At 39.2% G+C, this 142,995-nt stretch overlaps 2 protein-coding genes and 1 pseudogene across 11 annotated transcripts; 2 read left to right on the top strand and 1 right to left on the bottom strand.

Moving 5' to 3' along the window:
* Positions 1 to 21,423: 21,423 nt before the first annotated feature.
* Positions 21,424 to 22,355, bottom strand: LOC118649732 (annotated as a pseudogene).
* Positions 22,356 to 33,929: 11,574 nt separating this feature from the next.
* POSTN (periostin) lies at positions 33,930 to 84,918 on the top strand. 10 transcript variants are annotated; one of them, XR_004966312.1, is made up of 25 exons: positions 33,930 to 34,112; positions 35,386 to 35,484; positions 37,077 to 37,141; positions 38,807 to 38,964; positions 41,286 to 41,450; positions 42,524 to 42,670; positions 43,192 to 43,333; positions 44,448 to 44,660; positions 45,768 to 45,902; positions 47,845 to 47,993; positions 57,225 to 57,361; positions 58,159 to 58,289; positions 58,664 to 58,794; positions 58,890 to 58,992; positions 59,102 to 59,169; positions 59,870 to 59,915; positions 62,504 to 62,542; positions 66,213 to 66,293; positions 68,432 to 68,521; positions 70,195 to 70,284; positions 71,524 to 71,601; positions 71,981 to 72,064; positions 82,409 to 82,452; positions 82,915 to 82,956; positions 84,326 to 84,918. XR_004966312.1 is itself a non-coding variant. In XM_036301041.1 (24 exons), exons 1-24 carry the CDS (start codon positions 33,994 to 33,996, stop codon positions 84,361 to 84,363), a joined length of 2,550 nt encoding a protein of 849 aa, XP_036156934.1. In that variant the 5' UTR covers positions 33,930 to 33,993; the 3' UTR covers positions 84,364 to 84,482. The 10 variants fall into 10 exon arrangements, 8 of the variants coding, with proteins under 8 accessions (XP_036156934.1, XP_036156935.1, XP_036156937.1 ...); XR_004966313.1 differs by lacking the exon at positions 71,981 to 72,064; XM_036301041.1 differs by lacking the exon at positions 82,409 to 82,452 and having other exon boundaries at positions 84,326 to 84,482.
* Positions 84,919 to 111,832: 26,914 nt separating this feature from the next.
* Positions 111,833 to 112,201, top strand: LOC118651843 (60S ribosomal protein L32-like). The gene has a single exon (XM_036301452.1). It carries the CDS (start codon positions 111,833 to 111,835, stop codon positions 112,199 to 112,201), a length of 369 nt encoding a protein of 122 aa, XP_036157345.1.
* Positions 112,202 to 142,995: the final 30,794 nt, after the last annotated feature.

Genomic DNA, 142,995 nt, shown 5'->3' with positions numbered 1-142,995 from the left:
AGTTTGGGCGTGTTTTGTTTCCCTGTCTTCTAATTCGCTAATTCAGTCCTCTGCTTCTCCTAGTCTACTGTTGAAACTTTCAATGGTGTTTCTTATTGCAGCTATATCGCTCTTCATTTCTTCTTGGTTCTTACCTAAGTTATTGATTTTTTCATCCATTTCTTTTGATTCTTACATAAGTTGTTGATTTTTTTCATCTGTTTCTTCTTGCTTCTTGCAAAAGTTGTTGATTTTTTTCTCCATCCATTTTAGGCACTCTAGGATCCTTAATCTAATTCTTTTTCTGTCATGTTGCATGCCTCTGTATCACTTAACTGCTTTTCTGGTGAGTCCTCCTTTTCTTTCCTTTGGGGGTGTCTTTGTCTACCCATGTTTGATCTCACTGACATGTCTAGATGTTGAGCCATTCAGTGGCTTCTCCCTGGGTGGCAGTGGCTCCTCGGGCTATGGTTGCTCCTCAGGCGGTTGTGGTAGCAGCTGCTCCTCAGTTGGCAGCAGCTCCTCTGGTGGGTGCAGTTCACAGCTGTGGTGCTCTTCTGCTGGTGTGGGGAGGCTTCACACACAGCTGCTGTTCCTCAGACAGAGGGTGTGGTGATCAGGAGGCTGCTGTTGTTTGGATATGCTGTGTTGATTTAAAGGCAGAAAATACAACACAACAAGGCACAACCTACCAGGTTGTGGGAAACTTTTTGTTGCCTTCACTATCTGATAAGAATAGACAGAGAACTCCCCGAAACCCCCCAAAAGGGTGGGTGCCTTTGAAGCCCTAGCAAAGCTCAGAGCTAGGCGCCACCTCTGTTTGTCCAGACAGTGGTAGCTGAAACTACTCCCCATTTATTATTATGTAAATCCTTGCTGATGGGCTAGTCTGCTTGTTACTAGGGGGTCACCTGCCTAAGGGCTATGCTATGGGTGCATCCCAGATCAATAAAAGCTTGGTGAGGCCTGAGCACGGTGGAAGTCCCTCTCCTTGAGTTGGACTTGCCAGCCTGGACCTCCAATATTGCAAAATTATCTCGTGTCTTTTTCTCTCATTTGTTGTGCGGCTCCTCTTTCAGATACCGAACCCTACTCCACACGGGATGTGGAAGGAAACACTCAACATCTGGCACCCGACGGGTAATCTGGAAGTGCAGGGCTCTCTGGAGTGAGAAAAGGAAGTTTTCACCGAAAAGGTGTGGAAAACTCACCGAAAAAAGGTGAGGCGAAGTCTACCGCATGCAATGCCCAGGATCAACTACAGAAGCCCTTGTCTGTAAGTAAACTGGGAACGTTTTCTTAACCAGGCTAACAAACGGGGCAGGATTTGGCTTTAAAAAAGTAGATTCAGCTTTAAAAAGGTCTATTTGGCTTTTAAAAACTAAGAAACTTTATTATAGACTTTTGATTTGCATGTTTAAAGTGTTAAAGTTTTAGAAGGAAATCTTTTATAGTTTTTGCATGTTATAATAGAACATATCCTTTGTTTTTCTTGAAAAAGGTACTCTTTTAGATCAGGCTGAAAAAAAGAGTGCCATGGTCATCCTAATGTGTTTTCTTATCCAAATTAAAATCTTAATTTGTATTTGGAATCTATCTGTAATAAGAAATGAAACCCCGCTGCCGAATCTCTCTCTGGTTCGGAGAGATTCAAAGGTGGCAGGAGAGCGCAGAGCTATAAGCTCTCCTGCAATGAGATTACTTAATCTTCTGTTTAAAAACTACCTGAGAACATGTTGGGAAGTGCAAAGTCTAGCCAATGTCACCTTGGGTGCTAGCTATTACTTTGGAAAGCAAAAATGGAAAAAAAAAACTTTAAAATCTGTTTTTCTATTAAGCATGACTTTGGGAACAAATATGCCATCTGAGTCATTTGCTGAAACTTCCCCCAAAGCAGGATGTGGTGGAAAGGAAAAGGGAGCACATGGCGATCCAATATGGACGCCTCCTCTAATTTAAAGTCTCCTTCTCATAATTGAAAAGTTTTACAAAAATTTAAAATGTGTCTGGGATTTCTGTTCACATGTAAAGAGAAAACTTGGCTTGGAACTAATGCGCGCTCGTTCCGATTTTGGACATTTAAATAGAGTTTTGAGCTGGAATTTCTTAACAAATGTGCAGAATAAAACCCAAGACTGATTATTTCCTAAAGAAAATGGCGAATTTGACCCAGGGTAGAGATTCTAGCAACAAGATTGGTATTTTTCCATAATAATGTTAATGAAGCCTATTCTAAAGCTAACTTTAAGACCTCTAAAAGGAATATCAGTAAAATTGTCTCTGTTACAAAAATTTGCTAAAGTAAATGCCTTAAAATAATTGAATTTGAATCTCATAGTTAATTGAAAAGGCTGGCCAAAACATTTCTAATGAGAAAAGGGGCTAGTTGCTTCTCGCCTGTAGCAAATTCTTAATGAATGTGGTCAATTTACATCTGATTGATCCAGGGTAAGCCAAACCTGTTTTTCCAGGGAAAACAGCCCCCCCTCTTTCTCCCCCAGGCCAATTTTGAAACTTCCCACCGGCAAGGAGCAGGAAACAATGTAGCTACAACCTTGTTTCTTGACCTTCCCCAGAGGAAAAAATTATGGTCCTTTTAAAATCAAAGGCTGGGCCAGGCCTGCCTTGCCAGCCTCAAGTGTGGTTTTTCAAAGCTGTTGTGAAATTTAAGACCTTGGAGTTTATACCTAGGTATCTTGAAATGACATAATACTGAATTAAATGAGATCTGAGTATGCCTCGTACAAAATCTAGAGGACAGTATTAAATCTGTTGGTTGATTATGTCTTGCATTTTTGAAGTTTATTCTTAAAAATGTTACTGATTGAGAAATATTGAATATTTGACTTGCCAGCTAAGAGTTTAAGATTCAGATTGAATTGGGAAAATTTGTATAATTATGATAGCTAAATGCCTTAAAAGTAAAAAATAATTTTTTATTTTTTAGAAAATTTGTTTCCTCTGAAATAATTAGAATTCAAAATATGTTGCTTATTGATCTGATAAAAAGAGGATTAATTTTGTGATCTCAACTAAAATTTTTAATACAAAAACCAGTTTAAATTTAATTGCAAAGAACAGTGTAGACAGCCACCACTTTGGGCTGCATAACTTGGCAGCCGCCATGTTGGCCGCATGGCATGCCGCACCCCTGGGGGCCGCCATCTTGGAACAACAAAGGCCCCTCCCTCTGACTTAGCCAATCATAAAAGGAATGTCTGCTCACTGAGGCACGATGGGAATTCAGGGGTGGAGTTTTAAGGCGGAATTTTACTACAGAAATGCCGATGGGGCAGAAAGTGTGCTTGCCTCATGGATTTATTTAATACTACTTATAAGAAGACATTTTTAATACTTAGTAAATTAGCAATCACGGTCTTAATATAATTTCAGTGGTATGATAGACCAATGTTTTAAGCAGTTGGCTTTATAAGGGCCGACAATAGAGCTCATATTTCTTAAAAGGCTTGTAGATACATTTTTATTTATTTTTTTATTTTTTAGTTTTTTATTTTTTTTAATTTTTTTAATTAAATCTTATTGTTCAGATTATTACATTTGTTCCTCTTTTTTCCCCCCCATAACTCCCCTCCTCCCAGTTCCCGCCCCACCCTCTGCCCTCACTCCCCACCCACTGTCCTCATCCATAGGTGCACGATTTTTGTCCAGTCTCTTCCCGCATCTCCCACACCCCTTTCCCCCCCAAGAATAGTCAGTCCATTCCCTTTCTATGTCCCTGATTCTATTATAATCACCAGTTCATTCTGTTCATCAGATTATTTATTCACTTGATTCTTAGATTCACTTGTTGATAGATGCATATTTGTTGTTCATAATTTGTATCTTTACCTTTTTCTTCCTCTTCCTCTTCTTAAAGGATACCTTTCAGCATTTCATATAATCCTGGTTTGGTGTTGATGAACCCCTTTAGCTTTTCCTTATCTGTGAAGCTCTTTATCTGACCTTCAACTCCGAATGATAGCTTTGTTGGATAAAGTAATCTTGGTTTAGGTTCTTGGTATTCATCACTTTGAATATTTCTTGCCACTCCCTTCTGGCCTGCAAAGTTTCTGTTGAGAAATCAGCTGACAGTCGTATGGGTATTCCCTTGTAGGTAACTGAGTTTCTTTCTCTTGCTGTTTTTAAGATTCTCTCTTTATCTTTTGCTCTTGGCATTTTAATGATGATGTGTCTTGGTGTGGTCCTCTTTGGATTCCTTTTGTTTGGGGTTCTCCGCGCTTCTTGGACCTGTAAGTCCATTTCTTTCACCAGGTGGGGGAAGTTTTCTGTCATTATTTCTTCAAATAGGTTTTCAATATCTTGCTCTCTCTCATCTTCTGGCACCCCTATAATTCTGATGTTGGTACGCTTGAAGCTGTCCCAGAGGCTCCTTACACTATCCTCGCATTTTTGGATTCTTTTTTCATTTTGCTTTTCCGGTTGGGTGTTTTTTGCTTCCTCGCATTTCAAATCATTGACTTGATTCTTGCGCTCCTCTGGTCTGCTGTTGGGAGTCTGTATAATATTCATTATTTCAGTCCGTGTATGCTTAATTTCTAGTTGGTTCCCCAATATAACATCGAGGGTCTCATTAGTTTTCTTGTAGATCTCATTAAGTTTATCGGCGGCTTCTAAACAGTTCTTGAGAGACTTTAAAAGTGTGGTTCTGAACTCTATATCTTCCATTGACAATTTTGTCCTGTTTCTTTGTCTCCGCATTTTGTTATGCTTCCTTGGTGCACCCCCTAGTGGTCTTTGTGCGCAGTCCTATAAACCTTGATTGTTGTAGCTAATACCAGGGAGGGTTTGACCTCCAGGACAAGTGGCTATGAGAATCAGCTGTGTGTGCGGTGAGAGAACTTCTGTTCTCTAGGGAGGTGCTAATCTGGTGTTTGCCTGAGGCTATCCGGCAAAAGCCTCTGTGCAGGGCTTGGGCGGGGCGGGTCTCATAGGATCAACAGGGTGGGCCGGAGAGAGCAGTTATGGCGACTCTCAGTCCTGTCTCCAGGGGCTCTGCCTCTCTGAGTCCCAGCACCCGCTGCAAAGCTCGGAGAGAAAGCTGCACTCACTCTGACCAAAGCCAGACAGTCCCGCTTCTCCCGTTTGAGTCTGGGTCCCTAAAGACTCGCCTGTATCTGGAGCTCAGAGTCTGCGACTCCCTCCCGATTGAAAACGCCAACCACGCCCTCCGCTGCCAGCCCGCTCCGCGCACTCCGCACCTCAGAATTTGACTTCAGCACTGCACCTCCTCTGAGTGTCCGTATGCGTTTCTCTTTCCTCCTAGTTGTAGGACTTCCACTCAGCCAGCGTTCCTGTGGTTCAGGGTGATGTCCGTTCCGTCTTTTAGTTTCACTTTTGAAGTAGTTGTTCAAGGCAGCAAACTCCGGCGTTAACCTATGCCACCACCTTGGTTCTCCTCACATTTTTAAAAGATATCTTAAATTCTCAGTAGAACCACAGTTATGCATATATCATAAACAAATTAAGAGTAATTGATTCCATGGTCAAGACTAGATCCTATTATGTTGAGAACTGTTTAAAAAGTGTTGAAAATGTTTTAATTAGATATGTATTTGGAAGTTTTTCCTGAGTGCAATATTTCAAAATATAATATGCTTGGTTGCATAAGGAATTTCTGCCAAATAAAAGAAAGAGTTGATTTATTAGTAGCAATGTCTTTATTTAAACTAACAAAAGCTCCTCACCACTGCATTTTAAATTAGGCTGGAAGTGGAGCAGCGTTTGCACCTCGTGTATCAGACATAAAACTTTACTAAATTTACTAACCTTTGTAAGCAATTGAATCCTAGTAAAGTAAAAATCTTCTAAAAAGTTACTGATGGCTTCCTATGATTCCTCTGTATATTCAAATAAGCCAAAGGGTATACTCTTTAAAAATATAATTGTTAACATTTACAGATTGTTGTTAAAATACGAAATCTGACAATAATTAGTCACCATAAACGAAAAATCACTTGAAATATATAGCTTTGCTACAGTATTTGTTAAAATCTCAAAAGGGAACCATGTTCCTTACATTTGTTGCTTGTGTGAGAAAGAAAACTGTCGGGAAGGAAATAAAAAGAGGTTTCCTTCAAATGTCTAACTAAAATTAAAAATCAATATATTGGGCCTCATAAGCTAAATAAAATAATTTGTGTTTTGCCTCCTTAAACAAAGTTTATGTAAATTTACTTAAAGACTAATACCATAAATTTAATTAATGTCATTTACTGTCCATAAATTAGGACAAGTAAAGTTAAAAGAATAAATGTTATTTCAAACTGACTTAAATTGGCAAAATTGGGCTAAGTGGATATTCAGGGGAACTTAGCTGTCACCTATTAAAAGATAAACTTTTACAATTTTTAAATAAGACCTCCATCATTATACCAAAAAATACTAGGCAGGAACCAATTCCTGGAGCTTTAACTGTTTTTACTGATGGATCATCAAATGGGAAAGCTGCCTATCATACTATAAATTCTGACCGAGTCATACTGACCAGTCATACTTCTGTGCAAAGAGTTGAGTTAGAAGCTATTAAGGCTGCATTGCAAGATTTCCAACAGCCTGTTAACATAATTTCTGATTCCTCTTATGCTTCGGGCCTAGTAAGTAGAATTGAAACTGCCCGGTTGAAATGGCTTAGTGACCAAAGTTTATTCTTACTATTTAAGCAAGTTCAACAGATTGGCCAGCAGAGAAAATACCCTTTTTATATCACCCACATCAGGGCTCATGGCATATTACCTAGCCCACTAACTAAGGGAAATGCACATGCTGATCAATTGGTTGCTTTATTAAAAGAGGCTTCAGAGTTTCATCGGCTTTTAAAAATCCCAACTTGAAAAACAAAAAAGGGGGATGATGGAGAAATCACCTGTGGGTAGGCTGCACATAGCTTTAATTACTCTAAATTTTTTCACTTGTGATGCTGATGGAAAGACACCTATGGAGCTACATTGGTGTCAGAATAAAACAAAAGAAAATGGTCTAGTTAAATGGAAGGATCCCAAATCTGGTTTATGGAAGGGACCTGACCCATTATTAACCTTTGGCAGAGGGTATGCTTGTATATTCCCAGAGAATTTTTCCAAACCCGTATGGATTCCTGCTAGAAATATTGAACTGCATCAGGAATCTAGCCAGACTGAAGATCTTGCGCCTGGAGCCATAACATGTAGCTGTAAACAATCAACTACCTCAGCCACAGAGAGCAGCGACTCCAAGCAGTCCACTGAAGATGAAGAACAGGAGGAAGAAAAACCAGACAACCAACAGCCCAGAGACCACCTGGGGCACGGTAAAGTGAAATATGGTAACAATTAATTCAGGTAAAAACTATAGTTTCATACTGGTCTTAGAAGGCACATTTTTCCTCTACCTGGGAAGGACAGCATAGCTATCCCAAAGTCAGAAGGCTCCAGTTAGCATGTCAACTCAGTGCTCTGGAGACCCAGAACTGTCATTTAGATAGCATGCTGTCTCTGCTTCTGTAAATTGCTTTTTTTTTTGCTAACTAGGTTCCTCATTCCACTACTGACCAGTCATACTTCTGTGCAAAGAGTTGAGTTAGAAGCTATTAAGGCTGCATTGCAAGATTTCCAACAGCCTGTTAACATAATTTCTGATTCCTCTTATGCTTCGGGCCTAGTAAGTAGAATTGAAACTGCCCGGTTAAAATATTAAATTTGACAGCAAAATAGTTTTCAAATTAATTAAATTCAAGTTTTCAAATTAATTAAATTTGGCTAATTTGAAATAAGTAATTATTCAAAAAGTATTAACAAACCTTGAGACAGCCAGTTTAAAATTAAGTTGTCATGACCTAGAGCAAATAATATTCTTACATGGTATTATTCTACAAGTTTTATTAATAATTTTTGATGCTTTACAACAGTATATTGTGCATTTATCCCAAACAAATTTACAAATGAATTTGAATGTTTTACATGAAGGAATTTATTCCTTTCCACTGTGTGGAGGGCCTCCTGGGGAAGGCACTTAAGCATTCTGTATTGACCTATCTTGACTTTTTTTTTTTTTTTTTTGCAAAGAGGAATCCAATTGCCTACAGCTGTTATCTGAGCTCTCTGTTCAAGCTGGGATCATGAAAAGCTGGTACCATGGATCTGTCTCTTGCCCAAGGGCATAAGCTGGGCCCTCTCTGGAGAAGAAACCTGGATTCCCTATGATCAATGCCGGGGCCCCACCAGCAGGTGAGGGGATCCAAAGGTAGTTGCTGGGCATGGAGGCCAGAGGGACATAGGCTACCAAGGAGACAGAACTGAACCTCACATCACCCTACTTGGCCCAGAGATGGTTGGTAGTCAAAGACGGGTAAGACCACACAGGGTGGGTGGGGCGACCTAAGACAGGCACAGCCGGGGGCCAGTAGGAGAAAACTTGGGGTGCAACAAAGGTGGGGCACAGACCCCCCCCCAATTTGCAGGTGCTTGAACACTCACCCCTTCGGAGGAAGGTCTCCTGTCCCCATGGTTGCTTCTTGCTTCCCATGCCCAGCCCAGATCAGGAACCAAATAACAGAAGAGATTTGGTCCAGCTGAAATCAGAATCCAGATAAACAGAGGCATGGCTAACAGACCCTATGTCTAAATCTAGCCTAACAACAGGAATGCTCAGAGCTTTCACAAGGATGTAAAGTGATCCTTTTCATTAATATTTACAGTGTAAATTAAGATTATTGTTAAAATATTAAATTTGACAGCAAAATAGTTTTCAAATTAATTAAATTCAAGTTTTCAAATTAATTAAATTTGGCTAATTTGAAATAAGTAATTATTCAAAAAGTATTAACAAAAATTTTCATTTCGTGGTAAAATTGCTTATCATGCTATGAACCTAAAGCAGTCATATTTTTGTGCAAAAAATTAATATTTAAAGCTATCTAGACTGCATTATAAAATTTCCAAAAAGTCTCCTAATTAAAAAAAAGGGGGGGGGGCGGGATAGTGGAAAAATATAGTGGAAGAATACCATGTAAGGAAGTAGATCCTGTAACTAAATTACATTTAGAGAAAAAAAAATTTTCGTTTATAACGCTAATAGTGAGACACCCAGAAAAAACACACATTATGCCAGGCTAAGCCAGAGAAAGATCATTTTAAAGAAAAGACCCCAAGTAAGGTTTTTTTCTTTAACCTTTGGTTGAGAATATGTTTGTATACTTTCAGAGAACAGCTACAAGACCATGTGGATTCCTGTAACAACGGATCACAGAAAACCAGCCACAAAGACAGAAGAGACAGTTTAGAGATGGAGATGGTGGAAGACGCCTTGCCATGCTAGCAGTCAGCAGCTGTGCGGCACTGCAGGGTGCCCAGGACCAGACCAGAAAGGACCGGACCTGCATTTTCCACCATCCAGAACCAACATTTCATTGCTGGCATGTACACATGAACTTTTGGACATTGAAACATGGACTCAGAACTTTTGGACATTGAAATTGGGACTTGATTATTTTTTAAAGAAAAAATAAGGGGGGGATGTGGGAAACTGGTTATTGCCTTCACTATCTGATAAGCATAGACAGAGAACTCCCCGAAACCCCCTGAAGGCTGGGTGCCTTTGAAGCCCTAGCAAAGCTCAGAGCTAGGCGCCACCTCTGTTTGTCCAGACAGTGGTAGCTGAAACTACTCCCCCATTTATTATTATGTAAATCCTTTCTGATGGGCTAGTCTGCTTGTTACTAGGGGGTCACCTGCCTAAGGGCTATGCTATGGGTGCATCCCAGATCAATAAAAGCTTGGTGAGGCCTGAGCATGGTGGAAGTCCCTCTCCTTGAGTTGGACTTGCCAGCCTGGACCTCCAATATTGCAAAATTATCTCGTGTCTTTTTCTCTCATTTGTTGTGCGGCTCCTCTTTCAGATACCGAACCCTACTCCACACGGGATGTGGAAGGAAACACTCAACACCAGGTACTGAACACAAATGTATTCATGATATTAATAACCCCAAATAAAGGTGACCACCCGAGCAAAGAGAATTAGGGGATAAGGAAGAAAGAAGAGAAAAGAGAAAAAAGGGGAAAAAAAGGAGTGCAAAAATGAAATTGGTAAAAGGGAGGAAAAAAAAGTAAGAGAGAAAAGAGAGAATGAAATAGAAGAGGGACAGAGACTATTTATATGAGGAGAAAACTCCGATAAAACTGCCACTAATCCCAACAAATTCTAGCAACAGATCCCTGGAGATGAATGCAAGCTACAAACAACCAATAATATCAAGCGAGGCAAGGGAAAACAGAAACACAAAAATAACCGGGGGGGTGGGGACCAACAGAAAAATAAAAAGAGAAAGCAAAACAACCTCACAAACAATCCTAAATACTCAACAATCAAGCAAACAACAACAAAACAATAGAGAGAGAAAAGAGAAAAAAAATTGGATAGTGAAGAAAGATAAGGGAGAGGTGTATAAGGATTTAGAGCAGGGGATTGGAAATAGGATATATAAGTAGGGTGAAATTTAGACAGGGGGTAAAAAGAAGGGATAGGGTAAATCTAAAGCAGAAATATGGTAAGAGAAATAGGACAACCAAAGGGGAAAAGTGAGGAAGAGAGTTTTGGCATAAAGCTAAATTTGGGGTAGAGAAAAATGATGCTAAAGGAACAATAAAAATGGAATGTAGAACACTAATCCCAAAATAAAATAAAGAGAAAATAAAATGACACTTTAAAAAAATGGTAATATGGTAGTAGTAATAATACTAGTTAAAAATAAAAGTGTAGTAATCAAAAAGGTAAAATCAGGTGATGAAAAAAGAAAAAAAATAGTTTCTTAATTAAAAGGTGAAAAAAGAATTAATAATAAAAATAAAACTGTACAGTAGTGAAGGTGCTTCAGGTTCTCTACTCTTCTTTCTGGGACGCCTTAGCCTGCCAGGTATTCAGGAGAGTGTTGAATTTCTCTGCGATACACTGTTCCTCCATGTTGTAAACCACAGTCCTGATTTTAAGGCAGGCCGTATTTGTTTCCCAGACTGCCTTTATTTGTATTTACAGAAGAGTCAGTTCGTGGATCAGCCCCTGGGTGGCAGTGTTTCTGGATTGACCTCTGAGGCTATAAGTCCTCTCTATCCAGCAGTTGGGTTTATTTTCCCTTTCGCACTTAAAACTGGTTTGGGAGAGTCAACTTTCCTAGAACCTGTTCTTCAGTTGTTACTCTCGCTCTGTTTCCCAGGTTCCACAAAAACAACTTTTCCCTGCAGTCTCTGCGAGTGACCCCGACTGGGCAATCCCATGTACTGGGTTTAATAATCAAATGCAAAGATTCAATGAGAAGAGAGAGAACAAGGGTCTGAGAGGTTGCGCGAATTCACAACCCCCCACCTTTCAGTTCTGTGCGCAGTCTCTTCCGTGCACCCTCTCTTCCCCAGTGCTAAGCAGCCAGCACACTGGCAAAATCCAAAGCTGCTTTTTTTGCACCTAGTCCAGCTATAGGCTTATTTTTAGCATTCCCTTCTGCCAGCAGCCCTGCGGGAGCCCTTCCACACTTGCGGATCACGCTGGCCCCAACAGCCACGGACTCTGTGGGGCTCAGATTTTCCCCACACTGCGCATTCCTCCCTCCAACCTGAGTTGCAAACCGCACCTTTAGGGGGAATCTACCTTTCTGTGGAGGGAAGCAGGGTTCCTCTAAGTTCATGTAGTCGCGCTGCTTGGGGTCCGTTGATTCCGGGTTAGTAGCCAATCTCTGGAAGCCATGGATGCCGGGTCTTTGGCTTTATATACTCCCATTAACAGCCACTCAAGATGGCGTGGTCTCCGCAGCTGAGCCGGCACTCCGGGAGAGATTTCAGCCGCAATCTCCAACAGTTCTCTTTCTCCGGGAGTTCTCTGTCTTTCCTGGCTGCAAACTGTCTCCCAGCTGAATATCTTCTGCTTATTGGGGCTGTATGCTACCCATTTCAGCTGCTCACCATTATCTGCTCCTGGACAAGGCACGGGACACATCCATCTATACCTCCACCATTTTCTTCCCCTTTTGTGTTTCTATTGTTTTATTCTTTTTTTCTTTTTGCTCTTCTGATTGGGTATTTTTTTCTTCCTCATATTCCATATCATTGATTTGATTCTTGGAATCCTCTACTCTAGTGTTGAATCCCTGTAAATTGCTCTTTATTTCAGTTAGTGCATGCTTAATTTCTGACTGGTCTTTGTTTATGTCTTTGACATTCTCACTAAGATCCTTGAAAGTCTCACTAAGTCCCTTGAAACTCTCATTAAGTCCCTTTAAACCCTCATTAATATCTTTGAGTAACCTTATAATTATTGTTTTGAACTGTGTATCAAGTAGCTTGCTTGCTTCCATTTCTTTCAAGTTTGGCTTTTCCCCTCTATTTTTTATATGCATTAGGTAGAGCTGTAATGTCTCCTGGAATTGGTACAATGGCCTTGTGTAGTTGATTTCCTGTAGGGGCCAGTAGCTCAGCCTCCCCAGTCACCTGAGCTGGACACTCAAAGTGCACCCCTGTTGTAGTTGAGCCATGATTGCTGTTGGCATCACTGGGAGGAATTGGGTGTGAGGACCTCCAGGCCAATTGGCTGTGAGGACCAGCTATATTTACAATGGAAGAACTGCTATGCAAGAGACACCCTTATAGAAAAGGACTTGCTTCAGTGGGACTTTTTCTTTTTTTTAATGTATTTTTGAGTTCAGAGATGAAGGGAGAGGGAGAAAGATAGAAACATCAATGATGAGAGAGAATCATTGATTGGCTGCCTCCAGCATGACCCATACTGGGGATTGAGATTGCAACCTGGGCATATGCCATGACTGCAAATTGAACTCATGACCTCTTGAGTCATAGTTCAACACTTAACCACTGTGCAACACCAGCCAGGACAGTGGGGCTTTGATCCTTCCTGAGTCTTCCCCTTGAGTTTGTTGCTTGTGGATGTGTAGAGTTGTAAACTGGTATGGTTTGAAGCTGTCCACTGGGTACACTGGCTCTGGGGCCTTCTGAGAGTTCCAAAGTCAGCCACTGCCTAGGGCTACCAGCAGGAGCTATGGAGAGATCTACAGATAGCTATTACTTGTATTAGGCTAGAAAGTGCACAAGCAAGGCCCAGCTGTGAAGCAAGGTATGCTAGTGCTAGTGCCTGGTTTTGAGCCTTTTATTGATAGGTTTGGGGCACTCTGACTCCAGTTGATGCTTATTTAAGAGATTTTAGCAAAGTCTGAAGCCTGAGCCAAGACAGGCCATTTATGTGGAAAAGCAGCTTCAAATAGCTTGGGTGGAAATGGAAATACTATAGGTTGGAGTCTCATGGAATCACCAGGGTGGAGCAAAAAGTGCAGGCCAAGCTGTTGGAGACTCAGATATGGCTGCCAGTCAGCTCTGTGATGGAAAGGTCCCAGCACAGGAACAATTACCTCTGTGAGCCCTCTTTCCTGTGAGAAAGCTGCCCATGACTTCCTGCCCTAATGCCAGACAGTCCAGTTCCTCCCTGTATGTTCCTGGAATCCCCCAAAGCTGCCACCCAGGGCAGGAGGTAATAGAAAGCAGGACTGTGTAAGTCTTGTGTGGTCCTTTTAAGAGGAACATCTGGGACTCCAGCAGCCTTCATGTCACTCAACCACAATCCCCACTAGTTTTTACCGCCAAAAGTTACAGTGACTTCTCTTCCCAGTACTGGAATACTGAGCTGTGTGTGTGGGGGGGGGTCCGTCTTGTGTAGAGTTGGACCCCCTGTTTCTCACTGGAAACCTTGGAGGTATTCCTCCCAATTAAAAAAAAAAAAAACACTACAAGTGGGTGTCAGACCAGAACTTTCCAGGCCTCCACCCCTCCTACCAGTCTCAATGTGCTTTCTTCTTCACTTCTCTAGTTGTAGGACTTCCATTCAGTCAGATTTCAGGTGCTTCTGAATGATGGTTGTCCTATATTTTTGTTTTAATTTTGATGTGTTTGTGGGAGGCGGTGAGTACTGGCATTTACCTATGCCGCCATAATGGTTCTCCAGTTGACTTTCACCTTTAAAAAATTAACAGATAAGCCCAGCTGGTGTTGCTCAGTGGTTAATCATTGACCCATGAACAAGAGATCAAGGTTCAATTCCCAGTCAGGTCATATGCCAGGTTACGGATTCGATCCCCAGTAGAAGGAGTGCAGGAAGCAGCCAATCAATGATTCTCTCTCATCATTGATGTGTCTATCTCTCTCATGCCCTCTCCCTTCCTCTCTGAAATCAATAAAAATATATATATATTTAAAAAACAGCTAATAACAGATGAAAGTTTTACTCCTGCTTCTCAGAGAAAGTATAGTTTAACATCTATACATATATATATATAAAACCCTAATAAGCAAATAGACCTAATGGCGGAACAACCCAACAACCTAACAACCAATCACTATGTCGTGCACTGACCACCAAGGGGTGCATGCAGAACATGATGGGCATTGGCAGCAGGCAGCAGAGTGCAAAACATGGCGGACATCGGCCACGGTGGGATGGTGGAGCAGGTGAGCGGGGGCACCAGAATAAGGCAGGGCACCGGTAGCTGTCATTGGGGTGAGCTTCTGGTGGTTACTGAAAATTCACCAGGTGCTCACACCTTCTGCCAGTGCCTGCACCTGCTGCTGGCACCTGGTGCCAGACCTGATCACTCAGCGCCATCAGCAGTTGCAAGTGGCAGCTGCTGGCCGCAATTGCCCCTGAGGGCTTCTCCACCTCCCCCTGCTCCTGAGGGGTGATCAGGACAGCAGCCGCCACTTGCACCCACTGATGGCACCAGCCCTACTTGCACCTGCTGCTGGTGCTGACCCCAATTGCTCTGCGCAGTCAGCAGTGCTAGTGGGGCTGGTGCCGTCAGCACATGGGAGCAGTGGTAGAGGGAGCGGGGCTACTGGCAGACAGGGAACCAGGGGCCGCAGCAGGAGGAGCCAGGCCAGGGTGCAGAGAATGGGCTGAGACCTGCCCCTGTTCCCACCACAGCCTCATGGCCCACAGTTCCTTTCAAGGTGCACAAATTTGTGCACTGGGCCCCTAGTATAAAATAATTAAAAAGAAAGCATTTCATACATTGTAGTTTTATGCTACATCACTATACATGAGGTAAATGCAAATGAAAGCCACAATGCAATATCACCTCACAGCTCTTAGAATGGCTATTATAAAAAAGATGAGAGATAAAAAGTACTGTTGAGGTTGTGGAGAAAAAGGGAACCTTAATGTTCTGTTGGTGGAAATGTACATTGGTACAGCCACTATAGAAAACAATATGGAGGGTGCTCAAAAATTAAAAATAGAACTACCATATGATCCAAAAATCCCAGACCTAGATGTAGAAATGAAATCACTATCTCAAAAAGATTCATGTATATTCATTTTTATTGCAGTATTATTCCATTGTTTACAATATCCAAAATATAGAAACAACCTAAGTATCTATAGACTGGTTAATGGATAAAGAGTATATCTAATGGAATATTATTCAGCCATAAAAAGAAGAAATCATTTGAAACAATATGGATGGCCCTTGAGGGTATTGTACTAAGTGAAATAAGTCAGGTAGAGAAAGATAAATATTTTATGATATCATATATATGGAATCTAAAAACATTAAACTCATAGTAAGAAAGAGTAGAATGATGGTTGCCAGGGGATGAAAGGTGCAGTCAATGGGAAAATGTTGGTTACATCATAACAACAGAATGATAATCATGTGAGGTGAAGGATGTGTTAACTAACCTTATTGTGGTGCTATTTAACAATTTATATTAAAGCATTGTATTATACACATTAAACTTACATAATGTTTTATGTTAATTATGTCTAAATAGAGCTGCAAATAAAAAATATATTAAGAGATAGAAGAGAAAAAAATGTTATACTGTTTAAGCACAAACCTATAGAATGATGATTAGCTAATTTAATAATGAGAAGGCAAAATTCAAAACAAGGATAATTGTAAGAGTTAAAGATTTAAAATTCATAACTATCAAAGGGTCAATTTAGAAAGTAGACATAAAAATCCTAAAAAAGTGTACTCAATATCAGTGCTTCAAAATACATGAAGCAAAATGGAGTGAAATGAATTGAGGAGTAAACACATAGTTAGAAATTTTGCAATCAAGAAGAGGTTTGCCCAGCAGGCATGACTCAGTGATTGATGGTAAACCTATGAACTAGGAGGTAAAAATTTGATTCTCAGTCAGGGCACATCCACAAGTTGCAGTATTATTCCTTTTTTAATTTTTGAAATTATATTTATTGTTTTATTATACATACTAGAGTCCCGATGCACGAAAATTTGTGCATTCAGGGGGAAGAGGGTCCCCTCAGCCCGGCCTGTGCCCTCTCGCAGTCTGGGACCCCTCGGGAGATAACAACCTGCTGGCTTAGGCCTGCTCCCAGGTGGCAGAGGGCAGGCCCAATCCCTAGGTGCAGCCCCTGGTCGGGCTCACAGCAGGACCAATTGAGGAGTTGGGGCGCCAACCCTGTCATGCACAGAGCAGGACAGACTAGGGGGTTGCGATGCCACCCTCAGTCACACTCAGGGTAGGGCCGATTGGGGGGTTGGGGAACTGCCCACTGTCACAGTTAAGGCAGGGTCGATGGGGAGGTTGTGGTGCCACCCCCTGTCACGCACAGAGCAGGGCCGATCAGGGGGTTGAGGAGCTCCCCCCTGTCACTCACAGAGTAGGGCCTATAGGGGAGTTGGGGCACCGCCCCCTGTCACACAGAGAGCAGGGCAGATCAGGGGGTTGGGGCGCCACCACTCTCACACTCAGGGCAGGGCCGATGGGGAGGTTATGGCTCTACCCCATCACCCGCAGAGCAGGGCCTGTGTGGGGGGCTTGGGGTGCCGCACCCTGTCACACACAGAGCCACAGGGTTATCAGGTGGTTGGGGAGCTCCCCCCTATCAGGCACAGAGCAGGGCTGATCAGGGGGTTGGAGCGCCTTCCCCTGTCACAAACAGAGCAGGGCGGATAGGGAGGTTGTGGCCCTGCCCCTTGTCACACACAGAGCTGCAGGGCGATCAGGGGGTTTGGGCACTGCCCCCTATCACACTGATCCCGGTGCCGGGAGGCCTCTCGGCTCTGCTGATCCCGGGGCTGGGAGGCATATTACCCTTTTACTATATAGGATAGAGGCCTGGTGCACAGGTGAGGGCCGGCTGGTTTGCCCTGAAGGGTGTCCTGGATCAGGGTGGGGATCCCCACTGGTGTGCCTGGCCAGCCTGGATGAGGGGATGATGGCTGTTTGCAGCTGGTCACACACCCTTCAGGGTGAGGGTCCCCACTGGTGTGCCTGGCCAGTATGGGTGAGGGGCTAAGGGCTGTTTTCAGGCTGGCGGGTGACTGAAGCTCCCAACTGCTCCTTTTTTTCTTTTTTTTTTTTTATTCTGGGCCAGCTTTAGCTCCGGCTCCAGCTCTGAGGCCTCTGCTGCTGAAAGCAGGTATCTGGTTTGTTTGGGTTCTATAATTGAAACACTGTATCAACTCCAGCTCTGAGATCCCAGCTGGCTGAAAGCAGGTTTCTGGGGTTTTGTTTAGCTTCTATATTTGTAACAATGTTTCAAACTGCGAGCTCAGAGGCCGGCAAGGCAGGCGGGGAACGTTGGATTCCTCCGTTACTGAAGCAAGCAAGCCTCATGTTCGCTTCAAGCTGCCTGGCTGCCAGCTGCCATCTTGGCTGGCAGTTAATTTGCATATCGCCCTGATTAGCCAATGGGAAGGGTAGCAGTCATACGCTAATTGCCATGTTTATCTTTTATTAGATAGGATTGTATTCTATTAGAACTGAGATAAGGGGAGGGCCAAGAGTAGAAATACCAGAGGCAGCTGATCGATGATTCTCTCTCATCATTGATGATTCTCTCTCTCTCTCTCTGTCTCTCTCTCTCCCTCTTTCTCTCTCTAAAATCAATAAAACATATTTAAATAAAAAGAAGAGGTTTATCTCCCCTTCTTCCCAACCAAGACCATCTGTGTGACCTGTCAAGAAAAAGCAAAGGTAGGCTCTCTGTCTTGCTGGGATTTAAAATATGGCAGCTTCTAGGGCAGTGATGGTGAACCTATGACATATGTATCAAAGGTGACACACGAACTCATTTTTTTGGTTGATTTTTCTTTGTTAAATGGCATTTTAATATATAAAATAAATATCAAAAATATGTCTTTGTTTTACTATGGTGGCAAATATCAAAAAATTTCTATATGTGACACAGCACCAGAGTTAAGTTAGGGTTTTTCAAAATGCTGACACGCCGAGCTCAAAAGGTTCGCCATCACTGTTCTAGGGGAACCTCCCACCTCATGGCCCTTCCTTCTAAACACAATAATAATTAAAAAAAAATTGCTCACCTACTTACCAGATCCTCAATGAGCCTTTTTTTTTTTTTTCCTACTGGAATCCCCCACTTGTTGTGAGTACTAAGAAAATTTTATTTATTTATTAATAATGATATGTGTCATCAGTTTCAACATCCAAATAAACTTCTGAGTGAACAGCTCACCTGCCTCTGTGGAAACTAAGCTGAACATTTTTCAACACTACTTCTCAAGAATGGTTAAAAATATGTTCTCACACAGTTAATAAGATATTGAAGAATTAACTCTATCCACCAATTTGATTTCATTGACATTTAACATTTATTGACATGACACATTTACCAAGCTAGATCATATGTTGGGCCATAAAAAGTGACAGTTAATATCAAAAGATTAAAAGTATACATAGTATGTTCTTAGCCAGATGAAATTAGATAAAAATCAATAACAATAAGACATATAGAAAATATCCAAGGTTGTGTAATACAAGATCAACATACAAAATCAATTATATTTATATATGCTAGCAATGAACAATTGAAAAATTAAAATGAAAATATCTACTATTTGTTATAGCATCACACAGCATAAATAATTTGTGAAGATGCATCTTTAAAAAATGCTTAATTTACAGCTGAAAAATTGTTGCAACCCATAGAGGTCAGACATTTAAGTGCAATATGATGCTCCAATACTAAAGTCATCCGGTTTAGAATTCTGTATCCTAATTTTCAAGTATTTTCTAAATGTTATTATATCATTAAAATTTTTTTTAAAAAGCTCAAAGCATCTCCTGCCTGTTTGGATAGTTGTTTTATACTATATATAATCCAACTTGCAAAATTCCAAAGAGTAATGTAATCCAGAAACACAGAAGGAAAGCACTATCAGCATGGTGATTTTCTGAAAATAAAGTAAAATTAAAGTAACAATGGCGTCATAGTTCCACATACAATCCTTTCTAATAAAGACCGAATATGCAAATTGACCATAACTTCACAACAAAGATAGCGGCGCCCACAGCCAATAAGGAGGGAATATGCAAATTGGCGTGACAAGGCAAGAGGCAGAAGGCAGCTCCAGTCCTGAGCATAGGTGGAAAGGTGGCTCTGGGCAGGAGTGAAGGCAGTGCCGGGAGCCAGGGGAAGGAAGGCCTATTCTTGCATGAATCTTTATGCATCGGGCCTCTAGTATCCTAATAATAGACAAACATGATAATTGACCGTACCTTTGCTACGCCTCCCATTGGCTAATCAGCGAGATATGCAAATTAACTGCCAACAAAGATGGCGGTTAATTTGCATACATAGGCGAGAAGCAGCAGAGTGAAGACTGAAGGCGGCTCTGGCTGGAGCAGCGCAGGCTTGAAGGCGGCTCCGGCCGGAGCAGTGAAGACTGAAGGCGGCTCCAGCCAGAGCGACAGCTTGGGTCCCGGGTGCCGGAGGAAAACCAGTGCCGACAGCCAGGGGGAGGGAAGGCCTATTGCAGGAATATTTTAGTGCAACAGACTTCTAGTCTAATAATAATAGGTTAGAGAACTCTTTAGGCATTTCAAAACCTAAATACCATTGGGAGCATAACCACAAGTATGTGCTCTCTTCCTATATTTGAACTGACTTGTGACAGCATCTGTAGCAGCAGATCACCATGAATGCTCTGAGGCCAGCTTATAATAGATCAGGCATATTCTGCTTGTTAGGTGGATCACTGAGCTATCGTGTACAAAATCCAATTACTCTGAGGCCACCATGCTGGAGAAGCCACATGAAGATGCTCTAGCTGACAATTCAATGTGAGCTCAGCCTCAGTATCCTTGCCAATGTGTTAGACATGCCAGTGAAGACACCATTTTGGAAGTGGAGCCTCCTCCAGTCTGCAGTGGAATCTGGCAGTCTTTGGAATTGCTCTAGCCATTCTAGTCATCCCAGATGAAGCCACAGACATCACAGAAAAGGAAAGTTTATACGCAATCTCCACTGGGCACTGTGACAATCCCTGACCCATAGGAACCATGTTCCTATTTTATGCCAATAAGTTTGGAGTGATGCTTTAGGCACCACTGGAATACACAGTGAAATTTACTGGGCTTTTGTAAAGCAGAAATACCCAAAATGTGGGTCAACCTGGGCAAATACTTTGTCTGTTTTTATCAATTATCCCCTGTCTATGTAAGAGCAGGGGGAAGAAAAAGCTGTTGCATGGTAAAAATATGTGGTGGTAGATGTTTAAATACAACAGAAAAATTAACATAATATCTTTCAAATTCAAAATTCCTAAAATGTTCTCTTATGCTGAAGAAATATTAACTTACAACCTCAATGATTTTACACTGGTTGGTTATTAAAGTTCTTTTTGTACCAGCACTATCAATTCCCACCCAAAATATTGGATTTTCTACCACATTTTACTTTGTATATAAACTGCTAAAATACAAGTATATATCCATAAAAATGAATTCCTATTGTTGTTGTTTTTATTTTAAACGTAGTCTACATAATTAAGAGTTTATTTTACTAAAACTGAAAATGACTTGCTAAAGGCAAAAATGTACATCTGTGTGTTTATTTCTATGAAATTTTAAAAGATTCTTTTCTCGCTTAATCTTTTCCTTATTGAAATCTTTTATTCTAAATTTGTTGGTGTTTAATGAAAACAGCATTGTCCATAATTCATTGTGCTTTGTGTTAGGTATATTCTGAATCCTTTCTCTGTGTTCAGTATTCTCCCATATTGCCCCACTTATGGCTCCTCCCCTCTCTGCAGTTTTCCTGTTATTCTCATTTCTGGTGTCACAAGAGACAGCTGAATGGCTGAGAAAAGTAGCTTAGACCTGGTTTCTTGCAACCAGCTGCACCTGTATCTGGTTTAACTGTTAGCCCTGACCTTTATAAAAGACATATAAATATCCCTCCCTCCCTACTCTTGCTTGCTGACACCAATATACTGGTCTCAGCCTGCTGTGCAAGAATGTAATAAAATTTCTTAAACTATCACAATGTCTCTTGGCCTGGTTCCTGTTGGCTCAAACCCAACACCCTGAATTTATGACACCAACTTATATTTGGCCAATTGGGAACCAGGTCAAACTGCATTATTCTTTGAAGGTCTAGTCAGTTGATAAGTGACAATTATTTCTTTCATGTAACCTTTAACAGAAATTCATAAGTATCATTGATTATGCCCCAAAAGATGAGGGACCCGTGGTAATTCAGATGGGCACCTCTGAAAAAATTTGTCTGTTTTCTGTCCAGTTATAACCAGATTATTTTTAAAACTATAGGAAACGACTGAAATTCCCCTACAATCTGAAATTGCATGCATGTTTGTACAACATTAACTGGAAAAAACAAGATTCCCAACATTAAACTCAATAAACCCCCATAGAAAAAATCATTGATCAATGAGTAGTGGCAGTAGGCAGATGCTCCTTAATGGGGCAACCCCCCCAAACACACACACACACACACACACACACACACACACACACACACACACACAAACAGGACATTGCTAAACCCATTATGGAAAAGAACAAGTGTCAAGACACAATAATACTCTCCAATTCCATGTCATTCCAGTCGCTTGAAAGCCTGATAAAAGTGTTTATAAATTAGTTATGATGTTTGTGTTCTTGAAGCAATGTTTGAACTCTTTCCAATGAAATGAAAATTGCTTCTGTTGTCCCTGCAAGTAATGCTGCCATGCTATGGGTTGCAAACTCTGGGTTACTGATATGCTGATGGAAATGGCAAGATGAAACCTCATACAGACTAAATGTAAGTTCCAGTGTAGTTGTCTTCTGCATTAATGGGGGGAGGATTCTACCATAAAAGTTTTGAAATACATCCATTTTAAACTGAAGCACTACATCCCTGACTTTGATTACATACAGCTGTTGCCAAAAGAGGACCTTCTGAATGGGAAATGTTATCACTACATTGTTGAAAGCTACATAGCATCCATACAAATGATGTTGCATTTCACCAAAATCTGTAATATAAAGTGATATATTTTATTTTGAAGATGTTATGATGGACAAACTCTTTTCATGAACTTCTGAATCCATCATGTGGCTTAAGGTCTGTGTTCTTCATGAAAGATTTTTTTAACCCTTAGTTGTGAAGAATTATGACTGGATATTACTGCAGGCCCAAAGTCTCACCTGTAACAACATCTGAACTAGGTGTTTTGAGGAACGGTAGCTTTTTGGTAACATTCTCAATATTTTTCTATTGTTAATGGTCTGTTAGGTTCTCTCTTCTAGAGTCAATTTTGATAACTGAATTTCCTGCTTCTCTCACTCACCAGTTGGGTGCCAGGCTCCATTCTAGGTAGCCACTTGTAGGCGGGTCAGTGAGCAATCCCTCTCAGGCAGGCACAGACCTTTTCTTACTGCACTTCTCTTTTCTCATTTAAATGCCAAAAAGGTCATGATAGGTGTTTAGTCGGCAACATGGCAACCAGTAGGATAGGAGTGAGTAAGAGAGTGTGAGTGAGCAAGGAAGTGAGAGGGGAGTATGCGGATGTGCCTGGTGCATGTGTGTGTGAGTATGTGTGTGTGTGTGAGAGAGAGACAGATCTTGCAGGAGTCTCAGGGGCTGGAAGATCAGGCACTGATCTGTGCTACAGGCACTTCCCAGGTAGAATAAAAAACACCCAATCATAGCAGCAATGGGGAAAAAAATTAAAAAGTGGGAGCAGAGTTTAAGGGAGCTATGTAACAACATGAAATGAAGCAACATCCACATAATAGGGCTCCCAGAAGGAGAAGAAGCTGAACAAGGAATAGAAAGCCTGTTTAAAGAGATAATGACAGAAAAGTTCTCTGACTTGGGGAAGAAAAAAGTCATAAAAGTCCAGGAGACACACAGAGTCCCAAACAAGATGAATTGATTATTGGGAAAGAAGAATCCAAAAGACCCACTTCAAGACACATCATAATTAAAATGGCAGAAGTTAAAGACAAAGAAAGAATCTTAAAAACTGTAAGAGAAACAAAATTACCTACATCCCTTGTATTATTACAATATCCACTGATTTCTCAACAGAAAAACATCAGGCCAGAAGGGAGTGGCATAAAGTATGCAAAGTAATGAAAAGCAAGAGAATGAATACAAGAATATTCTATCCAGCAAGTCTATCATTTAAAATTAAAGGTGAAATAAGAAGCTTTGCAGACAAAAAAAAAAGGCTAAAGAAGTTTATTACCACCAAACCAGCAATGCAAGAAATCCTAAAGAAGAAAGAGAGGGAGGAATACAGGCATAAAAAAAAATGGCAACAGACAAATACCTATCAATGGATTAAATATTCTAATTAAAAGACATAGTGTAGCTAAATGGAGAAGAAAACATGACAAGAGATAAGAAAAGCCACTTCATAATGCTAAAAGGTCTATATAACAAGAGGATATAACTCTGGTAAACATATATGCACCCAATAAAGAAACAACCGCATATATTTAAAAAATCTGGAGGATATCAAGGGTGAGATAGACAGCAATAAAATCATAGTAGGGGACTTCAATACCCCACTTTCATCACTTGATAAATCTTCAGAGAAAAAAATCAACAAGAAAACAGCAATCCTAAATGACACACTAGATCCAATGGAACTAATTGACATCTTCAGAACATTTCACCCCAAAGCTATGGAATATACATTCTTCTCAAGTGCACATGGGACATTTTCAAAGAGAGACCACATGTTAGGTCACAATCTAAGTCTCTGCAAAGTCAATAAAATTGAAATTATATCAAACATCTTCTTAGATCACAATGACAAGAAATTAGAAATCAGCTACAATAAAAATGCTCAAAAACAATCAAATACACGGAGGCTAAATAGCATGTTATTAAACAATGAATGGGTTACCAAACAGATCAAATAAGAAATAGAAAATATCCTGAAAAGAAATGAAAATGAACACAAAACAATCCAAAATCTATAGGACACAGTGAAATCAGTCCTGAGAGGGAAGTTCATAGCCCTACAGGCCTACCTCAAAAAACAAGAAAAAATGGTAATAAGTTATTTAACTATACAACTTAAAGAATTAGACCATCCAAATTAGAAAGGAGTAAGTAAAACTGTCATTATTCACAGGTGAATGATATTATATATAGAAGACCCTAAAGACTCCATCAAAAAACTACTAGATTTAATAAATGAATTCTGCAATGTAGCAGGATACAAAATTAACACCCAGATATCTATTGCATTTTTATATGCCAACTAAAGGCTTGGCGCACAAAAATCATGCACAGGCACAGTCCCTAGGCCTGACCTGCAATCAGGGCCATCTTTCCCGGCTGCCTGCAGCTGGCCCTGCCCCCCCCCCTCAGTTCCCCGTTGGCCATCGGGTGATCGGGGTCTACCAGTTGGGGGGAGGAACTGAGAGGTCAGCCATTCCACCCACTCGCCAGCCCAACCCCTGCAGTAAGTTACCTTCTGTGTGTGGGGCAGGGGCCTTGGCCTGGCACCACCCACATAACCCTGGTTCCCCATTTGTCATTGGGCAATCAGAGCCTGCCAGCCAGGGAAAGGGACCGAGAGGTGGTCAGTGCGCCTCATAGTGCCTGATCGAGCAGTCCTTCTGGTTGTTCCACCATTAGGGTAAATTTGCATATAACCCTTTTATTATATAGGACTAGTGGCCTGGTGCATGAAATTCATGCATGGGGGGATGGGGTGTCCCTCAACCTGGCCTGCACCCTCTCCAATCTGAGACCCCTGGGGGTATGTCCGACTTCCGGTTTAGGCCCGATCCCTGTCCTAAACTGGAAGTCAGACATCCCTCTTGCAATCCAGGACTGCTGGCTCCTAACCGCTCACCTGCCTGCCTGCCTGATTGCCCCTAACCACTCTGCCTGCCGCCTGCTCTCCCCCATCTGCCCCCGCCAGTCTGCTTGCCTCCAACTGCCCCCCTTGCTGGCCTGATCGCCCCCACTGCCCTAGCTGCCAGCCTCATGGCCCCCAGCTGCCCTCCAGAGCTGGCCTCATGGCCCCCAACTGCCCTCCCTGGCCAGTTTCCCGGTCTAATTAGCATATTACCCTTTTATTAGTATAGATAAAGGCCTGGTGCATGGGTGGGGGCCAGCCGGCCTGCCCTGATGGGGGCCCCGGATCTGGGTGGAGGGTCCCCACTGGAGGGTGGGGCCAGCTGGCATGAGGGGCCATGAGTGGTTTGCAGGCCAGCCATGCCCCCAATCTGGTAGCAATATGTTTACAGATGTATATCCTAGGACAATGGAAACTAAGGAGAAAATAAACAAATGGAACTACATCAAAATAAAAAAAAAATCTGCACAGAAAAAGAAACCAAAAAAATAACAAGAGAGCCCACTGCATGGGACAACATATTTGCCTATGATAGATTTGATAGACACTTCTCCAAAGTGGACGTACAGGAGGCCAAAAGGCATGTAAAAAAATGCTCAGTCACTAATTATTTGAGAGGTACAAATCAAAACGACAATGAGATATCACCTCACACTTGTCAAAATAGCTATTGTCAACAAATCAGCAAATGGCAAGTATTGGCAAGGATGTGGAGAAAAGGTAACCCTAGTACCCTGCTGATGGAAATGGAGACTGGTGCATCCTCTGTGGAAAACAGTATGGCATTTCCTCAAAAACTTAAAACTGGAACTTCCATTTGACCTAGTGATCTCACTTTTAGGAATATATCCTAAGAAATCAGTAACACCAATCAGAAAGAGTATATGCACCCCTCTGTTCATAGCAGTGCGATTTACAATAGCTAAGATTTGTAAACAGACTAAGTGCCCATTAGCAGATGAGTGGATTAAAAAACTGTGGTGCATCTATGCAGTGGAATATGACACAGCTATAAAAAAGAAAGAGCTCTTACCATTTGAAACAACATGATGGCCCTGGAGAGCATTATGTTAAGCGAAACAATCAAATCAGAGAAAGATAAGTTTCACAGTATCTAACTGATATGTGACATCTACTGAACAACATAAAGTGATGAACAAAAATAGATCCAGAGATATAGAAGCATGGAACAGACTGTCAAATCTCAGAGGGAAGGCAGGGGAGGGTGTGTGGTTGGGAGTAGATCAATGAACTTGTATGCATATAAGCACAACCAATGGACACAGACAATAGGGTGGTGAAGGCCTGTGGTGGGGGGTGGGAATAGGCTAGCAGAGGTCAATGCGGGGGAAAAAGGATGTATGTAATACTTTCAACAATAAAGATTTAAAAATGATAAAAAATAAATTCCAAAGAATTTATTAACTATTATAGGTCTTTTACTTTTCTGAATAAGAACCATATAATTAGTTTTTATGCCCAGTGGAATAATTTCCTCCCCAGAACTTTTTCTAATATGATCATCATCTCTTTTGTTTTCCATTAACTACTGGGAACCTATGAAACCCCTGTGCAGGTAATGCATGCAGGCATGACCTGAGGTCCCATGACTTGTCTAATTCTACTTTTACCACAAGCATTGGTGTCTCTGGGAATAAGAATACTAATATTAAAATGTTACACATGTGTTAACATAAAGAACAGGAGATATTTTTTGTTTTTGCTTCCCCACAGTACTAACAAAGAACCCTGATATTGGTTTGCATGTAAGAAAATTGTAGTGAATAACAAACTTAATCAGTTGCAATATTTAGAAAAAATTATATTTTTGAGCAAATTTGAGCAAGAAGAGCAGGAACCCTCATCATATATGGAGTGAGCAAGAAGAATAAATCTCTAGTAGTAATGATGCTGAATAGCTGCAATTGTCAATTAATCATATATGATCAATATCTGTAGAAGTGGAGAAACACAGTTTATTTTGGAGCACAGTATCTTTGGTTGGCATTTTTCCTGGGAAGAAGTAAAAGAAGCTTTTCAGATATGGAGAGAGAGGATATAGACAATGCAGTATAAATATCAAAAAAAGAAGATTAAGGGAATTTGAGGACAACGTTAACATGGATAAATAAACAAAGGAAATATCAGCAGATAGCGATCTAAATATGGGACCTAAGAATGTTGCTATTTCAGAGGGACAAGGTCTCAGGAGGGTGATAAATGAATGATTATGAATTATAGAGTTATCATAATTCAGACTATTGTTTCACCAGACCAACTGTGCCAGATGATATGTTGAAATTCCAGTGCTATAAAGGCTGGATGTCCACAAAATTTTGTAAATTGCAGTAATTACCCATAACCTCATTTTAAAGTGTGATCTGAAAGAATACTGGAAATTATCTGTAAGTTAGAGACATATGATGACCAGAATATTAATTAGCTCTGAAACAAAGTTGTTCATATGTAAAAAAGAGAAAAGCTGAAAGGCACAGTGTTCACAGTGTCAAGCAGACCAACAATGACAAATACATGGTGTATAAATGTGATGGGAACCAATGACGAAAATAGACTGCAGAAGTGATTATTTCCAATCATTGATTTGAAGTAGAAAAACCTGTCACAATTTCTTATTCACAATTTTCTATTCTTGTCTCCAGTCTATGTAAGTGTAGAGCAACAACAACAACAATAACAAAAACTCAGGTAAAAAGTAAAGCAATTTATTCTTTAGTCACATACATACAAAAACCAAAGTAGATTTTTCACTTTTTGTCTAGAGTTGACATCATTTATTTTGGTCAATCTAAATCAGCTTTAAAATATTTTACATAAAGATAATTATTAATGTTTAGATTTTTGGAATGTATATATGTCTGTAAAGAATTTAAGATTATTTTATGTTGATCTCATATTTATATTTTAATCAAAATATAATAGATGGTATCTGTGCTTCTAGAAATGTATACTGTACTTTCTCCACTAGGTGTCTCCAGAGAAATACAAGTAAATACTGCTAAAAAGAAATTCTGCTTATATACACTCAATTTTAAGATTTCAAAATCACAACTAGGGACAAGTAGTTACAGTGGTTACTTAGGATGAGAGTAAGATCTGTCACTTGATGGCATACTACACACATTTATTAAATAATTCCTTCTGCTCTGCTTCTAAATGAATTAGCATTAAAGACATGTCATTTAATATTTACTTTGGGGTCAAGTTAGTCATTTCTTTCTCTCAATATAAGTTTATTATCTTAGATATGTTAGGCCATAAGATAACTGGAAGATCTATGGGAGTAGAGGAGGAAATTCTCTAGAAATATATTGGGAGGAGGACTCAGGAAGTCCCACCTTTTCTAAGCTCTAAAATGTGTCAGCAAAAAAAATCTGAGCTTATATATTACCCTTTTGACTTAAGTCAGAGATTGATATTTAATTTTATTTTGGCTGTATGAGTGTTTTATGAAGAAAAAAGATCACAAAATTTAATTTTTATTTAATTTGAATTTCTGTTGTCTTAGTCAGAACAATGTAATAATTTTAAGAAAACATTTTCTCTCACTCTAAGGAAACAAAGATAAGTGGGTCTTTGCCAGAACTTCAGTTTATGGAGCTGCGACCCCAGGTACCAGGGAAGGTTGAGATGCTCCATGGCCAAGGTACTTGCATCAAATTCAAGGCCTTATCAAAATTTACGAATAGGCCAGTAGAAAAGCAAAGTGATACTAAGAAATGTCATAGACTACATGTTAAAAAGCAGGGGTTTAGAAACTTGGGGTAAAGAACCATTCTGGATCATTCAAAAGCAAGGAAATTCTCTCCTAAAAGTCTACTCTTGGCTTGAGTATCCAGTTTTGTTTTGAATATGTTTTTATTGATTTTTAGAGAGAGAGGAAAGTAGTAGAGGGAAAGAGAGAGAAACATCAATGTTGAGAAATATTGATGGGCTGCTTCCTGCATGCCCCCTACTGGAGATTGAGCCTGCAACCTGGGAATGCTCGCTGATCAGGAATCAAACTGTGTGACCTGGTTCATAGGCTGACACTCAACCACTGAGTGACACTGGCCAGGGCCAATCTATTTTTAATCCAGAGGCCATGTCCAATGCTAGAGAGCGTAAGTCTAATATTGGTTTCATGCCAGTGATTGCAAGTATATTACTGCAGTGACTTCACAATTTCTAGAGGCTACAAGGCTTACTAAAAAGATCTACTGGACAATTTGGGAACTGACAGTGAATTAGCATCCTGGTAGCTAAAAACAAATGTCTCTGTCTTTTGGACACATTATTTTTCTCAGATTGCATTATAAATGGTTTCTTTTTCACTAATGGCTTGCATTTCTGGGTCAGACTTTGTAACCCGGAATGTCCCAAGACTTCAATCTTTCTTCAAACCATGAATAAAATTACGTAGTCAAACCAGGGGCAGGATCTTTTCATGAAATAGAAGAATAAGGGTTCTATGTGGAGAAAGAGAGAGGGAAAGAGAGAGAGAGAGAGATACAGAGAGAGAGAGAGAGGTCCTTGATGAGTGCTCTGAAAGGAGAGAACTGTATTCCTCTTACTATTTTTTAATCTCTTCTCTATAATTTAGATTATCTTTCTTCCCACTCTTGGGAATTTCCCATTTCTTTCCTTACCCTACAACAAACTGTTGGCTACGGACCGGAATTCAATTATTTGCCTCGCTGAAGCCAAGATTCTGCTTGAAGTAGTTGCTTGGACTTTTTCCCACTGTTACCTTCATTAGCTAGTTATTGAAAGGAAGAGAGTGAAGCAAGTCAGAAATTGTTGGGCATGGTCAGCTGGGAAGCAGAGGCCTATTTGCTTCACCAGGAAGCTACAGCTTCACACTCCCCCTAGAAAACCACCAGTCCATTCCCCACAGATCACTTGAGGAAGGGAATAGAAGAAAAGGGGCATTAAACACATAAGCAATAAAGTCAAAATGGCACAGAGGGATGTACTTAACCACAGAGACTGTCGGTATAATCTGGGGAAAAGATCACTGGCTAATGGGGGGATGGAGCCAATGCAATCCCTCAAAATCTTGGGAAGTTAATTGGTTATTTTGAACAAACTCCTAGTTAAAATCCCAGGAGAGGAAGAGCATTCTCACTCTCTCTCTTACTGGTGACCTGCACTTGCCCTGTTCATTGTGTTCTCTCCTGCCCAGAGCATGCAACCATATGGGTCTAGTGGCCACCTGGGTTCCACAGTAGATTGAGGGGGCCCTGAAGGACTATGAAGCAGAAACTCTGGGCACTGGCCTTTGCCTTGGCCTTGGTGAAGACATGTTGTACATGGAAGGAGATGGCACATTAGAAACCCAGGGGTAGGGGGAGCTATCACAAATAAACCATGCCACCATACCACAATCTCATGTGTGTGGATCCTTGAAACGCTTTCCTTGCGATCCCATGGAAGAGCCACCAACACCACCACTATTTCTTTGCTGAGCTCAGCTTTTAAGCTGCAGTACTTTAATGTTTTTATTTTACTCTAAAATTTTCCTTCCTTGGAATGTTCTCCAACCTCTAAACTTACATGCAGTTTATATACACAATCTGTCTCTCATTTCCTTGATTGCATTACTCATCTTGAGTATAAATATTTGTTGAGAACTAGCATTTGTTGACTTCCATGGGACTTAAACAAGTTCCAAATATGAGTCTCATGGATATATTTAAGACTCCATTGTTAGAAACTCCAAAAAGAAAAATTTAGGGAATATCTTTCTACTGAAGGAGCATATCTCATGTTTTTGTTTTGTTTTGTTTTTTACAGAAAGGAAACCTGTATGTCCTTTCAGAAAGGGAACAGTCCTCTTGAATTTACAAATACATTTCCATTTTCACTACTCATCTTATGCAATTATTTGTTTATTCAGACGACTGAAAGATAAAACTGTGGTATCAAGGAACAACTAGGTGTTTTGGGGTTTTGGGTTTTTTTTAAGAATTAATATATTTTCAATTTATTACAGGCACTATTAAGAAAGTGGGTGACATGGCAGTAAATTATTAATTCTTTCTTCACTGTTATAATCATAATCAAGCTTATCTGTTATTATTCTGGACTATATTTAAAGAGCTCTTTTACTCTTAATACATATTATCCAAGTCTATATCTCTTCCTCTCTATACCCCATTACTTCCTCTTCAATAGCCACATTAGATTTGAGCAAATTTTAGCTTCATTACAGAAAAATTTATAAACAGTTATAGTTATCTAAAATTTAAAAAGTTGCATCAATAATAGTGAGCATCCCAGTAAAGAGTAAATTACTACTTATAGTGATGATGTTAGAGAGATTTCTGTATTTTAAGTTTGATTTATTTTCTATAATTCCAAGTCTCTATTGTTATGTTTTAAGAAAATAATCTACACCAGTGATGGCGAATCTATGACACGCGTGTCAGAGGTGACACTCGAACTCATTTTTTTGGTTGATTTTTCTTTGTTAAATGACATTTAAATATATAAAATAAATATCAAAAATATGTCTTTGTTTTAATATGGTTGCAAATATCAAAAAATTTCTATATGTGACACAGCACCAGAGCTAAGTTAGGGTTTTTCAAAATGCTGACACACCAAGCTCAAAAGGTTTGCCATCACTGATCTACACTATAAATGTCTAAACAATAAGGTCTGGAATTGAAGATTTTTATAACTATGTTATCAATAATGTTCTAACAGCTAATTTGCTGATATTAAATAGAAATTATTTTTATAAAAGTTTTTTCATCCTACTCAATAGGCAAATTGCACAACATAAGAGGAATAGAAGTCTATTATATAACACATGCCAGCAACATATGGATGAAGTTAGAATATTTCATTTACAGAAATATAAAATATAGGCTACAGTAATTCTCTTCTTCCCATAAGGGATGAGGGAAAAAATATAATTTACATTTTATGCCATTTTCTCTTCATCTCTCCTTTTAAATAGCTCTTTTATTTTCTATACTAGAGGCCCGGTGCATGAAATTCATGCGTGGGGGAGGAAGGGACCCCTCAGGGGATGGCCGACTGCCAGTTTAGGTCTGATCCTGGGGATCGGGCCTAAACCGGCAGTTGGACATCCTTCTCACAATCCAGGACTGCTGGCTCCTAACTGCTCACCTGCCTGCCTGCCTGACCACCCTTAACTGGACCCTCTGCCAGCCTCATCACTCATAACTGCCTCTGCCTGCCAGCCTGATCACCCCTAACTGCCCCCCTGCTGGCTTAGTCGCCCCCAACCGCCTCCCTACCAGCCTGGTCGCCCTACGCAGCCCGCTGCTCAGTCGTTTGGTTGTCCCTCACTAACCCCCCTGTTGGCCTTGTCACCCCACTCAGACTGTTCTGTTGTTTTGGATGTGACAGCCCCTGGCTCTTTATATATATATATAGATGTGACTACCGAGATTTTTAAATTGAAAAAAAAAAGCCTTTGAATCATACTTCAGAAATTATTGTTTCATTTTATACTTTCTTAATAATCTGGCAGCAAGGTGAAAAATTATGTATTTCCCCAAGACAAAATCCAAGCTTAATATAACTATCCTGATACTTGGAATTCTCTCTGGTCCAATCCAGATTCCCCAACAACACTTCCAATTGGACACATGGAGATTCATTATATAATTTCTTTATATTACCAGTAGGGAAGCAGAACTATTGTGCCATTGCAGCAGAAGCAATTTGCCACAAGAAAAATTTGAATTGCACTTTGACGTTAGAATAGTGTGTAACATGTTTATCCAAGGAGATTCACTGACCTTATTATTTTAGCTCATTGTTGACTTCTAAAATTCAGATTTCTTTTATCCAAAATATTTTGAAGATTTGATATAAGTGTAGAGTTTTGATAATGCATATTCCCTTTGCTAGGAATTTCATGTAGCATTTAAGAGACTTTAATTACTCTTGATAAAATCAGAAGAATAATTATGGCAACATCCCTGTTTCTTAATATGAGTTTAATTATTCTGTTATGGTTATATCAGTAATACTGTTTTCTGATATGGGATATTTTGCCCAGTGCTTATCAGTAGATTTACTGCCTAGAGATTTTCAATATCATGTGAAGTATATAATGAATAAACAATAAAGCTAAAAATGTTTCCTTTTCTGCTTTGTTTCAAGACTTAGGGAAACGTGACAGAAGTAGATCTATGTTAATTCCACCTACCCTTTGATATTTAAAGAGAGGAGTGAAATGAGAGGGATCTCCTCAGTAGGATTGTAAGGGAAATGTGGTCTCTTCTACACTTTTGTCAGCAAGTTAGAATTCTTATTTCATATTTCATGCAAGTTTTAAATCCATTCTGCATTTGTCTTTAATTAACAGCCACTACCCCTTTGTGATGATCAAACTTATATCTTCTTTTGTTTTCTGGTGAAAAAAATGGTTACTTTTCACTTTTGTTGTAAAATGAATGTGACAAGATAAGATAAGATCAAATAATGATTGCATGAAGCACTGAGACATGTACCCTGAAAGGGATGGATTGAAGAATATTCCTTAAACCCAAACAAAATTATTTCCTATTAAAAGGCCCCTCTAAATTACCAAAGAATAAAATGGAAATATGAACATGAAATGAGCCAGATATTAAAAATAAAGAGAAATATAAATAATATAAAAACAAAAATCTTCATATGAGTAAAAATGAGGCTCAATGTGTTCAGGAAACCTAACTAACAAAAGTGGATTTTAGCTAGCAATTTGAAGCTGCTGATGTTTTTTGCAGATTCCCAAGGTTGATACAGTTCTCCCTCCCACAACTCTGGCATGTATATAAACTCTGAGCTCTCCAAAGCCTACTGCCAGTTCTCTTCCTGGATGAACTGCAACGGAGAGGCTAAAGATGATTCCTTTCTTATGCATATTTTCTCTGCTCTTGCTGGTTGTTGTTAACCCTGCAAATGCCAATGGTCATTATGACAAAATTTTGGCTCATAGCCGTATCAGAGGCCGAGATCAGGGGTAAGTCAAGTTATGACCACCCCCCACCCCCACCTTAACTTATTGTATGTACAATGATGTATATTTTTCTACTTATTACAAAGTAATAAGAAAAAAAAGTGTAGTCTGTAATTTTATGTTTTAAATGTTAAGAATTACTTTCAAAATAACTGTGTATAATTGCTTTTTATGAAATGTTATATAATTTGAATCTAATTAATATTTAACAGGGCATTTCTTTATGATGTCATTTATTTGTGTTTTTATTTTCTTCCAAAAATCTGGAATAAGATTTTCAAAGTTAAAGAATCTGTGGTTAGAGATTTTCATTATGTAAACAGCTATGAAATATCTCACATGATGTTAGGGAAATTTTTAAGTTTTGTATAAAAATTAAATAATGGGTAATGTAACAAGGTCCCTGAATTTTTTGAAGCATTTAAGATGCTTTTAAATATTAGATTCAGTAAAATTGCAGACAATTTATATTTCTTAGAATAAATTCAGCTACAAGTTAGCATTTTGAAAATTATGTCATAATTTAGTATCTTAACCAACCATTTAGAATTTTTTTGAAAAGAATCTTGGCACTTCTTCCTGTGTCTTAGAGGGATTTTCATAATGCTCAAAAGCTCCATGCCTTACAGTGCAAATAAGACTTCCATCTATTTAAGAGAGAAAAACACTTAAAATATTGCAAAAGATATTCTAATCTATTATCTCAATTCAAAGAAATAAATTTTCATTTGTGCAGCAATATTATTTAAGTTAATTCTAGCCCTCATTTCATTTTATGATGGCTTACCTAGAAATTTGCAGAATATAGTGTCTGTGAACATAGTAAAACTTGTATCTTTTATCCTCTAGTCTTTCATTGTTTCAGGGAGCCCTAAAGGCTCCCCTATACTCAAATTGATCATGTGTTTAGCTTAAAAGGAGTCAATGGATTATTTACAATTAAAAGTAATGAGAATGAGATATGTGAAAACAAAATTACATTAAACTTAATACTGCTTTTATAATACTATTAGATTAACTTTTGGTACACTGACATTTTATTCTCAGAGCTATATCATTTCTCTTTCACATAGATTTTAGTTTTTCCAATGATTCAGTAAGATTAAATAAAATTCAAGTTTGTGCAAGACTTTAATTACATCCTTAAAAATCAAATCCACCTGTTAACTCTTTTTGTAACCATTTTACTGGTAGATATTTAAAAAAAAAAAAAAAAAAAAAAACTACAGGTAAATGTCTTTATGACAATTCTCTTTCTTTTCTTCTCTCTTTCAAGCCCAAATGTCTGTGCCCTTCAACAGATTTTAGGCACCAAAAAGAAATACTTCAGCACTTGTAGAAACTGGTATCAAGGTGCCATCTGTGGAAAGAAAACGTAAGTCTCATCTTTTTCTTAATGTGCCAGCTCCAAAGACAACACCGTGATGTCTGTCTTTCCTTGGGCATACCTCCTCCATTTTTCTTGAAAAACCTCTCCCAAATCATGAGCTTCCTAAAAAAAGGAAGAGATCGCATACATGAATGAAGAAATTCTCCCTGTATTTCTCCATATACTAGTGGAATTCTCATTCCTGAACCTATGTTTCATATAGGTTCAAAGGAGGCAAGTCACATGGCAATGTGATTTGGTATAGAATCTGTGTGAGAGGTTGACTATGTAATTTTTACTCCCTCTTTTCTCTTAAGCAAATCATTTAACCTTTATGCCCCAGATTTTTTTATTTTATGTTTAAAAAATGGGCTAGAAGAGCAAAATGACCTGACATATTAGGGGTTTTGAGTCACAAATTAATGCTTACCTACAGTTATTTGAAAATTATCTAAAGTACTCTAACTGACCTCAGAGTTTTTATCAAAGCTAAAGTTAAAAGGATTTGAATATTTCAACTCTTCATTTAATTCCAAACCACCAGATGCCCAGCCCACCACTATAGACAAAAAGTCCACCACTATAGTCCAAAAGACAATTGCTCTTTTAGTTATATTTTTCACTGATTAACTTAAAATTGGAAAGCATGTTTTATTGCTTGATAAACCTGCTTATTGGTTTAATCTACACTAATAAAAGACAAACATGCAAATTGACCATACCTTAGCTATGCCCTAAGCCATGCCCACCAGCCAATCAGAGTGACTATATGCAAATTAACCCAATCAAGATGGCGGACAGCAGCCACGGAGCTGGAGCAAGCAGGAGGCTTGGTTGCCTCAATGATGGAGGAAGCCAAGCTTCCCGCTTGCCATGGCCTGGCTCTGAGCTCCACTCAAAGCAACAAAGTTTCAATTATAGAAGGTAAATAAACCCCAGATACTTGCTTTCAGCTAGCTGTGGCCACAGAGCTGGAGCGAGCAGGAGGCTTCCCTCCCACCTGCCCTGGCCGGCTCTGAGCTCCTCTCAAGGCTACAAAGTTTCAATTATAGAAGGTAAATAAATCCCAGAATTTAAAAAAAAAAAAAAGAAAGAAAAAAAGTAGAGGCTGGGAGCTTCCATTGCTGGGGGGCTTGGCCAGCCTGAAAATGGCCCTCAGCCCCTCACCCAGACTTACTATTTGACTAAAACATTATTTCTGTTAGTTTGCAGACATTTGGTAGACTTGTGAGTCATTCACACATTTACAATTACAATTACAAATCAGTAGTGATAATGATCTTGGCCATGATGCAGGCCAGGTCCCAGCTGGAAACTCCAAGGCTCTAGATTCAAAATCTTTGTTCTTTATATTCTTGATTATCATGAGGCATATTTGGAATACACACTAAGTATAAAAGAAAGGACCTGCTTTCTGACATATTTAGGGAAAATCTTTACTATATCCTCAAACTAATATAAATACCTTAGTGTCAAAAATAAACAAATGATTGATTTCTGGATTCTAAAAATTTCATAGCATATGCTTTACAAAGTTTATGTCAAAATGTATTCTATGTAGTTCCCCATTTTAATATTGATTTTCTTCCAATGCACAGGACTGTGCTATATGAATGTTGCCCTGGTTATACGAGAATGGAAGGAGTGAAAGGCTGCCCAGCAGGTAAAATTTTAGTTACTGAATTAAATGAGAAGTTTGTATTGTTTGAAGAAAAAGGTTGAAGTAGCTTGTAGAGAAGTCAAGTGTGTGTGTGTGTGTGTGTGTGTGTGTGTGTGTGTGTGTATACTTCCTAACTATGCCCCCATATATTGGTGTTAATCACTAATTTATCATGGTGGTAAAATATTACAATGTGCTTTGGATACACTGAATGCTGTACAATGCAACAGACACATAAATTAAATTATTTTAACTTTCCTTCATGAACAAAAATTTCCTCTAAAAATCTATTTCTTTGAACTTGTCTAGAAACATGTAGCTATTTAGAAAGGCAACATATTTTTCTAATTGGACAGCTCTGGTTTTATAATATTCCTCATATTGAAAGTTGGTTACCTAAAACTCTGTCTACTAGAGGAAAAAAACAGTTAATCAATTTCCTCTTTGAAATGGTAGCTATTCTGATATTCAGCACCAACCATCACAACATTTCTCCAGCTACCCTCTCTTCTCCAACAGAATCTTCTCTTTTCTGGGGGAAGTGGGAGCCAACCCTACTTTCTCTAATGTTGCATAGACTTTGGATGTCTCACCATCACGTAAACCGACTCATAAAAAGCCCCCAGTCCAGTCATCTATTTTCTGATTGTGATCCCAGACTGGTGTTTACAATTCAAGTGGTTTCAAGAAGCTGAGAGACTATCAAGACAAATATCTCACTTTTGGGTGCCCCTAAACTTGTGTTAATATAATTGGTTACCATGTCATATCATTAACTCATATTGAATTTGCAAATCAATTAAAATTTATTACAGGCCTTGTTTATATGAACACTATCCAGTCAGGTCATTCTCAGGATTTTTGTTTTCAACTTAAGCATAGAACTTGCATGGAACCCTGCTACATTTAATCTGTTAATTTTGACTCATTTTCTCCATCCTGTTGGAGTATTTTTAAATCCTGATTTTATCATTTAATATATTAATTATATCACCTTATTATAGTCACAGCTGTAATAATCATTTATCCAATGAGATTGTCCAAAGTAGACTAATTTTCAAATATGATAGAATTATAAAAAATAAGTTTCTGCACCAAGCTTAAGTTTGATATTGATATATTAATCTTTCTTCTGGAAGTCCAAGAGAGCTATTCTGGACATGTAAGATACTTTGATCTATTTCTTTTCTGGTGATTAAAAGAAGCAGGTCTGTATATTTCTTTTAAGTACCCAAATCTATCAAAATTATATTTCTATACATAACAATAACATACTATTTAAGAACTTTAAGCCAACATGAGAGAAAATACCACTTTTGCCATGAAATAATCAGAGATATTTACTGGCGATTATAATTGAGCTATTATTGACATAGAAAGATTGACACCTAAGCAGACTATATGTTAAACTAAAATGATGATTTAAAATTCATTTTTCGTCACAAGTATATACACAAAGGGTATATGAAATAATAGTTTTCAATAGTATTTTATTATTTAGCACTCAAAAGGCAGTTTTCATATAAAATTGATGTCATAGAGTTTTATTGCTAAAATTATCAATTCAATGTATTGGGGAACTTACCAATAGTGTAAAGTTTAAATGCTTATAAAATAATATCCTTGAAATAATATCCTAAATTCTTATTTATTTCTTTATTATTTCAGTTTTGCCTATTGACAATGTTTATGGTACTCTGGGCATTGTGGGAGCCACCACAACACAACACTATTCTGATGTCTCAAAATTGAGAGAAGAGATCGAAGGAAAAGGATCATTCACTTACTTTGCACCAAGTAATGAGGCTTGGAACAACTTGGATTCTGTAATTCATTACTTTTTTAAATATAATTATTTTTGTTGTCATTATTATTTTATTTTTAATTGCTTTATTAACTTGGAAATTAATAGACGTTTACTAGTATATCTTTCAATTATACATATATAAAGATACATAAAAGGATAAGTTATTGAGGGTAAGGAATAAGTCATTTTCATATATCCATAAATAAAATCCAGCATCCTCATAGCTTAATAAAGAAAAGGCAAACCAAAAATGGACTACTGAACTAGCACTTATTATTATTCTATTTTACTCCTTTACTCTTTCTTTTTTGGTTGTGAGAAAATATATGTAATTTAAAAAAAATTTAAATATATTTTTATTGATTTCAGAGAGGAAGGGAGAGGCAGAGAGAGATGGCAACATCAGTAATGAGAGAGAATCATTAATTGGCTGCCTCCTGCATGCCCTCTACTGGGGATCAAGCCACAACTCAGGCATATGCCTTGACTGGGAATGGAACTTCTTGGTTCCTGTGTTGATGCTCAACCACTGAGCCACACCCAGCCAGGCAATATATGTAACTTTGACATATCTAATAGAAAGGTAAGAAGCTTAGTGAAATTTTGAATTTATTATATTTTATAGATATATTTTATTATTTTGAATATATGTAAATATATATAACTATTTAGAGATTGACAGATTTATAAACACATGTATGAATATTTAAATGAAGTGTTGTAAACAATGCATTTGATTTTGTGAATAGTCTGATTTACACACACCAAACTATGACCCAGTTCCCAAATCTGTAAAACTGGAATCAAAATGTATTTCTACTTTCTACTTGATGAATTGATAATTGCTACTACAGTAAATATATATATATATATATATATATATATATATATATATATATATATATAGTAAAATTTAGGCAGATTCCTCTGGATAGTATCTTGTAACTTTGTGTTTAATTGCTTGCATTATAGAACTCTCTCTTCTGGTTGTCTTTAACCACATTTCTTTTGCTGACTCCTCTTCTTCCTTGCCTTAAGGATGGGTGTTATTACAGTCTATGCAGTAGACTTTCCTCTTTATATACACTTTTGATGACTTCATCTATTACTTTAGTGCAAATAACATGATATCTATGTTTCTTGTACTTGCTCTTTTTGGAACTCCAGGAGAATATTTCTAATGTACATCTTAATATTGCTCTTTGGATACATCATCTTTATCTTTAAACAAAAGGTATCTACAACATATACATTTTTTTCTCTCCATAAACAATTGTTTTTCTCTTTTTTCCACAATTGGCAGTAGCAGGTGTTTAGACTTGGATATTGTAAGTCATCCTTACTTCTTTTCTCTCCAGTTCTTACAAACTAGTTAGTCACCCATATCCCATGTTTCATACTTTTAATACCCTCACATTTGCTGTACATTACCACCCCATTAACCTTCCTAAGGCCCATTATTATAATCTAATTATTATAATCCAATGCCACAAATCTTCAGTGGCTTCCCATTGTCAGTTTAATTTACAACTTTACTCAGGCATTAATGTTTGATATGTTATTGCCCCACATACTTTTCTTAATATTATCAGAGAAACTCAAATATGTGCTAACCCCACTAGATAACTTCTGCTCTCTTAATATTTATAAACTGGACTCAGAATGATCATTGCACCATTCCTATCCTATCTACCCTTCAAGGCCTATCTGCAAACCTTAAAAAGCTGGCTTTCCTCATTTGATCACTGAAATATTTTTCCACCTTCTATCCTCTATCTTATTGTGCTTTTTGTTGCATGCTATTATGTGATAAGTACCTTAAAAGTATAAACTTCACCGTACCTATCATTGTACTTCCCATAGCACCATGTACACCATGATATCATATATAATTTTGGATGAATAAAAAGGTACAGAATGTTTGAATTCTTAAATTTGTTTTTGAATAAACATAAAATCATTTATTAAATTCAAATATTGTATACAATGTAATGTTTTTGTTTTACTACTCAAAATAGTTTAAATGTCTGATAATTGTATATCCCTGTATGCCTTTACTATATATCAAGATTGTCACTTTATCAATATATACACTTAAAATATTGTTTTGTCTCTAAAAATGCCCAAGCACTCTACCAGATTCAGGACCTTAACTGAATACCTATACTTACAAAATTCCTTAATTAATTGAAATAATAAAAAATAAGTTATTTATGACAGTTTGGTTTGCTCAGCTGGACAATGCAAAGATAAATTAATGAGAGGAGTGATAGTGTAATTATAAGAATATTAGTAATGAATCACAATAAAATAAACTTCTATAATTTTAATTTTTCCTAGGATATCCGTAGAGGTTTGGAGAGCAATGTAAATGTTGAATTATTGAATGCTTTACATAGCCACATGGTTAATAAGCGAATGTTAACCAAAGACTTAAAAAATGGTATGATTGTTCCTTCGATGTATAACAATCTGGGGCTTTTCATTAACCATTATCCTAATGGGGTAAGTTTCACTAGTAAACAGTACATTTCTAAGTAATGTTGCCCTTAATTTTTTCTGTACTATTTATATAATGTTCACAGAGCTAATAAAAGTTAGTAAATATAGGTGCCATATCATGACTTTGCTCCATGTTTAGGACAGGTACATTATTGATTCAGTGACTGATTGTGAGGAATAAATTAAATTAACAATAGACTTAGATGTTCTAAAAGAGGACATCTTAGTAGTTGATGAGTTTAAAAAAATAGTAATCAGAGAAAATTAATAAATAATAATTTATCAGAAAGTGTGTCAAAGAATAATCAGAGAATGAGAATTCCCTTTATTCAGCCTCTGGCTACTATACTGAGTTAGGTTCTTGTGTATTTAGATAAGAGTCTTTGTGTAAAACTTACAAGTTCATAGGACTCTTTCAACAGTCAAATTTCCAGAGTCAAAAAGTATCACTGAAGAGGAAATATTTAGAACATTATTAGAATCAAACTGAATATATTTATATAATAATTGTTTTTCACTCTTAGAATTTATTTTAGGACTATTTAGACATTTTATGTAAGTTATTAGAGGCCCGATGCACGAAATTCATGCAAGAGTAGGTCTTCTTTCCCCCAGCTGTTGGCACCGGTTTCCCTCTGGCACCTGGGACCCGGGCTTCCCTCGCAGCCCCAGCTTCATCCAGAAGGACAGAAGGATGTCCAGAAGGACGTCCAGTCTAATTAGCATATTATGCTTTTATTATTATAGATTGCTCTACATTAGAAATAGTTGATTACTATATCTATAAAAGAAAAAAAGAATTAAAGTAATAATTCAAATGAAAAAATGCTTTTTTCTTATATTTTATGATATGTTAAGTGTAACTATATTTGAGTTCTCTACTGGTTCTGTTTTCTCTTATTTCTTTTTTATGTATAGCAATATGCAAGTTTTTATTTTCAGAATTTATATTCAGAATGTCTCTTTCTTTATGTTAATTTTATTAGTATAAATTAAAAATAGGGAATGAGCTTGCTGTCTCAGTAGTCAATGGATAGCTCTGATTCTTGCACTTTGATTTTCCCAAATAATTATAGGTTGTCACTGTTAATTGTGCTCGAATCATCCATGGGAACCAGATTGCAACAAATGGTGTTGTACATGTCATTGACCGTGTCCTTACACAAATTGGTACCTCAATTCAAGACTTCATTGAAGCAGAAGATGACCTCTCATCTTTTAGGGTAAGAACAAGAAGCAACAGTAGATTGTCATGGATCATTGAAATTCCTTCTCTTTCTCTGTTCGAATCTAAAAACAATAAAATGCTATTAAACAAATCTGGCAGAAAGACAACAAATATATTTCTTGAGATGAAAAGCTTTCATTTTACATAGAATAAATCATCTCATATGAAATAATATTTAGGTGGACAACATAGATGAAAATGATTAGTTACATGACTGCAGTATATTTAGTACATTTACAATGTGTACATCTTAGTTATTTTATGTACTGCTGGATATTGCTACAGTCATACAAACAATGGCAGAATTGTAATTTTTTACAGACAGTTTGAAAAAAGATGGAAAGGACATAGTTGGTGTGCCAAAAAGTACTATAATGTTTCTATACAGTACTATAGACCAAACTTTTATAGTTTTCTATACAATGAGCTCATTCTTGTCAGCCTAGTCTAAGTGTCTTGCAATTTTCTTTTGGATTTATAATGTGCAAGCATCTAAAAAGCACATTTGTGTTTTAGGCAGCAGCCATCACATCTGATATATTGGAAGCCCTTGGAAGAGATGGTCACTTCACACTCTTTGCTCCCACCAATGAGGCCTTTGAGAAACTTCCACGAGGTGTCCTAGAAAGGATCATGGGAGACAAAGTGGCTTCTGAAGGTACAAAAATGTTTTCCTATATGGGAAGCTTCCCAGAATTTCAAGAAGAAAATAAAATAAAAAAGAGATTGCCATGCTAAAGTTATCAGCTTTGATAAGCAAAGACAAAGAAAAAAATTTAAGTGAACTATAAAAATCTTAAAAAAAAGTCTTTGAAAGCATATGCAGAGTAATTTAATAATTAATTTACTAATTAAAGTAATTAAAATAATAATATTCTAAAGACTATACTTTTGTACTATTTTCAAGTAAGTAAATAGCAACATTAAAAGAATCAGCAAGTATAGAAAAGGTATCCTAAACCATCAAATTTTAATATTATATACATATTATTAAGTGTTCTTAATTATAAACTTATGCTAAAAAATATGATTGAGTTGAATAAATTGCATGGTTCTCTTGGGCCATTACTTATTGATGTATAAAATTTGTCTTCTTTCCAGTCTCCTTTTCTATTTTCAAATAGATTTTACATTGTGACTAATACATTTTCCTTAGCCTCTTCCAAAATACATTTAACCAATTTAAAATTAGAATTTTGAAAATTCAGATATAAAAATAATATAATTGAAGCATTGATCCCTTGAGATATGCTTCAAAAATAATCTTTACTTTAAATACTTTCTATATGTTGTCTTTAGGGAATTCTTTGTCTTGCCTTCAGTTTCTATTAATTGCTTTACAAATTTATGTACAGGTATTCTGTTATGAGTGGCTAATGCAAGATACTGCTCATGTGTTTTGGGACTAATATCAGTTAACAAATAACTTTACAGGCCTTCTGAATGGAACAAATTCATTTTTTTGCTTTCACATCAAAAAGTGCTTTTTTATGATAGTGGGGACTTGACCCAACACATTTTGTTAGTATTATACAAATTATTTCATGCAACTGATCTTCTTTTCTTCGTCCTACTGAGCTGAGCTTTGTCTGTTATATAGTTGATGAAAAAAATTACAAGAACTTCAACAGACTTTGAAAACATTTAGTTAATCCTTAGATAAGATATATATATTTCTTATAAATACTTAGTTCATAGTGAAACAAGTTTTTTAAGGGTCAAATTCTATTTCCCTTGATATGAATACTTTCTCTTTTTATTCTGTCCTTCAGCTCTCATGAAATATCACATTTTAAACACTCTCCAGTGTTCTGAGGCCATTACAGGAGGAGCAGTCTTTGAGACTCTGGAAGGAAACACAATAGAGATAGGATGTGATGGTGACAGCATAACAGTAAATGGAATAAAAATGGTGAACAAAAAAGATATTGTGACAAACAATGGTGTTATTCATTTGATTGATCAGGTCCTAATTCCTGATTCTGGTGAGTAACAGTTTCATATTCTTCTAATTATTATTGTTTATCAATTATGATGCCTCAAGAGTAAGTCCATGAAAGATGAATATGTAGTACTAGAGGCCTGTTGCACGAAAAGATTCGTGCAATAGGCCTTCCCTTCCCCTAGCTGCCTGCACCGGTTTTCCTTCAGCACCGGGGACCCAGGCATACGCTCCGGCCAGAGCCGCCTTCAAAGCCTTCGCTGCTCCAGCTGGAGCCACTTTCAGTTTTTGCTCCGCCTGGCACCTACATATGCAAATTAACCGCCATCTTTGTTGGTGGTTAATTTGCATATCTCGCTGATTAGTCCATGGGAAGCGTAGCAAAGGTACGGTCAGTTACCCTGTTTGTCTATTATTAGATAGGATAAGGAATGACATGTGAAACACAAACACAAAATAAATAGTGAGTGAACTGAGTGCTAAATAGTTAACCTGTGGAGTCATGGGCACTCCATGCATGGAAACTTGGTTTTCTAGGATTTCTAATACCTAATACTTATAAAGGTTCTTATAGTGTCAAATATTTCTTAAAAACACAAAGGAAAGATATAGCTAAATGATCATCTTTGAATAAATGAAAGAACTATGGTACTCACAAGAGTAGAGTCTAGCCCTAACCGGTTTGGCTCAGTGGATAGAGCAGAGGTCTGCGGACTGAAAGGTCCCAGGTTCCATTCCGGTCAAGGGCATGTACCTTGTTTGTAGGCACATCCCCAGTAGGGGGTGTGCAGGAGGCAGCTAATCGATGTTTCTCTCTCATCGATGTTTCTAACTCTCTATCCCTCTCCCTTCCTCTCTGTAAACAATCAATAAAATATATTTTTAAAAAAAGAGTAGAGTCTAGAGGTGAGCAATAGAGAAGTAAAGAACATTAAAAGCAAGAAAACAGAAAGATATTTTCCTTCTAAAATGTTTTGATGTTATTAATTCCCTAAAAGGGAAGCTGGAATTCTTACTAAGGAAAGGCAGGATGTCTTATTAAATTGTCAGTGCAGAAAATAGCTTATAGAAAACAGCCAATAATTAATCTACTAATTTTATGATGATGATAACACTGACATTTTGGAAATTGTGATGGTTTATTTTACAGCCAAACAAGTTATTGAGCTTGCTGGAAATCAACAAACCACTTTTGCAGACCTCATAGCCCAGTTAGGTTTGGCATCTGCTCTGAGGCCAGATGGAGAATATACTTTGCTGGCACCTGTGAATAATGCATTTTCTGGTATGTACTACTGGACAATGTCATTCCTGCTCTTCAGCCCCCAACCCATCCACACCATTTTTCTTCAACTATGACTGTTGGCAATAAGAAATAATATATGTTTTACAAGTTGTTGATTGGTTTTTGTATTGGATACCCATACAGTGTGTTAGCACTACATAACCTCTATTGAAATGTCCTTTATTTCAAACATTTTATTTTAATAGGCAATAACATAAAGGGAGTGAAAGTTTATGATAAGAGGTATTCAGTTGTTTTCTGAATATAACCACATTACCAGCACACATAATGATTCTTAAGAAAAATAAATCTGATTTTCTTATTTAACACCAACCTAATATTTAGGAATAAACAGGTATATTTTGCATCTCAAAATTTGACAGTAACATCCTATCTAATAAAGAGGGAATATGCTAATTGGCCCTCATGCCATTGCAAAGATGACACTGTCCACAGCCAATAAGAAGGGAATATGCTAATTGACTGTCCCACCCTCAAAGATGGCAGCATCCACAGCCAATAAGGAGGGGATATGCTAATTGACTACCATGCCCTCAAAGATGGTGGCACCCACAGTCACAAGATGGCAATGCCCAATCCCTTCAGCTCCACCGGGGTGGCAGATGTGCGGCAAGGCCGGGCCCGCCCCCAAGCTGGCCCAGCTGCTCCATGAGCCTGCCTCCGGAGTCCCCCAGTCCCCTTAACCCCCCAGCCTCCCAGGACCAGCCCAAGGCACAGGAAAGCCTTGGATGTTGGCTGCCCAGCCACCCAGGGCCACCCAAGGGTCAAGTAACCAGGGCCGGCCCAGGCTTGCACTGCCAGCAGTGGCAGCAGCAGAGGTGTGATGGGGGCATCGCCTTCTCCTGATCGCCAGGTCACCTCCTGCCCCTGAGGGCTCCCAGACAGTAAGAGGAGGCAGGCTGGGCTGAGGGACTCCCCCTCTAGTGCATGATTATAAATAAATAAAACAAGAGAATATTATACACTTCTATATTAAGTTATAAACTATTGTTATAAATATTTTGCCTAGTAGCTTCTATTCAGTGACGGTCTTTAGATTAATGCAACCTGCCATTTTTTTCTAGAAAAGTGATTTTTAAAGACATATTTAAATTGTTAGGCATAATTTAATAATTATATAAACAAACTAGAGGCCTGGTGCACAAATTTGTGCACTGGTGGAGTCCCTTGGCCTGGCCAGTAATTGAGGCCTATTCGAGGGGCTGGCCAGCTGCGGGGAGGGGCTGCGGGAGGTTGGCTGTGGGAGTGCACTGACCACCTGGGGACAGCTCCTGCATTGAGCGTCTGCCCTCTGGTGGTCAGTGTGCATCATAGCGACTGGTTGACCAGTCGTTCTGGTCATTTGGTAATAATGGTCACTTAGGCTTTTATATATATAGATAAGTGCCACCTATTTTACAACTTTCCAAATACCAAATTATGACAGAAGTTATCAATAAAAACTTCAAATTTCTAGAAATGATTTTCTTCTTTGTAATAATGATGTCCATATGCATTAATGTTAACCTACCTTTAAGATGTTTTGTGCTTTGATTTTCTCTTCAGTAATGAAGGTAAATTTACAAATGATTCATCAGTAGTCTTTCTGGCTATTTGATATCAAATTCTCAGAAAAATTCTTGGCCACCACTAGAGTTTAACTTTTTCCAGTGACTACACAAAACTACGTTGCCCTCACAGAAATGAAACCCATTGTTTGGACTGCTTGGAAACATGTTATAGTCACTTGATGAAATAGCTCATAGAGTTTTTGTTGGTGCATAAAATCCATTGCCTTGAGCATTTAATTGAGTTATATAAGAGTGTAGGACCTATAGTATCAAAGATAAGAATGATTCATTTTCATTATTTTCTCTTACCAAGAGAAACTTTAATGCTTTCTAAATACCATTATATTTTTTCCTTTAAAATTTATTTATAGATGATACTCTGAGCATGGATCAGCGCCTTCTTAAATTAATTCTGCAGAATCATATATTGAAAGTAAAAGTTGGACTTAATGAGCTTTACAATGGACAAAAACTTGAGACCATTGGAGGCAAACAGCTCAGAGTCTTTGTGTATCGAACAGTAAGTGAATAAAACAGTATAAAATATCTACATTGGCCTAATTGTTAAGTGACATGTGCTTGTCAAAGGATGTTGTTACAACATATGTTTCCCAGAATTTTATTTATACAGTTTTAACAATAAATATGCATCAGAAGATCAGGGAGGGAATGTCCTGGCCAGTGTGGCTAAGTTGTTTGGAGCTTTGTCCCTTTGACCAGGTTGATTCCTGGTCAGGGCACATACCCAGGTTATGGGTTCTCTCTCACATCGATATTTCTCTCTCTCTCTCTCTCTCTCTCTCTCTCTCTCTCTCTCTCTCTCTCTCCCTTCTTCTCTCTAAGTATCAATTAAAAAAGAAAAGAAAATATCAGGAAACTGAGTAACATGTGTGAAGACAGAAAGTTACACAAAAAGTTCTATGTGTTAATAATTCTTAAATTTGCAATCGTTTAATTATAAATAACATTATATTATAAAGCATTATTTCAATTCCACAAATCACTACAACGTCTCTAAAATAAGCTTTTCATTACTAGTTTTATTTAAGTATAGTTTGTATACAAATTAGTTTCAGGCATGTAATATACTGATTGGACATTTATAAATCTTACAATGTGATCATCACACTTAGTCTAATAATCATCCATCACTGTGAAAACTGATCACAATTTTCCATATTGCCCTTCACCTTTTTCAACCATCCTCCCAACTCTTATCTACTCTGGAAACCATTTTTCAATAAGTCTGTTTTTGTTTTACTTCATATTCCACATATAAGTGAAATCATATGGTATTTGTCTTTCTCTTACTTCACTTAGCATAATACCATCCTTGTTCTCACAAATGGTAAAATTTCATTTTTTATGGCTGAGTAATATTCCATTGCAAAATTAGACCACATATTTTTTATCCACTCATCTATCAATGGAAATCTAGGTTGTTTCCATATCTTGGCTATTGTAAATAATGCTGCCTTGAACATAGGAAGGTATATGTCTTTTTAAATTAGTGTTTTGTTTCCTTTGATAAATACATAGAAATAGAATTGCTGGATCGTATGGTAGTTCTATTTTTAATTTTTTGAGGAGTCTCCACACTGCTTTCTATATTGGCTGCAATAATTTGCAGTCCCACCAAAAGTACACAAGGGCTCCCTTTTCTCTACATTCTTTCCAACACAAGTTATTTGTTGAATATATGTGATTTATTTATTTTAAAATTAAACTTAATTGGGTGACATTGGTATATAGGTTTCAAGTATACAATTCTATGATTAATCATCTGTATATTGTATTGTTTGCCAACCAACCACACTAAGTCAAATATCCTGTCACCATATATTTGATCCCTTTTACCTTTTACTACCTTCCACACCCAATCCCTCTGGTAAGCATTCCATAGTTGTCTGTGTCTAGCAGTTTGTTTGTTTTTACTGTTTGTTCATTTGTGCTTTCAGTTTTATATCCTACATATGAGTGAAATCATATGGTTCTTGACTATTTCTGTCTGATTTATTTTGCTAAGCATGATATTCTCAAGATCCATCCATGTAGTCATATGACAGTATTTCTTTATTTTTAATTAAATCTTTATTGTTGAAAGTATTTCGTATGTCCCCCTTTTCCCTGTATTGACCCCTTCTAGCCCACCTCCATCCACCACCCAAGGCCTTCACTACTCTATTGTCTGTGTTTATGGGTTAAAGAATATGTGCATACAAGTTCTTTGGTTGATCTCTTCTCACCCAGTCATCTTGCTATGCTTACCCTCTGATATTCCACAGTCTGTTCTATGCTACTATGTTTCTGGACCTATTTTGTTCATCAGTTTATTTTGTTCATTAGATTCCACATATGAGTGAGATCATGTTGTATTTGTCTTTGTTTGACTGGCTTATTTTGATTAACATAATACTCTCCAGGTCCCTCCATGGTATTGCAAATGTTGAGTTCCTTCTTTTTTACTGCTGTATAGTATCCCATGGTGTACATGTACCACTGCTTTTTTATATACTTGGGTTATTTTCAGATCTTAGCTATTATAAATTGTGCTGCTCTGAACATAGGGATACATGCATTTTTTCTGATTGGTGTTTCAGGTTTCTTATGATATATTCCCATATGCACTTGTAATTTGTTGATGGTAGCCATTCTGACAGGTATAAGGTGATACCTCATTGTTGTTTAATTTGCATCTCTCTGATGATCAGTAACTTGGAGTATTCTTTCATATGTCTCTTGGCCATCTGTATATCCTCTTTGGAGAAATATATATTCAGGTATTCTGCCCATTTTTAAATTGGATTGTTTGTCTTCCTTTTGTTAAGTTGTATTTGTTACTTATATATTTTATATATTAAAACTTTATCAGAAATATCATAGTCAAATATGTTATCTTATACAGCGGGATCCCTTTTGATTTGTTGATGGCTTCTTTTATTATGAAGAAGCTTTTTATTTTTATGTAGTCCCATTTGTTTATTTTCTCCTTAGTTTCCTTTGCCCTAGGAGATGTATCTGTAAACATGTTGCTAGGAGAGATGTCTGAGATTTTCCTTCTTATGGTTTCTTCCAGAATTTTAATGCCATGACAACTTACATTTAAGTCTTGTATCCATTTTGAGTTTTATTCTTGTTTATGGTGTAAGTTGGTGATCTAGTTTCATTTTTGTGCATGTATCTGTCCAATTTTCCCAACAACATTTATTGAGGAGACTGTCTTGACTCCATTGTATGTTCTTACCTTCTTTGTCAAATATTAATTGAGGGTAATTGCTTGGGTTGATTTCTGGGGTCTCTGTTCTGTTCCATTGAACTATATGTCTGTTCTTGTGCCAGTAGCAGGCTGCTTTGATTACAGTGGTTTTGTAGTATAACTTGATATCTGGTATTGTGATTCCTCTAACATTGTCTTTCTTTCTCAAGATTACTGCAATTATTTGGGGTCTTTACTGATTCCATATACATTTTGGAGTATTTTTTTCTAGATCTGTGAAATATGCTGTTAATTTTTTAATCATAATTGCATTGCATCTGTAGATTTCTTTGGGTAGTATGAACATTTTAATGATGTAAATATTACCAATCCATGAACATGGTATATTCTTCTACTTGTTTATATCTTCCTCTCTCTCTTTTTTCAACATCCTGTAGTTTTCCACGTATAACTCTTATACCTCGTTGGTTACGTTTATTCCCAAATACCTTAATTTTTTGTTGCCATGGTAAATTGGATTATTTGTTTAATCTCTCTTTCTGACAATTCAATTATTGGTGTATAAAAATGCCATCAATTTCTGGATGTTAATTTTGTATCCTGCTACATTGCCAAATTCATTGATTAAATCTAGTAGTTTTTGGTGGAGTCTTTAGAATTTTCTATGTATAATAATCATGTCATTTGGGAATAATGAGAGTTTAACTTTTTCCTTTTCAATTTGGATGTCTTTTACTTCTTCTTGTCTGACCCTGTGGCTAGAACTTCCAGTACTATGAGTGGTGAAATTGGACATCACTGACTTGTTCCTGTTCTTAGGGGAAAAGGTTTTAGTTATTGCCTATTGAGTATGATGTTCACTATACGTTTGTCATATATGACCTTTATTATGTTGAGATATGATCCCTCTAGTCCCACTTTGCTGAGAGTTTTTAATAAAAGATAGGTGTTAGGTTTTGTTGAATTCTTTTTCTGTGTAAATTGATATGTACATGTGATTTTTTTTTCCTTTTAATTTGTTTATGTGATGTATCGCATTTACTGATTTGCAAATATCCTTCATCTGCATAATAAGTTCTATTTGGTCATGGAATATGATCTTTTTTAATACATTGCTGGATCCAATTTGCTAATATTTTGTTAAAGGTTTTAGCATATATGTTCACCCAATATACTGGACTATAGTTCTATTTCCTTGTTCCTTTATCTGGTTTTGGAATTAGTTCTCTTTATTGAACTCATGAAAAGACCTTGGAACTTTTCATTCCTCTTGGATTTTTTGGAATAGTTTGAGGAAGATAGGTGTTGTTCTTTGAAGGTTTGGTAAAACTCCCCTATAAAGCTGTCCAGGGCAAGACTTTTGTTTGCAGGAAGTTTTTGATTACTGCTTCTATTTCATCAGTTGTTATTGGCTTATTTAGGTTTTCTGACTCTTTCTGATTCAGTTTTGGGAGATTGTATTTTTCTAGGAATGTGTCCATTTTATACACTTTGTCCAGCTTGTTGGCATATAGCTGTTCACAGTATTTTCTTACAACCCTTTATATTTCCATGGTGTCAGTTGTTACTTCACCACTTTCATTTCTGATTTAATTTTGGGGGTCCTCTCTCTTTATTTTCTGACTAGAGGCTCAGTGCATGAAATTCATGTATGGGTAAAGTCCCTAGGCCTGGCCAGTAATCAGGGCCAATCTGTGGGGTAACTGATGGGGCGATCACAGGTCCCCCGCTGGCACGTGCCTTGGGCCTGTGGGCTGGGGGCAGCTCCTGCATTGAGTGTTTGTCCCCTGGTGGTCAGTGCATATCATAGTGGCTGGTGGTTCCGCCATTTGGTCAACTTGCATATTAGGCTTTTATTATATAGGATGAGACTAGCTGAAGGCTCATAAATCTTGTTTATCTTTTCAAAGAATAAACTCTTAGTTTCAATGAACTTTTGTATGATTTTTTTCATCCCAATGTAATTTATTTCTGTTCTAATCTTTATTATTTATTTCATTCTACTTCCTCTGGGCTTTTCTTATTGCTCTAATTCTTTAAGGTGTAGTGTTAAATATTTTATTATTAATTTTTCTTGTCTTTTGAGGTAGGCCTGAAGTGCTATGAACCTCCCTCTTAGAACTGCTTTTGCTGGGTCACAGAGATTTTAGGTTGTTTTAGGTTCATTTACATTTGTTTCCAGAACATTTTTTATTTCTTCCTTGATCTCATTGGTAACCCTGTCATCCTATATAAAAAAAGCCTAATATGCTAAGTGTCTGGTTGTCCAGTAGGCCATTCAACCAATCAAAGCATAATATGCTAATGATATGCTAAGTCCACTCAATTATTCGCTATGACATGCACTGACCACCAGGGGAGAGATGCTTCGACTGGTAGGTTAGCTTGTTGCTGGGGTCTGGTCAATCAGAACTGAGCAAATTGGTCTGGACACTCCCTGGAGCCCTTCCGCGGTCCCTCCTGGGCTGGCCAACCTCCTACATCCCTCCCTGGCCCTGATTGTGCACCGGTGGGGTCCCTTGGCATGGCCTGTGCCCTCTTGCAATCTGGGACCCCTCGGGGGATGTTGGAGAGCAGGTTTCAGCCCGATCCCACAGGCCAGGTCAAGGGACCCCACTGGTGCACAAATTCATGCACCAGGCCTCTAGTTGTTTAATAACATGTTATATAGCCTCCTTGTGTTAGAATGTTTTGGAGTATTTTTAATGTAGTTGATTTCTAATTTTATTCCATTGTGGTCTAAGAAGATGCTTGATATGAATTCAATTTTCTTGAAATTGTAGAAACTTGTTTTGTATTCTAACATGTGGTCTATCTTTGAGAATGGTCCATGTGTACTTGAGAAGAATGTATATTCTGCAGCATTGGGATGAAATGTTCTATAAATGATAATTAAATCCATCTGATCCAGTGGGTCATTTAGAGTCACTCTTTCCTTGATAATTTTTTATCTGGAAGATCTATCCAGTGAAGTCAGTAGGGCATTAAAGTCCCCTACTATAACTGCATTGCTTTTGATCTTTCCCTTAAAGTCCTCAAGAAGTGTTTTTTAATATATATTTAGGTGCTCCTATATTGGGTACATATATGTTTACCAGGGTTATATCCTCTTGTTGTATTGATACCTTTAGTATTATGTAGTGACCCTTATTGTCTCTTGTGATGAAATTCATTTTGAAGTCTATTTGTCAGATATGAGGATTGCTACCCTAGCGTTGTTTTTGTTTTGTTTTTTTTTTCCTTTCCATTCATGGAAAATGTTTTTCCATCCCTTCATCCTCAGCCTGTGTGAGTCTTTTGGTCCGAGGTGGGTCTCTTGTAGACAGCATATAATTGGGTCATGTTTTTGTATCCTTTCGTGTACCCTATATCTTTTGATTGGAGCATTTAATCCATTTGCATTTACGGTTATTATTGATAGGAACTTATTTCTTGACACTTAAGATCTGTATGTCTATGTTTCTCTATATATATTTCTTCTCATTATAGCAGTCCCGTTAGCATTTCTTGCAGTGCTGGTTTGGTGGTGATAAAGCCTTTTTGTCTGGTAAGCTTTTTATTTCACCATCTATTTTGAATGATAGCCTTTCTGGATATAGTAATCTTGATTTCAGATACTTGCTTTTCATTACCTTGAATACTTCATGCCATTCCCTTCTGGCTTATAGAGTTTCTGATGAGGAATCAACCCTTTTGTAGGTAACACATTGCTTTTCTCTCTTTAAGATTCTCTATTTTTAATTTTTGTCATTTTAATTATGATGTGTCTGGGTATGGGCCTGTTTGGATTCTTCTTCCTTGTGACTCTATGTGCCTCCTGCACTTATGTGACTTTTTTCTTCAGTAGGTTGGGGAAGTATTTTGCCATTATTTCTTCAAATATGTTCTCTATCCCTTGCTCACTTTCGCCTCCTTCTGGCACTCTGATTATGTGAATATTTTTGTTTCACTTTGTCCCATGGCTCCCTTAAACTGTCCTCCTGTTTTTAAATTGTTTTTTGTTTCTCTGATTGAGTGATTTTTTTTTTCTACTCTGTCTTCTAATTCACTGATCCAGTCCTCTGCTTCCCCATATCTGCTGTGTATTCCTTCCACAGTGTTATTAGTGTTATGTCATTCTTTATTTCCAACTGGTCTTTTTTCATAATTACTATATTTTTTCTCATGCTGTTGAGCATCTTTGCCATTATTATTCTGAGCTCTATCTCTGATAAATTTCTTGTCTCTGTTTCATTTAGTTCTTCTTCTGGTGAATTCTCCTCTTCTTTCATTGGGAGTTGTTTCTTTGTCTTCCCATTTTGGCTTTCTATCTGGGTTTGTGTATATATATTAGGTAGATCTGCTGTGACTCCCAATCTCTAATGCAGGATAATGTCAGATGCTGCTTCTGACTGGCACTTAGTACTCTGTTTGAGGCTACCAGCAATCCACAGCTTGTGGCTCCCTCTGTTGGGGTTGGGTACCTTAGGAAAGCACCACAATGTGCACCAGGGTCTGCTTTTCTTAGATCAGGGCCAGAGATTATATCAGGACAGACTCAAAACCTCCAGAGATCCACCTCTGCCTGCAGTTTGATTTTTATTCATGCTTGATTAACCTTATGCTGACCACAGGGTGGGACGAGATGACTTCCATTAGGGTGTGCAATTGCCTTCACCCCAGCCAAAACTGACTAGATAGCAAATGTCAATCAGAGAAAGATGTCCTCCACACAGTGAGGGAATGACTCAGCACAGGAGACCAGAAGATTGCCCTCCAAGCTCCAATTCCCACCCCCGCAACCCTGGAATCTCCTGACACAGCTCCAGTCTACTCTTCCCTCCCTCTCCTGGAGCCCAAGGTGAAAAGCTGCACACAAAATGTTGTGCCTTGGTCCTTTAAGAGGGTGCCAGCATTTCCAGCCATCTCTCACTGGCAGACAGCAACCTTGATGCTTTTCACAGTCAGGTATTACGTGGGCACCTTTCTAAGTTCTGGTGCTCTGGGCTGGGGAGGCCAGCTTGGGGTTTAGACCCCAGAGTTCTCAGTGGGAAACTCCTAACAGCTGTGATAACACTTTGAAACTTCAGCTGCTGACTGTGGAAGCCCAGCCATCCCTTTCTTGTCTCCACACTTCCTACCAGTCTCTATACAGTCTCCACTTTCCATCTTTAGTTATCAGGGTTCTCTCCAGCTAGTCTTTAGTTGATTTTTCAGGGTGATTTTTCTGTATTTTAGCTGTATTTCCAGTTTGGTGCTTGGAGAGTGTCAGTGTAGCTTCCACTTACTCTGCTGCCATTTTTAATCTCCCCACAGGGTAGTGTTTCATCTTTTCTTATGGCTGAGTAGTATTCCATTGTACATATGTACCAAATCTTCTTTACCCAATCATCTATGGAAGGAAACTTTGGTTGTTTCCATGTCTTGGTCACTGGGAATAATGCTGCAATGAACAAAGTGGTGAATATATCTTTTCAAATTTTTTTGTTAGATATGCAGAAGAGGAGTTTCTGGATCTAACTCTGTTCTTAATTCTTTGAGTTTTGTTAACTGCCATTCTGACTGGTCTGAGGTAGTATTTCATTATGGTTTTGACTTGCATTTACTGATGATTAATGATGTTAACTATCTCTTCATCTGTCCATTGGCCATTTGTTTATCAGTTTATAGGGTCTATTATAATTTACAAGATAATTTTTATGTATAATCAAATATGTAGAATGATCTTTTACTCTGAGATCACAATTCAGCAATTGAATCTCTTTTGAATAACTCTCAAGATAAACTTTCATAAACAGAAATATTTTTGAATCCTATAAAATGATTCTACTGTACTTTATCTGAAGAAAACATTTTAGAAAATATTGCTTATCAAAATCACAGTGCAACTAGTGGTTTCTGTCCAGGAAACACATACAGCTATAGCTAAAATATTTTACAGAAAGTAAAGCATTTCCTAGAATTGAATTTGACACAGTATCTGTTCATTATAGTTCCACAATTCCATGACAAACATTATAAAGGAAGCAGAAAATGGGCTGTTCTCTAAATTATATATTTACCTTTATTTGTTTAAAAGTACTATAACTAAATTAATACTTTAATTTATAAATTGATGGGATATTACAGTTAAGAAAATATAGAAACTATTAATGAAGATCACAAGAGGCACTGATGTCAGGAAACTGACAGTGAAAAAAGGTCCTAAAGAGTTAAAAGGTTAAAGTTTCCTAAGAAGGTTGGAAAAATGGTTGGAACATGAAGAGGAATGGTAGAAAATGTAACAATGGAATTCTATGGAACTTTTATTACTTACTCATAAAACTACCTGCTGACACCTAGGGTAGCTTGAGTAGTAGCAGAAAACCTGGTTGAATAAGGTGATGTCAGATTTTGCAAGGAATTAAAAACAGAAGAGAGAAGCTTTTTCCACTAGCCATATAGGTCAGGGTACCTCTTAGGAGAGTCAATCTAAAAATTTAATTATGCAATTATTTCCACATAGGAAAATTCAAATAAGGAAATGGAGAGCTGTATCTTTTTTTCCTTTGCTAGGCTGTCTGCATTGAAAATTCCTGCATGGTGAGAGGAAGCAAACAAGGGAGAAATGGTGCTATTCACATATTCCGAGAGATCATCAAACCAGCAGAGAAATCCCTCCATGAAAAGTTAAAACAAGATAAACGCTTTAGGTAAACTTAATTAGTTTCACATCCACAAAAGAATGAGCGGTATTGGCATATTTTTGTTTCACAGTTAGAATTCCAAATGGCATTTAATATTCAGTATTGCTGATCATAAAACTTAGAATAATAAGTCTATGAAACTAAATATATTCTCAACATTATTTTGCTTCCTGGTGCAACATAATATAATTTGGTGACTGAAAAACACACACAATCTTATAAACTGAACTACTCTTTGCAAGTTTTTTATAATTAAATTTTTAAATGATATTTAATAGCAAAAGTTATTTTGTAGAATATTAAATTAAAAATGTTTATTTGCTATAAAGTGTGACCTTTTCAAGTTTTATAGGAGAAAAACAGTATTTAGAAAATTTAAAAATCACACGTAGCCCTAACTGGTTTGGCTCAGTGGATATAGCATCGGCCTGTGGACTGAAAGGTCCCAGGTTAGATTCCAGTCAAGGGCATGTACCTTGGTTGCGGACACATCCCCAGTAGGAGGTGTGCAGGAGGCAGCTTATCGATGCTTCTCTCTCATCAATGTTTCTAACTCTCTATCCCTCTCCCTTCCTCTCTGTAAAAAATCAATAAAATATATTTTTAAAAAATCACATGTACCTTTAAATAATTTCCCCATGAAAAAACTTTCTTAACAGGTAAATTGCATATGAAACCTATAAAAATGTATGAACAACTTTCTCATGCTTTCTGAATACATGGATTATATTCTATTCCATGCATTGTAGGTGAGCATACTATATCTAAATCTAACAAAATAAACACATGTCTTTTCTGTTTAGCATCTTCCTTAGCTTTCTAGAAGCTGCAGACTTGAAAGAGCTCCTAACACAACCTGGGGATTGGACTTTATTTGTTCCAACCAATGATGCCTTTAAGGGAATGACTAATGAAGAAAAGGAAATTCTGATTCGTAAGTAAAAGTGAATATGGAATATTTGAGGATCTAATATCAGGATCTAATTTCTTCCTCAAGGGTTTCTGCCCAGACATCAGCCTCAAAAATGTTTCCTTTTAAAAAATTTTTGTAGAGTCATAGTTTTCATTATTTTCATTTAAGATATGTGAAGGGTCACTCATTAATATTCTTGGTTAACTGCTTACTGTCATGTGTTTGGGCTATGTGTTCATTTATGTTATTTATCAATAGTAACTTGAGAGAACAATTAGATAAGAAATACAGTGTGGGAATATAAAGACAAATATTTTTCTCTTTAGTATTCCTAGCATCAAAATGCCAAAACAAGATGACATGTTATTAAATAAATATATATATTTTCCTTCTAGGCAACAAAAATGCTCTTCAAAACATTATCCTTTATCACCTGACACCAGGAGTTTTCATTGGAAAGGGGTTTGAACCTGGAGTTACTAACATTCTAAAGACCATACAAGGAAGCAAAATCTATCTGAAAGGAGTAAGTTTTATGGAATGAATTTATGATAGTGTTCATAAATTGTAATGTTCATTTTTCATTAAATTTCTCATCGACATTATTCCTTGTTTTGATAGGTAAATGACACACTTCTGATAAATGAATTGAAATCAAAAGAATCTGATATCATGACAACAAATGGTGTCATTCATGTTGTAGATAAACTTCTCTATCCAGCAGGTTGGTAATTACTGAATTCATTAATATGCTAAATCTTTTTTATTAAAAAAAACCTAGATTTTTATTTCATATATTCTTGCCAACATTTATTTAATATTCCTCTTCATAGACATGCCTATTGGAAGTGATCAGCTGCTGGAAGTACTTAATAAACTGATCAAATATATCCAAATTAAGGTACAGAATATTATTGGATTTATTTATAATATGTTGAACATAAGAAACTATAAATGTGTACATTAATGAGTAGGACACTAGGCTTGGATTGCTCTGTTGATTATGCATCACTGGCCCATCTGTAAAGAAATGACATAAATTCCTTATGGCTTTATTCAACAACAATCCATTACAATTTACATGAGGCCAAGCAGTATATTAAGTGTTATGTGAAATATTAAGTTGAATCAGATATGGCTCTTTATGCAAAAATTTTGCCATCCAGTAGGGAAGATGAGACATGGAGAAAAACAACTATAATTTTTTTATCCTCAAATATTTTTGCTACTGAATATAAGAAAAAATATATACTTATAAAAAGTTGTCATTAATCATAATAGTTAAAGGCAAGGAATATTTTGCTTCTTTATTACTATAGAGTCAATGTGTCAGAAAACACATGACTTTGGATTAAGTATTCTATAATTTTCAAGACTGAATTACAAATCTATAAATGTTAAGCTATCAGCCTTATAGCAGGAAACTGGAATTTGACTCATATGAAGACTTCATTTCTTTTAAGTGTAATGATAGCTTTATTTTATTTACCTTAGTAAGAAATACAGTGGTTCCATATTTTTTAATACAACTAGCCTTAGTTTTATGTTACTAAGTATACATGTCATATTACTACACTTCATGTATAAACATTTATTTTCAGTTTGTTCGTGGTAGCACCTTCAAAGAAATCCCCATGACTGTCTATAGTAAGTACATATGGGAATGTCACATATAAGTGGAAAAATAAAAAATATTGATAATGTTTTTTATATTTACAAACAGAGACTACTGATAATCTGGTATTTAGAATTCAAACAATGGCAAATTGGATCCCACTTTAAATAAGGCTTGAGCTTAGAATGAGACCTCTCATCCTTTGCCATGCCCTCCAACTCCAAGAAACCATTTCCCCACTCATCCAAAAATATATAAGAACTAGCGGCCCAGTGCACAGGATTCGTGCACTGGTGGGGGGCGTGGCCTGCGGGGATTGGCATGCTGTGAGAGCGCCTCTCATCCCAGTCAGCCGAGCAGCGCTCCCACTGTGGGACCACACTGACTACCAGGGGTCAGCTCCTGCGTTGAGTGTCTGCCCCCTGGTGGTCAGTGCTTGTCATAGTAACTGGTCAACCGGTCATTCTGGTTGTTCCACTGTTTGGTCACTGGGCTTTTATTACATAGGATCGCAGTAAAATATAATAGCTAGTATGGCAGAGAAGCAGAAAAAAAGACATACAAACCTTAAAAGGAAGAGCTAGGTAAAAATCACTTGAGAGCTATCTGAAAATGCAGATGTGTGGACACAGAAATAGCATTGCCAAAGGATTTGTTGCTTACTATATCCTCAAGTCCTCAGTTGGCTAAATTCAGGGTGGAACACAATGTGACAAAGAATCTTAATGTTTATGACTTGGTGGTCAAAAACTCTCTCTATCCAAAACTGTACAAAGAAATAAAATTTTTGCCAGGTGATAAACATAAAGTTTCTAGATCCCAAGGTTCTTTTTATCCCTGATTCTATCAGATTATCAAAATTTAACCCCTACTATCTAACATTGGTAAAGGATATGTCATTTTCATAAACATAATTTGTGGTATTTCTTTTTCAATGTGACTTATCTTCCTTTGTATTTTTTCTTTCTTTCTTGTAACTTTCAAAGCAGAAATTCTAATTTTGTTTTGACTCTACCATTAAACACTCAATATATAATAGTTGCTAAAAAATTATTTCAATTTCCACATTTATTCTGACTAGAAAATTATTCTATTTTATACCATTAGAATCTGCTATTTAAGAAAATTTTCTTTAAGATTCACACTTGGTATGGAAAAGAAGTAAAGACAATATAATGAGCAAAACAAAATGTCTGCTGCTCTTACTGATTTCAATTATGTCATAACTAGAGGCCCAATGCACAAAATTCATGCAAGAGTAGGCTTTCCTTCCCCTGGCTGCCAGCACTGGCTTCCCTCTGGCATCCGGGATCCAGGCTTCCCTTGCAGCCCCTGCTTCATCTGGAAGGTTGTCTGGAAGAACGTCTGGAAGGATGTCTGGTCTAAATTAGCATATAATGCTTTTACTAGAGGCCCGGTGCACAAAAATTTGTGCACTCGGGGAGGAAGGGGGGTCCTTCAGCCCGGCCTGTGCCCTCTCGCAGTCTGGGACCCCTCGGGAGATAACGACCTGCTGGCTTAGGCCTGCTCCCGGGTGGCAGAAGGCAGGCCCAATCTCTAGGTGCAGCCCCTGGTCGGGCTCAGAGCAGGGCTGATTGGGGAGTTGGGGCGGCACCCCCTGTCATGCATAGAGCAGGGCGGATTGGGAGGTTGCGATGCCACCCTCAGTCACGCTCAGGGTAGGGCCGATAGGGGGGTTGGGGCCCCACTCCCTGTCACACTCAAGACAGGGTCGATGGGGAGATTGTGGTGCCACCCCCTGTCATGCACAGACCAGGGCCAATCAGGGGGTTGGGGTTCTGCCCCCTGTCATGCACAGAGCAGGGTCGATCAGGGGGTTGAGGAGCTCCCCCCTGTCACTCACAGAGTAGGGCCGATAGGGGAGTTGGGGCACTGCCCCCTGTCACACACAGAGCAGGGCCCATGGGGGGGGGTGGTTTGGGGTGCTGCACCATGTCACACACAGAGTCATAGGGCGATCAGGGGATTGGAGAGCTCCCCCCTATCAGGCACAGAGCAGGGCTGATCAGGGGGTTGTGGCCCCTTCCCCTGTCATGAGCACAGCAGGGCTGATAGGGAGGTTGTGGCCTCACCCCCTGTCACACACAGAGCCACAGGGCAATCAAGGGGTTTGGGCGCTGCCCCCTGTCACACTGATCTTGGTGCCGGGAGGCCTCTTGGCTCCACTGATCCCGGTGCTGGGAGGCCTCGCGGCTCTGCTGATACCGGTGCTGGGAGGCCTATTACCCTTTTACTATATAGGATAGAGGCCTGGTGCATGGGTGGGGCTGGCTGGTTTGCCCTGAAGGGTTTCCTGGACCAGGGTGGGGGTCCCCACTGGGGTTCCTGGCCAGCCGGGGTGAGGGGATGATGGCTGTTTGCAGCTGGTCACACACCCTTCAGTGTGGGGGTCCCCACTGGGGTGCCTGGCCAGCCTGGATGAGGGGATGATGGCTGTTTGCAGCTGGCCACACACCCTTCAGGGTGGGGGTCCCCACTGGGGTGTCTGGCTAGTCTGGGTGAGGGGCTCTGGGCTGTTTTCAGGCTGGCGGGTGATGGAAGCTCTCAACTGCTCCTTTGTTTCTTCTTTTTTTTTTTTTTTATTCTGGTCCTGCTTTAGCTCTGGCTCCAGCTCTGAGGCCTCTGCTGCTGAAAGCAGGTATCTGGTTTGTTTGGGTTCTAAAATCGAAACAATGTATAACTCCAGCTCTGAGATCCCAGTGGGCTGAAAGCAGGTTTCTGGGGTTTTGTTTAGCTTCTATATTTGTTACAATGTTTCAAACTGCAGGCTCAGAGGCCGGCAAAGCAGGTGGGGAACGTTGGAGTCCTCCGTCACTGAAGCAAGCAAGCCTCATGTTTGCTTCCAGCTGCCTGGCTTCCAGCGGCCATCTTGGCTGGCAGTTAATTTGCATATCGCCCTGATTAGCCAATGGGAAGGGTAGCGGTCGTACACTAATTACCATGTTTCTCTCTTACTAGATAGGATTATTATCTGATCTAATAAAAGAATAATATGCAAATTGACCATCACTCCAACACACAAGATGGCTGCTCCCATGTGGTCAAAGATGGCCACCCCCATGTGGACACAAGATGGCCACCACACGATGGCCGGCAGGGGAGGGCAGTTGGGGCTGACCAAGCCTGCAGGGGAGGGAGGGCAGTTAGGGGTGACCAGGCTGGCAAGGGAGGGCAGTTAAGGGTGACTGGGAAGCAGGGGAGGGCAGTTAGGAGAAACAAGGCCTTCAGGGGAGGACAGTTAGGGGCAATTGGCCTAGCAGGGAAGCAGTTAGGCATCGATCAGGCTGGCAGGGGAGTTGTTAGGGGCAATCAGGCAGGCAGACGAGTGGTTGGGAGCCAGCAGTCCTGGATTGTGAGAGGGATGTCTGACTGACCAGTGGGATCAGGCCTAAACACGCAGTTGGACATCCCTCGAGGGGTCCCAGATTGGAGAGGGTGCAGGCTGGGCTGAGGGACACACCCCCCATGCACGAATTTTGTGCACCAGGCCTCTAGTAGATAATATATGCAAATCCAATATCAAGCTAGCTCAGAATTGTTTTAAAGATTTAGTTGGAATACTTTTGATTAAACCTGGTATATATTTCATTATGGAAGTTACAATGTTTTAAAGATATCCTATATAATAAAGAGGTAATATGCAAATTAACCCTCATGCCCTCACAAGATGGCTGCCTATGACCAGGCCAGCAGGGAGGTTAGTGAGGGACGACCAAACAACTGAACAAGCAGGCTGCATGGGGTGACCAGGCGGGCACAGGGGCTGTGTTGGGTGACCAGGCTGGCGGGGGCAGTTGGGGGTGACCAGGCCAGCAGGGGGGTGCAATAAGAGGCGACCAGGCCGGCAGTGGGCAAAGCAGTTAGGGGCAACCAAGCCAGCAAAGGGGGACAGTTGGGGGTGACAGGCCAGCAGGGGGGGGCATTTGGGGGTAACCTAGCAGGCAGGCAGGTGAGCAATTAGGAGCCAGTGGTCCAGTATTGTGAGAGGGATGTCCGACTGCCGGTTTAGGCCCAATCCCCAGGATCGGGCCTAAACCAGCAGTCAGACATCCCCCGAGGGGTCCCAGATTGGAGAGGGTGCAGGCTGGGCTGAAGGGACCCCCACTTCTTGCATGAATTTTGTGCACCGGGCCTCTAGTATTTCATAAAAAACTAAAGAATCTTTATGGGCTCTATTCATCAGAAATGTTATATCATCTTTCCCTACTTAAGATATATATATGCATTACTTTTTTTTTTACTTTTTCTATTTAATCCATAATAAATTCACCACTTTCCATATATGTCAATGTAATATTTTGCTTACAATGAGCCACCATCTATAATTCCTATATTTTCCTTTACTGAAATTAGATCCTCACTCACAGAGAATGTTACACTTTATGAAATTATGCAAGTCTAGTAAATCTCATCTTCCTACTCAATGTCTTGAAACAGCTTTGAGATTTACATTCTGATGTCAAATGTTTCTTTAACTCCTCCTCAACATCAGATAGGTAGGCTGTTATTTAGAAGCATACATCAAATAGAGGTAGAGACTAATTAAACCAAAAATTTATATTTTATGTTTCTTTATTGACTGATGTATAAAATTTATTTAATATGCTTGCTACACATTATTCTGGTCCCTAAAATACCATACATCCTAATTTTTTTTTTGGGGGGGGGACTGCTGTTTAGCAATTTTGTCAAATATATTGAGATAAAGAGTAATAAAATCAGTATTTAATCTTTGGCTGGTGACCTGTCAGAACTATTTGCCTTCAGGAAAGTGTGATTGAAACAAAACTAACAATCAACTAAACGCCCTAAACTTCAAGTTCCTTAGTATGAAGTAAAAATTTGAGATAAAAGTAATTAACTCATTTTGAAAGTAGCAGTGGATATGACCTCTGTATTTGATCTTCATGGTAAGGTTTCTCTATGGTAGGACCACTTGTGAAACCAATAATTGGACACAGATTTATTATGCCTTAGAGCTTTATAATTTGAGATCTCAAGATATAAAATTTTGATATGACTGAAGCATGGTCACAATTAAGGCCTTTAAGCCATCTTAGTTCAAAAGGGGATACAAATAAACATCTCATAAAACTGAGGTGAGAATGTTACAGAAACCCAAACTATGCTAACACCTCACCTTTAAAATGTCAGTATATCTGTTATGAATGCACAAGTAGCTTTAGTGCAGCATGTTATCTAATGGAGCCATCTTTTAAGGACTAATTAGAAGTTACAAAAAGCCAGTAACTCTGCTTATGAGGCTCCAGAGGCTCATTTTTAGTTAATCTGTACAAACAAAAACCAACCAAAAAGTTGGCTACTATCTTAAATAAATTTTACACATTATTATCTTGGTTGGGTGGATGACATGCATTCAAAATACATACCTTTAAATTTTAAAAAAGATGATGATGATAAAAATTAATGATATTGTAGCTTGTAACTTAAATAATCTATACTAATAATAGAGGAATATGCAAATTGTCCAGGACACCATCACAGTAACAGTAATGACCAAACAGCAGGCTGTGTGGGACAACAAGGCTGGCAGGGGGAGCAGTTGGAGGTGACCAGGCCAGGCAGGCAGGTGAGCAGTTAGGAGCCAGCAGTCCCTGATTGTGAGACTAAACCAGCAGATGGACATCTCCCGAGGGGTTCCCAGATTGGAGAAGGTGCAGGCTGGGCTGAGGGGACGCCCCCCTCCCGTGCACAAATTCTGTGCACTGGGCCTCTAGTGATCATATAATGTTTGTTGCATAGAGCTCATCTGGCTGGCTGAGATTTATTTTTACTTTTAAGTATGCTGAGCTATTTTTCTATTTTCCTCTCTAGATTAATGTTATAAAATGCATGAAAAATATTTTGCCTTTTATTTTAATTCTTTTCTAATTGAGAAAGAATTCAACAATGCAATTTGAGATATTATGAATTGCATGAAATTAAATATATTTATTGTCTTCTGTTGCTATGTAGTTAATATTTTCAAGAAGTATAAAAGAAGGTAAGTAGCTTTACTGGTGCAGTTCGAAATTAGAGATTTCTAGATAGAATTTCCCATTTAGTGAGTCTATATTTCACTGGAACAAATCCAAGTGCCTGGACTTCAGAGTACAACATCTGGCCATAAGAAGATACTACTAGATATGTACAATGAATATTTCCTTCATCTTCTGTATGAACATATTACTGTATCTGATACCTCAGTACCTAGCAAAAACAAGCAAAACAAAAACAAACAAAAAAAACTGTTTTATTCAGGTTGTTGATATATAAGCATCATTATGTTCCACTTTTTATACTTTCAGCTACTAAAATTATAACCAAAGTTGTAGAACCAAAAATTAAAGTGATTGAAGGCAGTCTTCAGCCTATTATCAAAACTGAAGGTAAAAATCAATGTTATACATGTTTCCTTTTACTGTGAGAAAAGCCCATATAATAGGCTGATTTCTATGAATGTATCTACATTCTTTTTTAAACTAACATGTTAAATATTTCTATACAAATGGCATGCTTATGTTATTGAAGAATAGGGAATGCAAATTATTTCACAGAGTAGATTGTGCAGTTCTAATACTTTCAGTACATTTGCTTGTTCTGGACTGAGAAAACAGTAGTTTCACATGAACCTAATGAGCTATTGCATTAGCATTAGTACCCAGATATTCACTAAAATAAACGCTGAGCATTTTTGCTGCAGTTTGATTCCTTCAGAGAATATACTCTTTTTTTGCAGCTTCATTTCCAATCTCCCCACATGGATCTCTTTTATACTATTACAAAAAACTCTTCCAAAAAGTGCAGGCATTTTTCATCCAACAACTTAAGAGAGTACAGAAGCTGTACATTGATGAAAGCTTAAAATTACAACCATACATAATATATTTTGGAATAGAAGAAGGAATAAATAGCTGGTGCAGTGAGTCAAATCTTAGAAACCTTAGTTCTAACCCTGAACTCATATGTATGAGTTAAACATTTCTCCTGATGTTTCAGACTAGAACATTAAGCACTCACTTTTCTCGTTATACTTACTGTCTATGTGAGCCAGCTTCAATATCTTTGCGCCACCTTTATCTAATGTATTTTAATTATTATTAAGAGTCAGACCTCAATAAAATTTCATTTTCGTGTCTAACCATCTTAATGTGGTGACTTGACAAATGCTTATCTTCATAGCCATTTATAATTTCCTGCTCTAAAATGATACTGATATTTCCTTCTCATTGTTTGCACTTTTGAAGATATACTGATGATTATTGAATTCTCACTAAATAAATTAGACTCCAAGATGTTTCTTATTTTAAAAAAGAATACTTAACCAAATTTCAGAATAAAGAATAAATCAATGGAAATTCAATTCAATACATACTTATTGAGCATTTCTTGTGCTGGTTACTCTCCTAAATGCTGGAAGTAAATATGAAAAAGAAATATTTTTGATGAAAAACCTTGCCTTCATAGAGATTCACTATAAAGGATATTTCTGAAATATCAGTTTAAGTTCCTTTAAAGAAATGTTGAGTCAGATGATTTATTAACTCATTTCCTATGCTTAAACAGCTTAAGTGTACTTTTCTTTTGAAATATCTATACTTTAAAAATCTGGCCTTATGTTTTGATACTCAGTACCCCTATAGATCAAATATCATGGTGTGAAATATTTATTGTTTAAAATAACTATACTTTTGTTTTCCTCATTTTATTTTGTTCTAGACTGTTTAATTCTGGGTAATTGAGAATTTCTGGACAAAGCAAATAAATCCTCTCAAAGATAAGCAAATATAGTTACCCTCAGCTGTTGAAGGTTGTTACAGAATAAGTTAAATGTACTGAACTTTATTTTTCTTCTCCTCTATGAAATAGTCTTGATTAACTAATGTAGTAATCAACTTTCTAACATTCAAAATTATTTTCTACTGAAGCAAAATCATTTTGCAAGTCAAATACAACACATTTAACTTTTGCATTTGAAGGACTGTTTATTACTTAGTAAATTTTTGCATCATTCACATATAGAAGGTAAGTACTCAAATTCTTTTAGCCATAAAGCCTGAAATTTAGTATCTTAAAAGTAGGCATAAATTTGGGATTTTTAAATGTTCAATCTTATGCTCATTGGATTAAAAAGTGTAAGATAGTAATTAAAATTTAATAAAGAAGTAGTAATAGACAATCTCAGTATGGTAAAATAACACTAGCAATAATTAGAACAACTCAAATTTGTATATACTATATGATTCACAAAATATAGTCACATATTTTATGTGATCATACTTTATAACTATGAATGAATGGATGTATTTACAAATCAATTTAAGCCCTCTTACAGATGAAAGTAATTTTAATAGAATACCAAATACTTCCTAATTTGAAAAAAATGGGAATTGTTTAAAACTGAATTCATAAATCCTGAAATCACTTTCATGTTTGAGTAACACCAAATGTTGAAATAAATATATCGTCCTGGTAAATTTAAAGGACTACTTAACATGATAATTTGTTTCCTAAAACAATGTCTCAGGACCCACAATAACAAAGATGAAAATTGAAGGTGAGCCTAAATTCAGACTGATTAACGAAGGTGAAACAGTAACTGAAATAATCCATGGAGGTGCGTTATGAATGTTTCCTAGTGCCTAGTTGGGATCTCTATGACTATTTTAATCACAGGAATTGGTTTAAATATATTGAACATCTGATGTTTCCTCTTGGTTTTTGTTTTATGTAAATCATGGGAATACTTTTCTCAGTTATGGGTTCTTATTAACCTGTCAAATAAAATATAAATGCCCTTTAATTGATCTAGTTGTAATTAATTTAACCATTAAGCCACCAGGTTCAACAAAACTGTCATTATTTCTCTATATGCAGTGATGACTGTGAAATATAATGATGACAATAATTTCAACAAAAGGACATATTGGACTTAGAAGAAAAAATCCCATTGTATTAGACTGACTAGTAAGCCACTGTTAAGATTATCATAGAGTTCTCATTCTAATAATGTAGAACTCTCTGGATTCTCACTAAATACTCATTCCACAGTCAGGAAACAAATATGACATGGAGAGTTAGCTTACTAGATGGCCTTTGCCCTTACCCAAGATTCAGGACACAATTATGAGTTTTCAGACATCTGTTGATCTGAATTTATTTGAGTTGTGTTCCCAAAATTATTGCAGTGGAATCTTGATTCTCAAACTTAATTCATTCCAGAAGGCTGTTCGAGAAACAATTTGTTCAAAAACAGAATCATTTTTTCTGATTAGAAAGAATTAAATTGAATTAATTCATTCTAGACTCCCAAATAATTCCCTGTTGTATCCTTTCTTATATAGAGTACATGTCTAATGTACTATTTATTCTATAAATAAACACTTTTTTCCTTAAATTTATCGAACCACCCCCTACTAGCCTTAAAGGAACCACTTTCAGCATTCATTCCAGGGGTGTCTTTCAGGTCAGTATACAGCGTCTTCCCTTTTCCACAAATCATTGCCTTGAAATGCTAGCACCAGCTAACTGCTTTTTCTTTATACAAATCAACAAAAATATTTCTATCTCTTCAATTGCCTGAGATCATTGTTTCATGAGCACTTTCACACCTTTAGCAACACTTGATGGCCTCTTTATATTTTAAAATTGTGCTAATTGTCCATCTAGCCAGCAACAAAACAACAACAAAAATATTCCCAGCACAATTTCCTGAGATGTTAACAACAGGAGGTTTTGTGGTAAACTGATTCATACTCTCAGTCTCTCATTTGTTTGTAACTTTAGAGATGTTGTTTGTTTGTTTTTAATATATTTTTATTGATTTCAGAGAGGAAGAGAGAGGGAGAGAAAGAAAGATAGAAACATCAATGATGAGAGAGAATCATTGATCAGCTGCCTCCTGCATGCCTCACACTGGGGATCAAGCTGCATCTTAGGCATATGGCCTGACTGGGAATCAAACCATGACCTCCGGTCCATAGGTCGATGCTTAGCCACTGAGCAACACTGGCTGGGTACTAAGAGATGCTTTTTGTCATGCTGATATATCAGCATTAAAGGTTTGTGAGGTCAAGAACTGAAGTTTTGTTCACAATCAAGACATTTTTCTGTGAACTACTTGGTCAAGAACCAAATTGTTCGAGATGGGAGATGTCTGAGAACTGACTTTGACTGTATAATTAAATTCCAAATGGTATTGTTTTGAGAAATACATTTACTCATTAAAATGTCTAGCTTTTGACACCATGAGGTGATGAATCAAATGCATTTTTCTACCCCTAATTTCAGAGCCAATTATTAAAAAATACACCAAAATCATTGATGGAGTGCCTGTGGAAATAACTGAAAAAGAGACAAGGGAAGAACGAGTCATTACAGGTAATCTTTAATTCCATAGATGTAACTGTTCCTTGGATTATAAAAATCAAACTACAGCTAATCCTAAAATATCTCTATAAGAATTATTATATCCTGAAAACAACAGTCATAAAGAATATATGCACCCCTATGTTCACAGAAGCATTATTTACAATAGCTAAGATTTGGAAACAGCCCAAGTGGCGTTTAGTAGATTAATGGGTAAAAAAGTTTGGGACATTTACACAATGGAATACTATGCAGCAGTACAAAAGAGGGATCTCTTATCCTTTGGGACAGAATGGAAGGACCAGGATAGAATTATATTAAGCAAAATAAGCCAAACAGAGAAAGACAAATATTACACAATCCCACTTATTTGTAGAATCTAATGAACAAAATAAATTGACCAACAATATAAGACCTGAAGCATAGAGGCATGGGACAGACTGACATACCTTGGTGTGGGGATTAGGGACATGAAAAGAGATAAATCAAAGAACTTATATATACTTACATGAATAGCTCATGGACAGGGGCAATGGGGGGGGGGGTGAAGACCTGGAGGGATGGGTAGAAGCTGGGAGGAGAGAGGTAAATGGGGGAAAAGTGGAAGACATCTGTAATACTATCAATAATAAAAATATATATTAAAATAATTATTAGAGAAACTGTCATTTTCATGGTGGTTATTGAAGTATCTATTTTTTTGGCAGATATAATATTATTCTAAATGTATAATCTATGTTTTTCTCTGAGTTGGAAATTTGTAGACAAATCTATAAGAATTTGTTTTTATTATGTGCTTCATACACATTATATAATGTATTAGTATATCCTAGAACCAAAACCATTCCCTCTTTTGGTTTTCCAATAATCTTAAGGTCTACACATATACATACCAGAATATATGCAAGTATGTATAAAACAATTAATAATTTCAGTAAACCTCTGTATCAATCTCCCACCAATAAATTAGCTTAAAATTCTGAATACAACTATTCTATAAGTATTTGTTTAAATGGGTGATTAGCAACTATGGCCCATGCCGCCTACTCATGTAATAAAGTTTTATTGGAATGCAGTGTTAATTCATTTATATAATGTCCATGAATATTTTCACACTATAGCTACTAAGTTGAATAGTTGCAACACAGGCCATATCACCTACAAAGTTTAAAATGTTTACTATCTGGCCCTTTACAGAGGAAGTTTATCTACCCCTATATTATTCCTATTTTTTTATTGTCTTTCCTTTAGGTCCTGAAATAAAATATACTAGGATTACTACTGGTGGTAGAGAAACAGGAGAAACTCTGAAGAAATTGTTGCAAGAAGGTCAGCATACTAAAAAAAAAATAAGAATATGACTTTACCTAAGCTGTCTGTAAAGACTAATCTTTGAGAGGCTTTATATGTGTTTTTTATTTTATTTTATATCATTTCATTGTTTAAGTTCTATACCAAAATAAGAGAAAAAAATTCAAACATATAGAATGAAGCTTAAATGACAGTCACATTGATTGTTATGTTACATATTTGTTATATATTGTTCAACAGATTTATAAGGAAACAGGTTTATTGAAAAACAGCACTAAAATCTGAGAAAGAACCAAGTGTTGGTCTGGAATTCATTGTTGGGCAGATGTGTTTATATCTGGTCTCCTATCTTCTTGCTACATAAACCAATTTCTGTTATAAACATGTACCCTCTCAGAGGTCACCAAAGTCACCAAACTCATTGAAGGTGGTGATGATCATTTACTTGAAGATGAAGAAATTAAAAGACTGCTTCAGGGAGGTTAGTAAAAAAGAAACAACTAACCCGTTAACAGGTGTGGTGACTGAATTCTTCAACTTTTTAAAGACTGAGCGTTCACAATTTTTTTAAAGATGGGATCATGTGTTATCTTAACAGATTGATTTGTTCAATGGTAGTTTAATTAATATCTATAAATTATAACTACTTTAAGCAGTCTTTAAAAAGTATGGTATAAAGCTTGAGGAGCACTGAATATCTTTTTGCCTTGATACACATAATTATAAGGGTATTTTAAGTATGTGAAAAGGGGAAACTTTTAAAATTGGTAGTTATTTGAACAAACCCAACTTGACATATATTTTATATTTTAAGAAATGTATTCACTGCTCCCACAACAAGAATACAAGGCATGGAATCTTTAAGCTCATAGATCTAGAAAAAAAAACAGTGCATTTAGTAATTTTCTTTCCTAAAACTACATTCTTGGGAATGTGTATCTGTTTCTTCTAACAGTCTATGCAATAATCTATACCTGGGAATGTAAATTATTTTGCATATAATATTAATCTTAATCTTTAAAGTATGGAATGTTCTCTGTGGCATTAAAAGGACCTACTTATAAAGGCAAAAGAGAAAAATAAGAATTCAGAATCTTGTGCAAACTCTGAATAGTAATTATTTGAAGAAATAGCAATGTCATAAATATAATGCAGATAATTTTTATTTGAATAAATTAATTTCCAGTTTATTTCATTAAAGATAAAATGTTGACAGGTTGTTTTAAAGGAACAAGTAATTAAACTATTATAGAAATATCAAATATTCTCTTTGAAATATACCATGAATTGAGAACATTTGAGAATGCTTAGCCAAAGTATGGCCCAGATGGTTTTTCTTGTTTAAATTTTTAAAAATTGTATCACTCTACCCAAGAAAATATAAATTATCTTGGGACCATGTATAATCATTGCTTTTTTTATTCCTTATTTTAATACAGATAAAAATCTCTTATATAATGTTAAAACTGTTCAGCAATAGTAAAAATAAATATTTTTTATTCAAACAATAATTGAATTTCCCCTCAATAGAAAGATATGTATATAAAATATGTAAGATTTCCTTTTAGACAGCAGAGGATATGTGACATAGCCAAAGCTCTAAAGAAATCAAAGGTTTCTGTAAGATCTAATACAGAATTCACTCATCCACCTCCAAAATCTTAATAATCTGCAAAGAAAATATATTCATTTGAGTGAAGAGGCAAAGACATTTTGAAGATTAAATTAAATACTTTTTTTTATTTTTTAGTCCTTGCCACACTAAATAGCATTGTAGAATGGCAGTATTTCCTTTTTTTTTTTAATGTATCTTTAGAGAATGAATCAGTTAGTAGCTGTATCTGTGTATATTGCTTTAATTTATTTAAACTTAAACTTTATGTTAGTATGTTTTCTTTCCTTTACTAAAGTCCCATTAACAAGTCTATTATAAACAATGAATTACATTCCCAAGAATAGCTTTACTCAAGAAAAGAAGATAAACTGCTGCAAGATAATAATATTCTATTTTTAGTTAATATACTCTTCCTTAACTCCTGTTTCTGTTAATTGCAGAGGTTGATTCCTTTAGTTTCCACTATATGGTTTTTCTACATACCTATGAAGCATCAGTTTCCACTATTCCACACCATAAATTTTTATTAAAACATTTCCAAGGTTTTTATTTTTATCAGTATAATCAGTATAGTTATTAGTACAAATCTGAATATTGGTTAGATATGCTAGTTATTTTTCCATTCCTATAAAATCATTTGGTCATCCCTGAATCACAAGAGTCCTTTTACCTAGAACCTAAGAGACACTGATTTATAAAGAAGCTGGTATTAATAGCAATTAGGTCATGCCCAGCCAGTGTGGCTCATTGGTTGAGCACTGACCTATGAACCAGGAGATCACAGTTCGACTTCTGGTCAGAGCACATGCCTGGGTTTGGGGCTCAGTCCCAAGTAGGGAGCATGCAGGAGGTAGCCGATCAATGATTCTTTTTCATCATGGATGTTTCTATCTCTCTCTCCCTCTCCCTTTCCTCTCTGAAATTAAAAGAAAAGAATAGGTCATGCAAGACTGGCTTTTTTCCTTTGAAAATCCCCAGATAATTGGTCTATATCCAAACTTTGGTCCTTATCTCTAAGCTTGGAGTTTTCTATTTGAACTGTTCATATTGTGGTACATTTTGATGATTTGGGTATCAATCACTGAAGTCATGACTAAATGGTCCCCTTGGGTACTAATATTATGATTTTTCACTAAAATACATTAGATTCCTTAACTTAAAAAATGTTCTCACAAAATGCATAAAGTTTTTCATTCTTATCTTAGGCAGAACTGCATTTACCAAAAGTACTAAAGTAATTAAGGAAGAATATCAAACTATGGAGAAAGGAACCAAAACGGTCATGGAAGGTTTTGACAAATCTGACTATATAACCTGTAAAGATTTATGGCCTTTTTAGACAATAGGGAATCAAGTTGTAGATCTGACTCCCAATCTGGGCTCCAACTCTAACTTAAGTTAGCTGATTTATTTATTTTTTGCCTTGGTTCCTTCTTCTGAATAGTGGGGCTAGTAATGTTACCTACATCTAAATGAGTTAATATATGAAAAATGCTTGGAATAATGTTCAGCACATATGAGCTCCCAGTAATGCTAACTAGTATCAGTATTTTGGTCAATTAACATTAATCTGGTCAATAAAGTAATATTTTACACCCTATTTTAAATTTCCAAAGTAATAGTCACATACAAATGCAAAAATCTCACAAATAATTGAACTGACATGCTTTGCATGTTTCACAAAACATGTGGTAGAGAAAGGGCCTTTGTTTGTACCATTTTGATTCTCTAAACATGCCCTGTTACAACTCTCATTCAGTTTGAAATAGCAGAGTGCCCCTGGGAGGAACTCTGATTTTGTTCACTTCATTTACACTTTTTTCTAAAAATGTTTGTTTGCCACGATGAACACTTATTTTGATATTGTCATACTGAAATAGTAATGAATTAGAAAATTAACTAACTGGATGCTCATCAATTGGATGCTATCAAATGAATAGAAAAAAAATCCAACTGTCAGTGCTAATTTTGAGAAGTAATGTTGTGAATACTTCTCTGATCTTGTTATAAATTGTACAATAACTTATTTGGAATTTAACAAGTCCATTATAAAAATGGTCTTATTCACTATTCAAAGGTTGGATCCCATTTTTTTCTTGACAAAATTTATAAGACATATTTTGTTATCAAATACTTTTAAAGTTAGGAAATTTATCAATTGGAACATATTCTGTAAATCAGACTTTCCTATCTCACATAAACTTTACCCCACTATCCAATTTAAGGAAGTTTTCCACAGTTCTGTATTTTTATTATAGCACTAATATGGTGTTAAATCATGTACATCATATATTCTGTGGAAAGGAAAGACATGTTGGAAATCTGCCACATAGAACTAAAATTTGTAAAAAGAAATTTAAAACGTTTCTTTTTACTTGGTGTTATATAGCCAAAATTACTGTTGGTGACAGGTTCATGCCTTACCTTTTATGGAATACTAAAGGCCTGATGCATGAAATCCTTGCAAGGGTAGGCCCTTGCAGCCACCCCAACGGCTGCTGCCTCGGCCCCCGCAGCCCCAGCTTCGTCTGGAAAGTCCTCCAGAAGGTCATTCTGCTGTTTGGCCATTCAGGCAATTTGCACATTATGCTTTTATTATTATATGTTAGAGACTTTATATATGCATATATATTAGAAAAAGTTTGACTTAATTATCTAATATAGATTATTTATAAAAATCAAGAAGTCAAATTTGAAGAAAATATAAAGGTAAGCTGAAAAATGAAGTCACTGTAGGAACCTCAGTGATCTCAAATGATCAACAACAAAGTGAAAACGGGAAGTTAGGGATTAGGAAGATGGCCACTGGCAGGAAGGTAGGGAGGGAGAGTGTGAGAGCTCGAAGGAGCGATAGAGGAGTGTGTGGACATGTGTGGTGTGTATGTGTATGAACTAGGGACAGTTAGATTCTGCAGGTCTTCCAAGGGGCTGCCAAACCAGGCAGGCTTAGAGGGCAGAGCCCCACTCCCAGTGCAGACACTCCTGGGTGGCCAGTGAGGGCACAGAGAACACACCATTTTGAGAAACAGAGCTACTTGAGACTAGGATCCTGGCCTCAGCACCACCCAGTCTGGTCTTAGATGCAAACTAGGACCCTGCAGCCACTGGGGACAGAGACTGTGACCACAGCTACAGACCCACAAACACCAAGAATCCAGACATCCCCGCAGCAGATTTCTGTGAGTAACAGAGCCTACCCTCCTCCCCGCAGGCTTGCAGGCAGCACCATAGTAACTGACAGACCTGCCCCTTGCACAGCAAGTGCAACTGCAGGAATTTGAGCCTGAGAGCTTGCAGAGACTGGGAACCTGTTCCCCGCAGTACCTCTGCAGGAACTTGAGCCTAGGAGTGCTCAGACACTGGGAATTTGTTCCCCGCAAGGCAATCGGGCAACCAAACCCGAAGCCCATGCAGAGCAGTAGTGCCACCAGACTTTGATTCTGGGCAAGCGTTCACTGAAGTCCCCCAAGCTGACTGGGACCCCAATTCTCCAGGCTGGAGGCAGCACTAAGCACCAGTGACTTGACTCTGTTTCTTATCACACGTGCCTGGAAGCCCTGATTCCCAGTGCATTCACACAAAGAGCCAGCGACTCCAATTCTAGGTGCATGCACACACAAGGACCCTGAATCTCAGCGCAAGGCTGAGATATTGGATTCTTAGGGAAATCTGACTCCAGGCACATACTAGGGGGCTCCAATTCTCAACACACTCCAGGGGGGTCTCTGTTTCAGTGTGGTGCAGGCAGAGTCCCTGATTGTAGGTGCGCACATGAGGCCACCCTGAGTTCTGGTAACCCTGACTCTGGGCGAACCTGTTTCCCACCAACCCACGACAGTCACACATCTTAGTGTCAGAGCTCTTCAGTAAGACTAAGGTGGTGCGAAGCTCCCACTGCACATGTCCCAGGCCCATGCAACTCGACGTTTGAACCTTCTGGTGATAGTCAAAATGGGGAGTGACACAATCCCCAGAGGAAAGAAAATGAGGAGTCGCCAAGAAAGGAAATTAGTGAAATGGAAGCATGCAACATGACAGAAAAAGAATTCAGAGTAATGGTTGTACAATTCATTCACCAGATGGATGAGAAAATCAACAACCTATGCTAGAATCAGGAAGAAATGAAAGTGATATAGCTACAATCAAAAACACCGTGGAAGGTTTCAACAGTAGACTAGAAGAAGCAGAGGACCAAATTAGTGAGTTAGAAGATAAGGTTGAGAAACAAGCTCAATCTGAACAGCAACTGGAGAGAAAATTTAAAAAACAGAAGGAGAGCCTAAGGGAGATTTGGGACAACATGAAACAATGTAACATATGCATAACAGGGCTGCCAGATGGACAAGAAGAGCAGCAAGGATTAGAAAATCTATTTGAAGAAATAATGACAGAAAACTTCCCAGATATGGGGAAGAAAAAAGTTACACAAGTACAGAGAGTCCCAAGCAAGATGAATACCAAAAGACCCACACCAAGACATGTCATAATTACAATGGCAAATCTTCACGACAAAGAGAGAATCATAAAGGCTGCAAGAGAGAGACAGAGAGTTACCTACAAAGGATCCCCCATCAGATTAACAAATGATTTCTCAACAGAAAAACATCAAGCTAGAAGGAAATAAAAGGAAGTATACAAAGTGTTGCAAAGCAAAGGTCTGAATCCAAGAATTCTCTATCCAGCAAGACTATCAATCAAAACTGAAGGGGAAATCAAGAGCTTCACAGATTAAAAAAAGGCTAAGGGAGTTTATTATTACCAAGCCAGCAATGCAAGAAATACTAAAGGGAATGCTGTAAAAAGAAATGAAAAGGTAAGAAAGAACACAGGCACAAAAATAGAAATGACTACAAACAAGTACCTTTCAATAATAACTTTAAAAATAAATGGACTAAATGCTCCAATCAAAAGACATTGAGTGGCTGAATGGATAAAAAAACATGACCCATACATTTGCTGTCTACAAGAGACCCACCTCAGAAGAAGGGATTCAGACAGACTGAAAGTGAAGGAATGGAAAATTATCTCTCAGGCAAATGGAAATGAAAAAAAGCTGGGGTAGCAATACTTATATCTGACAAAATAGACCTCAAAATGAAGGCCATAACAAGCGATAAGGAAGGCTACTTCATAGTACTAAAGGGATCTATACAACAAGAGGATATAACCCTGATAAACATATATGCATCCAATGCAGGAGCACCCAAATACATAAAAAAAAAACTCCTGGAAGTTATCAAGGGAGAGATTAACAACAATACAATCCTAGTAGGGGACTTAAAGACACCACTGACATCACTGGATAAATACTCTAGACAAAAAATCAGCAAAGAAACAACAATCCTAAATGACTCTCTAGATCAAATAGACTTAATTGACATCTTCAGAACATTTCAAAACAAAGACAAGGAATATACATTCTTCTCAAGTGCACGTGGGACATTTTCAAAAATAGACCACATATTGGGTCACAAGCAAAGTCTCCCCAAATTCAAGAAGACTGAAATCATACCAAGCATCTTCTCAGACCACAATGGCAAAATATTAGAAATTAACTACAATAAAAACAATCCAAAAAACTCAAACACTTGGAAGCTGAATAGCATGCTACTAAATAATGATTGGGTTACCAATGAGATCAAAGAAGAAATTAAAAACATCCTGGAAACTAATGACAATAAAAACACAACAATCCAAAATTTATGAGACACAATGAAAGCAATCCTGAGAGGGAAGTTTATAGCTCTACAGGCCTACCTCAAAAAAAACAAGAAAAAATGATAGTAAATCATCTAACTCTACAACTCAAAGAATAAGAAAGAGAGCAACGAGAAAAGCCCAGAGTGAGCAGAAGGAAGGAGATAATAAAGATCAGAGCAGAAATAAATGACATAGAGACCAAAAAAATAATACAAAAGATCAATGAAACCAAGAGCTGGTTCTTTGAAAGGATAAACAAGATTGGTGAACCTCTAGCCAGACTCACCAAGAAGCAAAGAGAGAGGACCCAAAAAAACATAATCAGAAATGAAAGAGGTGAAATAACAACGGACCCCACAGAAATTCAAAGGATTGTTAAAAAATACTATGAACAACTCTACCCCTTCAAACTAGACAGCCTGCAGGAAATGGACATATTCCTAGAAAAATACAACCTTCCAAAACACAATCAGGAAGATTCTAAAAATCTCAATAGGCCAATAACTATGGAAGAAATTGAAGCAGTCATCAAAAAGCTCCCAGCAAACAAAAGCCCGGGGCCAGATGGCTTCACAGGGGAGTTTTACCAAACATTCAAGGAAGAACTAAAACCTATCCTTCTCAGAATATTCTAAAAAATTCAAGAGGAAGAGACACTTCCAAGCTCATTCTATGAAGCCAGTATTACCCTAATACCAAAACCAGATAAAGACAACACAATGAAGGATAATTATAGGCCAATATCCCTCATGAACATAGATGCCAAAATACTCAACAAAATTCTAGCAAATCGGATCCAGCAATACATCAGAAAGATCATACACTATGATCAATTAGGATTTATCCTGGGAATGCAAGGATGGTACAATATCCACAAATCAATCAACGTGATACATCACATAAACAAATTGAGAGATAAAAATCACATAGTCATATCAATTGATGCAGAAAAAGGATTTGACAAAATCCAACACCCTTTCTTCATAACAACTCTCAGCAATGTAGGAATAGAAGGATCATACCTCAACGTAATAAAAACCATATATGACAAAACCACAACCAACATCATACTCAATGGTCAAAAACTAAAACCATTTCCCCTAAGAACAGGAACAAAACAGGGATGCCCACTCTCACCAATCCTGTTCGACATAGTACTGGAAGTACTAGCTATTGTGATCAGACAAGAAGAAGAAATAAAAGGCATCCAAATTGGAAAAGAAGAAGTAAAACTATCCTTATTTGCAGATGATATGATACTGTACATAGAAAACCATAAAGACTCCATCAAAAAATTATTAGACTTAATAAAGGAATTCAGCAATGTAGCAGGATACAAAATTAATGCCAGGAAATCTATGGCATTTATTTACACCTATAGTGAACTTACAGAAAGAGAAACTACAAAAGCAATCCCATTTATCATTGCACCCAAAAAATTAATATATCTAGAAATAAACTTAACTAAGGAGGTAAAATTCCTATATGCGAAAAACTACAGGACACTGAAGAAAGAGATAGAGGAAGACATAAACAGATTGAATAACATACTGTGTTCATGGATTGGTTGAATCAACATCATCAAAATGTCCATAACACCCAAAGCAATCTATAGATTCAATGCAAAACCTATTAAAATACCAACGGCATATTTCACAAATATAGAATGAACATTCCAAAAATTCATGTGGAATAAAAAAAGACCTCGAATAGCTGAAGCAATCCTGAGAAAGAAGAAAAAGTTGGTGGGATCTCAACACCAGATATCAAGCCATATTACAAAGCCACTGTTCTTAAAACAGCTTGGTACTGGCACAAGAACAGACATATATATAGATCAATGGAACAGAGTAGAGAACCCGGAAATTGACCCAAACCACTATGCTCAATTAATATTCGACAGAGGAGGCAAGAGCATACAATGGAGTCAAGATAGTCTCTTCAATAAATGGTGTTAGGAAAATTGGACAGATACATGCAAAAAGATGAAACTAAACCACCAACTTACACCATACACAAAAATAAACTCAAAATGAATAAAGGACTTAAACGTAAGATGGGAAACCATAAAAATACTTGAGGAATCCACAGGCAGCGAAATCCACAGGCAGCGAATATGCCGAAGGAATTTCTTCACTAATACTGCTCCTAGGGCAATGGAAACTAAAAAGAAAATAAACAAATGGGACTACATCAAAATAAAAAGCTTATGCACAGCAAAGGAAACCATGAACAAACCAACAAGAAAGCCCACTGCATGGGAGAACATATTTGCTAATGTTATCACCAATAAGAGTTTAATCTCCAGCATTTACAGGGAGCTCATACAACTTAATAAAAGGAAGATAAACAATCCAATCAAAAAAGGGCAACGGACCTAAATAGACACTTTTTGAAAGAGGACATACAGAAGGCCAAAAGACATATGAAAACATGCTCAAAGTCACTAATTATACGAGAGATGCAAATTAAAAGAACAACACGGTATCATCTCATACCTGTCAGAATGGCTATCATCAACAAATCAACAAACAGCAAGTGTTGGAGAGGATGTGGAGAAAAAGGTACCCTTTTGCACTGTTGGTGGGAATGCAGACAGGTGCAGCCACTGTGGAGAACAGTACCCAAACCACTATGCCCAATTAATATTCGACAGAGGAGGCAAGAGCATATAATGGAGTCACTAAAAATGGAACTTCCATTTGACCCAGTGATCCCACTTCTAGAAATATATCCCAAGAAGCTAGAAGCACAAATCAGAAAAGATATATGCACCCCTACGTTCATTGCAGCACAATTCACCATAGCTAAGATTGGAAACAGCCTAAGCGCCCATCAGCAGATGAGTGGATTCAAAAACTGTGGTACATCTACACAATGGAATGCTATGCTGCTGTAAAAAAAGGAGTTACCATTTGCAACAGCATGGATGGAACTGGAAAGCGTTATGCTAAGTGAAATAAGCCAGTCAGAGAAAGACAAATACCACATGATCTCACTCATTTGTGGAATATAGTGAACAATATAGGCTGATGAAAAGGGATAGATCCAGAGACAGAGAAACAGCAATAAGACTGTCAAACCTCAGAGGGAAAGTAGGGGAGGGTGGGGGTAAGGGGGAGTGATCAACCAAAGAACTTGTATGCATACATATAAGCCCAACCAATGGACACAGACAACAGGGGGGCAAGGACATGAGTGGGGGGGAATGAGGTCACATATGTAATACCTTAATCAATAAAGAAATTAAAGATTGAAAGAAAATAGGACATTAGGCCTTCCAGGTAGAGCTTATTGATGAAGTACAAGAAAAATAAGGGAATTTAGAAATATTTTAAACTGAAAAAGCCCAAAACTACACAGTTATAGACACTTGAAATTCTTAAAAATAATTTTCTTATTATTTTTAACTAGTTTTTTTTTTTTTAATGGTCTTTCAGGATTAGAAGTAAATCTGGAGATATGTAGGCACACATTTTCTGAATTGCTTATTTTTTTTTTTATTTCTAGAGTTATTAGCCAAATGATACTTTGTTGTCCTCATGTACTAAAAGGTAATCATGACTTAATTTACAATGATAATTCACAGAGGCAAAAGTCTGATAACATTATAAATAAAAATGAGTGGATATCCCTGGGAAGATACTTCTGCTAAACATTATATAATGTGAAACATCCCTTCATCAAAGTCATGCTTTTTTCAAAAAGGGTGAAAAAAATCATGTAAGTTATGTACTCTTTGTTGAAGTGGCACATTATACAGAGCTCCAAATGCCACAATGTAACAAAATATTTTGCAAATGGTGAAAATTCATTATGATACATGGAAAATAACTTTCTGTTTTGTCTGTTACCAATGAAAGTCTCATGTTTGTGAAATTAACTATTCCAAAAGAAAATCTACACACTTAAGTGATGTTTATTTAAAATTTTATACTTTTCTGCTTAATTGTGGTCTTCTGTCTGATGCTGGCCATAGTTTCAAAGTTTTTCTGACTACAACTATTTAATTTTAGACACACCTGTGAGGAAGATACAAGACAATAAAAGAGTTCAAGGTAAATGTATTAACTATAGTAATGTACATATGTAACACATGTGTTGTTAAAAGAAACCAAAGAAAAGGAGAGTGCTTTCATATATTTTATTGTACTTTGTTGTCTATTAGGGAGAACAGTTAGCCAATGGGGGTAGACTATTTTGATAGCAAGAAGATAAATTGTTTATATTCTGCACTATTAGTACAATCTAAGAATAACAAATATTAAGGAAAAAGTAATTATACTCATCTAAAGTGCTAGATACATTGAACCCCGTAGGAAAACTCAAATAGAGTTAATATGGAAAGAAATCCTTAAATATCAGAGCTGAACAAAAGTAAGAAAGGAGGATTTGAACTTTGTAAAATGTTATTTTTTGAGATGAGACTAGAGTTGAAGTATAAACACTGTCCACATACAGGTGATTGCTAATATAACTGTTCAAAATATTGATATCATGTGTAGATTACATATACATAATTTACATCCCATGTGCTACCATATTCTTTATAACTATGTTTATGTGCACTTTCTAATCTTCCACTTAGGTTACCTTACATTCTAATACATTAAAAAAATCAAAGATTCCCCTTATGGAACTTGGAATAAATTATAAATTTGGAGTTTCTAAAATAATTACATACTGGTAGTCAAAAGAAGTTACAAGTCTTACAAATGCATTATGGGCATATCTGATTTTAAGCTAATCCAATACAGACATTTGAAATTAAATAATCAATGGTACATGTAATTTTTAATTAAAATTTATCAGGGATTTCTTCTGAACTTTCAAATTCATTCAAATTTTCTTGGGAACTAAAATCACCACTTTAAATTATCATTTTCATATACTTTTATACAAAGTGTAACCTTGATTTTATCATCATAAATGAAGGATATTAAGAAACTAGAGGCCCAGTGCTTGAAATTCATGCACTCAGCAGGGGGGTGGGGAGGAGGGTCCCTCAACCTGGCCTGTGCCTTCTCGCAGTCTGGGAGCCCTCAGAGTATGTCCAACTGGCGACTTAGGCCTAAGCTGCCAGTCAGACATCCGTAGCACTGCTGTGGAGGTGGGAGAGGCTCCCACCACCGCCGCTGTGCTTGCCAGCATGAGCCCAGCTTCTGGCTGAGCGGTGCTCCCCCTGTGGGAGTGCACTTACCACCAGGGGGAAGCTCCTGTATTGCATCTTCCCCTTGGTAGTCAGTGCACTTCACAGAGAACTGTTCTTCTGCTGGTCATTCCACCGTTCAGTCAATTTGCATATTAGCCTTTTATTATATAAGATATGGTCTTTTATAGATATAGTTATACATAGAATATCATATTTTTAAACTTTAATATTTCATTACATTTATTATCTATATGTTCTCTTTTCTTCCTAATCAGGATCTAGAAGACGATCAAGAGAAGATCGTTCTCAGTGAAAATCCAGACAAGACGACATAGTTTATACAACCCTAAACCCTGACATTAAAGAATTATTATGAAAGCCACTTTGATTTCAGGAAATAAACCATCACTGCAAAAAAAAACAATCATTGAACAATTCTGAATGCAAATTTAATTCTTTTTAATTAGGAAAATGAGGGAAATGTGGACTTTACAATCTCAATTGTGAGATGGGAACTGAGGGAATTCAAACACCATACAGGTTTTTACATCTTGACATTAAACATTCTGACGAACTTTGGGATCCATCAAAGAAAATCCTTATCACTGGATCCATTACAATTCAAATCTCAGTGGTGAGCCATTATCTGATTCAGAAAATTAAGCCTTGAATTTATTTAGTGGATAGACAAAATGTATGCAATCAGTTACTTCTCCATGAAAAGCTAACTTATAGAAAAGGGTGCTCAATATTAAGAAAACAACCCTAGCCAGTTTGGCTCAGTGAATAGAGCATAGGCCTGAGGACTGAAGGGTCCCAGGTTCAATTCTGGCCAAGGGCGCATGCCCAGGTTACAGGCTTGATCCTGAGAGGGTGGTGTGCAGGAGGCAGCCGATCAATGATTCTCTCTCATCATTGATGTTTCTATCTCTCTCTCTCTTCTTCTCTGAAACCAATAAAAATATATTTTAAAAATATAAAGAAAACAAACAAAACTTTTACATCAAAAGGTTTTGCACATTTTTAATGCAATGTGGGTTTACTGGTAAATTATGTATTTCTACAACTCATTTTATACTCTTGAAATATTTGTCATATGCTGTTTGCAGTACATATTTTTATATCAAATATTTCAATATAACCATACATTTTTCAGCTATAAAGAGAATTACTTCAAATTGGGTAATTCAGAAAACTCAAGATTTAAATTAATAAGTGGTTTGGACATGGATTTTTATACCTCCTTTGTTGTAACAAATACTCATTAAAGGAAGCTGAATAAATTTAGTGCTTCTTGAATTTTTAAAACTATTGCTTTGAAAAAGAATCATTATATAATAAATCAATTATTAAACATGAACTGAGTACCTAATATAACCCCAGAACTGTACTAAATTGCGAGGAGCAAACGATGAATTACACAGTCACTGTCCTCAAAGGGTAGAGACAAATCACCAATAACCCATAATGCACCATGGCCTTTAATCAGCACTATACAATCACAAATACATCAATTATTTTTTTCTATGATTGAGCTAGACATAGGAGTAACCACAGAAAGCTCTGAACTGAAACTGAAGTAATATTAGAGTCCATTGCATGGCAAAAGAGGGAAGAAAAATATTTGTTTGTTGAGAATGATAAAGGTATCAGATTAATCTACCCAGATCTCAATAAGTGTCATTCTTGCTTGGACTAGTTGATATAAGAGCATTTATGAAATAGAATGTATACTCATAAGAAAATGATTAGTGATTGTGTAATAAAATTATATCATGCATTGGAAATCAGTCATTGGGAAATTATAAAACTAAGGAGGGCCAAACTAAAGATATCAGTCTTGACTATACTTACCCAACTTGGATCAGAGGTTCAGTTCTAAAGTACCACTACAGGACCTGGAAACTTTTTGGGTAGCTGAGGAGCAATTTGGGTGAGGAAATAAGACATAAAATTTTGATAATATTGCTTGGAGAAGAAGTGTTTGATAGCCTTGTTTTTCCAGAATGCTTTCTAGTGTGGGCCAGTGGTAAGATCAATGTCTAGTATTTAGAGACCCTGCCAGGAAATAAAATGTTGTACCAATTCAGTACTCATATAATGAATCCTGGGACTTTAATGTCAGTTGGATGGGGTGTGGCTGTGATCTCAAAATGATTCAGAGGAGGTGGACATAAGATGGTAATGGTAGAAAATACTAAACTATCATTAACACAGATGGTTATAATACAAACACATAGAATATTGGTCAAGTTACCCTAGAACAGTGGTTCTCAACCTGTGGGTCGCAACCCCTTTGGGGGTCGAACAACCCTTTCACAGGGGTCACCTAAGACCATTGGAAAACACATATATAATTACATATTGTTTTTGTGATTAATCACTATGCTTTAATTATGTTCAATTTGTAACAATGAAAATACATCCTGTATATCAGATATTTACATTACGATTCATAACAGTAGCAACATTACAGTTATGAAGTATCAATGAAAATAATTTTATAGTTGGGGGTCACCACAACATGAGGAGCTGTATTCAAGGGTTGTGGCATTAAGAAGGTTGAGAACCACTGCCCTAGAAGCTCATGAGTTAATTAAATAGACAAATGGAAAATATATTTATTCTGTTAGCCCTCTTCAGGATTTTCATTTGATGATGAGCCAGGCATTCCAGAGCTGGAATTTGACAATTGTAATTCAGGACAATAAAAATGAGGTTGAAAGGTTGAGGTCTTTTTAAAGATTTCTAACTTAAAGACTTTTTTTAACCACAGAAGAAAAAGATAATAAGTATTCACTCATCTTATCTAATAAAAGAGAAATATGCAAATTAACTGTACCTCCACTACACTCACAAGACACGCCCACAAGCCACACCCACCAGCCAAGCAGAGCAACTATATGCAAATTAACCCAACCAAGATGGCGTCCAGCAGCCACGGAGCTGGAGCAAGCAGGAGGCTTGGTTGCCCTGGCAATGGAAGCCAAGCTTTGTGCCTGCCTTGGCCGGCTGTAGCCTCCACTCAAGGCAACAAAGTTTCAATTATAAAAGATAAATAAATTCCAGATACCTGCTTCCAGCTAGCCTCCACTGGCAGCTTGGGTGGCTGGGGGCCATGGCCAGCCTGCAAACAGCCATCAGCCCCTCACCCAGGTTGGCCAGGCACCCCAGCAGGAACCCCCACCCTGAAGGGGCTGTGACCAATATGAAAACAGCCCTCAGCCCCTCACCCAGGCTGGCCTGGCACCCCAGGGGAACCCCCACCCTGAAGGGGTTGTGGCCAGCCTGCAAACAGCCATCAGCCCCTCACCCAAGCTGGCCACACACTCCTATATAATAAAAGGGTAATATGCACATTGACCCTAACAGCAGAATGACTGGGAATGACTGGTCACTATGACACACACTGACCACCAGGGGGCAGATGCTCAATGCAGGAGTTGCCCCCTGGTGGTCAGTGTGCTCCCACAGCAGGAGCTCTGCTCAGCCACAAGCCAGGCTGATGGCTGCCAGTACAGCGGTGGTGGTGGGAGCCTCTCCCATCTCCTCAACAGCACTAAGGATGTCCGACTGCAGCTTAGGCCTGTTCCCCACTGGCAAGTGTACATACCCCGAAGGCTCCTGGGCTGCCAGAGGGATGTCTGACTGCCAGCTTAGGCCCGTTCCCCCAGGGACTGGGCCTAAGCCAGCAGGTGGTCATCCCCCAAAGGGTCCCAGACTGTGAGAGGGCACAGGCCGGGCTGAGGGACACCCCCCCAAGTGCACAAATTTTTGTGCACTGGGCCTCTAGTTTATTCATAAGCATAATGATTAATAATTGTCAGGTCTATGCACAAATCCCATACAAATGCATGGACACAGAATTCAAAAAGATACTAAATTTAATGCAGTATGCCATTTTTCTTAATTTGCTAAATCACTACAAACAGAAGATAAAAATTAATTAAAATGTTATGTTCTCATTATCTAACTGACTAAACATTAGTTTCTAAATCAAATTTGTTAGTTTTTATATTCATGTGTTTATTATTCAGGACAGAAAACAAACTTATAATAAGTTGAACAAAACAATATAATTACTAGTTTATATATTTGTAAATATATTTTAAAAATTTCTAAATTTAAAAAAATAAAAATAAAAACCTACAGACAAGAACCATAGAACTAGAACTGGAAATTCAATTCAAATACACACTGGCTCAGGAATTTTGGGGGTTTGTCTCTATTTGTTCCCATGGTATGAAACATGGTTACTGATAATTCCTGTTGGTACTCAAGAACTCAATTTTACCTAACCATACATGTTAAAATGTGCCATACCATTAAATTTTCATGCTGCTCATTCAAGTCTTACTCTCTTCATTAAAAATAGATTATCTTCATTACTCTCCTGTGTTATTTTGCACTTTCTCTGCTGACTTGAGCTGAGAAATCCCCAACATGTTACATGTTGTTGTACATTGTGGTAATTGTTTCTTAGGAGATGTCTGAGTCTTCATAAAGTTATGTGCATTATTATTACCACATTTTCTAACCCCAAGTGCCTCATCCGATGAGTAAACACATAACTCATGGAAGATCAATTAGTCTCCATTCTGAGGACTAAAATATAAAATCATTCTTTCTTCTGGGATTTCTGGATAGATTTATCAGTAACCATGTCCCATCTATATCCACAACTCAAGACAAGATATGAATTGTACAGAGGATTTCTGTAGCAGCTTCCCCATCTGTTGCTACAGATGTTGCTTCCATCCTAAGCAGCAATAGTGCTTTTACCTTATGTCCCTTGTACCTGCCTTCATTGCTTTTCTAAACAAATATCCTTGATCCAGGTAAGATAAAGTGATCCATGAAACCTTTTATTACAATTTTGTATTCTTAAAGTAATTTAATCTCTTAGAACACAAATCACTTCCAAAATATAAGAAGCATGTGAAGATATATATTAACTGTATTTAAGTGTCCTTTATTTATACCTGGGTGTTCTAAAAAATCACTACCAATTTCATTTATCCTTCCAACTATAAAATATTTTAAAGGAATGTATCATAATTTGAAGAGAAAACTATCTCTCCAACTTTAGATAATACTTGTTGGAATTTATTTTTCATACTCACCACCAAAAACATAAGATCTAACTTCTTAGCCAAAGGCAAATTTCCAAAGAACTATCAAATCTATATTGTCACAAACTGAGATTTATACAAGCTATCGTCTGCTTAGTAGAGTATTATTTTTCTTATGAATTTTAAACATTTACCCTAACACTTGCCACTGAAATTTATGTGTTTGTGGCCACCAGACACTTAATATAGCAGGTAACGATTTTCTGATATTTTGGTACTGAGAGTAGGAAAATTATCCATATTACAGAAGTTACAAAATATTTTATAATAGTAAATTTAGTAATGTTTTTCACAAGATGTGGTTGTTCTTGTTTGTTTCTTCTCACCCTCACCCTGATATTACATCTGGGAAGCCTCACACTCTAGTGGTAAAAGCACAATAAGGCCCAGCTTTTCTAGGGGTCATTTTGAATTAAAAACATGCCAAACTTTTTGCCCAGTAGTTTAGCTTGCTTTTTCAAAGGAACTGAATAGAGAAGCACATTATACACTTATTTAAAATGTTTACTATATAGCCCTAGTTGGTTTGGCTCAGTGGATAGAGCATTGGCTCACAGACTGAAGGTTCGATTCTGTTCAAGGGCAAGTACCTCAGTTGTAGGCTTGATCCCTGCCCCTGGTTGGGGCACATGCGGGAAGGCAACCAATCGCTGTGTCTCTCTCACATCAATGTTTCTTTATCTCCATTTCTCCTTCTCCCTTCCACTCTCTCTGCAAATCAATGGAAAAATATCCTCCAGTGAGTATTAACAACACCAATAAAAATGTTTACTATAGTTACTTATAATAGTGGAAAATGGAAATAACCTTCATGTCAGACTTCAAAAGATACTTAAATTATGGCTATTAGAAAATTATTTAGGCAGAAAATGTTTTAATATGTTTTTTTCTTGAAGATTCTGACAAAATGATAGACCAATAGAATAATATGTTACACAGCATGCTACTACAAAGAATATTCCACATGGGGAATGCAAGATGGCTGCAGAGTAGCTCAGGGTTGTTTGTTCTGAGCTATGGACCAGATTTACAGCTAAAATGCAGACCAACCAACTTGAAAACCCAATTGAATTGTAGCTGAACTGAAATATTGTACCTAAGGAGCACTGAAGAAGCCACAAGAGACCGGTAAGGGAAGTGGAGACACAGAAAGGGAAAGCCCCCTTTGAGCAGGTGAAGAAGCTGAAAGGCCAGAGGGATACCACAGCTTCCAAACTTACTCCCCATGAGAGTGTGGGGTCTCAACCCTACACAGATATCCCCAACCAAGAACAACTGAGATGGGAAGAGTTCATGTAGCATTTGGCAGAGGGAATCATGGGTTCTGTCTGCCTGGGAGGCTTAAACCTCACCTTATCAGTGAATTGCTCCTAATGTTAGCAGTCCCAGCCGAGAAGTTTGTTCTGGACTCTGACTACTTGAAAATCTACACAGCTGTCTTTGGGACCAGCAGAGTGATCTGCATAGAGAAATCGAAGTCCTGTGCAGAGCTGATTTTCTGCCCTTTTCTGCTTGGTTTGGTGGTATGGGGGAATTGATGCCATGCAGAGCTGGGAATTTTTACTGTATTTCTGAGGGAGGCTTCTGTCAGGGAGACTGACAGGCAGGTCCTGAGCTCTGTGACTTCACTGTGGGCAGACATATCTGAGCTTACTGGGAGTTTCACTGCAAAGCACCAGAAAAAAGTAATAGTGCTTGTCACCCCTCCTGCAGGCTTTGGGCTCTACCCCCAACAGGAGAGTGTTTGGTTCAGCTCTGTGAAGTCCAAGATACCCCTACTGGGTGCAGTTCTGTGAGGTATAGGGGTTCCTCTAAGAGCAGGCATTGACAAAGTGAGACACTTGGAGGCTGTTATCTGAGACCAACAGAAAGTGCTTAGCCCTCTCCTGTGGGTTGGGCCAGAAATATCTTCAATGGGAGACTCTTTTGACCTCTCCCCCTGTGCCCATGGGGACTGAATCTGCTCCTGCAGAGGAGACGGCAATCTGTGCCCAACCTGAACCTGCAGTGAGCCCCATTAGGGGAAACTAGAATTGGACACTCCGGCAGAGACTGAGATTAACTTTGAAGCATGGACTAATTTTCCCCCCTTGAGTACCTGACTGTGTAATCCCCAAGCAGGGAGCCAACTAGCCAAGCTAGGCTAGCCAGGGTTCATCCTAAAGACTCTTTGGAAGACTAAGGAAGAAGGCCAGGCAACTCAGGGGGAATGTGGAGTGGAGTAGCTGACAGGTGGAGGTGGATCTCAGGGAGCCTTGGTCTGATCACAGATCCTCCCCCAGCCCTAACCTGGAAGGAGATGAACCATTTACATAAATTGGCCCCTCCCATGTACACAATGTCTGACAGTGACCTGCATCTAAAACACACACTAGAGAATGCAGAATTAACACAACAAGGTATGGGCTTCAGACCAAACCAGAGCTCGACCCAACTAGACACACAAACAGCACACCCAAAGAAGGATCCCAGCAGGTTCCAGACCCTGCTGGCAAGAACACTGCCTAAGGGGGAAGTCCCTGCACATCATCTTATACAAGGTGATCAAGGTTTGCCTCTCTAGACACCCAGCCTAAAGGGTTTATGATTGTGCCACTGCATTCAAATAAGGTAGCTAGAGACTGTACCTGAATAGCAGTTTGCATGCCAGAGTTGAGGTTGAGCCTCATAGTCAACCATCTTGAGGTTCAATTCCACCCGCAAATGGGCCAACAACAAGCAAGACCAAATTAAAACAGAAAGATCCAAATAATAAAGAGACATTTCTAGAGCACCCAGCTCAGGAGATCAAGGAGACTGTACTACTGAGACCCACAGAACATGCACTACAGAAGGCCACACCACCAAAACTGGGAGTCTTAGCAGTTCTACCTAATAAAAAGAAACAAATACAAAGAGACAGCCAAAATGAGAAGACAAAGGATCAGACCTTAAATGAAAGAACAGGAGGAATCTCAAAAAAAAAGAAAAAAAAAGAGCTAAGTTAAATGGAGGCAAAAAATTTATCAGAAACAGAGCTCAAAGTAATGAATATAAGAATGTTCAGAAGAATGAAAAAGAACATGGAAACCATGTAAAACAACCAGTCAGAAGTAAAGAATGAAATAGCTGATATAAAGAATACACTGAAAGAAATAGCCAGTAGGCTGGAGGAAACAGAAGGAACAAATTAGTGAATTAAAATAAAAGATAGAAAAAATATCACTCAATAAAGCAGAAAAGGAAAAAATAATTAGTTTGTTAAAGGGAACTTTGGAAAAATGTAAAACAAAACAACATCCTTATCATAGGAGTACTAGAGGGAGAAGAAAGTGAGCAAGGGATAAAGAACCTGTTTGAAGACACGCCAGAAAACTCCCCTAACATGGTGAAGAAAAAGACACACAAGTTTAGGAAGTACAAAGCCCCAATCAAGATGAACCCAAAGAGAACCACACCAAGACACATCATAATTAAAATGGCAAACTTTAAAGACCAAGAGAGAATCTTAAAGGCAGCAAGAGAAAGATAGTCAGTTACCTAAAAGGGAGCAATCATATGGCTATCAGTTATTTCTCAACAGAAACACTACAGGTCAGAAGGCAATGGCATGTAGTATTCAAAATAATGAAAGCAAGGATCTGAAACAAAAACTAATCTATCCAGCAAGGCTGTCATTCAAAATATATGGTAAAATAAAGAACTTCCCAGCAAAAAAAAAAAAAAAAAAAAAAAGGCTAAACAAGCTTATTACCACTGTTGGGTCTGAGCTCCTCTGCTAGGGACTGAACCTCCTTTGACACTGGGAATTGGGAAAAAACATGAGCTACCACAAGTACATGGGACGTGCTTTATTGCAAACAAAGCAGCCATTACAAACAAAGCAATCACTTCCTAGAAAGCAGCCAAACACTGGCTGGTCAGTAGCAGATTTTTATACTAACTCAGACAAAAGAGGCTTCTTGCCAAATAGTGGCATCAGTGTTACATGAACTAGTTACATACTAGGTGTGCCTACACAGTGGGTACAGTGAAACACTGTGTCATTGCCTTTGCACATGCCTATGGCAAACAGGCCTTTAACATTCTGCTTCCTCTGATCAGGGTCCCCACAACCACCAAACCACCTTTGCAAGAAAGGTTAAAGGGACTGCTATAAGAAGAAGGGGAAATAAGAGGGAGAGAGAGAGGGGGAGGGAGAGAGAGAAGAATATAGGCATAAAGAGATGGGAAAAAATTCATGCAAATGGAAACAAACAAAAAAGCTGAGGTAACAATACTAACAAAATAGACTTCAAAACAAGGGGCATAAAAGAGATAAAGATCCCTGGCCCCTGTGGCTCAGTTGGTTGAGCATAGTTCTATTCACCAAATACGTCACTGATTTGGTTCTAGTTCAGGGCACATGTATGAGTTGTGGGCCCTGATAAGGGATGTATAGGAGGCAGCTGGTAGATGTTTCTCTCTCAGTCTCACTCTTCCATCCTCTCTCCCTAAAATCAATAAAAAAACATATTTTAAAAAAGAGAGACAAAGATCACTACATAATACTAAATGAATCAATCCAACAAGAAAATATAACCCTGATAAACATATATGCACCCAATATAGGAGCACCTAAACAATGTATCTATATCTATATTTATATCTATATCTATATCTATATCTATATCTATAGATATCTATCTATCTAGATAGATAGATATCTATAGATATAGATATAGATATCTATCTATCTAGATAGATAGATAGATATCTATAGATATAGATATAGATATAGATATAGATATAGATAGATAGATAGATATTAAATGCTTAATATGCTAATTAGACCGGACAGCTGAACGACCTTCTAGACGTCATTCTGGATGTCCTTCCAGATGAAGCCATGGTGGCGGGGGCCATAGCAGAGCCTGTTAGGAGCGATCAGGAAGGCAGGCAAGAGGTTAGGGGCGATGAGGTAGGCAGACAGGCAGGCGAGCGGTTAGGAGCCAGCAGTCCCTGATTGTGTGAGGGTGCAGGCCAGGCTGAGGGACCCCTGCCTCTCTAATATATATATAATATAGTGGCTTAAAATGACAAACATTTTTTCCTTTTTTTTACTCACAATTTTGTGGTTGGCTGAGCAGTTCAGGTGTTCAGGCTTGGGGTATCTCATGAGGATGCATTCACATGGGAGCATGGCTGAGATTAGAATATTCAAGATGGCCTCTCTACATCTAGAGTTAGGACTTTGAAAGCAAGCTCTGACACCACTCCCCAGACCAGATGCCAAAGGCTAAGAATCATTTTACATTTTTAGATGGTTGGGGAGAAAAAGAAAATATATATATGGTGTATCATGAAAATTATAGGAAATTCAAATTTTGGTGTCCAAAAACTTATTAGCACACAGCCATGCTCATATGCTTACATACTGTGTGTGGCTGCTTTTGCACTATAGTGGCAGAGCTGAGTAGTCGGAACAGTCAATAGAGGCCACAGAGCTTGTAAAGATGAAAATATTTACTATCTGGCTCTTCATAGAGAAAGTCTTCTGACCCCTGCTCCTGAGCCTCTCTCCACAGATATCTCTTCATTAAATATCAGTAAGTTATTTTTAGAAATTTTAAGGTTTTATTTCTTCTAAACTGATGAGATTAGAGATAAGTTAACCTGTCATTTGCTAGCATTATATGCAAACTAGAGGCTCGATGCACGAAATTCATGTGGGGGGGGGGGGGCCTGTGTGTCCCTCTGCCAAGCCTGCACCCTCTCTAATCTGGGACCCCTCAAGGGATGTCCAACTGCCCTAAACGAAGTCGGACTGCTGGCTCCCAACCGCTCGCCTGCCTGCCTGCCTGATTGCCACTAACTGCTCCCCTGCTGGCCTGGTCCTTCCCAACTGCCCTACCCTGCTGGCCTGATCACCCACAACTGCCCTCCCCTGCTGGCCATCTTGTGGTGGCCATCTTGTGTCCACATGGGTGTGGCCATTTTGTGTGTTGGAGTGATGGTCAATTTGCATATTACTCTTTTATTAGGATAACATTGCAGTTGTGAATCATTTTTGGCTTAAAAGTCAAACTGAATGTAATTTTTATTATATTTACTCTGTTTAATATCATTTTTCAGCCCACTGGAGTAATTCTGAGGCCATGCCCAATATTTTTTTCAGATACATGCAAATAATGGGATAATTAATGATCATGCAGATAAAGTTGCAGAATTGGAGAGTTTTTTAATACTCCTTGTTAACTTGGTGTTGCAACATCATAATTCCTTATCCTTCTTATCTTTACTAAAATACATATTTTGAAAATAACTAAGTGCTTAAAATAAAACAATTTTAACTGTTTAACTGTCAAAGCTACATTTACTACTGCTGTGCAACTGCATATGTACTGTTGACCCTTCAATAACATAGGTTTGAATTGTGTGGATCCACTTACATGTGGATGTTTTTCCAATACATATGTATGTACAGGACTTAAATATATATATATACATATATATATATATATATATATATATATATATATATATATATATATATTAGAGGCCCACTGCACAAAATTTGTGCACTCGTGTAGGTCTCTCAGCCTGGCCTCCGGCCTACACCCTCTCCAAGTCCAGCTGCACCCTCTCCAAGTCCAGGAGTCCGACTGCTTCGGAGGTGGAAGAGGCTAAAGCCACCACCACTGTTCTTGCCAGCCGTGAGCCAGGCTTCTGGCTGAGAGGCACTTCCCCTGTGGAAGCGCACTGACCACCAGGAGGCAGCTCCCGCATTGAGTGTCTGCCCCCTGGTGGCCAGTGTGTATCATAGCAACCAGTGGTTCAGCTCAGTCGATTTGCACATTAGCCTTTTATTATATAGGACTAGAGGCCCGGTGCACAAAAGTTTGTGCACTTGGGCAGGAGGAGGGGTCCCTCAGCCCGGCCTGTGCCCTCTCGCAGTCTGGGACCCCTCGGGAGATAATGACCTGCTGGCTGAGGCCTGCTCCCGGGTGGCAGAGGGCAGGCCCAATCCCTAGGTGCAGCCCTGGTCAGGCTCAGAGCAGGGCCGATTGGGGAGTTGGGGCATCGTCCCCTGTCATGCACAGAGCAGGGCGGATTGGGAGGTTGTGACGCCACCCTCAGTCACGCTCAGGGTAGGGCCGATTGAGGGGTTGGGGCACCACCCCCTGTCACACTCAAGGCAGGGTCGATGGGGAGGTTGCGGCGCCACCCACTGTCACACACAGAGCAGGGCCAATCAGCAGGTTGGGGCGCTGCCCCCTGTCATGCGCAGAGCAGGGCCCATCAGGGGGGTTGGGGCTCTGTACCCTGTCACACACAGAGCAGGGTTGATCAGGGGGTTGGGGAGCTCCCCCCTGTCACTCACAGAGTAGGACCGATAGGGGAATTAGGGCACCGGCCCCTGTCACACACAGAGCAGGGCAGATCAGGGGGTTGGGGCGCCGCACCCTGTCACACACAGAGCCACAGGGTGATCATGGGGTTGGGGAGCTCCCCCTATCAGGCGATCAGGAGGTTTGGACGCTGCCCCCTGTCACACTGATCCCGGTGCTGGGAGGCCTCTTGGCTCCGCTGATCCCGGTGCTGGGAGGCATATTGCCCTTTTACTATATAGGATAGAGGCCTGGTGAACGGGTTGGGGCCGGCTGGTTTGCCCTGAAGGGTGTCCTGGATCAGGGTGGGGGGTCAACACTGGGGTGCCTGGCCTGCCTGGGTGAGGGGATGATGGCTGTTTGCAGCTGGTCACACACCCTTCAGGGTGGGGGTCCCCACTGGGGTGCCTGGCCTGTCTGGGTGAGGGGCTGAGGGCTGTTTTCAGGCTGGCGAGTGACTGAAGCTCCCAACCGCTCCTTTTTTTCTTTTTTTTTTATTCTGGGCCAGCTTTAGCTTTGAGGCTTGGCTGCAGCTCTTAGGCTTCCGCTGTTGAAAGCAGGTTTCTGGCCTTTGTTTACCTTCTGTATTTGAAATAATGTTGCGATCCTGCTGGCTGAAGCCCAAGACTAAAGCAGGTTTCTGGGGTTTTGTTTAGCTTCTATATTTGTAACATAGTTGCTTAGAGTTGCAGCTCAGAGGCCTGCAGCGGCAGGTGGGGAATGTTGGAGTCCTCCGTCACTGAAGCAAGCAAGCCTCATGTTCACTTTAATCTGCCTGGCTGCCGGCCGCCATCTTGGCTGGTAGTTAATTTGCATATTGCCCTGATTAGCCAATGGGAAGGGTAGCGGTTGTACGCTAATTACCATGTTTCTCTTTTATTAGATAGGATATATATATACTCTTGGAGGATATCAAGGGAGAGATAAACAATAATACACTCATGATAGGGGAATTTAATATCCCATTGACCCACTGACATCACTGGATACATCTTCCAGACCAAAAAAATAAATAAATAAATAATCAGATAATCTGTATAGGCTGATAGCAACTTATGAAATTGAAGCAGAAAAAAAAAAAAAAAAACTCTGAGTAAACGAAAGTTCTGCACTGAAAGGCTTCACAGGCAAGTTTTACCAAATATTTAGAGAAGAACTAACACCTATCTTCCTCAAACTATCCCAAAATTCAAGAAGAAGGAAGACTTCCAAGCTTTTTTTACAAGGCCAGCATTATCCTAATTTCAAAACAAGATAAAGATACTACAAAAGAAAAGAAAAGGAAATTATAGGCTAATATACTGATGTACATAGATGCTAAAATCCTCAACAAAATGTTAGCAAATCAGATCCATCAGATACATTAAAAAGATCATACACCATGACCAAGTGGAATTCATTCTGGGAATGCAAGTCTATACAATATTTGCAAATCAATGAATGTGATAATATCACATAAACAAGATGAAGGGGGAAAAAAATCACATGATCATATCAATAGATGCAGAAAAGATATTCAACAAAATGTAGCATCCATTTATGATAAAAACTCTCAGCAAAGTGGGAATAGAGGGAACATACCTCAATGTCATAAAGGCCATATAGGACAAACCCACAGCCAACATCATTCTCAATGGGCTGAAACTGAAACTATTTCTCTTAATAACTGGAACAGGCAGGGATGTCTGCTTTTGTCACTCTTATTCAGCATAGTACTGGAAGTACCAGTCAAAGCCATCATACAAAAAGAAAAAAGAAGGCATTTTATTTTGAAAGGAGGATGTAAAACTGTCATTATTTGCAGATGACATGATATTGAATATAAGTATTCTCTCTTTACCATGACCAGCACAGCTAGAGAGCAGACACGAGTCCTGAATAGGGGCAACGGGGGTTTGAGAAAATGAGACAGACACAGACAGTAGAGAAAGCTGGGATGGGGTGGGACAGCTGGCCCTCTGATGGAGAGACAGTGATTCAGAGCTGGTGCAGCGCATTTATTTCACAGAGTATGATTCCAGGAAGTTTTACTAGAGTTTAAGGCAAAAGAAATTATGTGAAATCATGGTTAAAGATCAAGCTGCAATTGTTCATTCTTGTGGCTTCTTTGTAATTGTCACTCCTGGCTGAGCCTGGATAATTGCATCTGTTTCTTGCTCCTGGTTGAACTTATATAATGAAACCCACCCCTGGCACTTGAACTAAGGGTCAGGCTGACAACATACCTGCCTCTGGCACGGTATGTTTCCAGGACATGGCTCTGCCAATGCCACTGGACTCAGCTAACAATAACCAAAGAAATGCTCATGTGCCTTCCCAGGCACTCTCTACAATTGTGCATAGGAAACCCTAAAGACTACCAAAAAACTACTATATTTAATAAATGAATTTAGCAAATTAGCAACATACAAAATTAACATCCATATATTGATGGCACTTTTATACACCAACAAAGGCCTGATGCACAAAATTCATGCAAGAGTAGGCCTTCCTCTCCCAGCTGCTGGCATCAGCTTCCCTCTAGCACCCGGGACCCGGGCTTCCCTCCAGCCACTGGCAGGCACCTGGGACCCAGGCTTCCCTCCAGATACCAGCAGGCATCAGGGACTCAGGCAGCCCCAGCTTCATCTGGAAGGTCGTCCAAAAGGACGTCCAGTCTAGTTAGCATATTGTGCTTTTATTATTATAGATAATGAACTCTCAGAAAGAAAAACTAAAAAATAAGCCTATTACCACTGAAACAACAACAACAAAATAAGGTACCTGGGTATAAACTTAATCAAGGAGGTAAAAAGACCTGTACTCAAAAAACTGCAGGACATTGAAAAAAGAAATACAGGATGTTACAAACAAGTGGAAATATGTACCCTATTCATGGGTTGATAGAATTAAAGTCACTAAAATGTCTATACTACCCAAAGTAATCTATAGATTCAACACAATCCCTATTAAAATACAAACAGCATATTTCACAGATCTAGATCAAATATTCTGAATAGCCTCAGCAATCTTGAGAAAGAATAAAGTTGGAAGGATCACAATACAAATATCAAACTATACTATAAATCCATACTATAAATTAAACAGCCTTGTACTGGTACAAGAACAGGCATATGGATCAATGGACCAGATCAGAGTCCCTAGAAATTGACACACACCATTATAGCCACTAATATTTGACAAAGGAGGCAAGCATATCCAGTGGAGTATGATAATCTCTTCAATAAATGGTATTGGGAAAAGCAAAAAAAGAAAGAAAAAGAAACTAGACCACCATTTATACCACACACAAGAATAAACTCAAAATTGGTAAAAGACTTAAATATATGTTATGAAACCATAAAAAATACTATATGAAAACATAGGCAGTGAAGCTCAGACATCTCATATAGCAGTATTTTCACTGATATGTCTTCTAAGGAAAGTGAAACAAACAAAATAAATGAATGGGACTATAACAAACTAAAAGATTCTGCATAGCAAAAGAAACCATCAACAAAATGAAAAAGTAACCTACTATATGAGAACATATTCATCAATGACAAATCTGATAATGGGTTAATTTCCAAAATGTACAAAGAACTCGTACAGCTCAACACCAGAAATAAAATCCAATTAAAAAATGGGAGCCCCAGCTGGTTTGGCTCAGTGGATAGAGCGTCAGCCTGAGGACTGAAGGGTCCCAGGTTTGATTCTGGTCAAAGGCACATGCCTGGGTTGCAGGCTTGATCCCCTGTGGGAGGCAAGCAGGAGGCAGCCAACCAATGATTCTCTCTCATCATTGATGTTTCTATTCTCTCTCCCTCACCCTTCCTCTCTGAAATAAATAAAAATATATTTTTTAAAAATGGGAAAATACCTGATTAGAAACTTCTCCGAAAAGGACATACAGATGGCTAAGAGACATAAGATAAAATGCTCAACATCTTTAATCATCACAGAGATGCAAATTAAAACTACAATGAGTTATCACCGCAGACCTGCCAGAATGGCTACAATCAACAAGTCAACAAACAAGTGCTGGCAAGGATGCAGAGAAAAAGGAACCCTAGTAGACTGCTGGTGAGAATGCAGACTGGTACAGCCACCATGGAAAACAGTATGGAGTTTCCTCAAAAAATTATTAATGGAACTGCCCTTTGACCCAACATTATCACTCTTGGGAATACATCCTAAAAATGCTGAAACACCAGTCAGAGAGAATATATGCACCCCTAGGTTCATAGAAACATTATTTGCAATAGCCAAGATCTGGAAATAGCCCAAGTGCCCACGAGTAGATGAGTGGATAAAAAGCTGTAGTACATTTACAATGGAATACTATGCTGCTGTATAAAAGAAGGTGCTCTGCCCAACCAGCGTGACTCAGTGGTTGAGCATTGACCTATGAACCAGGAAGTCATGATTTTTTAAAATATATTTTATTGATTTTTTACAGAAAGGAAGGGAGAGGTATAGAGAGTCAGAAACATCGATGAGAGAGAAACATCGATTAGCTGCCTTCTGCACACCCCCTACTGAGGATGTGCCCACAACCAAGGTACATGCCCTTGACTGGAATCGAACCCAGGACCCTTAAGTCCCCAGGCCGACGCTCTATCCACTGAGCCAAACCAATCAGGGCGGAAGTCATGATTTCATTCCTGATCAGGGCACATGCCCAGGTTGTGGGCTTGATCCCCCGTGAGGGACGTGCAGGAGACAGCCGATCAATGATTCTCCCTTATCATTGATGTTTCTATCTCTCTTCCTCTCTTTTTTTTTCAATCAATAAAAATATTAAATAAACAGATGATGATGATGATAGATAGATAGATAGATAGATAGATAGATAGATAGATAGATAGATAATAAAAGAAGGAGCTCTTACCCTTTTCTTACCCTTTGCAACAGCATGGATAAATCTGGAGAGTATTATTTTAAGCAAAATAAACCAGACAGAGAAAGACAAATATTGCATTATCTCACTTCTATGTGGAATCTAATGAAGAAAATAAATAGGTCCAGAGGGGCATGGATGCATAGAACAGACTGACAAATCTCAGAGGGGAGATTGTTGGGTAGACAGGAAGAGATTAAACAAAGAACATATATGCATATGCATATATATATATATACCCCATAAATAGAGAGTAGTGTGGTGAAGATCCTGGGTGGGGCAGAGGCTGAGTGGAGGGGGGCAAAGGTGGGAAAAAATGGGGGATATATGTAATACTGTCAGCAATAAGAAAATAATAACAAATTTTAAAAATATGCAGCATAGATCTATTTGAGAAACATATGAATGCACAGGAAAAACACTTTGGCAATCTTCTGCTTTTCAGAAGTTCACTTTACTTTTATGAAAGACCTACATTAGTGCCTGTTTCTCCTGAGACATAAATTAATACTTATTTGATATGAAAAAGGCAAAAAAAAGTGAAATTAGTCTTTTGCATTTATTTTACAGTGAGACCGCAGAGAGGCAATTACACCCCAACAGAAAGAATGACACCACCAAGCTCCTTCCAGGGAACCACACTCAGCATCTCAGCATCAAGCCACCGGAAATTTGAACTGTGTCTGTGACCATCTGGGCTTGACCTAGAATCTGGGCTTGATCTAGATTTATGCTGTGTATCTGTTAGAAAGATGTGTCCTAAGGATGTGTCCTTCCTTGCTTTATGCCATTTTGGGTTACAAAATGTTACATAAGAACATTCTATTTTTCCAAAATGGGAAAAAAAACTCTATCTTACAAGGTATAAGTGGTAAAATTGTATTATTTATGTTACAAAATTTTTACAAACTAAGATGCATAACTATTAGAAAAAATGAGTTGTAAAAATTAATTTTTAGTTAGTTAATTTTGTTCTCTAATATATTTATGTGTAACCCATCTAAATGTGAAATAATATATGGTGATGCTTATAAAGGCAGGTAGAGATTATTTTTTTTCCAAATTACAAAGTGGAAAGTAAGGGCAGTATTATTTTCTGTTTATGGAGATGGAAACTACCAATTGATTATAAAAACAAGAAGTAGTTGCAAATACTCTTTAAAGATTTCTGTGAATGGAATAGTTAGGAACATCTGGTATATTGTCCACTACAAAAGAAAAATGAAAACCAGTTAAAAAAAAAAAAAAAAAGGCTCCTAAATCAATCTGGATAAGAAATCCTGGTGGCTTGAGCAAAGCTAGTGAGAAAATTGGACAGATACATGCAAGAAAATGAAACTAGACCACCAACTTACACCATACACAAAAATAAACTCAAAATGGATAAAGGACTTAAATATACGATGGGAAATCATACAAATACTAGAAGAATCCAAAGGCAACAAAATCTCAGACACATGCTGAAGCAATTTCTTCACCAATACAGCTCCTAGGGCATTGGAAACTAAAGAGAAAATAAACAAATGGGACTACATCAAAATAAAAAGCTCTGCACAGCAAAAGAAACCATCAACAAAACAACAAGAAAACCCACTGCGTGGGAAAACATATTTGCCAATGTCATATCTGCTAAGGGCCTAATCTCCAAAATTTATAGGGAACTCATACAACTTAACAAAGGAAGATAAACAATCCAATCAAAAAATGGGCAAAGGATCTAAATAGACACCTTTCAAAAGAGGACATTCAGAAAGCCAAGAGACATATGAAAACATGCTCAAAGTCACTAATCATCCAAGAGATGCAAATCAAAACAACAATGAGGTACCATCTCACACCTGTCAAAATGACTATCATCAACAAATCCACAAACGACAAGTGCTGGAGAGGATGTGGAGAAAAAGGAACACTTGTGCACTGCTGGTGGGAATGCAGACTGGTGCAGCCACTATGGAAGACAGTATGGAGTTTCCTCAAAAAACTAAAAATGGAACTCCCATTTGACCCTGTGATCCCACTTCTAGGAATATATCCCAGGAAACCAGAAACACCAATCAGAAAGGATATATGCACCCCTATGTTCATAGCAGCACAATTCACCATAGCTAAGATGTGGAAACAGCCTAAGTGCCCATCTGTAGATGAATGGATTAAAAAACTGTGGTACATCTACACAATGGAATACTATGCTGCTCTAAAAAGGAAGGAACTCTTACCATTTGCAACAGCATGGATGGAACTGGAGAGCATTATGCTAAGTGAAATAAGCCAGTCAATGAAGGAAAAATACCACATGATGTCACTCATTTCTGGATAATAAAGACCATTATAAACTTATGAACAAAAATAGATACAGAGGCAGAGCTGCCTCGAACAAACTGTCAAACTACAGCAGGAAGGCCGGCGAGGATGGGAGGGCAGAAGGGGGGTGGGTAAGAGATCAACCAAAGGACTTGTATGCATGCATATAAGCATAACCAATGGACATAAGACACTGGGGGGTAGGGGAGGCCAGGGGATTGTCAAGGGCGGGGGGGGGGGGGGAAGGAGACATATGTAATACATTTTGTAATACTTTAAGCAATAAAAAAAAATAAAAAATAAAAATGAATTTGAAGGTAGAAATGACAGGTCTTAGTGATGGATTGGGTTTAAAGTGGAAGGAGAGAAAGAAATGAAAAATTATCTTGATCCTCAGGTTTTTTGCCTGAGCAACTGCCTGGATCATGATGCCATTTTATAAAACAGGAACACCTGGGAGAAAAAGAAAAAAACACACCCAGAAAAACCAAGAGAACAATTTTTAAAAATATGTGTTTTTATTGATTTGGAGACAGAGAGGAAGGGAATGGGGAGAAAGATAGAAACATCAATGATGAAAGAGAATCATTGATCAGCTACGTCCTGCATACCCCTACTGGGGATCGATCCCACAACTTAGGAATCAAACTGGTGACCTCTTGGTTCATGGGTCATGTTCAACCACTAAGCCACACCGGCAGGCCCACAGAACAATTTTGAATGTGATAAGTGTTGGGTTCTCTATAAACGTACAAGTGGATATATAAAATAGGTTTTTGGACACCAAATTTAGAATTCAGAGAAGATATCCTAATTAGAGTAGATATAAGTTACACATGAATTGCCATAGTGATTTTTTTTATTATTATTGTAAAATGGATTAGAGTTAAGTTAAGAGAAAGAAAAAAGTTAGATCCATCCTGAAGAACCTAGTTAGCTACAGATTGGTTGGAAGAAGAGGAGATAGGGAAGAAGATTGAGACAGAGTGGCAACAGAGATGGGAGAGAAATGATGATCATAGATATAAGGGAGCAGATATCTCAAAAAGAGCAGAGTGAACAGATATGTTGAGCAATGGGAGGAAAATAAAAAGGAGAATAGCAGAAAGGTGCTCACTGAGTATTTAAATGTAGATGTCAGAGGGGGCCCTAGAAGGTTAGTACTGGGAGCAGAAGCCAAGAGTGGCTTGATAAGAAGATCAAAAGTAAGATAATGAAGACATCCGTAATACACCCATTTTTTTCAACAAATTTGTCTTTGGGGAAAACAAAAAAAAATGAGGCAGAAATTGTAGAGGACTGAGGAATCAAGAGAAGTGATTTCTTAAGAAAAAAGCTATTATTATTATTTTTATTTTTATTAAGATGATTCACTAGAGGGATCCTATCTAATAAAAGAGAAACATGGTAATTGGTGTACAACCCCTACCCTTCCCATTGGCTAATCAGGGCGATATGGAAATTAACCGCCAGCCAAGATGGCGGCCAGCAGCCAGGCAGCTTGAAACTAACATGAGGCTTGCTTGCTTCAGTGACCGAGGACTCCAACATTCCCCGCCTGCCACTGCAGGCCTCTGAGCTGGCAGTTTGAAACATAGTTACAAAAATAGAAGCTAAACAAAACCCCAGAAACCAGCTTTCAGCTAGCCGGGATCTCAGACCTGGAGTTGATACAGAGTTTCAATTGTAGAACCTAAACAAACTAGATACCTGCTTTCAGGAGTGGAGGCCTAAGAGCTGGAGCCTCAGAGCTAAAGCTGGGTCAGATTAAAAAAAAAAAAAAGAAAAAAAGGAGCAGTTGGGAGCTTCAGTCTCAGCCTCTCACCCAGACTGGCCAGGCACCCCAGTGGGGACCCCCACCCTGATCCGAGATACCCTTCAGGGCAAACGAGCCAGCCCCCACCCATGCACCAGGCCTCTATTCTATATAGTAAAAGGGTAATATGCCTCCCAGCACCAGGATCAGTGGAGCCGCGAGGTCTCCCGGCACCGGGATCAGCATGGCAGGGGGCAGCGCCTCAACCCCCTGATTGGCCCTGCTCTGTGCGTGACAGGAGGTGGCACCGCAACCTCCCCATCGACCCTGCCTTGAGTGTGACAGGGGGCGGTGCCCCAACCCCTCAATCGGCCCTACCCTGAGTGTGACTGAGGGTGGCGTCACAACCTCCCAATCCGCCCTGCTCTGTGCATGACAGGGGACGGTGCCCCAACTCCCCAATCGGCCCTGCTCTGAGCCTGACCAGGGGCTGCACCTAGGGATTGGGCCTGCCCTCTGCCACCCGGGAGCAGGCCTAAGCCAGCAGGTCATTATCTCCCGAGAGGTCCCAGACTGCAAGAGGGCACAGGCCTGGCTGAGGGACCCGCCCCTTCCTCCCAAGTGCACAAATTTTTGTGCACCAGGCCTCTAGTATAAATATAAAAAGAAATATGCTCTATATCATTAACCATCAATGAAAAATTTCTGGCAACTAGATAGCTTAATAAGGTATCTAAAAGAACTCATTAAAACCCTTTATACATCCCATTGAGGTAAATATAGATTCAACATTTTGTTTTCATAATCTTTTCTTCATTACTATTCTTATGATATTAAATTTTTCTACCATTATTTCTGATTTGTATTACTTACTACATTATTAGCCTCTCACTTCCTCTAGTGTTGTTTCTGTATTATCAGTAATCTTTCAAAATTCCAAATACAATTATACCATTGCTTAAATTCATCCCTAAGCTTTCAGAATAAAGGCTGAACTCCTTACTTAAGCTATTCACATCAGTCTCTATCTCCTGAACATCTTCCATTTCATTCATCATGCACCACTTCCCCAAACTACAATGACATACTATATAATAAAAGGCTAATATGCAAATAGACCAACAGCAGAACAACCAAACAACTGAACAACCTGTTGCTATGTCATGTGGTGACCACCAGGGGGCATGAGCAGGCATCAGCTGTGGTAGGGTGGTGAAGCAGGTGAGCGGGCGCACCAGACCAAGACATGGCACCTGTCACTGTCATCGGGGCGAGCCTCTGGTGGTTACTGAAAATTCTTTGCTCCCATGTGCCGCAGTCTTGTCTGGCACTTGCACCTGCTGCAGGCGCCGGCCCCGCTTGCACCTGCTGCTGGCGCTGGAGCCACTGCTCACACCCACTTCCAGTGCCAGCCCCACTCGCACCTGCAGCCAGCACTGGAGCTGCCACTTGCACCCACTGCCGGTGCCCGACGCCGGTTCCAATCACTCGGTGTCATCAGCGGGTATGAGCAGTGGCTGCTGCCCCTGATCACCCCTGAGGGCTTCTCCACCTCCCCCTGCTCCTGAGGGGCAATCAGAGCAGCAGCCACTGCTCACACCTGCTGATGGCTCCGGCCCCAATCGCTCCACACTGTCAGCGGGTGCATGTGGGGCCAGTGCCATCAGCGCATGGGAGTCGGGGCGGTGTGAACAGGGCTGCTGGTGGACAGAAGACCAGGGGCCCCAGTGGGAGAGGCCAGGCAGGGGCATAGAGGATAGGCCGAGACCCACCCCTGTGCCTACCACAGCCTCGCAGCCCACAGTTCCTTTCAAGGGGCACGAATTCATGCTCTTGGCCCCTAGTCTATATATATAAAAGCCCAGTGACCATTATGGTGGAATGACTAGAATGACCGGTCGCTATGACACGCACTGACAGATACTCAATGCAGGAGCTGCCCTCTGGTAGTCAGTACGCTCCCACAGCAGGAGCGCCACTCAGCCAGAAGCCAGGCTCATGCTAGCGAGCACAGCAGTGGTGGCAGGTGCCTCTCCTGAACTCTATGGAAGCACTAGGATTGTCAAGCCAAGCAGTAAGGAGCGAGCAGGTGGGCAATAAGGAGCAGCAAGCCAAGTGGTGAGGAGCAAGCAGGCAGGCGGTAAGGAGCATCAAGTCAAGTGGTAAGGAGTGAGCTGGTGGGCAGTAAGGAGTGAGCACGCATATGCTTAGAATACACATTTGTTTTGAATGTTCTCTGCAATAATCCCAATTCTCAAACCATACCCATAAGTACATACACTCTCATGCATAAAAAACCCTTGTACATCTAGCTTACATCTAGTCATCTTTCAACTTTCACCTCAAATGTCACCTCTTCTGGTAAGCTTTTCTTATTCTGTTAGCTTGTTTTATATCAATCATAGCACTAATCCTACTATATCATATCATTGGTGTTCTAGTCAGAATTAGAAAAAAATAGAAGGTTCTTGAAGGCATTACATAATACCTGTCAATTGTTCTTAACATAGGATATAACAAAGAGCTGGAATGAACCCTGAAAGAGTAGTGAGAAGAGGAAAGAGGATTTACAATGTATAGACATTCCCCAGCTGAACCTTAGTTCCAATATGATAACTTCTGTGAGAACTACTGATCTGGGTGAACATACTTTCCTGAGAAGCAAAGGAAAAAATTACTTCATTGTTTTGTCTGTAGATCTGAAATCATACCTAATTAAAAAAACACTCTGTTTTTCTTAACAGAGCATATACTAAGAACTGCAGATGTTAAATTTTGGCACATTTGTGATAAGCTTACCAAACAAAAATTTAAAATTCATTACTTGAACCAGATAGACAATTGGAGGAAAATAAAAAATAACATTTAATGATAACTGTATTTTCTTTTGAAGAAAACTGATATTTCTTATTGTTTCAGTAATCACTACAAGTTTTGCCTTGGCATATTTTTTGGTTTTTTGGTTTTTTTTTTGGTTTTACTATTAAAAATAAAAAGTTTAAAAGCTCTTCACCTTCTAAAAAAATGGCAAAATAACAAAAATATCCTTGGGAGCAATCTTATGTATACATTTTTAAAACTGATTAGGCCTTCAAAATAGCTATTCTATTCATCCCTGTTTCCCTACTGAAGAGAGCTATTCATATCTTTTGTTCTCTTCAAATGAACAACAGATAAAAAAAACAATTTACCTGCTGCAAATAAACTCAGAAATTTTTTTCTCACTCTCAGATTGCCATGAAAGGGGAAGGGAGAAGAAAGAGTATATTTTAGTTCTTATTCTGTTTTCTGATTAGTTTATAGACTTCAGACTTACAATACTTGACTGTCATTTTCAAAATTATTTTATCATGATATATGCATGCTGATAGTTGGTTTTTAAAAGGACATGCCATCTTGCTACACAAAAACTTAAATGAAACCACAGTAAAAAAACAAAAGCAAAAAAACTTAGAATTTTGGTGCTCTCAGACAACACAATTCTAGAGCTACAATTCTTAAAGTCTATTGACTTTAGTCTCCTACCTTTCCACTTCTGAAATGTCTGGATGAATTTATTTCTGATCTTTTCTGCATCCTTGAGTCCATCTGTTTTATTTGCCTGTGTTTCCCTTTGCCTTTCCTCATGATATCTAAGCCTTCCTGCATCTCACCTCATAATCACATACATACTCAGTTTTTATCCTATTCCTAAGATAGGTTCATGGCTAAATGAGAAAATAATTGAGAAACCTAATTTCTGATTGTCCTCAAAACAGGTATGTCATTTTGGTCATATTCAAGACAGAATTATCAAGTTCCATAACAATTAGATTACACTATTTCATAAACAACAACAAATAAACCTTCCTTCTGAGAATGTAATTTGCATGTCAAGAAATACAGTAAACATATGAAATTTATTTTTTATAATTACTAGAAGAAATTAGGGAAATAAAAATCATTAAATTAAATTCAGAAAATAATTTTTCTAAACAATTTCCTCTAACCATGCATGCATTTTGAAATATTTGTTTTAGATATGTGGCTTTTGAGGCAAGTTAGGGAGAAACAAAGAAAATTCCCTGGCAAGTGGAATGAGGAAACTGAGACAAATGGTTGAACAAAAAGCAGGAAAGGCTGAACAATTAACATCCAGCTAATAAATCACAAGATCTTATTCTCCCTAACTGACGATGCCTAAGAACAGATGGTTTAAATCATCATAGTTAGGGAGGTAGATAACAAAAAACAAGCAGAGCCAAACTAATCCAGATCAAAGGTGAAACTAACCAAAAAAGATAACCGAAGCTCATTGTACCATTATCATAATAAAAATTGACACCATAAGTAGAAGGAGACCTCAGAGGATAAACACCATGACTTCTGGAAGGGATCATATTAAGAACAACATCCCACTTTCAACCAGAAGTTGGAGTCAGAATTTGGTGCCACAAAGCTTGAAGACAACCCCCTACACACACAACTTGGAAACACACAAAATCCAAAGAACTAGCTAACCATGAGAGCAACTCACTAGTGAATTGGCCCTCATCCACTTAGGCATGTACTCATTGCTTCTGTCACAGTTGAGCCTGCACACTGGCCTCTTTCTTTTCCCCCCCTTTTTTTTTTTTTCAGTTCTTCATTACTGAATGCAATCCTTATTTTTCCTTTTTTTTAAATTAATTTTTACTTTTGAAAGTATTAAAATACCCCCTTATTTTTTCCCCATTGACCCACTCCACCCCACACCCCTGACCAGGCCTTCACCACACTATTTTCTGTGTCCAGGGGTTATGCATACATGTATATAAATTCTTTGGTTAATCTCTTCCCATCCCCACCTCCAAACCTGCCTTCCCTCTGAGATTTGTCAGTCTGCTCCATGCTTCCATGTCTCTGGATCTATTTTGTTCTTCAGTTTATTTTGTTCATGTGAGTGAGATCATGTAATACTTGCCTTTCTCTGGCTGGCTTGTTTTGCTTAGCATAATACTATCCAGGTCCCTCCACATTGCCTTAAAGGGTAAGAGATCTTTCTTTTTTAAAGCTGCATAGGATCCTATTGTGTAAATGAACCACAATGAGGTATCACCTCACACCTGCCAGAATGGCTACCATCAACAAATCAACAAACAAGTGCTGGCGAGGATGTGGAGAAAAAGGAACCCTAGTACACTGCTGGTGAGAATGCAGACTGGTGCAGCCACTATGGAAAACAGTATGGAGTTTCCTCAAAAAATTAAAAATGGAATTGCCTTTCGACCCAGCAACCTCACTTCTAGGAATATATTCTAAAAATTCTGAAGCACCAATTAGGAAGAACATATGCACCCCTATGTTCATAGCATCATTAGTTACAATAATTAAGATCTGGAAACAGCCCATCAATAGATGAGTAGATAAAAAAGGTGTGGCACATTTATATAATGGAATACTATACAGCTGTTTAAAAGAGGCCTCTTTCTTTTTCTCTGTCTGAATAAAACTTGCTTTGTTCTCACTTTCACCTGAACTGGGTCTTCAAATGTTTCCTGCACGAGTCAAGAACCTAGAGGTTTCCTGACATGCAAAAGGGCCAGCCACTGGCACAGAAGTGGTCAGGTCACATACTTCTTTTTTTTTTCTCTTTTTATATGCTTTATATTTATTTTTCAACATTATTCTATTTATGGTCAGAGTCACTTAGGACAGACAAATCTGTATTTGGATAATCTAGGTAAATGCAAATTTTAAAAACTATATTATTGAAACAGAATAATTTTTATAAAAATATTTTCTGATTAAAATTATGCTAAATCTTTATGTCATTTAATGTAATAATGTAAATTGATAATTTGAATACTAAGTCAGTTTTATATTTCATTGGTTCTAAAAGTAAGAGAAAAGAGTAAACAAAAAGCAGAGGAAAATGCTCTAAAGGATACATTTATCTCCATTCTTGTGATAAGCTCTTTAAAGTGTTTTCTAGAGATGGCTTTTATATATATATTCACACACATATATATATACATATGCAACATTTAATCTCTTAAGTTGGGATCCCTTTATAGTTCTCTAAAAAAATAACTGCATTACTTTTGAACATCGACAAAGTTTCATGAGCCATCATTTAAAAAAAATTATTACATTCTGAGATCTTCTATTTAGGTCAAGACAACCTAAGCATCACTTGATACCATCTGTACCAGCTTATACAAATCACTTCCAAGTTTCAGAAGCCATGGAATAACCTACTCAAGCCAAATCCTGAGAACATATGATAGACTATATCAACAGCCATAAATGCTGTGGTAAAAAGTATAGAAATTACATCAAGAAAGGCAGCACTGCTCTTCCTCGGCACTGCCAGTGGAGGTGGCAACCATCTCCTACTTAGCATGATGGCTGCCCTCAGACCCCTTGTGAAACCCAAGATTGTCCAAAAGAGGACCAAGAAGTTCATCCAGCACCAGTCAGACCTATATGTCAAAATTAAGTGCAACTGGTGTAAACCCAGAGGCATTTACAATAGGGTGCACATAAGATTCAAGGGCCAGATCTTGATGCCCAACATTGGCTATGGGAGCAACAAGAAAACAAAGCACATGCTGTCCAGGGGCTTTCAGAAGTTTCTGATCCATAACGTCAAGGAGCTTGAAGTGTTGCTGATGTGGGACAAATCTTACTGTGCTGAGATTGCTCACAACGTCTCCTCAAAGAACCACAAAGCCATTGTGGAAAGAGCAGCCCAGCTGGCCATCAGTCACTAATCTCAATGCCAGGCTGTGCAGCAAAGAAAATGAATAGAGAAATTGTGTACACATTGTATTTGTGTTAATAAAATCATAAATTCTGCCCCCCAAAAAAGAAAGAAAAAGAAAGGCAGTACTGATTTGGGAATGTCTGACCTAATAGAGTAAAGAAACAGATTCTGCTAAGAGTTCACAATGCAAAGGGACATCATAAGTTACTTAGTATAAAGAATTTACCTCCAACATATTTAATTTCTAAAGAAAAACAGGTATTTTTGTAAATGTCTATAGTTTGATTGTGAGTATCTACCAACATGAAAAAGTCAGAATATTCTTTATGAATAGGAAGCAAGTTCATCTAGAACAGTGGTTCTCAACCTGTGGGTCGCGATCCCTTTGGGGGTCAAATGACCCTTTCACAGGGGTCGCCTAAGACCATCGGAAAACACATATATAATTACATGTTCTTTTTGTGATTAATCACTATGCTTTAATTATGCTCAATTTGTAAAAATGAAAATACATCCTGCATATCAGATATTTACATTACGATTCATAACAGTAGCAACATTACAGTTATGAAGTAGCAACGAAAATAATTTTATAGTTGGGGGTCACCACAATATGAGGAACTGTATTAAAGGGTTGCAGCATTAGGAGGGTTGAGAACCACTGCTCTAGATGATGTCATCTTCCACTAACCAGTGGTTCTCAACCTTCTGGCCCTTTAAATACAGTTCCTCATGTTGTGACCCAACCATAAAATTATTTTCGTTGCTACTTCATAACTGTAATATTGCTACTGTTATGAATCGTAATGTAAATATCTGATATGCAGGATGGTCTTAAGCGAACCCTGTGAAAGGGTCGTTCGACCACCAAAGGGGTTGCAACCCACAGATTGAGAACCACTGCACTAGACTGTTTTTCTTTTCCTCTGTTTGGCAAATAATCTGAGTTGTTGATCATTTCAATTAAATCTGAGACTAAGCTTGTTCTGAATTCTTAAAGATTTAGTTTGAGTCTATCTACTCCTGGGTCAACTCTGTCGTTTTAGTATATGCCATTTTGCCTTTGGATAAAAAACATAGTAGGTATCTATCTCAATAGTCTTGAAATTCTGCACAAGATGGAACTTTGAATATTAAAAATGTCCAGCCCAGATTTCCAATTTCTTGCCAGGAACACTTCAGAATCTGGCAAATGTCTTAAGATGGGAGTTGGTAATTAGTTTCAGGCTGGTTTCCTCCCCCTTCCTAAGTTGATATAACTGCTGGAGATTTCATTATGCCTTTTTGGAAGTCTAGTCCCAACTCTCCAGACTTCTACAGAGCGCCAGGGTCAAAAAACAGCCCCTGCAAATCAGTCTCAATTTTCACTGTAGCTTAGCATAACCACTAAAATGACTAATTTAGCTTCCTGCACCCCTTCCAAGTTTTGTCAAGACTAAGCTCAATAATTAGCTTTCCTGCAGAATCAACAAATGTCTCCAAGTTTGGTGAAATAAGTCCTCCACTCTCTAGAACATTATTTCATCTAGTATTCATTCTTTCTAAGCTTTCATGAGATATGATTTATGTAATTTATCTACTTTTCTTATTTTAATGGAAACATTTGTCCACCATTAACTATTTCTCACCCAGAAGTAAAAATTTTCTGTTTTTTTAAGCTTTAACATTTTGTGGCAAATGACTCTGATATGTATTACCAAAACAAACTAATATGAATTTGTGATTTTATTTCAGTCTTCTAAATATTGAATTACTTTTTATCAAATACTAGAGGCCCAATGCATGAAAATTCATGCAAGAGTAGGCCTCCCTTCCCCCAGCTACTGGCACCGGCTTCCCTCCTCTGGCTGCTGGTAGGCACCCAGAACCCTGGCTTGCTGAACCCAGGCCACCTGCAGGCACCTGGGACCCAGACTGCTGCCCTCAGGCCCTGGCTTCCTTGGGAAGGACATTTGGAATGATGTCCGGAAGACATTCTGTCTAATTAGCATATAACCCTTTTATTATCATAGATACCACACCAGCCTTCTTGATTCTTATATGTCTGCCTTATAAGGGTGCCCCTATACTCTCTGCTCTTGGTAATCACTTTCCAGTTTAGACCACATATTTATCCTGGAAATGATCCCTTGCTATTGTGATATACTTGTTTAGCTATTGGCCAATATCTTAAATCTTCCCATAATTGACATCCTTTTATGTTTACCACATATAACAAATGACAGTTTCAAAATCAGCATAATTTACTTTAGTTGTACTTTATTAATTCAAAAGTTTGAGAAACATGATTTTGAATAATGTGTGACTGTCTTCCAGTTTTGAAAATACTCTGCTGTTAGAAGAATTGAGAGAAATCTGGAGAAATAATTACTGGGCTAAAACTGAAATCCATCCAGAAGGCAAGTTCCCCAGCTAATAGGCTGTTATAAATTTCACATCCATTAACTCTGAGAGACTTTACAAATATCATTTACATGTGTGTACAGTCTCATGGGGGTTTGGTTTCTGACTTGACCAGTTTTGGAAGCTGACAAGTACAGATTTTTTAAGAGAAGTGCTTCCAAACTAAACTGTAATCCTTCTAGGCTAGTCATCCATTTAAATAAAAATAGCCAAGTCTCCTGTAACTGTTGGAACAGGAAAAAATCACTATATAAAGAATACTGAGTTGCATTCTGCTAGATTCTGTGAACTACACGATCAACCTGAATTATGCAATTAAAGTATTAATTGACTAAAAAACTAAGAAAGAAAATCATTAGTAATATCAGTTTACGGTCTTTGCTCATCAGGTCAATGAAGAGTAAAATAATAATTACTAGTATTTCCACTATGTATTTTAGGTTTACAAAATACTTTCACAAATATGGATTCAATAAATATTTGGAAGTTTGTGTACTCCAAATGTATGTGTAAACTCACAAAGAGAATTCAGTGATTTGCACATTAACATAATACCATATATTCATACAGACCTCTACCCAAGACTGAAAGTAATACCTTTAAGAAAATGGGGGATTCCAAGATGGATACAAAGTAGGTGGAAGCTGCGCTCACCTGCTCCTAGTGCCAAACTGGATTTACAGTTAGCTTATAGAGCAATCAACCTGAATATTTGAAGATTAGCTAAACCGAAATATTATAATGAAGGATTTACAGCAGAAGCCACATAGATATGGTTAAGATGGTGGAGACACAGAAAGGACTGGCCTTAACACCCATGTGCAGCAGCCAAGAAGCTGGGGGTTATTCTTAACTGCAAAACTACCTCCCCCTAGGAATGCGGGGTCTCAACCACACACAGGTATTCCCAACTCAGAGCAGCAGAAATGGAAAGAAGAGTCTGCCACACATCTGGTGGTGTCAATCAGTGAAGATTTAGTTGGCCTGGGAAAGAAGGGAATCTGCTACAGATCTTTTTGGGATGCCACAAAATCTGTCCTTCAGTTACATTCTTATAGTATTACATTCGTAAAAGCTGTCAAATATACTGAATTTAAAGATTATTAAAAACTTAAACTGGTCTTTAACATTAAAGATTTGGTCTTGACCTCAGAATTAATTATTTTCAATATGGTCATTAAATTTTCATATGATATACTTTGAATATCGGAGAAACTGCTGGAAGAACATGCCTACCGCCACCCATTTCCTTGCTGCCTGCCCCCAAGGGTGCAGAAGCTGCAAAGCTGTGGTCACCTCATAGATAACCTTAGTTCCTGCTACGGGATGGCCTGCGCGGGTTTGTGACATCACAGCCAGGTGTGGACCACCCAGTCCCTTTAAAGAACATTTTTATCTGGAAGCTTTTAAGAAGATGAACTTCTATTGTCAGCTTTTATTAAAGTTAACTGCTTAAAACATTGATCTGTCATATAACTGAAATTATATGAGACCTTGATTATATTTTAAAAACTAATTTGTTAAGCAATCAAAATAAGCATCATTCAGCAAAAGAAACCATCAACAAAACAACGAGAAAACCCACTGTGTGGGAAAACATATTTGCCAATGTCATATCTGATAAGGGCCTAATCTCCAAAATTTATAGGGAACTCATACAACTTAACAAAAGGAAGATAAACAATCCAATCAAAAAATGGGCAAAGGACCTAAATAGACACCTTTCAAAAGAGGACATTCAGAAAGCCAAGAGACATATGAAAACATGCTCAAAGTCACTAATCATCCGAGAGATGCAAATCAAAACAACAATGAGGTACCATCTCACACCTGTCAGACTGGCTATCATCAACAAATCAACAAACGACAAGTGCTGGAGAGGATGTGGAGAAAAAGGAACACTTGTGCACTGCTGGTGGGAATGCAGACTGGTGCAGCCACTATGGAAGACAGTATGGAGTTTCCTTAAAAAACTGAAAATGGAACTCCCATTTGACCCTGTGATCCCACTTCTAGGAATATATCCCAAGAAACCAGAAACACCAATCAGAAAGGATATATGCACCCCTATGTTCATAGCAGCACAATTCACCATAGCTAAGATCTGGAAACAGCCTAAGTGCCCATCAGTAGATGAATGGATTAGAAAACTGTGGTACATCTACACGATGGAATACTATGCTGCTCTAAAAAGGAAGGAACTCTTACCATTTGCAACGTCATGGATGGAACTGGAGAGCATTATGCTAAGTGAAATAAGCCAGTCAATGAAGGAAAAATACCACATGATCTCACTCATTCATGGATAATAGAGACCATTATAAACTTTTGAACAATAATAGATACAGAGGCAGAGCTGCCTCAAACAGATTGTCAAACTGCAGCAGGAAGGCCGGGGAGGGTTGCGGGGCAGGAGGTAGGGGGGTAAGAGATCAACTAAAGGACTTGTATGCATGCATAGAAGCATAACCAGTGGACATAAGACATGGGGGGATAGGGGAGGCTAGGGGACTGTCTAGGGCGGGGGGATAAAATGGACACATATGTAATACCCTTTGTAATACTTTAAGCAATAAAAAAAAAAAAATAAGCATCATTATTGAAAAAACATAGTAAATAAATCCACGAGGCATGCATGTGGTCCCATCCTGAAGTTTCTGTCCTAAAACTCCACTTTTAAAAACTCCGCTCAAATATCCGCCTTTAACTCTGCCTCTGAAATTCCATTCTGCCTAAAAGGGATCTAGCAATTTTGCCTTGCTCTAGCATAGTGAGCGAAATTCCCACAATTAAAATATGTAAAGCAAATACAGGAGGCAGGCAGTAAGCAAACATTCCTTTTGCAATTGGCTAATTCAAAAGGGGGGGGGGCCTTTACTGTTTCAAAATGGCTGCCCCCAGGAAAGCTGCAAGTCATGCTGCCAGGATGGCGGCTGCTTAAACCTTTTCTCAGACATAAAAGATGACTTACTTATCATTACACTTGGTTGAATTACAGAATTAATCCTCCTTTCTAACTAGATTTAGATTGAAAATTCACTAGGATTATATGACTTCTTTTTTTAAAATATATTTCTTTATTGATTTCAGAGAGGAAGGGAGAAGGAGAGAGAGATAGAAACATCAATGATGAGAGAGAATCATCCATCGGCTGCCTCCTGCACACCCCCCACTGGGGATCAAGCCCGCAACTCAGGCATATGCCCTCGGCCGGAATCGAACCTGGGACCCCTCAGTCCTTGTTATGCCCAGAATTCAAGATCCCCAAGAAACCATGCCAGGGAGTCAGTCCGATGCAAAAGCAGAAGGTCCTTTATTGGGTTAGCTAACCCGACCCGGGCCTCCAGTCGACGCAGCGACCGAAAACCGAGTGCCACCCGTGAGAATAGTGAGGGGAGGGGAGCCGGCTGTGGGCCCTGCCGATTGGCCAGGCGCAAGTCGGGTCTTGTTAAATCCTGGGCATGGCCAGCAGGGGCCTGGGCTCCGGAAGAAGGCACTTTTCTGAGCACATGGCCTCTGCCCCATCATTCCCCCCTTGTCTTGGAACTTCCGGCTCAATCATGAGACGGACTGCACTTTTATTTCACCGTCGCTAGGGGCCTGTAGTGAGCACACAGAACTATCAACTGAACTATTTTATACACGTAACAAATGGTCCGGTGGAAGGGAAAGAAACCATTTTAGCTTTAACAACTTCTATTGAAATAGGATTTTTCTTCTTAAAATTCCTCCATGGCTATTAAAAAGCCAAATCAAGATTAATTTATTTACTGTCCTGATGTTTGCATAAACACAACAAGAATGGTAACTGACTACCTTTGCTGGAATTTCATGGTTGAACCTTAATGTGCCCCGTAGGGCCAGGAAGCCAAGCCATCCAGCTGCCATCAGGCCTGCCTGCAGTATCTGCTGAGTTAGGTGAATCCCTCACCTGTAGCAACTCCACCTGAGCCCATGCTCCAGGCTTTAAGGCCCATCTCAGTAGCCCTCCTACTCGTTGCGGCCCAGAGTGTGTGGGGGTTCTGCAGGGATGCAGAGGCATCTTTACTGCTCCCCTTCTACTCTTACCAACCGCCAGTGATGGTAGGGCATGGGCCTGACGCTCCAGCGCCAGCCGTCTTCAGGGCTCCCAGGCAGGATACCAGGCTTTCTTCGTGGCATTCTTAGTGGCTTCAAGTCTTTAGAGCTCAGACAGGGCTCTTTAAAACATGATACTCCAGTCAAAGTTTTCCGTTAATAAAACCACTATTAGGAACCAGTCTTACTGAATCTATGCAAAGAAACGTACTTACTTAGCATTGCCAGATTTCGGAGGAATTACATAAGGAGAAAAACATACTGATTTATTCTAAGATTTTCTGACTTTCCTTGCTAATTTCTTTTTATGGATTTAAAACAAAACAGTAATTGTTGGTCCATGCCTCAGACTTTCTAGTCTAAACAGGCTTTTTCCAGCTTTACTACCCCTGACATGGGCATGGTGACTCAGGCCTGCAAGACAGTATTACAGGCTGTCAACTGTTAGCTGTCTCTCAACAGAGACCAAAACCTGATGGGCACCCTTTACTTTTGGGGGTCACCCCACACAGCTCCCTTCCAGGACAGCCAACATACATTCAAACCTGCAAAAGAATCAAAGGTTAATATAACATATCAATACAATGAAACATAATATTGGCATCATGGCCGCTTCAGGTAGCCAAATCTACCACTAAACATGTGATCCTATAAATGGTCCTTGTCTCTTTGGAGCCATGTCCATGAAGATGCAGGCATTATCTAAGTGTATTACACAGTATCGTGGGGGCTCCTGGTGACAGGAGCGATCGCGAGTCATGTTACCGGCATCAGGCAGGTCAAGCACTCCGTAGCTTGAGCTTGAGCGGGTTGCGTGGATCTTGATCGATCGATGCTCCATTTGGTGATGAAGTCTTTCCGGATGGACCAGGTCGTGACGCCGTCTACCTTGAGAGCGGTGGGGGTCTTAATTCAGCACAGGCAGGGGGAAGGGCCCATGGAATCTCTGCCCTGAGGAACTGTGAGCCCTACCCTTAAATGTCCCAATCAGACTAGAAAAGTCTCAAATATCTTTTAAATCTACCCCAGAATTCCAAAATCCCAACCTAGCACAGAATATATTTCCACACTTATATAAACAAATACAGTCTTGGGATCTTGAGCAGGTAACAGGAACACTGCCCAAGTCCCCTGATGGGGGCCTGACAGGAACAGATGTGGGGGCCTCCCTTTCCCACGTCCCAGGACAGGATTCTTGACCTATGTTTCATCCAGATAGAAACGGTACTCATATTGAACAAGGAAATCAAGACTAAATAGACATGATAACTAGATACATTCCCCATTAAGAACTTTGAGGTGCATGACTACAAAATACCAACAAATCAGTTTCAGTTGTGTCAAGATACAGAACAAGTCCCTGAACAGAGGCAGTAGAAAACTGTCTAGGAATGCTTCTTTTCTATCTTTCTAAAACCCCTAGAGATTCTTGATAATCTACATCAGTAATCCATTTATACAATCCCCTAAAAGTTAAAGAGGAAGGAAAGAACCATTCAATGTCCTTCAAGAGGATTAAACACATTGGATCCTCTGACGTTTCAGGGGTACCAAGGAAGGAGAAATTAGGCCATGTTCAGCCCTTCTCACAATCCATCATTAGTGACCAGTCCCAGCTCACTGGTATATTATTCACTTAACATTTCTTTTTTTTTTTTTCCTATCACACCAAGGCCATGCTTTCCAGGTAGCTAGAACTCTTAGCCTTAATTCTTAGGTGATTAGCAATACACTTTAAGGGACACAGAAAAACGAAAAATCTTTCTTGGGTAACCTAGGTAAAACTTAGGAAAACATTTTCAACACTTAAAAACAGTTCTCAACATAATAGGATTTAATCAATTACTCTTAATTTGTGTATGATATATGTATAACTGTGGTTCTACTGCTATCATACCACTGAAATTATATTAAGACCGTGATTGCTAATTTATTAAGTATTAAATAAATCCGCGAGGCTAGCACACTTTTTGCCCCATCCGCATTTCCGCAGTAAAACTCCACCTTAAAACTCCACCCCTGAAATCCCATCCTGCCTCAGTGAGCAGACACTCCTTTTGTGATTGGCTAAGTCAGAGGGAGGGGCTGTTCCAAGATGGCGGCCCCCAGGGGCGCGGCAGGCCATGCGGCCAACATGGCGGCTGCCAAGTCAGGCAGCTCAACATTGTGGCTGTCCACCGTTCTCTGACAGAGCAAACCAAAACCCCTAAAAGGTAGGTGGCCAACATTATATTGTAGACAAACAGAAATCTCATTAGCTGTTTATACTTTTTATAATTATCTTAATATCAATTAAGTTTAAACTGGTTTTTGTCTTCTCAATCAGATTAATAAGCAAAGGCATTTTCAATTAACAGTTTCTTTCTTAGGTTCAACTTTGCCATTTTTAAGGCCAAAACAGTCTCGGGTTTTTATTCTGTACACAGCAAAAGGTCAAGTTCAGCTCAAAACTATGCGCACTCATTTTTAAACTGGCCTTTTCCCTTTACATGTGCACAGAAATCCCGGATGCATTTATAAATTTGTAAACGCTTTTCAATTACAAGAAGGATTTTAATTTTAGAATACTTGGGGAGGGGGTGACCTGTTTCCACAGACCCTCACTCAGGCGGCTGCCCGACCGCCACACAAAGGAGGGGTGAGAGCAGTCCCCCTCCCTCCACATTCATACACTTTCACCAGACATCCATTCAGAGTTTAAACAATCCATTCAATTCCTAACAACTTCCCCATTCCTGAGGGAGCTCTAAAGCCTCCCCCAATCTCCTTGAAATTATTAATCCAGCAAGTCCACAAAATAAAACGGAAACACAAACAACTAAAGGGCCCAAAAAAGTACAGCCTTCCAACTCCACGGAAGCAAAAACCGAAAGCTAGACGATGGCTGCGCGCCAACCAGCAGGAGCGACCCGCCTTTTCTCAGATTGAGGGGTTCCTACAGACCTTCCGACTCCGCAGAAGCAAATTTTCCCCTCTTCAGATGGAGGATCAGGGAGCCCCCCTACTCCTCCTGCCTGTCTCAGATTAAGGGGTTTCCTACAGACCTTCCGACTCCGCGGAAGCAAAGCTATACCCCTTCAGATGGAGGATCGGGGCGTCCCCCGGCTCCTCCCGCCTATTGATCCTGTGCATCCACTCAGATCATTATTACAGGCATTTACAGGCATTTACAGATTTCAGAAGTGAGCTCACACCGGATAGATACAAAACAAAACACACGACACAAACAAAACATAGACCTACCGCGGTCAGTCAGGCCCTCCGGACTGGGGGTCCCTCATGGTGTTGGGGATCCCGGCGAGCCCCCAAAATGTTATGCCCAGAATTCAAGATCCCCAAGAAACCATGCCAGGGAGTCAGTCCGATGCAAAAGCAGAAGGTCCTTTATTGGGTTAGCTAACCCGACCGGGCCTCCAGTCGACGCAGCGACCGAAAACCGAGTGCCACCCGTGAGAATAGTGAGGGGAGGGGAGCCGGCTGTGGGCCCTGCCGATTGGCCAGGCGCAAGTCGGGTCTTGTTAAATCCTGGGCGTGGCCAGCAGGGGCCTGGGCTCCGGAAGAAGGCACTTTTCTGAGCACATGGCCTCTGCCCCATCAGTCCTCAGGCCGACGCTCCATCCACTGAGCCAAGCCGGCCAGGGCTATATGACTTCTTAAATATTAACGTTAATCTTAAACTCTTAAAAATTTCAATCCTCTTTTGATAGCGAGACAAAACTCAGACAAACAATATAAAAAACAAATCTCAAGACATACTTAACACATCTGATGAACAAATTCAATTTTATACTGTAGATATTTTATAAGGGAAATTTAGATCAACGCTTCTATCTGTTAACGTAAAAAAAACCACTGAAACCTGTAAAGAATTTTTGTGAGTTTATTTGAGCCAAACTGTCGACATATGCCGGATAGCAAAACCTCAAGGAATTGAGATAGTGCTCCGGAGAATGGCAGGGTTACATCCGTATTTATACATGAAATTCATTGGTGACAGATTTAAGGAGGTGGGATTAATGGAAGTGGGGAAACCTCTGTGATAGGATAAAAAGTAAAATGATGGACACATACTTAGGTGGGTGCAGGAACAATTAACATGACAAATGAAAGAATCTGCTGCATCTATCCTGGGCCCAGCACACCTGGCAGTGCCCCAGGGGCTCCAGATACAGGGAAATCACAAGTTACCCAGACATTTCAAGGGTATGTTATCATAGATGCAAAAAGACAGATAGGCTCAGTTGCAGTAAAGGTTGACCTTATCAGTGAAGATATCGGCTTAGGACGTAACTGCCCACCATAATTGCTTTTAGTTAAGGTTTAATTTCAGACCATCCTTTGTGGTTCCTTTAGGTCTGCAAAACTGCCATGCAGGCCTCTCCTGAGTTTGTCAGGTCAGCATGTGGCCCTTTTCGTCCACATATCTTTCCAGAACAGCCTTAACTGCCTGATTGCAAGCCAGTGAGTTTGCTGGAGGCATGGGGAATTCAAATGCAAATTAACCACATTGTCTCTTTGCCAGGGCCTGGGCTGCTCCAAGCTGCTCAGGCTGGAGATTCAAAGGATATCTTTCTTTGTCTGGGAATGACGGAGAAGCTCCTCTGACATTTTTCCTAGATCTTTAATCCGTCCACAGCACCGTGAGGATACCAAGCCGCATCAAAACTACCTGGCATAATTTCCTCTGGGCTAGTTGCTGTCCAGACAATCTTGGAGAAATTCCAGACAGTTGTAAATCAGGCTCTGGGGGAAAGTGAGACAATATGCATCCGCTCTCCCCCGATAAAGACCTCAGTGTTAGGTTAGGTGGCTCAGGAGGCGGCGTAAGAAATAAAGAGTCAAGTGAATCAGAAAAGAAAAGAAAAAGAAAGGTTTATTGCATCCCCGGGAGACCCACGTACCCCAAAGACAGGGCACTTGGATTCACGCCAACACAGAGGGGGGAGCTTTTTTTATACTGCGGTTGGGTGAGGGGCAGGGACATGAGCTGAGGTATTCAGTTGAGGAAGTTTCAGCTGCAGGGGGTCCGCAAGGTATTCAGGAAGGAGTCAGTATCTGTGTGGGGGTCGTGTTGATTCAGGGAGAAGCCGGTATCTCGTGTCCAGCACGCTGATCTGTTAGAAATGCCAGGGGGAGTCCATTATCTCATCCCATGTCTGCATGTATCTGATCCTGGGCTCTCTCCGACCTAACACTCAGTAGTTTAGTTGAATTCCCATTTCCAATTAAATCAACAGCATGCTTTTAAAGACTAGATTAAGCCAAACAACAAGCAGATTAAGCAATAATACACACAAGACATACACAGGACTTAATGGAACATGCTCTAGCCAGTGATGGTGAACCTTTTGAACTTGGTGTGTCAAAATTTTGAAAAACCCTAACGTACCTCTGCTGCCATGTCATATATAGAAATATTCATAATTTTTTTTAATATTTGCAACCATAGTAAAAAAAAGATTTATATTTTTGATATTTATTTTATATATTTAAATGCCATTTAACAAAGAAAAATCAACCAAAAATATGTATAAAATGAACAAAAACAGAAAAACAATGTACATTTAGGAAAAAATAATAATAAAAACAATGATAATCAAATGGTACGAAAACTAGAAATTAGTGACTTTTTTGGTGCTGAAGTTTGTCTGCTAATTCTTCAATTGCAGGTTCATACTTGGTGCACTTCAAGGCCAAGCAAGCGCCACTAACTTCATCTGTTAGCCTGTTTCTTTTGTTCGTTTTAATATTATTTAATGCTGAGAACAAAGTCTCACAAAAATATGTTGATGAAAAAATTGTTAGCAAAGTCATCGCTAGATTTTTTATGTCACTAAAAGTGTCAGGTACTCTGTTCCAAGTTTTAGTTTCAATATCTCGCTTGAAAATTTTAAGTTTACTTTAAAAAGATTTGATGTATCCAAACATAAAGTCAATACTTTTGCCAAAATCTTGTAATTTTAAGTTCAGTTCATTCATATGAACAGAGAGATCTGTAAAAAACATCAAATTGCCCTAACCGGTTTGGCTCAGTGGATAGAGCGTCGGCCTGTGGACTGAAAGGTCCCAAGTTCGATTCTGGTCAAGGGCATGTACCTTGGTTGCGGGCACATCCCCAGTGGGGAGTGTGCAGGAGGCAGCTGATCAATGTTTCTCTCTCATCGATGTTTCTGACTCTCTATCCCTCTCCCTTCCTCTCTGTAAAAAATCAATAAAATATATTTAAAAAAAAACACATCAAATTGCTGACCCACTTATGATCATGGATCTGAGGAAAGTTTGCCAGATCCTTATTCTCAATAAATACCGTAATTTCTTCAAAGCACTCCACAAATCACTCAAGTACTTTACCTAGACTCAGCCATCTCACATTGTTGAACATCAGTAGTCCACTGTAGGTTGAATCAACTTCCTGTAAAAGTGCAAAAAATTCTTGCTTGTGAAGGGGTTGAGAAGCTATAAAATTCACAATTTTTGTTACAACTAACATTAAATCATTCAATCCTGAGAATCCCTATTTGGCACACAACACCTCCTGATGGATAATGCCATGAAAAGGTACAAGTGGATCTCTGATAGCTTCCATAAGCAATTTCAGGAATCCCCCATTTTTTCCCACCATATTTGGTGCCCCATCTGTCGTGACTGACACAATTTTAGAGATATCAATGTTTAGGTCACTGAATGTTTTTATAACAACCTTACATATTTTGTTTCAGGATGTACTTATTGGCACTGATTCCAACTTTATCAACTCTTCTCTCATTGTGAGACCATCAGAATATCTAGCAATAATGGCCAGCCGAGCATTTGATGTGACATCAGTAGTTTCATCAAGAGAAATCAAAAAATATTTACAACTATTTAAGTCTTTTTTTAATTGATGTACGTTTTTGTTAGTATCTATTATTCTGTCTTTGATAGTATTTCTACTGAGTGGTAACTCGGAAATTCTTTTAATAATATCATCTTTATTTTTCATATCGTGAAATAGAGCTGGTGCACATCTTAGAAATGTTTCCTTAATAAATTCTTAGTCACTGAGGGCTTTTCCATGCTGAGCTATGGAGTGAGCAATACAGTAACTTGCTGATGTTAAATTTGTAGAACGTCTTACAAATTTAATGATAAAGTTTAATTGACTTTTATAGAGGTGTAGCTGCCTAGAAATGTATTCCTTCCTCTCATCAATACTTTTTTTCAAGAGCTGACAATGATTAGTTTCAAAATGTCTCTTTACATTCCACATTCTGCTTACTACCGTTTCATTACACAGTATGCACAATGATCTGTTGTTTCTGTTGACAATCCCGTACATCTCGGTCCCTATGTCTTGAAAGGGTCGGCTACTGCTACTTCCACTTCCTTTATCATTCAATCTTGCTTTTTTATTGTTTTGATTCTCCATCACAAGGATGCAAAAATAAATAAATAAAAATCACGGCATTTTTTATAAAAGGTTGATAGGTTTCTTACCTATTAACTTTTTGCAGTGTTGTTGCACTGACTCCTGGTACAAAACAATTAAAAGATAGTATGTATAACCAACAAATATATGGTGCTATAATCAATTATCTGACACACAGAATGTCTCGTTGAGCACTGTTGCACTCTATATCTTTTTCTTCTAACCCTCCCACTCCTGTCTCCTAACGAACATGGAGATCAAGTACGTCCATTTGCCGAATGCACCCGAACGCACAGGAAGCTTACCCAAGGCACATGTTGACAATAACGAGGCCATTTCCAGAATTGGGCATTTTGTCACTCGAGTAAAAACAAAATGTCATGAGTAAAGATTAATCTCTTTATAGTGCAATTCATAACCTTTTTATATTAATGTCAATATTGGAACAATGTATCTTGGATGTTTTCACTATGTATCTTTGCTACGCAACACCGATGTACATGTTTACATCCGGTTTTAGAATTGCATTATTGATCATGAGTAACGTGAGTAATAATATTATTTGAGTGATGCCCAACTCTGGCCATTGCGAGAGACAAATATTTGAATTATGCAATTTTTTGTCTCTGTCGATGTGTGTCACCCAAAATAAGTTCACATGTCACCTCTGACACGCATGTCATAGGTTTGCCATCACTGCTTTAGCCTTTTAAGCTTTCAAATAGAGTAGAGACTTCTTTCCTGAGTCCCTGAATATCCCAAGTTTTACACCCAGTTAATACAACTTGCAACAATCGGCTCCCTACCTTATTCCTTTAATCTGTGGCGCGCACATTTCTTGGAGTGATCCCTTTTGCCTTGCCTCTGTACTTTGCCCCACGTTGGGTGCCAGATATCTCAGGGGGTCTCTCTTCTCAGCAAGCAGCACAGAAAGGGAGCGAACTGGTTCTTTGAGTAGAGGTGCTTGGGATTGAGAAATGAAATAAAGAGATGAGACACAGAAATAGGAGGAGCTGGGACCCGGTGGGCTTCTGCCCTCTGATGGAGGGTCAGACAGGGGGCCCAGCACCAGAACCACATGTTTAATTTATACTCAGAGTAACAGGAAGTTACATCACATCTGGGTAGGCTTTGAGTTTCTGGTGACATAGTGAGATCTACCCCCTAGCGCCTGGGCTGGAAAGGTCAGACTGATTGCCATCCTTGCCTTTGGGCTAGGACCGCCTCCAGGGCATGGCTCTGCCTATACCCTGGGTTCAGTTGACAATATTTTTAAGAACGCCTGTTGTGCCTTGCCATGGGGCCCCCCCACAGATCCATATGCCTCTTTCCCAGGAATGAGCACTTTTATTGTTACAGCACCAACCTGGGAAGTGCATTACCCAGTTCCCCAGTTGTTGGCAATACCACTTTGTTGTGCTCACATTCTGTGGATGGTCTGCTGGCTCCACCCAGTAGTGACCATTTGGGTGCTCTTATTCTAGAGAATCTCTTAGTGGAGAGTCAGTGCTTGAACTGTGTAGCTTTTAAAAGTGGGCCAATCTTGAGCTCACAGCTGAAGCCCCCTCCCCCATCCATTGAATAACTTGGCTGGCCCTGCCCTGCTGAGTACAGTCAGGCAGGGACTTCAGAGTATTACACAGAGCTGGAAGTTTTTGTGCTTGTCTCCCAAGGAGGCTTTTGTGCAGAAATTAGATGAGCTGGTGGTGGGCTATGTGGCTACATCACCAGGGAGACACATCTATCTCCCCTACAGGTTCAGGCCATGCTACCCTGGAAGGAGAAGAAGTTCCTTCCCCTGTCCTGTAGGCTTACAGGCACCATCCCAAAAGAGACTGTTTGGATCTGCCCTACTAAGTACTAAATATCCTGCTCTGCTTAGTTCAGTTACACATGGGGAAAGGGAGTGCTACTTAAAGCTGGGGCATTTGAAGTGTGGGTCCCTCAAAAGCTATAGTCTGAGATCAGGAAAAAGTGCTTGTCCCACTCCTGCATGCTTGGTTGGCACCATCCTCAATGGGCAACTTTTTAAATCTGCCTTCATGCATCCAGAGGTCTCCACTCTTTTGAGCTTGGCTACACCCAACATGAACTTGAGATGTACTCCTCTGAGGAAGCTAGAGTTGGAAACTCTGACAGACACTTAATGGTTTGCCTCTGGAGTAGGGACCACATTCCTCTTGTTGCAGAAGACCAAAGAAATACCAAGCATGCTTCCTAGAGAAAGGGAGGGAGCCCGCTTATTAACACTAGTGGACTCTGGGAATAATTTCCAAATCAGAGTGAAGAAACACGCAGAGGGCTTCACTTTTTATAACCTTCTGGGGTCTTTGTCTTGCACACATGGTTCTGCCTCCTTTTGTGGGCTTATAGGAAGGTGCCCAGATGTTGAGGTCCCCAGGCAATATCCGATGATCTGTTCTGGGGCCAGCGATAATGACCTTTCACCCCCCCCCCACCCCAGGACAGTGCATTGTTCATAGTTTTTATAGCCTGACAAGCCTTGCAAGACCAGTTTCCTCCTCATTCCCTGCCCGTGTCCCACAAGCTTCATTTAGCCTTGTGGAGCAACGACCATGGGATGTTAGGGTGAACAGGGGGGATGACCGCTCTTAGCTACTTCCTGCTGGAAACGGATGATGACCAAGGGGTTAGCATCCCCCTTCTTCCTCTCAGAGGGGTTTGTAGGGAGTTCTTCTGGTTTCAGGCAGGTAGAGGTAAGCAGTGGTCCCACAGGTGTAGAATGTTCCTCCAGGGGGCACCAGGGGTAGGTGGTGTTTTCAGCCTTGGGGGTAGAGTTGCATAGCTCATCTGGGAGGTGAACTGTTGGATGTTGGCCCTGTGTATTGCTGAAACAAATAGGAGCAACATTAGTTAGTTACACATTGGCCGTGACAGGTCCTATCCAATACAATCCCTCCCCCCCATGTGCATTTGGTAGTAGAGTCATAACGTGCCACAGGCTGATAAGTTTAGCTTACAAAAATCTGGCTTAATTGGTTTTTCTCATGTACTACCTGGTCTAGCATATTTGGATAGTGAGTTTCTAAGCAAGGAGCAAAGGATGGCATGACAAGGTGTAATCCAACAATTTACGATAAGGCCTTTGTTTCCTTGCTGTGTGGGGAGCAGTGATTTTGTGGTGCTTCTGTGTCCCAGCAAGAGCAGATGGGTTCTCCTCCTGGTACTAGTCTCAGATCCTGCTGGCACTCATAAAAAGACAAAATAAGAATTATTAGAAAAAAACAGTGATTATCCAGAAATACTAGAGCATGTTAAGTTAGGAGGAGATAAGAAAGAAAGATTAGTATTAGGGAGAATTCAGCAGGGTGTTATCTGAATTCCTTGGAGCAGGTTGCTCAGCCAGGTCTGCTGTCTTCTTGAGGGTGATCCGCAGGGGGTGTTTCTGGTCAGAGGTCACCTTCCACTCAGACTGGATGTCACTCGGCTGCTGGGCTGCCTTCACCTGGGAGTGGTGTATCCAGGTGTTTAGTCCTGCAACCTTAAGAGCTATGGTGGTTAATATGACTGGATAGAGTCCCTTCCAGTAGGCTTGAGGGGCTCCTTTTTCCAATCCTTTACCCAAACCTGTTCTCCAGGTTTATAAGGATGTACAACTGTTCCTAGAGAGATGAATAGTTGATCAATAACCCACCTTGGACCTCGTAGACAGTTTTTACAAGTCCTTGTAGTCATTTCTGGATTTCTAAGTTCCCTATTTCCCCCAAATCTCCCTTTGGCTAAATTAAAAGAGGGGATCTACCATATAGAATTTCAAAGGGGGGGGGGGGACCTACCCTGGCCCTTGGGGCACAGCATATCTGCAGGAGTACAAGAGGCAAGATATCTATCCAGGGTAAGGTTGTCTCTTCGAATAGCTTAGCAATAGCCTGCTTTAGAGTCCAGTTCATGTGCTCCACTTTCCCTGAACTCTGAGGCCTGTAAGCTATATGCAGATTCTATTTAATTCCTAAAGCCTTAGTTACCTGTTGTACTATTTCTGCTACAAATGCTAGGCCATTATCAGACACTATGGTCAGAAACATGCCATACTGTGGAATTATATCCTTCAGCAATGCCTTAATGACTTCTCTCGCCTTTTCAGTGCGAGTGGGATATGCCTCGACCCAACCTGAAAAGGTGCAAACAAAGACTAGCAGGTATTTATTCCCTCTGCTAGGCCCTATTTCTGTAAAATCTACTTCTAAGTCCTCAAAAGGAGCTTGGCCATAGCGCTGAACTCTTATCATTCCCACTGGACCCTGTTTAGCATTGTTCTGAGCACAGAGGAGGCAACGCTGAGAGACTGAGGCACACAAGGAGGGTAGACAGGCAATTAGGTAGGACCTGCCTAACAAAGCATCCAGGGAAGCCTTTCCTAAATAACTTCATGCTGCAGGAGGGACTATCTTATGGGCTAACTGTTCTGGGACATAGACCCTATGATCTGGGAGTATCCACCAGCCTTCCATTGTTCTCTTGCCCCCTTCTTTCTGGGCCCATTTCTCTTCCTGAGGAGTGTATTTTGGAGGTTCAGGTAACTCAGGGGCCAGCATGATCTGTGCTGGTGCTGCTTGTTCTTTAGCAGCCAGCTTTGCTTTGGCATCAGCATGCTGGTTTCCTTCTGATACTGAGTCTTTACCTTTCTGGTGACCTTTGCAATGGAAGACAGCTATTTCTTTAGGCTCCCAGACTGCTTCTAGTAACTTTAAAATCTCATTCTGATTTTTGATTCCTTTTCCTCCTGCTGTAAAGTGTGCCCTTTCCTTATATATGACGTTATGGACATGCAGGGTAAGAAAGATGTAGTGCGAGTCAGTGTAGATGTTGGCATGCTTATTCTTATTGAGTTCTAGGGCTCTTACTAGGGCCCAAAGTTCTGCCCTCTGCACTGACCATCCTTCAGGAAGGGCCTGTGCTTCAATTGTCTCAAAGTTTGATACCACTGCATATCCGGCTCACCTTTTTCCTTTATCTAAGAAGCTGCTGCCATCTGTGAACAATACCAAGTCTGCGTTTTGCAGGGGCCTATCCCTTAGGTCTCGCAGGCTGGAATAAACCTCCTCTAGGACTTCCAGGCAATCATGCTCAGGGCCCCCCTCAGTGATGGGTAGAAAGGTGGCAGGATTAAGTGTTCTCACTGTTTCTAATTGTACCTGTGGATTTTCACATAACAGCCCTTGATACTGAGTCATTCGAGCATGAGTCAGCCAGTGTTGCCCCCTTGCTTCCATCAGGGTGACAACAGCATGAGGTACTTTTACATTTGGGTTTTGTCCTAAGGTAAGTTTATCCAATTCCTTGACTAATAATGCCTTGGCTACAAGGGCCCTGAGGCACGGGGGCCACCTAGAGGCAACTGGTCAATTCGCTTGGAGAGATAGGCTACTGGTCTTTGCCAGGGTCCAAACTCCTGGGTTAGAACTCCTAGGGCTACCCTGCTGTTCTGGTGAACAAAACGATTAAAGTCTCGCATCAAATATGGTAGCCCTAGTGCCAGGGCCTCAGTGAGCTTCACCTTTATAGTGACGAAGGCTTTCTCCTGTTCAGGACCCTAGTCGATGTGTGCCTCCTTTTCTCCTCTTAAAGCTTCATAGAGAGGCTTGGCCAGGTCTGAAAACCCTGGCATCCAGATTCAACAGAATCTTGTCGCTTCCAGGAATTCCCGAATCTGCCGTCGGGTGCTAGGGACTGGGATGGCACATACTGCCTGCTTCCTTTCAGTCCCTAGCCTTTGTTTCCTTTAGGTGATCCAGAAACCTAGATACTTGACTTCTTTCTGACATATCTGTGCCTTTTTCTTAGACACCCAATAACCTGTTTCAGTTAGTAGTCTCAGAAGGGCTTATGTTCCCCTCCAGCACTGAGCTCGAGTGGAGCTGGTCGTCTACATACTGGAGTAGAACACACCCCAAGTCCTGTCCTGGGAACTTAGACAGATCAGATGCTACTGCTCCACTAAAAAGAGTAGGGGAGTTCTTGAACCCTTGTGGCAGTCTGGTCCAGGTGAACTGCACCTTGGTGCCTGTATTTGGGTTTTCCCATTCGAAAGCGAAGAGAGGCTGACTAGAAGGCACTAATCTAAGACAGAAAAAGGCATCTTTCAGATATAGGCATGTTAACCATTATGCCTCTGATGGGATGGGTGCCAGAAGAGTGTAGGGGTTCGGCAGTGCTGAATGCAAGGTTATAACAGCCTCATTATCAGCCCGTAGATCCTGCACCAGTCGGTAGCCGTTAGTCCCTGGCTTTTTGACAGGCAAGAGAGGCGTGTTCCATGGAGACCTGCATCATTTAACAAGTCCTCACTGAATCAGCCAGTCTAAGTGAACCTGGATCCCTAGGCATGCTTCCCTTGGAATTGGATATTGGCAGATTTTAACAGGCTGTGCCCCAGGCTTTAACTCAATTAGCCCCAGGGTGTGGTCCTTAGCCAGGCCTGGAGGGTTCCCTTCTGCCCAGACCAGCGGGAATTCCTTCTCTAATTCAGGTTCTAATAGTGAGGCCTTTGTCTGGAGGGTATAAAGTCTCCATTCTTCCTCTCTTGGCACTGCTAAGGACAGGATCATTGGGGAGGTCTCCTCACCTAGGCGAAGCTGTGCTGAGCCATCTGGAGCAAAAGTGATTTCTGCCCCCATTTTGGCTAAAAGGTCTCTACCCATTAGACACACTGGACAGTCTGGCAGGTACAGGAATTCATGAATTACTTGATGATCTCCAAGTTGGCATTGGCGAGGGCGACAGAATGGCCTATGGGTCTAGTCCCCAGTAGCTCCAATAATGATGACCTCCTTTCCTGAGAGAGGCGCTACTTTCTGAGTGACTACTGAGTGCTCAGCTCCCATATCAACCATAAAGTCCACAGTCTGGCCCCCAATTTTCATTCTGACCATGGGCTCATGGAGGCCTAGTTGAAGTAAGCCCGGTCTGTCCTAGTCAGAATCAGCCATTGCTAGCCCAATGAAATCTGCTTCAGGTGGCTCTGGTTGATAGCAACTGGGCAGAAAAGTGGGCCCAGTCTTTTTACTTTGCCTTTTGGGACATTCATTTTTCCAGTGTCCAGTTTCCTTACAATAGACACACTGGTCTTGTCTCAGGCTCACTCTTCCTTTTCCCCCTGGTCTGTATGCTTGCTGATCTGTCTGGGATCCTGAGCCTCTAAAAGCCGCTGCTATTATATTGGCCCTTCTTTGTATTCTCTTTTCTTCCTCCTTCCTTGCTTCACTGTCTCAATTGATGAAAACCTTGTTAGCTATCTCTAGCAGTTCAGTAGTATTCTTTCCTGCAAACCCTTCCAGTTTCTGTAATTTTCTCCTGATGTCAGGCTGGGCTTGGCCTACAAAAAATGGCATTTACCAGGGTTTGATTTTCTGGAGCCTCAGGTATAAGGGGGTGTATAGTCTCTCATAGAAAACTGCTGAACTTTCATCAGGCTTCTGGAAAACCTCAGAGATTTTAGCCATGTCGGTGGGCTTCTTGGCTCTGGCCCTGACCCCCTGGAGGAAGGCTAGCTGATATCTTTCTAGCCTAGTCCTTCCATCTTCTGAGTTTGGGTTCCAATCGGGTTCCTCATCTGGGAAGGCCTCCCTGGCCCATCTGTCTGTATCTAATATTCCTGCCGGGGCCTGGGTCTGGAGCCACTTCTGAGCCTCTGTTACTACTCTCATGGGCTCCTCGGTGTTAAAGAACGTGAAAAGGAGCTGCTTGCAGTCCACCCAAGTGGGCTTCTGGGTCTGGAAGATCATTTCTAGGAGGTCTATCATAGCCTGAGGTTTTTCAGAATAAGCTGGGGTGTGATGTTTCCAATTCAAGATGTCACTGGTGGTAAAGGACTGATAATAATAGACTGGCCCTCCCTCCTGAAAGGTCCCATCTTTGCCAACTACTTTGGCACCCCGAATCTACCTTAGAGGCATCTGATGTGCTGGTTGTGGCCTGGGCCCTTGATAGGCTGAATGCAAGTGCCGCCCAACTGGCTCTGGAGAGCCTGGTTGAGGAGAAACGGAAGCAGACAGTGTCTCTGGACCTTTCAGACCAGATGGGGAAGCACTTGGTGCTGCCTGTGGCACATATGGAGATGGTAAAACTAGCGGGACTTCCTCAGGGGATTTTGGCAGAACAAGGTGTTGGGTTCCCTTCTGAGAGACCTGTTTCTTTTCTCCTACTACTAAAACCTTACAGAACTGGACCCAAGGCAGCAAGGTTTGAGCAATTCCTAACCAGCTGTCTATGTAAGGGAACTGATCTGGGTGTCCAGGGTCTGCTGTGACTACATTCCAGATTGACCTGACCAGTCCTACATCTAAAGAGCCTTCCGGGGCCAGCCAACCCCAAAGGCTGGCCATTCTAATTCAGAGAATTTCCTCAGTGTTTGGGGGTTCACTTTAATACCATAGTCCTCAATAAAACCCTTTTCAAAATTTTCCAACATGCAATTGAGAACAGTGGGTTTACTTTGTCCCAACCCCATGATGATCAGTGGCGAGAGATAGACAAGGGTGCAAGGAAATTGACTAAAAGCCTGGAGGGTCTCCTTAAAGAAAAGATCCTTAATCAGCACAGGCAGGGGCAGGGCGGTAAAATCTCTCCACCCTGTGGAGCTGTGAGCCCTGCCCCTGAAAGAGCCAGCCAAACGAGACAAGAAGAGCTGCAAATATCTTTAAATCTACCCAAGAATTCCAAAATTTCAACCTAACACAGCAAAATCACAGAGCAAACCAAAGCCCCTAGTACACAAACATAGACAGAAATTTTTATCTACTATCCCTCTTTGATAGAGAGCCAACGTTTCTGAGAAAACTTAACAGCACTGCTTGAGACTTTTGCAGACCATCATGGGTCCAGCCTTCAGTAAATCAAATGTTTTAACCAGATGAGCAAACAGAAAATCAAAGTAGCTTTTGCTTTCACACAGACCAGTTAATCAGCAATAATTATGCCAAGACAGAAAAACATCCATAATCACACTCTCTTAGTAGACTAGCCCAGAGTGGAGCTGAGCAGATAATGCCCAACTCCCCAGATGGCCATGGGGGCACTCCCGGCACTCACACTCCAGAACAGAATTCTTGACTGACATCTCAGTGAGAACCTACTGGAGAAATTAAGACTGTGTCCAGCCCCCCTTCTCAGTAGCAAATTGGCTATTCCCACACACAAACAAATAGAAAAGTGAACCCAAATTTCCTTAATCAAATCTGAATTCACTCCCCTCCTGAGTCCTGATTCCTGATTTACCTGACAAAGTCCTATGACTTCTGGGGAGGTGATCAAGCTCCCCCTTCCCCTCATTTGGAGTGGGCCTGACTGACTGGGTCCCCTACCTTACCAATTCTGTCGACAAGTCCAGAGGTGTCCGTCCACTTTCTCCAGATGCTGGCCCGGTCCTGGTCTGAGGTCTGGGAGTGCCTGGAGTTCCCCCTGGTTCAATTTTGCTAAAATCAGCAGCGCGTGCCTTCCGGAGGCCTGTCCCGTACCCTGGGCCCCAAACCCCATCCACTCACCGGAGGCAAGAGCCAAACACATTTAACTTCGCGGTCAGGGAACCAAATGTTGCAGAAAACCAAAGAAAGATCAAGCACGCTTCCTAGAGAAAGGGAGGGACCCTGTTTATTAACACTAGTGGACTCCGGGAATAATTTTCAAATCAGAGTGAAGTAACACATAGAGGGCTTCATTTTTTGTAACCTTCTGGGGTCTTTGTCTTGCAGATATAGTTCTGTCCCCTTTTGTGGGCTTACAGGAAGGCCCCCAGGTATTGGGGGTCCCCAGGCCATATCTGATGATTTGTCCTGAGGCCATCGATAACGACCTCCCCCCCAGGGCAGCGCATTGTTCACAGTTTTTATGGCCTGGCATGCCTTGCAAGACCAGTTTCCTCATCAAGACTACAGATATCCAAAATAAAAAATATAACATGAGAAATTGTGCCTCCAAGGCCAGAAGCTTTCAAAACCTCAGCCCTCATTTAGTACTCTGGATAGAAAGCCTTTATTTGCAAATGCTTTACAGAAATGGGAAAATTTAGCTAGAAAACATTAACTGAGAAATGGCCAAAATGCAGTTTGTTTGGGGTACCTATGTTAATATTTTGCATGCAGAAATTAGAAAATGCTGGCTCTGAAATTAAACTGAATGACTATATGGGAAGCATATCTTGATTTGGAAATTAGAAGCTTCTAAAGAAAAGCATAGAAAAAAATTTCTTCTAATAAGACGGAAATTAATAAACAATTTTAGAGTCTGTCTCAGAACTATTCTGAAGTTAATAAATGTCTACACCCTGTTTTTCCCCGTAGGAAGCATGCCTCTTATTTATCTTCATAGAAGATTCCCCCAGACAAAGGGAGGTAGAGGCAACTAGAAAAGACCCCAGCCCATTTTTGTTCCTTTGTTTGTTTGTTTGTTTTGAATAGCCCATTGGGAATATACTGAAATTCTAGAGAGGAGCAGTTCCCAAACCAGGGACAAAAGACACTGCTTTGGTAATTTTAAATGCTGGACATTCTCTGGTAAACTTTTAGTGTGTTCTGCATGCCTGCATAAGAATGTTGATGTTTTTATGTCTCTTTGTTTTTTTTTTAATTTGTTTAAAGAAGAGGCAAGTCTGGCTTTGGGGAAGTCTAGTTATGTGTGGTGGGGTTGAAAGCATGAGAGAGATTGCAAGAACGTCCTAGCAGCTGCCAAGAATTCTTAGTCTTGGGGGCTCTTCTTGCTCTCCCTCTCAGGGTTCAGTCACCAGAAACAGCTAGTGAGATTTCTGTTTGTCTGCAATATAATGCTGGCTGTCTATCTTTTAGGGATTTTGGTTTTCTCTGCCCTTTTTTATTGTAAGAATAAACAAATTATCTTTTCTGTTGAAGAGCAGTTTAGACAGCCACCATGTTGGCCACATGGCTTGTCGCTCCCCTGGGGGCTGCCATCTTGAAACAACAAAGGCCAACCCCTCCCTTTGAATTAGCCAATCGGGAAAGACCGTGCACCTGAGCTCCAATCAAGAACAAGGGACAGGTCACTTGCGTTGTTGAGGCACTCTGCTTCAGAAAGTAACTTGCAAAGATTCAGAGCCAAGTTCAAACAGGAAACTTTCAGGAGGGTAGCATGTGTCCAGTCAGGGATACCGGGCAAGCCAAGAGTCATGATTCCCTGTGGGGATGTCTGCCAGTGATGCTCTGGGTATTTGTGTGTCACAGATTGGGAGTTTATGAATTATTTACAATGCTTAATACACTGCTTGCAATAAACCATGTGCCTCGTTTTAAAATCTTACATATTATTTATTCTTTATATGCTAAAATTACAATTGAATCTAAAGGTATACAAATTTTATATTCTCTATGTCATTTTACAGGGATTATTACTTACTAAGAAATTGTTGTCTTGGAATGTTATATTTTATAGAAAAGCAAAGTTTTTTATCAAATCTATAACCATGCCACTTTTAAATTTTGTCATTCATGGACAGCTTTATTCTGATGCATTTGTAGGTATATTATATGTTTAGAAAAATATGAAAAGAACTCTGACTTACTCTAAATTGCAGGCTTCTAAGCAGGTCATATTTTTGAACTGGATGAAGATTGATAGAACTTTAAGGAATAACTGAATTCAAAAACTACTGGAAAATAATCAGGATAAACAAAAATAACTATGGGACTAAATGAATTGAGGATAATTATTCTTATGACTGTTTAAAATATTGTTGACTTTTAAATCTTTTGTTTCCCAAATATAAGGAAAAATAAAAGCAGACATTCTGCATTGTAGGAAATAACAAATTGGTAACAGATTCATTTCACAGTGCACTCCCGGGAGACGAAGATTTCAAAGATCATGGCTTACAACCAGGAGATTTGGTGTACTGGAAAAGACAACAAATAAAAGACTCTCTCCAAACTCATTGGAGGGGACCTTACCAGGTATTACTAACTAACCCATGTGCAGCTAAACTTAAAGGAGTTACCTCATGGATCCACATTTCTTATTTTTAAAAAGGCACCTGATTGTAAATGGACGTCTACTCCCATCTCTGACATCCATCTCCATCTACAGCAGAGATCAAAGACTTTTCAAGGACGAGAAACAGCTGACACTTTTCCAGGACGAGAAATCGCTGACCACGGAGGCAGACAGCTATTCCCAAGACGACGTCAAGAAGGCCTGTATGCTCACAAATTGATATTGCTTGAACCTTGTTTTTATATCATCTGTTTGTTATTGATTGAATGTGCATAAAATGATTTTCATATTATCATCCTCCTTATGGTTTCCTAGTAGAAACAATATGTGCCTCCCCAGAACTCCTCCCTTATTAGATATGAAAAATTTAACTTAGATACCTGCTAATCTTTCCCACCTACTACACAATGATGTTCTGATTATCAGGTATGATAGTGAAATTAATGCTTTGTTAGCCACACATTGGTCTTCTCCTACTATCAATATAATAATCTTTGGTGCATTTTTTTCCGACTGTATCTGCTATAAAGGACCCACCTTAGGCAACTACCTCCAAGAATACCTCCCTAATAATTCCACTGGTAGAATTGTATATGGATCTAATCTGGATGAATATTGTATAGCTGTAGAGATGGATGAGCTAAGAATAGCTAAGAAATACACCTAGATGTGATGGCCAAAAGCTTGCAGTAGCCTGTCCTATCTGTCATAGTATATCTTGTCCTCGGTCTTACCAGCCATGCTCCTGTGGCTGGATGTCTGTGAAACAAGAAAGAATTCAATGGATCCCCATTTCAGAAATTATTGGCATCAGTTGGTGGGTAGATATGTAACTACCCCACCATCCTTGCATCCTGGATGCTTGTTAGAAGCCCTATGGAAAACTTAAACTCTAGCTCATTTGGGGGTCACCTTCACCCATTTAACTATGACATGGGAAACTCAACATTTTTGGGTCCACTCAATATATCCTAACTGCTCCCAAGCCATAATTACCCAATGGCAACAATATTCTTGGTGGGTCCAACAACATTGGCCCCCTAAGACAAGCAAAAGGGGAATACTTGGAGGAGTAGGGGCTGCCTTGGTATCCTGGGTCAAGCTGAACTTGCAGCTAATGAAGAACGTCATTCATCAGGAAAAAGTTTTTATCTCAAATAGGTCATATAGAGGGAATGCTGTTTCAGGAAGAAGGAAAAGGGTGGGAAGCAGCATGGAAAGACAATAAAGCCTTAGTTTCATGGATAGAACAGACTGAACAGACTATAAAAACTCATGCACAAACCCAACAATGGGAACGTGATTGTAACCTAACTCAACAGGGCCTATTGTCTATGCTAATGCAAATGGAATCTGAAGTGGCTATGAAACAGTGGCCAACTATAATGGCTGCAGAAGCCCAGGCCAGACACTTATGGGACTCATATGGTTCCCCAGGAATTTGGAAAATTTTGGATGGGAAGTGCAATCTACGATGTTGTATTTTAAAAGCCCAGGTGCCTCAGTTAAATCCTAAGCTTCAATTCCCAGTAGTTCAACTGGCCAGCATAGAGACTATCCTCAATAATACTAGAATACTTCCAATGGGAAGTAGATGGGCCATATTTAAAAATAATAAACAATGTGAACCCAACTCACCGTCTGATTGTGAAAGTCAGAAAGCTAAATGGTTATGCCCCCAATCCATATGGAATACTGAATTCACCCAGTCCTGGCCTATTGTATCTACCCCCAATGAATAACAATATATGGTATATGAGAAAGGGGCATTTTTGCTGGGAAGGGTTAAAAAACTCTTCTGTTATACTAAGCAATTTTTACTGTAATATCACCAAGTTTACATTAAATAATACTGGAATATGGTGCAATACTGAAATTATAGGCAGAATGACTTTGCCTGAGGTTCATAAAACCTATGATAATATTGATACTGAAAAACCAATGTATTAAGAAATTGAACTCCTCCCCATGAAGACATTTCTATGGAAACCAACTGAACAGAAGAAAATTAGTGCTTCTAGATAATGAAATAGTAGAGTCTTAATTCATCTGGCCAAACATATAAGGTACAACTCACAGTGGATGAAGGAGGAAAACACACAATTAGCTTAATAAAAAAAATATGATAATACATGTAAAGGGTTTTTTGGTTGGTTGGAATCTTGTTGCCCTCAGACCCTTCCTTGTCTAGTATTAGACATTTTCAGTTCCTAATCGGTGTTACTGGTTTAGTGTTGTTACTTTTGTTCCTGATATGGAAAATGTTATACTTGATGCAGAAAAACAAAACTTGACAAACAGCAAAAAAGACTCGGATCATGGTAGCTCAAAAATTAGAAATGATCCAGAATACTTTTTAACAAGGACATATAGAATCTGACTGTCTCCCATTTACCTGCCCTTTTTGAATAATAATAATTCGACCTTAATGCCATCTAAGGTTATGGTCTTGCCCATTCCCAGTGGTACACCCTGTTCAACAAGACATGCTGACACTGAGACATCCTAGGAATGAGCCTTCCTAGCACTGTGAGACTTCATTATCCAACCAAAAGGTTGTTCATCAATGCATCCTTTAGATTGATTTATGACCAAAAGGGGGATGTGTGGACGAAAGGGACCACATGCTGACCTGACAAGCTCAGGGGAGGCCTGCATGCCAGTCTTGCAAACTCAGAGACCTAAAGTAACCACAAAGGATGGTATGAAATTAAACTTTAACTAAAGCAGTTATGGTGGGCAGTTACGTCCTAGGCTGGTATCTTCACTGACAAGGTCAACCTTTACCTTAACTGAACCTATCTGTCTTTTCGCATCTATGATAACATACCCTTGAAATGTCTGGGTAACTTGTAACTTCCCTTTTTCTGGAGCCCCTGGGGCACAACCAAATGTGCTGAGCACCAAGACAGATACTCTTACAGAGAACCGGAACAAATCAATCAATGCTCAGAGAGTTTGGAGTTACACTTTATTCACTGTGGTGGGCTTAGAGAAAATGAATTCAAATTCTAAGCAGAGCTACAAGCAAAACTTCCTTTTTTATGAAAGAGCCAGCCCTATGTGTGCTTAGTGGTTATCTCGCTGGTAGCCTTGAAAACTACACAGTTCTATCCAATTAAAAAATGCACCTGGCATGGCATTGAGAGTATGGGTGTATCTAGTTTCTGGCCTACAAGGTCAGACAGCTAAGTGTATCTTCCTCATTATTCAAGCAGGCTAGAAAGGAAAGTTATTTTTTAGAATAAGAGGCCATCTAAAGAATAGCAGAGAATTCCAAACAGTAGTTTTACAAAATAGGGGTTAGCCTTCTCAATACCACAAAATCCTTCATTATCATGTTAATTGTTCCTGCACCCACCTAAGTATGTGTCCATCATTTTACTTTTTACCCAATCCCAAGGGTTTCCCCTGCTTTGCTTTATCCCACCTCCTTAACCTATCACCAATGAATTTCATGTAACCCACCTATGTCTGTCTTTTGATTGCAATGTATAAATACAGTTTCATGGTTGTTTTGTCTTTGCTTTTATGGACTAAACCCAGAACATAGTGAAACAGGAATTTTAGGGGGATATAGGCAGGCTTAGGGAATTTTTAGAATTGAGGTCCATAGAAAAACACAGGGCTACAGATTGGAGAAGGTACATCTCCATAACACAAGAAAGCCAGGTGCAGGGAGCAGCAATGGTTGCATTTACATAAGACAAGGGAGCTGGAAGTGGCCAAAAAGGTCTATATTTACAAAATAAAGAAGGAAGAAAGCTAGAAAGAAAAGAACAATGAGGGAGGAGAGCATCACATGTCCCATGTGGTATTTGACCTTTGAGTTCAGGAGTTACTATAGTAACCAGTCTAAGGAAATAGTGACCAATCAGAGGGGATATCAAGGCATCAGTATCTGCAGCCTTTATAAGCCATAGGGAAAAAGAACTCAGTGGGACCCTTTCTCCCTCTTCACGTGGAAGTCCATGCTGTGGGACTCTTTCCCTGTCCCCATGTGGGAGTCTGTACTTGTTCTTCAGTAAATTTCCACTTTTGCTATACCACTTTCTGTCCATGGATTCATTCTTCGACTCTGGCGGACAAAGAATCTGGGTTCCAGTCCAAAAATTCTGTTTCAATAGGACCTTTCATTGCAGTCACTCACCTGAGGCTTTGGTACAGGGAGAGAGGCTCTGATTTGGGGTGCCTGAAGAGAGGCTGGGGAGGGAAGCAGGGCAGGGAGCCTGGCCAGGGCTCTTGCATTGAGACATTCTTAAGCTTCCAAACCTAAGTGGCCATTTCTCCCCTAAAGAGCTAGCCCCTCCCAGTAGCGTCACACCCTGCCTGCATTTTGAGCTATACCAGCAGTTCTCAACCAGTGGGTCGCGACCATCAGAAAACACATACAGCATGTCAGATATTTACATTATGGTTCATAACAGTAGCAAAATTACAGTTATGAAGTAGCAACAAAAATAATTTTATGGTTGGGGGTCACCACAACATGAACTGTATTAAAGGGTCACTGCATTAGGAAGGTTGAGAATCACTGTTTCCTTTTAAAGGAAACAAAGGCAGAAGACAAGTTTATGGATATAAGTAGGCCCAAAGAGCCTTGGTGATTGGTTTGGAAGAGGGGCAGGTCCAACCACTATTCTGAGAACCAGACTGATAAAAACTCCAGGTTGCAAGCCAATCCCATTGGTCTCCATACAAGGATCTCTTACCAACCAAGGCTAGAATAATATTTTGGGCCTCTCGTGGAGGAATAGCTCTGGAAAAGGAAAAAAACACGCATCTTACTTCCTGAAAACAAAACATCACCAAACCCACTTAAAACCCTGTCAGAAACAGATGCTTGAGTGATTTAAGACTGACAGCTGGCAGACAGGCAAAGAGGACATATGGGCCCTGCCTGCTTATAGTCAAGGCCTGTGGAGACAGACACAAGCAGAAGAATTGTGGATTGC

Source organism: Myotis myotis, unplaced genomic scaffold, assembly GCF_014108235.1.
Source record: "Myotis myotis isolate mMyoMyo1 unplaced genomic scaffold, mMyoMyo1.p scaffold_m19_p_3, whole genome shotgun sequence".
Classification (NCBI taxonomy): domain Eukaryota; kingdom Metazoa; phylum Chordata; class Mammalia; order Chiroptera; family Vespertilionidae; genus Myotis; species Myotis myotis.
This window is presented reverse-complemented; position numbering and strand designations above follow the sequence as displayed.

Bases quoted from the DNA above. Each gene is read 5' to 3' on its own strand.
- POSTN (XM_036301041.1), top strand. From the start codon at position 33,994: ATGATTCCTTTCTTATGCATATTTTCTCTGCTCTTGCTGGTTGTTGTT. The intron at 34,113-35,385 runs GTAAGTCAAGTT...CTCTCTTTCAAG, and splicing joins ATCAGAGGCCGAGATCAGGG to CCCAAATGTCTGTGCCCTTC. The intron at 35,485-37,076 runs GTAAGTCTCATC...TCCAATGCACAG, and splicing joins GCCATCTGTGGAAAGAAAAC to GACTGTGCTATATGAATGTT.
- LOC118651843 (XM_036301452.1), top strand. From the start codon at position 111,833: ATGGCTGCCCTCAGACCCCTTGTGAAACCCAAGATTGTCCAAAAGAGG.